The 142,033-nt window shown below is 41.0% G+C and overlaps 11 protein-coding genes, 2 long non-coding RNA genes and 4 other non-coding genes across 32 annotated transcripts; 7 read left to right on the forward strand and 10 right to left on the reverse strand.

The window, feature by feature from the left end:
- Positions 1-1,085: 1,085 nt before the first annotated feature.
- On the reverse strand, positions 1,086-6,616 carry LOC103981247 (ethylene-responsive transcription factor ERF098). Of its 4 annotated transcripts, none has more exons than XM_018824540.2 (5): positions 5,764-6,616; positions 2,873-3,123; positions 2,594-2,659; positions 2,171-2,451; positions 1,086-2,043 (listed from the first exon to the last, which is right to left on the reverse strand). In XM_018824540.2, exon 5 carries the CDS (start codon positions 1,701-1,703, stop codon positions 1,320-1,322), a length of 384 nt encoding a protein of 127 aa, XP_018680085.1. In that variant the 5' UTR covers positions 1,704-2,043; positions 2,171-2,451; positions 2,594-2,659; positions 2,873-3,123; positions 5,764-6,616; the 3' UTR covers positions 1,086-1,319. The 4 variants fall into 4 exon arrangements, with proteins under 4 accessions (XP_018680085.1, XP_009396177.1, XP_064959748.1 ...); XM_009397902.3 differs by having other exon boundaries at positions 2,171-2,460; XM_065103676.1 differs by having other exon boundaries at positions 2,171-2,659.
- Positions 6,617-6,643: 27 nt separating this feature from the next.
- Positions 6,644-6,727, reverse strand: TRNAL-CAA (transfer RNA leucine (anticodon CAA)). The gene has a single exon. It is a non-coding gene; the product is annotated as a tRNA-Leu (tRNA).
- Positions 6,728-6,806: 79 nt separating this feature from the next.
- TRNAL-CAA (transfer RNA leucine (anticodon CAA)) lies at positions 6,807-6,890 on the reverse strand. The gene has a single exon. It is a non-coding gene; the product is annotated as a tRNA-Leu (tRNA).
- Positions 6,891-7,298: 408 nt separating this feature from the next.
- LOC135609894 (ATG8-interacting protein 1-like) lies at positions 7,299-12,476 on the forward strand. Of its 7 annotated transcripts, XR_010485960.1 has the most exons (6): positions 7,299-7,421; positions 8,227-9,059; positions 10,883-11,102; positions 11,483-11,984; positions 12,059-12,231; positions 12,337-12,476. XR_010485960.1 is itself a non-coding variant. In XM_065103679.1 (4 exons), the coding sequence occupies exons 2-4, from the start codon at positions 8,229-8,231 to the stop codon at positions 10,994-10,996; spliced, it is 870 nt and encodes a 289-aa protein (XP_064959751.1). In that variant the 5' UTR covers positions 7,299-7,421; positions 8,227-8,228; the 3' UTR covers positions 10,997-11,216. The 7 variants fall into 7 exon arrangements, 2 of the variants coding, with proteins under 2 accessions (XP_064959751.1, XP_064959750.1); XR_010485961.1 differs by lacking the exons at positions 12,059-12,231; positions 12,337-12,476 and having other exon boundaries at positions 11,483-11,725; positions 11,823-12,018; XR_010485959.1 differs by lacking the exons at positions 12,059-12,231; positions 12,337-12,476 and having other exon boundaries at positions 11,483-11,725; positions 11,826-12,018.
- A 2,588-nt stretch (positions 12,477-15,064) lies between these two features.
- On the reverse strand, positions 15,065-31,520 carry LOC135609895 (pumilio homolog 1-like). Of its 2 annotated transcripts, XM_065103680.1 has the most exons (12): positions 31,335-31,475; positions 30,550-31,231; positions 29,537-29,608; positions 26,869-27,706; positions 26,066-26,630; positions 25,269-25,410; positions 25,081-25,188; positions 20,445-20,657; positions 20,210-20,320; positions 18,407-18,601; positions 15,540-15,714; positions 15,252-15,457 (listed from the first exon to the last, which is right to left on the reverse strand). In XM_065103680.1, the coding sequence occupies exons 2-12, from the start codon at positions 31,201-31,203 to the stop codon at positions 15,423-15,425; spliced, it is 3,108 nt and encodes a 1,035-aa protein (XP_064959752.1). In that variant the 5' UTR covers positions 31,204-31,231; positions 31,335-31,475; the 3' UTR covers positions 15,252-15,422. The 2 variants fall into 2 exon arrangements, with proteins under 2 accessions (XP_064959753.1, XP_064959752.1); XM_065103681.1 differs by lacking the exon at positions 29,537-29,608 and having other exon boundaries at positions 15,065-15,457; positions 31,335-31,520.
- Positions 31,521-34,599: 3,079 nt separating this feature from the next.
- Positions 34,600-48,524, forward strand: LOC135609896 (uncharacterized). The gene is made up of 2 exons (XR_010485963.1): positions 34,600-34,831; positions 48,056-48,524. It is a non-coding gene; the product is annotated as an uncharacterized LOC135609896 (long non-coding RNA).
- Positions 48,525-51,749: 3,225 nt separating this feature from the next.
- On the reverse strand, positions 51,750-57,569 carry LOC135609897 (ABC transporter B family member 1-like). Its single transcript, XM_065103683.1, has 10 exons — positions 56,858-57,569; positions 56,693-56,747; positions 56,428-56,603; positions 56,139-56,339; positions 55,794-56,053; positions 55,397-55,713; positions 54,911-55,134; positions 54,043-54,416; positions 53,257-53,962; positions 51,750-53,179 (listed from the first exon to the last, which is right to left on the reverse strand). Exons 1-10 carry the CDS (start codon positions 57,452-57,454, stop codon positions 51,932-51,934), a joined length of 4,158 nt encoding a protein of 1,385 aa, XP_064959755.1. The 5' UTR covers positions 57,455-57,569; the 3' UTR covers positions 51,750-51,931.
- Positions 57,570-59,894: 2,325 nt separating this feature from the next.
- On the reverse strand, positions 59,895-62,995 carry LOC135608993 (uncharacterized). The gene is made up of 2 exons (XR_010485653.1): positions 62,591-62,995; positions 59,895-60,432 (listed from the first exon to the last, which is right to left on the reverse strand). It is a non-coding gene; the product is annotated as an uncharacterized LOC135608993 (long non-coding RNA).
- A 2,221-nt stretch (positions 62,996-65,216) lies between these two features.
- Positions 65,217-67,979, reverse strand: LOC108952619 (SHUGOSHIN 2-like). 5 transcript variants are annotated; one of them, XR_010485654.1, is made up of 11 exons: positions 67,615-67,979; positions 67,152-67,502; positions 66,743-67,046; positions 66,529-66,637; positions 66,423-66,446; positions 66,204-66,273; positions 66,069-66,116; positions 65,883-65,985; positions 65,719-65,779; positions 65,586-65,623; positions 65,217-65,480 (listed from the first exon to the last, which is right to left on the reverse strand). XR_010485654.1 is itself a non-coding variant. In XM_065102085.1 (11 exons), exons 1-6 carry the CDS (start codon positions 67,223-67,225, stop codon positions 66,253-66,255), a joined length of 450 nt encoding a protein of 149 aa, XP_064958157.1. In that variant the 5' UTR covers positions 67,226-67,240; the 3' UTR covers positions 65,217-65,480; positions 65,586-65,623; positions 65,719-65,779; positions 65,883-65,985; positions 66,069-66,116; positions 66,204-66,252. The 5 variants fall into 5 exon arrangements, 2 of the variants coding, with proteins under 2 accessions (XP_064958157.1, XP_064958158.1); XR_010485655.1 differs by having other exon boundaries at positions 67,152-67,505; XM_065102085.1 differs by lacking the exon at positions 67,615-67,979 and having other exon boundaries at positions 66,743-66,855; positions 66,938-67,046; positions 67,152-67,240.
- LOC135611468 (U6 spliceosomal RNA) lies at positions 67,876-67,978 on the reverse strand. The gene has a single exon (XR_010486598.1). It is a non-coding gene; the product is annotated as a U6 spliceosomal RNA (small nuclear RNA).
- A 10,527-nt stretch (positions 67,980-78,506) lies between the features above and the next one.
- LOC135609898 (shugoshin-1-like) lies at positions 78,507-81,410 on the forward strand. Its single transcript, XM_065103684.1, has 12 exons — positions 78,507-78,731; positions 78,841-79,037; positions 79,169-79,206; positions 79,316-79,424; positions 79,508-79,531; positions 79,682-79,750; positions 79,838-79,885; positions 79,969-80,071; positions 80,175-80,235; positions 80,315-80,452; positions 80,542-80,673; positions 80,752-81,410. The coding sequence occupies exons 1-12, from the start codon at positions 78,677-78,679 to the stop codon at positions 81,092-81,094; spliced, it is 1,317 nt and encodes a 438-aa protein (XP_064959756.1). The 5' UTR covers positions 78,507-78,676; the 3' UTR covers positions 81,095-81,410.
- An 8,603-nt stretch (positions 81,411-90,013) lies between these two features.
- Positions 90,014-90,116, forward strand: LOC135611477 (U6 spliceosomal RNA). Its single transcript, XR_010486606.1, has one exon. It is a non-coding gene; the product is annotated as a U6 spliceosomal RNA (small nuclear RNA).
- Positions 90,117-90,600: 484 nt separating this feature from the next.
- LOC135608683 (shugoshin-1-like) lies at positions 90,601-94,190 on the forward strand. Its single transcript, XM_065101708.1, has 10 exons — positions 90,601-90,612; positions 91,137-91,160; positions 91,288-91,356; positions 91,765-91,827; positions 92,601-92,648; positions 92,732-92,834; positions 92,936-92,996; positions 93,076-93,213; positions 93,304-93,435; positions 93,510-94,190. Exons 1-10 carry the CDS (start codon positions 90,601-90,603, stop codon positions 93,853-93,855), a joined length of 996 nt encoding a protein of 331 aa, XP_064957780.1. The 3' UTR covers positions 93,856-94,190.
- A 5,184-nt stretch (positions 94,191-99,374) lies between these two features.
- LOC135608684 (zinc finger protein 3-like) lies at positions 99,375-100,157 on the forward strand. Its single transcript, XM_065101709.1, has one exon. The coding sequence runs from the start codon at positions 99,375-99,377 to the stop codon at positions 100,155-100,157; it is 783 nt and encodes a 260-aa protein (XP_064957781.1).
- Positions 100,158-123,172: 23,015 nt separating this feature from the next.
- Positions 123,173-124,827, reverse strand: LOC103981253 (zinc finger protein ZAT1-like). The gene has a single exon (XM_009397912.3). It carries the CDS (start codon positions 124,645-124,647, stop codon positions 123,670-123,672), a length of 978 nt encoding a protein of 325 aa, XP_009396187.2. The 5' UTR covers positions 124,648-124,827; the 3' UTR covers positions 123,173-123,669.
- Positions 124,828-125,827: 1,000 nt separating this feature from the next.
- On the forward strand, positions 125,828-135,146 carry LOC103981254 (mitogen-activated protein kinase 2). 2 transcript variants are annotated; one of them, XM_009397913.3, is made up of 6 exons: positions 125,828-126,263; positions 129,234-129,363; positions 131,782-131,919; positions 133,473-133,805; positions 134,379-134,562; positions 134,652-135,146. In XM_009397913.3, exons 1-6 carry the CDS (start codon positions 126,094-126,096, stop codon positions 134,822-134,824), a joined length of 1,128 nt encoding a protein of 375 aa, XP_009396188.1. In that variant the 5' UTR covers positions 125,828-126,093; the 3' UTR covers positions 134,825-135,146. The 2 variants fall into 2 exon arrangements, with proteins under 2 accessions (XP_009396188.1, XP_018680913.1); XM_018825368.2 differs by having other exon boundaries at positions 125,913-126,263; positions 129,198-129,363.
- Positions 135,147-135,390: 244 nt separating this feature from the next.
- Positions 135,391-138,733, reverse strand: LOC135609899 (homeobox protein BEL1 homolog). The gene is made up of 4 exons (XM_065103685.1): positions 137,801-138,733; positions 136,904-137,283; positions 136,378-136,438; positions 135,391-136,218 (listed from the first exon to the last, which is right to left on the reverse strand). Exons 1-4 carry the CDS (start codon positions 138,425-138,427, stop codon positions 135,628-135,630), a joined length of 1,659 nt encoding a protein of 552 aa, XP_064959757.1. The 5' UTR covers positions 138,428-138,733; the 3' UTR covers positions 135,391-135,627.
- Positions 138,734-142,033: the final 3,300 nt, after the last annotated feature.

Consider the following 142,033-nt stretch of genomic DNA (forward strand, 5'->3'; position numbering starts at 1 on the left):
AATATACAAAAATATTCGAGGGATATTTTTTGTTATGATCGCTCGTCGTGGATTTGTGACACACGGGACACTCCTTTAGATTGAATATTTCCTATCTATTTTCCTTCGTTAATCACTCCCCAGTGATGTGGTGCTTAAAATACATAGAAAATGTGCTCCCTACTCACATATGTCAATCGAATTTGATGCTCGAGCCAATGAAAGTTTTGATGCCTTCAACAACGGACGTGCTTTGGGCGATTTACTTACACCTTCAGCAACGGAAGATGAAGGCTTCGATACGAGTGAAGGAGAACGCACGAATGGGGCTCGTAGTGTTTGAGCAGAAGTTGATCCTGCTTTGACCAAGCAAGCAGACATGGAAGAAGTGGCGGAGTCAAAGCACGGGTCAAAAGTGGTCGCAGGTGTTGACCGACACTCCCCTCACAAACACCATTCTCGCATTAAACAATGGGAGATGCATTATATGAGACTAATTAACTATAGGAAGCTGTCTCCATCGCCATGAACGCACGTGTGGCTCCTCGAAAAGGTGTTCAACCCAATCTTAGAGTTTGACCGGACACTGCACTGAGAAGTCTGATGCATGGTCGATGCCAAACAAAGTGGGTCAAAGCTTCAATGTGAAAGCTTGGTTTCGGTACTGCCTTCAAACACATTTGCGTCATCTGCAGCAACTTGTGATATCGGCTACTATTTACTCCCTCGCAACCTTTTCTCCGGAAACTTACGTTCTTCGGTTGATCAAAGAGCTGAGCTTAGATGCGTTTCTTTCTTTGAGATGACTATCATCTTTTGATCATTACATTTCCGAACTTTGGTAGTTTCAAACCACTAATAAAAGCTAAATCTATTTAATGCTATTTCACGAGTTATCCGTAAGTCTTTGACTTTTCTCTTCCTTCAGATTAAGTGCATGTAGACAGTCCTTTTTCCGAGAGACAACGACAATAACCGGCACCACCAATGCCCAAACAAAAATTACAGAGGAGGAACTGTTTGGCTTTTGATCTCTCGTCCCTGCAGCTGCGCACAGCTTGACCCGAACATGCATTCATTCCCCTATGCAACATTACAGCCAACCGTGCAGACATAAGAAGTCAATGCTATCTTCCTTCTCATGAAGGTCAAATACAGTAACTTCGACCAGTTGGCCTCGAGAGAGAACATCTCGGCCGAGTTATTGGATCCAAAAAGCTACCGCATCTCACTCTTTCTTATTGTCATCAAATCTTGAGCATTTATGTAACACAAGAAGCTTTCTACTACGAAGAAGCTTAAGATTAGACTCTTTAATGGACTCGATAGTTGCACAGCGTTTACTTGAAGCCTTCACTCGACTGCAGAAGCTCGTCCAACACCTTGTCGTCCAAGCACTCCAGTTCGATCACCTGCTTCCCGGTGGTGGCGCTCCTGCGAGGTCGGCCCGTGGCCGACGAGGAGGAGGAGGAGGAGGTTGCGCCGCCGCGATAATGGACGACCTCGTCGGGGAAGTTGAGCACGGCGAGGGCGCCCCTCATCTGGAAGGCGGCCTTGTCGTAGGCACGGGCGGCCTCCTCGGCGGTGCCGAAGGTGCCGAGCCAGACGCGGGCGCCGTGCCGACTGGGGTCACGGATCTCCGCCGCATACTTCCCCCACGGCCGGCGTCGGACGCCGCGGTACTTGGCCTCGTCGCCCTCCTTCCGCTCTCCGCCTCCTCCCATGCGGGTGGGCAGCTCACAGTGGAAGGCGGCTTTGGGTTGCCAGGGGGCCTTAGACTTGGAGGGAAGCGGTGGGTCCAGAGGAAGAATGTCGGATCCTCTCCAACTGCGGCAGCATCGAATCGAAATCAGACGGTCCAAATTCTACGACATGCAAATCGACGGTTGTAGGAGGGGGGATGGATTCGATTCTGGGTTCGATGCATGTAGATCAGTCGGAGCGATGGCTTCGGAAGGGTCGTATTCCTTCTCATTTAAAAGTGCCACAAAAGGGAGGCGTGTGTAATTTAATCCTCGGATTTGACCCTCGTGCTCTTCTTCAACATCGTGGTGGGTATTGGCTCTGCAAAAATTGGATCAGATCAAAGTTGGCTTACAAAAGGCTAATAATAGTCTTCGATGTCACTGTGAACATTAAAGATGGTTTCAACGTCAAAAGAAGAAGGCGTTTGTATCGATTCCTCACTTACATGCGTTGTACATGCACAGTGGTTGATGGAACTTGTGGCGTCCAGGCGCCAATCTGTTCTTTTCGTGTCTCGCTAAGAAACCAGTGGCTGGAAAGAGAATTGATGCTCCAGGTTTGTTGGCTCTCTTGTTCCAGGAGTTGAGCTCTGTACCGTTGTGAACGCGACCAGGTGGGTGGGATCGAAGTGGATTGGTTGGCCTTTGTCGATCAGAGGGGAGACGGAAAGCTCGCAGCCGCCCCACCAATGAGCTCACACGTTGACGGATTCATGCTCCATTTCCCCTGATGAAGCTTGCAACAAAAGAAGAAGAAAAGAAGGCATTCTTATCTTGCCAAATCAAGTGTATAAATTGGATATGGCTAAAAGCTCATATGCTCGATCATGGACAAGGATTCGAGCAGCCCATGGGGTGAGAGAACGTACCTGGTGAGCAGCATCTTCTCTGGTCCCTGGTAAGAGAATATTAAGACATCTGGTGAATTAGATTACCTGGTCCCATCAAACAAGAACCACAGTCACCGGTATGCAAAACCATATCCATGAACTGAACAATGGACAAAGGATGGATTACGTCTACTACAAAGAAAAAGGGCATTATCTGATTCATCTATGAGTGGCATGAAAGAATTCTGTTCATTATGCTCTGAATATACCAATTCTTTCACGTGTATGTAGAGAGATATATTTCTACGATGAAAATACCATGAGATCCACAAGACTCAGATTACTGGATCAACTCATATATGTGAAGGTTGAGATGGCGCGTTGTCATCTGTCTCTCTGTCGTGATGGGTGCTGATACTCCCAGGAGCCACTAGATGTTCGTCCCTGTAGGCTGCAGCAGATGGATTTCTCTGATGATTGATTGCTGTAAAATCATCACAAGATAGGAATACTGGCGTCGACACAACTTTGCAAAGTGAGTCCTTAATAGCTCAGCAGATCTGCAACCTCTGTCAAAAAATTTGCATATTGTGACAATTAGAATCGGGAATGCTAATACAAGCATCCTCTTTAGTTCAGAAAAAGAAATACCTTCACATGGCAGACAAATCTAAAAGTTTACTCAAACATGTACAACGTAATCTAATTAGCACAAACACTATCAGGTTTCGATGACATTTAGCCTTTAGAATTGCATGCTTAAGCTAATCCGTTTCGCTTCAAACCAGGAGTTTACCATGCATCAACAATTCATTGTTGGAATTCCAGAACAAGTGTATAGTTGCATTTCACATAAGAAGACAGTATGCATCATGTTCTTTGCCAAGGAAGAAATTGAAATATATAGAACTCTGGCAGAAGCAAGATGAATTTTTTTTTGTTGTTGCAGTACTGAAACCGACTCATATTTCTGTGTCATGTGAAACTGAACTCAGATGTATAGTCCAAACCAAACAAAAGGAAGGACATCACACAGGATTTTGATTAGGATTCGTAGAGGAGCAGAACCCACTACCTGCTCTGATCTCATGATGAGGATTTTGATTAGATTCTAGTAATCTCAAAAGCTTAAGTTGCTCGAAAGGAGTCCATTATTTGTATAAGCCTTATCAGCTAATATCTGTCCATGCAGGGGCTAATTATATATTACCCTCTATAATTAGTTACATTTAACATCATGCTCCTTATATTTTCAAAAGTTATATTGAGATATCTATACTTATGAAAATGAAACATTTGACTCATTGCTCTAACAAAACCTCTCTCTCTCTCTCTTGATTTTTAACCCTGCATAAGGATCTCAATGTTTCACTTTTGTAAGTATAACAATCCCAAAGTAACTTTTGAAAGTGTAGAGACCGGAATACTAAGGGTAGCTAATTGCAGGGGGTAATATATAATTAGCCCTTCTATGCAGATTAGGATAGAGATACCAAGGATGTCAAGTTATGGAACCAGTATACCTATAAAGAATTCTCTGGAGATATTACCAATGCAAAATGTAGCTTTAATATTCACTCTTATCCACCAAGTTATACTTTATTAAGCATCACAAGCTCTACAGTTGAATAGTATTCCTTTCTACCACTCTTATGCTTGACAGAGGGGAGCATGCAAGTTATTCCAAATGAAACTGTACCAATAAGACAGCAATAAAAGAGGACACATCCTAAAACACTTTACAAAGAACATTTGAAAATTTTATTAAACCTTGAAGCAAATCATTCCCCTCAACCTAGTGATAGAAGGTTCTCAATTGAAAGCATCGGTGAAAAGAGCCAAGTAGAGTGGGAACATCTTGATCGACCAAAGAGGGACAATTTCTATAGAATCAAATACACATTATCATGGCTTATCTATAGTTTTATGATATGATCTCAAAGGTTTGCTGGAAATCTAAAATGTATGCTGTAGCACTAAAGGAGGTGCTAGAATCTAAGTCACCATGTGGTGTTGGGTAGCCATTCGTAAATGAATCTGTACTAATAAGATATAGCAATAAACGAGGACACATCCTAAAACACTTTACAAAAAAACATTTGAAAAATTATTTAACCTAGATGCATATCATTCCCCTCGACCTAGTTATACAGGGTTTTCAATTGAAAGCATAGGCGAAAAGTGCCAAGTGGAGTGGGAACATCTTGATCGAGCAAAGAGGGACAATTTCTATAGAATCAAATACACATTATCATGGCTTATCTATGGTTTTATTATATGATCTCATAGGTTTGCCAGAAAACTAAAACACATGCTGGAGGACCAAAGGAGGTGCTAGAGTCTAAGTCACCATGTGTTGTTGGGTAGTCATTCGTAGATGAAAATGTACTAATAAGACATAGCAATAAACGAGGACACATCCTAAAACACTTCACAAAAACATTTGAAAAATTACTTAACCATGATGTATATCATTCCCCTCGACCTAGTTATACAGGGTTTTCAATTGAAAGCATCAGTTAAAAGTGCCAAGTGGAGTGGGAACATCTTGATCGAGCAAAGAGGGACAATTTCTATAGAATCAAATACACATTATCATGGCTTATCTATAGTTTTATGATATGATCTCAAAGGTTTGCTGGAAATCTAAAATGTATGCTGTAGTACTAAAGGAGGTGCTAGAATCTAAGTCACCATGTGTTGTTGGGTAGCCATTCGTAAATGAAACTGTACTAATAAGATATAGCAATAAACGAGGACACATCCTAAAACACTTTACAAAAAACATTTGAAAAATTACTTAACCATGAAGTATATCATTCCCCTCGAACTAGTTATACAGGGTTTTCAATTGAAAGCATAGGCGAAAAGTGCCAAGTGGAGTGGGAACATCTTGATCGAGCAAAGAGGGACAATTTCTATAGAATCAAATACACATTATCATGGCTTATCTATGGTTTTATTATATGATCTCAAACGTTTGCTGGAAACCTAAAATGCATGCTGAAGTACCAAAGGAAGTGCTAGAATCTAAGTCACCATTTGTTGTTTGGTAGTCATTCATAAATGAGCCTATCGTAAACTTGTACCGGCACAACATTACTCTGCTTGCCTACTACCAGTATAATGTTGGACCAAGATAATAAGGCCTATAAACCCCACAAAACAGCTTGGATTTCAGTGAAGCATGTCGAAGAAGAAATCAGTACCTATAGCAAGGCTCTGATACATCTCAGCAGAACACGATATGGCCAATTACACATCCGTGATATCCTTTCAACTAAAAGCATCTGTACACTTGATTGCAGCCAATTCGTCTCCATGTAGTTTGCTCCCAGATTATCATAGATATATCCAACCACAAGAGTGCTTTTCTTGATTCTCTCGGCCGCTATTTCCAAACAAAGATTAGCCTGATCAACCATTTCATCGAAGAGAAGTGACATCCCCATCATCGTTGAGATATATGTATCCCATTTATCATGGCGTGATTCATCCCCTCCCCAGCAAACATATAGCAGTCTCAAAGTCGTTCACTGTACAGTGATGCTATTATCTCCATGTATGCAACCCTTGAAGAGGCGCCACTTCCCATGAACACCGCGAGATATATCCCTTGTCACATTAAAGAACGGACGGCAACCCATTGCCACTCACTCACCGGCGCCTCCCGATTGGATGCTCCAAAATCGAAACCCTAAAACCCAGACAAACCGCCCGAGTTTTGACCAAAGCCTCAACCCGCCTGTCCGTCACCGGCTTGGTTGGAGAGCTGCAGCATAAGTCATCTGTCCGTCATCAGATCCGCGGCCGGAACCTTCGGTCAAGGTAGCTGTCGTTGAACCTGGCGAGCCCAATGGAGTCCCCGATGCCGAAGGCCAGGGGTTCACCCGTGGACGTCGCACCCGACGGAAACGAGTCAACAACTAGGTTAGCCAAGCAAGCCGCTTGTCACCGGGATCGAGGCATGCCTCCTAGCTCCAGACGGCGCCTCCGCAGCGCGCGAGGAGGGGAAAGGAGACGAGACGCCCATAGTTTTACGAACCCATAAAAATGAGTGCATTCTACGCGAAAAAGACAAAAAAAGTATGTCAGAAGTGGGATTTGAACCCACGCCCTCTTTCGAAGACCAGAACTTGAGTCTGGCGCCTTAGACCACTCGGCCATCCTGACGTTGTTGTTGTAATGACGTAATTCATCCCCTCTACAATAAATATATAGCAGTCTTAAAGTCGAAAAAGACAAAAAAAAATGTCAGAAGTGGGATTTGAACCCACGCCCTCTTTCGAAGACCAGAACTTGAGTCTGGCGCCTTAGACCACTCGGCCATCCTGACGAAGTTGTAATGGTTACTTACTTTAATATTTTAATGATTAATAACCAAGGGTTAATTAATTAATTGATTAATTTTTGATAGTAAAATAATAAATATGACCTTATCCAATCTAGCATGGACCCCACATGCTTTTATCAAAAGACATCATTTTCTCTTTATTACTAATTAGCACACACTTAAGTTTATAATTAATTAAACCCTGATATCCAATTTATGACTAATTATATTAATTTCAAACGGATGGAAGGATATCCAAATCTGATTTAAATGAAATAAATAGTATTTAAGTATACTATAAGATTTGATGTAAGGAATTAATTATTTGACTCATCGAAGGCTTCCTATTTTGATATTCAATATTTATGGGTGCCATTACGTAAAATTAATACTTTCCTAATTATAAGCAATGGTTCTCAATAAATATCGAGTGGAGAGGTGGCTTTCCTCCGTAGCCTCCTCGTCTCTCATCGGGGTTTGGCCTCTCTCCACTGCGTCCTTCGTCGTTCTTGGATCGAATTGTCGATTCGGGAGGTTGTTCTCAAATCATTCTTTTGAATTTTGCGTTCTCATGGATGATCTTCGTGGTTTGGCCAGTAGCTGTCATCTTTTTTTAGCTCACGCAGTGATTAGGGTTTTTGTGGGGTTGTTGCGTTCGATCTTTGGTTCGTGTTTGTGAACGGAATCTGGATTTGCTCCTCCGATTATTGTCTTCTGTGACCTGATTCATAAGCTTTTGTGTTGGGATTTAAGGCTCCGTTCACGTCTTGGCCTTTCGGTTCTGAAGTTTGGGGCGCAATTACTTGCCTCTGCCGGTTGTTTTTCTGATAATTCTTGGCTGATTCATATAATTATCTTCAAAATAGCTTGATATTTTGATAAATTCTTGTATTTGACATCATGTGGATCATTTGATGGGCTTGTATTCTGATAATTCTTGGCTGCGTGATACTTGCCGGGGGAGGTTGGCAATGTTTAGAACTGTGCTTCTATTATATTGCTTTAACTTTTGAGATTGAAATTTTCTCCCTGCTCTAGTCAATACTAGAATGACATGAGAATTTTGCTTCTGCTTTCGATTTTTTGCTTCCTATATATCTTTTCATACGAGGTGCTAGATCAATTTAGTTATCTCTAGTGCATTGCGATCTAATTACTGATTTGTTAACATCGAAAGCCTTTTGTCCCTGAGAAAACATTATATCTTGCTTGATGAAAATGATTCTTAATGTTGTCTGTCTATCTACAATGCTAGGTAATGGCATAGTTCTTCCTCGCTATCTTTGTATATCTTGATATTCTCTCTGCCTAATACTCTTTATATGTGCTTGGTTTTCAGAAATGGCAGACAAAGAGAAAGACTGTCAAGAGAATCATGTTGATGGAAATGACTGGGAAGTTGTTTCTCTTTCAGCATCCATGATGGCTTCTGCAGCTGATCAAATGGGATTCGATCCATCAAATGTGAGTAAAGATAAGGAGTTCAAAAAAAGTGAACCAGAATCTTCTCCTTTAATCATGTCAAGTCACTTCGTATTTCCACCAATGGAGTACGAGACTGTTAAACTAAAAGATAGTAACTGTGAATTTGGCAATAGAGTCATGAATGAAGATGTAATCCCCGGTGATGAAAAGGGTAACACCACCAATAAGACTCTTGAAGAAAGCTTTAAGACTAAATTGGATGGCAGCCTACATGGGATTCAGTTTTCTGAGAAAGACAAGGATCCTTCGTTTGGTGGCATAGACATTGGAGAAGGGAAGGCAACACAAGAAATGAGCTTGGTTTTGGAAGAAGAGATGCTGTTAAATTCTCATGGAATTAATGATGATCATGCTGAAACTGGTATGAGTGGATCGTTTCCTTGTAATGAGCAAGCTGATGATTCCAAGCCTATTAATCGTTCTTACCAATCTCCAGATTCTCCTCTAAGTTATCCAAATGCATCAAGTCAGATAGCAGAAAATAAAAATGACAGGTTTAGCCTTCCATGTGGAGCATGGTGGAAGAGGCATGCAATAACTTTATATAATCATGCAAAGGAAGCAAATACGATGTGGTCTGTAATAGTGGTAGCTGCATTAATGGGCCTTGCAATTCTAGGGCAACGGAAACAACAAGAAAAACCTCAGCTTCAGCAACTTCAATTGCGTCTAAGCACCAATGGTCAGGTGTGTAGACTTGAATATGAAGAATATACTGGACAATGTTGTCTTGACTTCTATTTTGCTCTTACATTATTCTTCTGTACTTGGGAAATTTTATCCACCTGCTGGTATTGTGAGCTTGCACTTTAACCATAAAGGTTGTTTTTCTACTCTAGTTTAAGATTTAAGGCAATTGTTCTCACGCCCAAACATACGTTGATAGGAATTTGACACGAAAATAAGAGTTTGCTATTAGTATTACAGTCGGTTGAGAAACTTGTGGAAAATTTCACTGGGTCAAGACTGAATCAACAATGATGACAGAAGGCTTGGAGGGGGAAGATGAGGAGGGTGTCTTTACAATATGTTATTTATTTAGATTGTTGTTTTACATTTTTTTTTCTTTTCAACATTCTTTTTAATTAATCTATGCATTCATGATATGAGTCACTGTGATTGATAATTACACACAAAAGGATGAGTAGCTGCAATTGCCATACATGCATTAGCATAAAGAAGTTTTGTATTGCCATCTCCATGATTAGTTGGACTCAGTTTCCAGAAATTTAGGTTAGTGTGACTGTGGTTTTGACAAATATTTTCACTTTTATGCAGTCCTGTTAAATTTTCTTTCTGTCCATGCATATCTCCGAGTACTTAATAGAAATCAGTTACTTGTGCAGCTATATGAACTACCAAATAAAAGTATGAATATCCAAACTGCTATGGTTTTCCCATATTATATCACTGTGTTTTAAAATTTGTCATAACAAAGCTTTATCAATGCCTTTTTCTTCTATACTTCTGCAGTCAACTTGCTTTGAGTGTTAGAAATAAGGTGATTGATTTTATTTAAGAAGCTGTGGTAAACAATATTTTGTTTAGTATGTGTTGCTGATGTAAGCACTTGTAATTATTCCTTACAGTGTTATATATTATTGTCATTTATTTTTTTCTCACACATTTTTTCTCTATTTCTCTAATATTTTTTTCTTTATATGTAGTGTATATTTCTCCTTTGCTACCAATTAATGTCGATTATGTAAATTCATTAATGCTTAATGTCCTCAAAGAAATTCATATGCATCTAATTTCATTTTATCTGATTACTCCTTATGATGTACATGCATCTTGTTATTCTATCAATTATCTATGTGCACATCTGGTTGTATTGTTTATTCTATAAATTATTTGCTTATGATTCTCCTTTGTAGATATGAAATGTTTAAAAAATATGGAAGCTGTAGCCTATTCGTGCTTTTTAATTTATTAGGTCTTGTTTGTGCAAATGGCGTGTATGTGGTACCTTTTTCCACAAAAACTATCTAAGTGTTATATTTTAACATTTAAGTTATGAAGAAATCTCCCTTCTTTTGTTTGTTAATTTTTCCTATCTATTTAAAAATTTCATTGTAGAGAAGTAAAAAAAAACGTGTTTGTTATTGTGCAGTTCTCTGTTCAAATCTGATTGATATGCTATCAGTTTATGATGTAGTTTTAATCTGAATCGGTCCCATAATGAAATTGGTAGAGATTCATGTTCATATACGATGTACAAAGTTTTACATTGATAGCTCCTTGATGTAACCCTACTTTTTCTTGGCTTGGGATCAGATGGTGGAAAAGTTCAATAACAAATGTGCGTGAACAGAGTTCAATAAATGCTTGACATTAGTCGAGCTAACTAATCCACTTGATATGAATCAAAATATAAAACAAATGTTCATGGGCAGAGTAAATTTCATGCCTGATTTCTGATTCACTCTGGATTCACTTATATTTGTAGGATGGTACTTTCAGAAAACTAATGTGCTCATCAATCATTAACAATCTTTTTTCTCTGGCAGTGCATAAACCTGATGCTGGGACCAATGAACAAGCTTGAAAGCATTTTAGCAACTGATCATCAACATGGTTCTGCACTTGGATCTGCTGCACGCAATGTTGATGGCAACCGTTGACAATGATGATGGTGACGACAAATATAGGTGGTGTGGTGTGCATGTAACCGGCAGAATACAACTGTTTGCATACTGTAGCTATTACATACTACTGGCTTTAGACATGGTATGCTAGTGAACTTTGATAGCATAAAATTAAACTTCTGAACTTGTAAATAATATGTCATGTAAATATCTAAGTTCTTGTTATTATAAGCTCATAAATGCCTGCTTTTCATCATGCTAAAGTAATGTTCTTTTTTCTATTCCAGCAAATTGCTCCAGTCAAGTTAAGTGGTTGATGATAGTTGTAGTTTAGATTGCAGGTTTTGATGCTATGAGAAGTTATTCTTCTTGTCTTATGTTTTATAATGAGATGATGAGATGCTCTTCATGCATGCTGTGACTGGAGCTCTTTGTTGTCTCCTTGACAGTAGTTGATGTGTTATTGAAATATTTAGTTTTCACTCATTTCAGATTGTGCCTTTTATGTCCACCTCATAACAGGAATCTCTGGGTTTAAGCAATCCATGGTCTCGCAGCTGATTCTCCAAACTTGATACAGTTTTCCAGAGTACAAGGGATTGATATCCCTAACATTTTTTCCTTATTTTGTTTCTTTTTTCTCTGGAATACTTAAAGGAAGGCAGCCTTGTAGTCGTTCTAGCACTCCCTCGCATGATATTTTAGGCATACATATCTAAGGAAATGTTCACAACAAAAGAATAAGGAGAAAAATGGTGCTCCAAGGTAACTTCGATCTTAAAACTGCACTTTTTTTGAAATGCCACTGGGTTAGTTATTCCTTCGTATATAATACTTGCACCTAATGCCCCTCTGTCATTAGCAGGCACAAAAGGTTTGATGAAAGGAAGGACAACCCTGAGCAGAGGAAGGACAAATTGCATAAACTTTCAATTTCTCGCAGCAAAACAAAGGCTACGTTTTGTATAATGTGCTTTACATTAAATTCCTCAGGCCAATCTTCTCGGAATGTAGTATACTCATGGTATCATTTTCATCTCTGGTTATCTGCTTTCTCAGATTTTTATACAACTTGATTAGGGCTTGTTTTTCCCAAAGTGGTTTCAGCTAAAGTTTCTGAGGTGGATTCTGCAATATATTTGTGTGTTTTATACAAATATGAACAAGAAAATGATAAAAGTCTCAGCTTAAACACACAAGGAATATATGCCTCATCCGGTGGTTGTTCTTTTGGTGTCACTGCCTCTATTTTAGATGTTGCTGCGGATGTGGTAAGCTACTCTTCTGTGACCTTCAAAAGTTCTTCACTACTATAAGGTCGAGTTGAAGACTTGCCATCTGCAGAGACAGACTAACACTGCTATTTTGTGCCGCAGTGAAGGTTCTAACAAACACCAAAATAAGAGAGCAGGACATGAGGAGGAAGATCAAAAGTATGTTGATACTCCATCTTCTTCTTATATTAAAATGCATATCTGAGCAATTTTATAAGCATAAAGTTTTGCTTTTATCTGACTGATTACAAAGACAAAAGACTGATATGATTGCTTTAGACTAATCATTCTAAGAATCACATGCTCTTTGTAAGTCAAATTATCTTCAGTCTAATTGAAGTGATTGTTGTGACCCGATTGACACAAATTACAATAACTGCTTTAACTGTAAACATTCCTTTTTCTTTTCTTTTTTTCCTTTTTTTTTTTTTTTGGCAACCAGCCAGGATCAAGCATTTCCAACTCGTTCCCCTCCAAATCCTCCTATGATTCAGTGTTAGGTCAGAGAGATTGAGATAATTTGATCTCAATCCAAGCAGGTTGGAATGGTCCTGATTGATTCATCTAATGCATAATCTTTATAGAAAGAACTACTTACCAAGATCTAACCTGTTTCAATACCAAATAGTGAATTGGCTGCCAATGGTACATTAAGACACGAAAAAAAGAGCAGAGTAGAACTACAATGCTTTAGACACTGCCAACAAAGACTAAGCTTCCCCGAGTCAGCCTCATGTCACTTATGCCCAATTTTAACCATTGACTATCCATTAAAAGCAAAAACAAACACGAAGTCTATGCCAAGCAGCATCAATGAAAAATAGGCACTTATTGAAAAACTCAAGAAAACAAGTTCACGTTCATCTCATTAGCTACTTACAGAATAAATAATTTTAGAACTCATTGGCTACTTATTATCCACCACATGAGTATTAGGTATTATAAATAATTTTAGAGCTTACGTGGATCAATAGTTGCTTTCCCTTCTTCGTCAGCATATAAAACAGTTCCAACTTCATCAAGTCCGATCTCACGCTCAAGGGTGCTCTAGGAGTCCCTCGACACTTCCTATGACATAAGAACTACCGACTGATAATTGCAGCTTAATTGGAAGCAAACATTATGATTTACAAGAATATTCTTACAACCACAAATTATAGGAACATATGTTCCTTTCTCTTTCACATGTATCCATGCTCTTGAATTATTACCATAAAATAAGTCAACATTAATCCAGCAAATCTGAAGCTCCCTAATTGTTGGCTGGAACGCGCTCAATGTCTTTACCAATTTATGTGCTACCTGCTAAACAGCAACATGATCGAGAGGCTAACTTTTAAGTACCCAAGTAACAATCTATTGCCAAAGTACTAATGTAAATGCAATTCAAGAACTTGGTAATGTGGCATTACAAGTGAAACAAGTACAAAATGAATCTCTTACACTCCACCAAGTTATTTGAGTTGACATATATTCACGAATACAAAACAAAACCAAGAATAAATATATATGTATCATGTATATATACATATTTTCTATCAAATAAATATTTCTAGATGAATTATATTCTTAGTTAGATTAAGAGTTTTGAGGCAATGTATCCCTAATAACTTAAGGCGGATGATTGGATGTGTCCATCTTATTTATTATAGTAAATTATTTTTTTATATTTTTTTTTTCTAAAGAAAGATATATATTATCCAATCCTAAGAGGTTACATAAGTTCCTGTAGCATGAGATGCCACTTTTGGATTTCATTTGTAACTCTTAGTTTGAGTTATGAAATATATATATATGTGTGTGTGTATAATATGCATATATATACACACATAATGTTGCTTCCCTTTATGATGGCATGGTCCATTAGAACCACACTGATACCACAGGAATGTGGCTATCTGGAGCTTCATCTCAAGAAAGATGATGTTAAAGAAAACCATAATTAATTGGAAGGAAGAGGAGGAGACCTTTTCGGGCGTGGATCTTCAGCGGCACAGTGGAGCCGATCTGCTTCAGACCGCTCCACGGCGGGGGGCGACCGATGCCGAATCCGGGGATCGATCGATGGAGGTGAGACGCACGTGGGCTTTTGGGTTGATTCCTGACAAGGGGAGGGGAAGAGATGAGGAGCGCGATCGTCTTCGAGTGGGAAGAGAAGCATTAGCAACAGCAGCGGCGGTGGAAGAGGGCGGGGGAAGAGCGTCGCGATTCCCATGTCGACCAGATCAATGGCTTAGCGCTTTGGTTTATACCGGCAAGTGTTGAGGAATGTTGTTAGAGACAACGGCCGTTGTGATTGATGTAAAGGACGAATTGATCAGTTATTTTCTGTTACATTATTTTTAGCCCTACAATACCGTCAAACAAATTAATTAAAACAAATAAAAACAAATTGCATTATATGATTATTGAAGTATACGTTTCATAAAATCAACATTTGAAATCTTGATTATATTATAATCAAGTTCTCAGTATCTTCCATTTAGCAAACACAAATAGTTATCATGTCATTATTTTGAATTTTCCATGAAAGAAATTAATTATGAATTATCATAAAAACCACCAAAAAGCTTGAATAATTAATTAAAGAGGAAAATATTGGAACCAAGTCATGGGAATTGAGAGATTTCAGGAAAAAGAACATAGAACTATGAAAGAAACAGTACTCAAATGTATATATATACACATTTGTATTTCATTCTTGATATAAGAAGTAGCTTCAGCCAGAAGAACAATGTCTTTTGTTAGGAGCATCTAAGGACATGGCATGCACAAGTATCATCTTATCTGGTGAAAGGAAAAGAAGCTTTTAAGAGATGAAGGCACCATCTTAGCAGCAGAAGAGCATCCTGCACTCCTCTAATAAGAACCATTACTATGTCAACTTTACAGTTCTAGAAATGTTACACATTTCAAAGGCCAAACATTCTACATTTGGCTCCACCTGCTACCCTACACATCATTTCTGATTATGACATTGCTGTTGCTTTATCTATTACTCAGAATACAGGTGCAAATATACATGAGATCCAGGGAAAACTCTTATTTGAACATGCCTATCTTTTATTTACATTAAGGCAGGTCCGGCTTAAACTCGCCATTTATGCTGAAAAGAAAGACAAGTAGATGGTTACACTCGCCTCGTTATCTGTACAAGGACGCCATCGATCGAGTCAGACTGCAGCTTCTCAAGATGAATACGATGACTGCCCAATGCGCCTTTCTGCAAGACAGAGGAGACATGATTTAGCGCAAAGTTTGACAGCATTTTGTAGAGGATCACCGCCGAGTCAGAGCAGATTTACCTCCTGCAGCAACAAGCTTCTCGACACGGGCAACTATATGTTTTCCATATGTGTACCTCTTCAGTGCATTCAAGTGAACCTTGATGCGTGAAAGAATTAGTTCACGGTTTCGATCATCACATGTCTCAAGGACCTTTTGTACAACATAGTTAGCAAATTGGTCTTTCATCATTGCCTGTGAACCAAATTCAAAAATAAAAATATAACAGAAAAGGTGATTAATCACCATAGAAAACACCACTATGAACCAGCATGAATGAGCTAAAATAATTTAATGCTTATAATCCATTGTCCATACTGCACATTCATAATGAAAGGTTATTGTTAGTAGCCCACAACAATTATGCTGCCCAAGACCAAGCCAAAGCCATCAAGGGAAGATGGAGCTATTTACTACCATCATCAAACATGCTTTATGTGTTACAAAAACACAAGACAGGGACATATTTAGATAATAGCTATGTGGATAAGGATTTCTACTATTTCTATAACAAAAAAAGGAGAATTTAGAGCTCCAAGTGATACTGAAATGTATCGATAATTTGAGTTATACCAAGAAGTTGACCTACGCTGCACACAGCAGCCACCCTCGAAATGCAAGAAATTTGTTCAGATTTTACTAGTTGCTGGGTCGTAGAAGGTTGTGAATCAGTAATGTAAGCAGACCACAATGCAGAATGCAAGTTGGAACTGGAGTTGGTTAGGCAAATTGATGGTTGCATGTCTAAAAGGACACAACAAACAGGACCAACATCGGGTTCAATACAAGCAGGAAGCTACAGAGCGTAAAGGTCTTGCTTCTATACAGTCAAAAAAACCTACTATATCTACTTGGTCCGACAAAAAAAAAATCTACACTTTTGATGAAGATACGACAAAAAAAATCCAGTGAATGTCATAGAGGTAGCAAAGTCCAAAAAATATAAACAAAAGCAAGGATCAAATGAATGGATAATTCCGTTGCAAGGGAAAATAATCATGGTGCAACTCACAAAACCAATCATAAATTTGATGCATTAACAATTTCAGACACAGGGAAGCTTGGCTATCAACAAAACCTTCCAATAAAATCCCTTAAGGGCATTAGAGGCTACTTCAATTTCTTATTGTAATGCTTTATTTGCAAATTTCATCTTTACACCCTTGGTATTGGCTCAAGTGGAGGTTTGTCCTATTCAAATGCCATCAAATGATATATCTCTGCTTTTCAAGTAGCAAACAAGAGGAACTATTAAAAATCGGTTCAGTTAGTACGACTTCCATATAAAGTAGAGAACAAACAGCTCAATTGGATAGTACAGGGTCCCCCATGCATGTTACTGTTCAATGTGAAAGTCTAGGAACAGGATCAACCAATGAATAAGTTATTCAGTCTTTAGGCATAGCAAATCACCAGAACTTACAACAGTTATGCATGGGTCCTTGATTTGGTTAGGGACCAAGTATTTTTAGGAAAACACCAGAACTGTCTTACACAATGACTGAGACTTTGTTACATAAATGTCCATACCATCCTCAGGTCACAAACACTGTGTTTTTACCAGAACCAGACTTGTAACAAGAGAACCAACCAAAATACTTTCATTTTAATTTTTTACAAATATTTAAATTTTCTCAGGCAATTTGTCAAGTGGATCTGAGAAGCCACCACCTAAATACCTGTAGATGACATTCCCAATCACCACTAACTGGGGGAGGCCTCAAACTATGAATGGAAGTTCCATTTTCAGAGTAACCTGTAATCCATCAAACTTCCTGCCAATCTGTCAACCCTGTACATAGATCTAGCAGTGTAAAACCTACTTACCGATTGCCAATCAACATACCAATATCTTAACAAAGACCTGCCTGAAAGTGGTCAGCAGCAGAAACATCTCAATTTTAAAAATCTTTTCTTTGTATTCTTTAATGCTTTCTCACTTCTTTGTGATCCTTTCTATTCCCCCCAGTTTCTTATATCCTTTCTTTTTCTTCCTTCTTTTTGGACCATTACACAAGACCAGGTATCTTATGCAGAATGGAAGATTTTTAAGTATTGATTTTATGTTGGCTGATACATAGCAAACCATTCAGCTGGCAAGACGTGACACTAGCAGGTCTCCTTCACAGAAGAACCAGTCTGTCTAACAGAAATGGACAGCCACTTTGACAGCCCAAAACATTTTAAATTCCTTCAACCAGGGAAACATTTAAAGACCCCCTTGACTTCCACAAGCTTGTGAATCTCGCTATTCTGCCTCACCTTGCCACCACCTTGCATCATTGCCCATAGAGATTAAATTGCTTCACTTCACCATTGCCTCACCTCCAAGTCCTCGTTTAGTCTCAAGCCTCTTGAGAGAAGGCTCCATGCCACAGCTTGTGACATTCCTCGAGCCCTCATATCTTGTGAAGTCGCTCATCGCTGCCCATCGACCGCCGCCTAGTATGCTTCCACCTCCTCTTCTCCTCTTCCTCTTCTGCCTCCTCCCTCCTCTTTCTCCACCACCATATCCTTTTCTTCCTTTCTCTTCCTCCTTCCTCTTCCTCTTGCTTCCTCTTCTTCATCCATCGCCTCCTCTTCTTCCTTCCTCCTTCCTCCTTCCTCCTTCCTCCCTCTTCATCCATCACCTCCTCTTCTTCCTAGAACCGGTTTGATCAGGGACACAAAACAACAATCCTTGGCCACCACAACTACCATCCTCCTCCAAAGTATCCACTATCCACTAAAATAGAATCATTGAATTTTTTCCACTATAGTGTTGTCATATGGTTCCATCAATTCATATAAGAAAATAAACCAACTAATAATTCTAAAACCTAAAAGACACCACCTTGATTCATTAGATCTTGTGAATCAAATAATTAAGAAGTGTGTATAAATATACCTGTAAGGGTTCATTTTCATCAGTTGAACCAAGCATTTCATTTATTAAAAGTTGACGCTCTTCAGCGGTCCCATAGGTCAAGCATTTCTCAACAACATTTGAAGCATATTTTTGTTGGCTCATCTTTACTATCTGTCCAGTGAGCTGACATATAATATCAGAACGTTCTTCTTGTTTACCATGCTGCAAAACATGCTAATAAAAACAAGCAGGGAAACCAAGTTAGTTCACAATGAATTATATAAATCTTAATAAAGAATAGAATATGGACAATAAGCATAATAAAGAACCATTGATAGTACCTTAAAGAGAGGTAAAAAATAACAAGCATAACATGAAATAGACAGAATAGCAAAATTATGGGAAGTTTATGCAATTAGTTGATTGTTGCACGAGTGATAGGTCTCAAGTTCAAGGTCCACATATGAGCATCATGTATATCATTTAATGTAATATTTCTTTTAAAAAATAGCAACGACATCATAACAAATCAATACAAGTATCAGAGACTAATACAACTATTTGAAGCATATGTAATGACAACAAAAACAAGATATAAAGGTCATCTTGTTTCTATTATTTATTCCTTCCAAGTTTTTTCACCTTTAGCTCCTTGTCAAATCAACAAGTACAAGTTGTTTAAAGAAGCAAAATATAAGTCTTGTTAATCTAGAATACGCATGACAAAACAAAGCAGTGGAAGTAAAAGCATTATGTGACTCTTTGGAAGAAACAGTGTAAATTTGATAACCAGCCAATCGATCACTTTGCAAGGCATAGTATGATATTCTAAAACATATCATTGATCTTTTGGATCTCCATATCCAAATCGTAACAATTCATACAGCAAGGACCTACAGTGTCCCTGTGGCAATTCAATCAAATTAAAATCCATGAAATCGAGACAGGTTTAAGATGGTGGGGCCTAAACATCACACTAAGGTTCTTTTGCAATCTAAGTGACCAAGATTCAAATAACCAAACAAACTCTTTCCATGTTGGCAGTCCTTCACACCTGATGTTGGCAGGAGACTTGTGCAGTGGGCCACCCATAATACTTTAGTCAAAACATTCTTAATTTCAATAAATTACATGGCTTCTTAACCTATCAAAAATAAAGTCTCTAGTATGTTCCATTTGCAAGAAAAATATCTGGTATCAAGCATCAAAACAAGATCCAAATGATATTTTCCTAATGAAAGTAAGCAGCCCTTTATATAAAATCTTTCTCATCACACCTCTTTTTCATCATATCTAACGTATTTCATCTTTTACAAATCAAGGTTTAGAAAGTAACAGTAGGCTATCCTCTTGTTTGGGAAAAAACAAATCTGCTAACTTTTCCAAGATGGAAGTATCAAACATCCTGTAAGGGGCGATAGTGATTGGACTAACAGAATCTAGTTCCTTTAACTTAAAGTTACGTCTCAAGTGTGGATTGTGAATATAAAGTTATGATATGGTGCTTTTAATGTTATCAGAACAACACTATGCCTCCCCACTTAAATGTGCTATTTCAATACAAAACACAATGTTTCAAGGGCAATTTTAAAAACTACCATCTTGGCTCTATCAACAAATATCTCAGGATCAAATTTAAATTATCAATTTTTTATCTAAAAAAAACCATATCTTGAAGCAAAAAAGCATTATTTTGAAATAACAAAAAACTTCTTATTACAACCTTACTGCAACTCATGAATTTAAACAGAGTGGTAAACACAAAAACCACATTCCACCACAGGAACATAATGCACATAAAGAATAGGTAAACCAATTAAGTTAACCGATAAAATAACCTACTTGAATAACATAATTCCCATATTGATCTTGTGCCAAAGTACAAACAGATTGCCTGATTTCATCCATCATAATGCTCTGAGTTTTTGGATCATCACAATGCTCCAGCACTCTCTGCCATATAAAAGATGTAATATACCAGCGATAGAACAAGAGAAACATATTCGAGCAAAAGACCAGACAGTATCACTTGTGTAATCGGTCTTATATGCAATAAAAAAAATGGATTTTGTACTACCTGTATAACTCGACAACCATATGGGTGGGTGGACAGTGCCACGACATGCCCATAGAATGATTCAATTATGAATTTAATTTTTTCCTGTGGGACACATTCAATACATTTCTGGATTACATGGTTGCCGTTCTGATCCCGAACACATTTCATTATTTGTCCATCAAGCTCCAACACCATCTCAGTTTGCTCATTTACATCAACCACTTCTAATGCCTGCCAAAAGAACATGAGCCAAACTTTCTGAGAACAACATCAAATGCATGAGAAGCCTTATAGCATGTCCAGGGAGAAATCATATAATGAATTTATGTTGCACTATATGATGTGAGTAAGCAAATTTTGAATACAAAATCAGGCATTATGATGAGAAAATCAACATGTAGATAGCAAACTACCAACACTAACATTATATTAGATGTTCAATTCATCATCTTGAAATGCTTCAAAGTTCAATGAAACTTAAGCAAAGATAAAAAGCAATGTTCTTTTTTAGGACTTTTATGCAAGAACTTTCTTTTGTAATCATCTCCATGAAAAAAAACTTTATAACCTTCCAAATATGATTATTAAAAGCTAAACAATTTGCTTAGCTTGTAACATAACTATACTAGGAACTTTAGGTACCAGATAAACTCAAAATTGGACTTCAAAAACTTAAAAACAATTAACTAATGATAATTATGAAAATACATATGAATAACAACAAAATGTACATATCTAAACCCATGACACTGAGACTTCGTAAGAGATTGATTATTCATCTCCATTCCAAACTCATTAAGGAGTCTACTCAGTCCATAATATTGATACATGCAAAAGATAATAGATTTATGCATTCAACAATTAGCTAGGCTGATCAGCTCTTACCCAACCACAAAGAGATTTCTTCATGATAAAATCCCTGTTGATTATAGCCCTAATAGCATTTTAACTTTATATCACAGAAACAAAGTTTGTTACACTAGAATTACAACTACTTGAGAAACATCATACTCTCCTGCATTCCTCTCACTAACATGCCACTTAAAACAATGAGCAGCACTGATTTTTTTTTTTTAACTTAGCACTTTGTCTCACAATTACAAGATCTGTTGCAGAGGTTTAAATTTCTTGCTCATAGTCATGTTAGGCATCAAATCAATAATAATTCTTAATGTGCTAGTTGGGACACTACAGATTTTTGTTGTTGTTGAATAATTTATAATGTGCCTCAAATTTTATTATTAGTCTCTTGTTCCATTAGTCTAAGATTACAGATATTGCAATTCAGTAAGTCTTGATATTCACAAATTTTATGATAGTTGGAACTCCTATAATTCAAATTGTCTACAACTATTGGCCATTAGAACTTAAATTGTTTAAGAGTTTTCTATTTTAATAAATAGCAACATTAGCCCCTAATTTCAGCTCAGAGTGACAATGAAAATCTTCAATTTTTTTCGTGTTCATATTCGTCCTCAACTTTGCAAAGTGCACTGTTTGTCCCTTGCACGTTAAAGGCTGCCTAGTTGGTAAAACAAACCATCTGCAAGCATTAAAAGTTTAAAACTACTATTTAGTTGCCTGTTGACATGACCATATTTGCCACATCAATTACCATCCCCAAATTAGGGCTTTGAATGGGTATGGAAGAAGAAGTATAAGAGAGAGAGGAACAACAAAGGCAAGGAAAAGACGAAAAAGAGGAGAAGAGAAGAAAAAGACTGGAAGGATAAGAAGGAAGAGCAAGAAGTGCAGGCGAAGGAGGTGAGGATGATGGTGGAGGGAGAGGCAAGCAAGGTAGAGGGGTAAAAGATGGTGCACAAAGAGACGAAAGAGGTGGTAAAGGTGGAGGTAGAGAAGGTTAGGAGGAGGTGGAGGAGGGGGTGGAAGCAAAGAGAGCAAGAAGAGATGAGTCTTCTCTTAGGGACTGATGTATAAGAGAGAAGTATAAGAGAGAGAGGAACAACAAAGGCAAGGAAAAGACGAAAAAGAGGAGAAGAGAAGAAAAAGACTGGAAGGATAAGAAGGAAGAGCAAGAAGTGCAGGCGAAGGAGGTGAGGATGATGGTGGAGGGAGAGGCAAGCAAGGTAGAGGGGTAAAAGATGGTGCACAAAGAGACGAAAGAGGTGGTAAAGGTGGAGGTAGAGAAGGTTAGGAGGAGGTGGAGGAGGGGGTGGAAGCAAAGAGAGCAAGAAGAGATGAGTCTTCTCTTAGGGACTGATGCCATAAAAATGGACACATCAACAGAAAACCAAATAAAATAACTTCTATTGATTGCAGATGGTGGTTTGTGGCAATCCAGCGGCCTTGGTGGACCTAAGGAAAATGGTGTCTTATCATTCTAAGATTGAGGGACCAATATGAGGAGAAACAAATTAAATACTTGAAGTGCCACCTCGAGCATAGTTTATGGACATTGCTGCAACTAACCCTCATCTTTTCATTGTCTTAAATGTGAGCCTGATAAACAAAATCTCAGAAGTTACAAATTACATTACATTAGCCAATTAATTTGGCAATCCAAATTTATACCAGCAAGGTTCGCTGTACCACAGGCAATACATACCGGTCCGTAGGGCACCAGTACATAGACTACCTTGTATAAGGTGGTAGATGTAACATGACCCCGTATCAAGCGATACGGGGTCTGTACTGGTCGGAATGATCGAAATCCAACCATTATCGACCTATACTGGTCAGTAACAATCAGATTTCAACCGATACTGATCAAGGGCCGAGATTGCCCTGTTTTAAACGGTCAATTTGATCGTTTGAACCAAAGGGAAGGATTTTTAAACCCTTCCTCCCCCCTCTTTCAACCCAATTCACTCCCTTAAACTCTCTCACTCACATTTTCACTCTCTTAAACTCAACAAAGTTGTGATTTGTGAATTGGATTTGAGAGACTAATTTTGGAAGGATTAACACTTAGGTTAGAGGAAAATAACTCTAATAAAGAGGTATGCATTCTCTTTTTAAATTTTTATTGATATACAATATCTAGTGGTTGTGAAAGTAATTGGTCAACGTTCACATTGATTCACATGAAGGTCCACAACAAATTATCATATAAACTATTGGATAAACTAGTATATATCTACTACAACATGCGGCTAAAGTTATGATGTGCCAAGTTAAACAAGGAGCCAAAGGAACCAGAGATTAATCCCATCGACCTCTAACACTGCAATGAAGATTCACAATCGATGTTAGAGTGGGTCGAAGCAACAGAGAACAAAGAGGATCCTCTACTTGATGAGTTTAGAGATCCTCCACGTCCTTCACATTTTATCATCGAGACAATAGAAGAAGAAGAAGCACATCCCCAGCAGGAGGAAAATCCCCCTCGATCAGAATATGACGGAAGGAGCCAAACAATATCGAGTCAGACTACTCGAGGACCTAAAGATCTCTAATCATCATAGTCGTCCGCCCAGCATGCAAAGGCAAAGGGGAAGATAGTAGAATCAGTTGTACCTTTGGAAAAAATCAAGTCGAACGACAAGCCACCTCAATCACATTCAGTAACCCACTCGATTTGGAGACATGGCAACAACGTGGACAATAGTGTCTCGATTGTTGACAGCAGCGACGTCAGAAGTCACTAGTCTCATCTACACAGTTTGAGGGTGGTGTATTGACCAAGGAGCAGTATTTTACGTATGCCACCCAGGATTCAGATCATGGAATTCAACAAGGTACAGATACTACACGACATAGATACAAAGCGAAGCTATCGTATTATGGAGAATCTTACGACCAACAATACGATGATAGTTGGTCATTCTTCTCTGAGCAACAATACGGTGATCGATCTTATGATACGTAGTAACAAATCAGTGGCGAAAGTAAAAGTTCTGACATTCTCCATGCTCCGCATCAATACATGTCACAATCGTATTTGCCTCAAGAGCTACCTCAAACACGTGTAGTTCACAGCAATCAAACTATTATCATCACCACATTGATGCACCAATGTCATACGGTGTATCAGCATATTATGTCGTGAGATCAATTTCAAGATTAGGTCCAACAAACATATCATATTGATATATAGATACATAGGATCAAGGACCTTGATCCACCGCCCATGGAGTCCTATCGTTCTTTTTGGTGATAGAACAAAGTGTACATCGATTGATTGCTTAATTCACTTGAATCTTAAAGATTAAGTTGTTTAAAAAATAATCTAACAATTCAAATTATTTCTTTATAGATAATTCAATATTAATGGAAGGACAATCTGAAACGTACCATAAAGCTATACCTCAACACTTGAAAACAATGTCACTATTCTTTCCTAATTTAGATTATTTTTGCTAAAATTATATAAAATTTATATTTATTTTCAACTTAAAAACTCTAATCTAACCTTTTTTCGATTTTTTTGGAGCTATTGTTAGCAATTTTTCTGTGTCGTCGATACATGCCGCTATACCGACACACAATATGTCAGTACAGATTCATACGTATCATACCAACAATCGACCAATACAGCAATACAAACCGATAAGGCGAAGTCTGTATCTTAGTACTATCATCAGATCCAAATTATCTAAAGTAAGAAAGATTAATATGCAAAACACAAAAAATAAACAAAAACCAAATGTAAATATCCCTTGAATGAAAGGTAAGAGATTACTCATATTCAGACCTTCTGGATTACTCTACAACCATACATTTGAAGACTGAGAGGCAAAACATGGCCCTTAAGTTGGCTTGCAAGTTGCGTTCTCTGAATTTCTGTACCATGCTCGAAGAACTGCAATTAAAGTGATGATAAACATTAAAATATTTCATGAATAGAATTCAAGGGTTGATTTGTTAGCATAGAGTTCATACTTTCTGGATGACATAATTCCCAAAAACATCAGTCATCAAAGAATGAGCTTTCGGAAGTATCTCAGGAAAGATCTTATTTTTCTCTTCAACTGAAGCAGTCTCGAGTTTTTGTTGTATAAAACGACTTCCGAATTGGTCCGCACTGGAAAAGGAAATGAGAACATCATTCAGTCTTAAGTTATCTATAAATAAAATCATAATGTAAAAGATTGATCAATCCAAACTGATACAACAAATCAGTTCTTTGGTCGGCCACAGATTGCCTCAAAAAATTGGCATGCATGATTTTGCAAAATATAGTACATGATATCATGCATAATCTACGTATCACATAATAGCATGCATATTATAACATAAAACAAACAGGAAGCAACAAACATGAGATTTGCTGCTATATAACTAACAAATGATGTAATGGACAGATACATGATAGATAGAATGAATTATGGTACATATAAAACCATGAAATTGTGGCATAAAATACAATCAGAAACAAGCACATAGATAAATTTGAAATTTTATGTAGTAATCCCATTATCAAGTTTCAAACAATTATAAACATATAAATTATTAGCATCAAACTTGGAATTTTCAACAAAATGATACACAATAATTTAAATTTCTGAGGTAAATAGTGATAAACTTTGCAGCCACCAATCCTCCAATCTGTAATGTCCAATCTGACCAATACAATCAGATGCAATTTTTGTTAAATTATCCCATATCCGATCCTGAGTTCTAAAACCTTGCATAAAATCTGAAAGACATGAATCTGTAAGGAATCAACAAAAGGCTACCTGAATTCAACAACATGCCCTACAATATCTGAGAGCTCGAAGGATCGTGTTTTGTTGTTCTTAAATTCTTCCAATAAAGATGACATGTAACCTTCTTTCATGGTACCATTTTCTGTGATCCATGATCCAATGGACCCTCCAGGTGCACTTCTCATACTGGAAGGGATGCGAGACAGCCGCTCATTAAGCCTTACAGGACTTCCAGAACCCAAATTAGGAGAGTGAATGGTAGTAGATGATGGACTTCCTGGATATGGCATACCAATACCAAAAGCATGACTGCTGCTGAAGCCATGATTTAAACCACCAGATTTGCTCAGAAGAGGCATGCTATATTGTAATTTTTGTTGCGCAAGCAAGGCTCCAAGATATGCAGTTTGATACTCGGGCAAATTCATCTGTGAGGAACCAAGATAATTCATTCCTGAATAGTGATCCAAGTTCCCAGGACCACGTACTAACGAATCAGAAGTACTCCTTAAATACTGGGCATACAAGGAGTCCATAATTGGACCCTGGAAACCAGAGCCCACCTGGTTCCCACTTGTGTTCAGATATTGTCCTTCTGCACCAACCATCAATATTCCCAATTGAGTTGGACATAAAAAAATATGCTGTACATGATATATTGATATGTAAACATGTAGACAAGACACATCCAAGTGTAAATTATATACTTAAAAAAAATAGCTATGGCCAAATATGTGAAGAAATTCATGAATGCAAATGCACAATATATTAGTATGTAAATATATAGCAGTAGAAAAAGAAGAAAGAAAATGAAGAAAAGAAAGGATGATTACCTTCATCTAACCTATTGTTTACCATTGTTTGTAGTCCATGACCACCAGTATAAGATTTTGAATTTGAGCCACTGAAGTCAATGTTCGGCACATCAGCATTTGGATATAAACTTTTAGAAATTGTTGTACCCACAGAAGGTACTTTCTTGTAAACATTAGTATAGGAGGGTTGCTTCGGCAAGTTCATTTGCCCATCAGAAGTTAATTCAGATAAGCCCATCTCTGTTAAACTACCGGTTCTTTTAGATGGATCACTGTACCCAACAACATTAGTGGAATTTTTTAACAACGGTGACATGGGCTTATCGATGACCTTTTGCTGCAGATATTGTCGGTTATCACCATCATAAAGCAATTCGGTTTGATTACGAAATTGCTCATCAAGCTGAGCTGGTACGTGGCACTCTCCATCTAATGATATTTTTCCAGATAAGTTAAAGTCGGATAAAGCAGACACAAGATCACCATAGTCAGCCATATGAGAGGAAACACCACCTAAGCCATTTGATCTATCACTATCACTATTTCTCACTCCCACAGGTGGAAGGCAGGGGCTTGGAGATCTCCGAATTAATTGAGGATCAGGGGTTGTACTTCTAGAAAGGGAGGAAGCCAATGCAGATGCAAAGGAATGAGAAATTGAGGCCCCAAGGCTCTGAACCCTAGTAAGACTGGAGGAAGTTGTTCCAGATTGAATGCCACCTAAACCTTCTGAACCACTCTGAAGCTGCATCAGCGGTGAATCTGAAGCTCTTATCGGATCAACATTATCATATGTATTACGGCTAACTGGACGAGAAATATGCCCAATGGCAGAAGACGGGCGGCTGAATTCCTCCTGCAAATTAAATTTGGTCTAGATGAGCCCAAGACATGAATATATTATCAAGCAGAATACTAACATCAGATAACTAAAAAGGATATAAGCAGAGAACTTCAAGGAAAGATAGAAAACCAAATCACAAGAAGCAATTACACAGACCTTGTAGAATTAATGAGTCTAAATCATCATGAGAGCCCATATGCTTTCAATTCAAACATTCAAGTGAGACAAACAAAATCATTTATTACATGCATAAATTCAGGATGTGACGAACAAGGTTATTGCTTTTCCTAAGAGCTCTTGTGCTCAGATTAAAATCATGGACAGGAAGGTAGCTTATAGATACTCAAGAGTTCCTGGAAAATTTGATTAGAATATCCAATAATATAACTTCTACTGAAGAAATCTGCATGCCCATCCATGACAGGAAAAAACTTCTATTGTTCTATTCTCAAACTTATAGGTGACACCATATAGAAACCACGACGAAGGATAATCTTTGCTGGAACAGTTATAATTTGCAAATAAGTTGCAAGCCTAATTATCACAAATTGAATGTAAAAAAGATTAGTTTCCTGGTTTAGAAAACACATTAGTTTAATAGAACTGTGCAACAGAAAAGGATAAAGGAACATAAAAAAGTTACATCTACAGATTGTATATTTGGCTCAGCTTATGAAAGGGATTATTGCAGCTTTTAAAGTAAACTATGCCACTTTTGCAAAATTTATGTTTTTTGGTAACACATTTTTAAAAGGGGCTTCCCGTGGAAGCAAAAATTTTAGATGTATCTTATTGGAAAATTTATGTTGAAATGTAACACAATTTTGAAGTGACTTCCATCACCACCACCAACACAAGCTGTCATAACAACAACTGTCACTATCTTGTTGCCACCATCACCACCACTCCCGTCACAACCATCAGCCAATAATGCCACCACCATTACTGCTATAGTCACCACCAAGGTAATCACTGCCACCACAATAGCATCCTTTCTCAAGCAAAGCAACTTTTAGTCTAGCTAGCTGTTAATGTGTTTGAATCAAAAAATGCAATAGTGTAACAGAGACATGACAATATACTTCCTTGTGTTCATGATCACAAAGGAAGTCCACGTGCTCCGAAAGGAATATCCAGTTGCGTACTCCAACAGTATACTAAACTTCTAATATCATGATCAAAATTCACCAGTGAAGGAAGTGAAGGAGCAATAATACAAGATATTAAAGCAACATATAAATTTGTGAATGTTAAACAACCTTTAAGGAAAACAAGTGAAGGCTGGTTTATAATCACAAGGATCTGGGGAAAAAGCAGATAAATATAAATTTTTGCAGCTAGATAGCTGGATCTTGTCATTACACCAAACCTCCAAAGCTTGCCTAAACTGAATGTGCTAAAGCTCAAATTCCAAATATAGTATAAGGTAGAATGTAACAATAACTAGTAGAAGTAACCTTAAGTAAATATTACAACATCATCATACATTAGAGGAAGATGTTCATAGCCTTGTGGTACAAAATAATCTTGAACATGTTACAGGAAAGAAGCAAGGTTAATTATGAGTTCAAGAATAAAGCTGATGTTTGTAACAGCTAAAAAAGGAAGATGAATTTAAGTGTCTTGATAATGTAGCAAAGTATTGCAATTGAAAAGACATCACTAGCAAAAAAAGTGAACAAAGACATTTTATTGGAAACTAATCAAAATGGGGAGAAATATCTAGCCCACAAACTCCCATCTAAAGATGTATGCATGTAGTAATGTATTATGTTTTTTTTAAGTGTAGTTATGCATTCTGTTAAAAGCTACAGTCATAATCAACTGTTCCATCAACTATACATTATCATATCTATTACGGCTAACAGGATGAGAAATATGCCCAATGGCAGAAGATGGGCGCCTGAGATCCTCCTGCAAATTAAATTTGGTCTAGATGAGCCTAAGACATGAATATATTTTCAAGCAGAATACTAACATCAGATAACTAAAAAATATATAAGCAGAGAACTTCAAGGAAAGATAGAAAACCAAATCACAAGAAGCAATTAGACAGAGCTTGCAGAATTAATGACTCTAAATCATCATGAGAGCTCATATACTTTCGATTCAAACATTTAGGTGAGACAAACAAAATCATTTATCACGTGCTTAAATTCAGGATTATATATAAGATTATTCCTAAGAGCTCTTGTGCTCAGCTTAAAATCATGACCAAGAAGGTAGCTTATAGATACTCAAGAAGTTCATAGAAAGTTCAATTATAATCCCCAATAATAAAACTTCCAATGGCGGGAAAATCTGCATGCCCATCCATGACAGGAAAAACTTGTGTTGATCTATTCTCAAACTTATAGGTGACACCATATAGAAACCATGACGACGGATAATCTTTGCAGGAACAGTTACAATTTGCAAATAAGTTGTAAGCCTAATTATCACAAATTGAATGTACAAAAATTACAGGCCGCTACATTCATGAAAAATATACCACATAAAACTAATGCTTCCTAATTTATCAAACACATCAGTTTAATAGAACTGTGCAACATAAAAGGATAAAGGAACATAAAATGTTACATCAAATTTTATTCATCTAGTCAAATTATGTTTCATCAAGTCAAATTTTACTCAACTAATCATACAACATCCTACACCATTCCTCTCAGTCACAATCAGAGGGTGACTGATGAAAATCTCTTGGAGAAATAATTTTTAAACTGCTTAATATAAGAAGTTAGATAAGTTAAATGACTAGTAAATTACCATTGAAACGTAGATTTATTCCGACTGTGCTTTAAAAGGCAATTTGGTAAACTTGGAAATTCAGAAGAAAAAGGGAAAGGCTTAGCTACCTGCAGTACATCTGCAAAACTCTTTCTCCTCATGCCAAGCCCAACATCTGGCAGCCCGATGAGCCCATCGGTACTCTCAATCCATTCTCCTGACTGTTGCTGAGACAGATTCGGCGGCAGTACCCCTCTGCTGGCCTCCAGCATGTCCCGTTCGCCATCATGCATCAGGAAACCTGGTTGCAATGAGAAAAGGGAGCTGCTCTGGCCATCGCCATCCATGGATTCTTTCTTCCTCCGCCTATCACCAATCCCTCCGAATGAAGATGTCCCACCATGAAACCTCTGTTGTGCACGCCAGTCTTCCTTCGATATAGCCGGTGGAGGCATCCTCGGATTTAGATTCTCGTTTGAATAATAATACGATAAATAAGCTGGATGCGACCTCAAATCCTCTTCAGATAGCAAGCCCCTGGAATCCTGACCACCGAGGTGGCAGGCGGTCTCAGCGAAGACATCCTGCCCAAACAAGCTCCCAAAGGCATTTCTTGATCCCTCCACAGTGGGAGGCGCGCTACCACTACGGAAGCTCAGCTCATCCCGGTCGAGATCAAAGGCAGCTCTACTTTGATGTTGCTCCCGGACCAAAGCCTCGATATCCCTCTCGAAATCATCATCAAAACTCCCACCCATTGGGGTTCCAGTAGCCATCTTCATGGAGCTCTACCTCACCTTCAACAAAACCCTAATACCGCAGCCATCATCGGATCATACCGACAAGATGATTCAAACAAGAAAAAAGTTCTAGGGGAAGCCGCAAACAACAGATCGGAGGCCAAAGCTCTCACCTTTGCGACAGTTCCCTCATCCAATCCGCCAGAACGGCGCCTGGAAATCCCAGCTCCGATCGAAAGATGGATCCTTTACCAATAGGATGAGCTGGCTTCGAACCGAATTAGGACAAAAAGCTTGGCTTTATCCATTTCGGATCGCCGCGAGGAAGAGAGAGAGAGAGAGAGGATCTAGGGTTTCAAAAAAAGGAAAAACAACACGATCAGTCTTAAGATTGAGGGGGGACGCATAAAAGAGGAAAGGAGAGAGAATAACGGCTCCTTGGGAACGATCGAGATGGCGTAGCGGACGCTTCGAACCGTCGGATCGGGAATGCAGGGCTGGTGATTGGCCAGCGGCGTGTCGTTCGTGGTTTCCAGTGGCCGTCTTCCATCGCGGACACGTACCATTCGGTGATGCATCAGCCGTTCGTTTCGCGAGTCGAACGATCTATACCGTACATTTCGTGGGCTTTTTACTTGTGTCAGTTAAGCTTTGGCCCAATCGGGCCCAAAACAAAGAGCACGTCCGGGGTGGTGGGTCGGCGACAACGGTCCCCTACCCGCTGCCAACTTACAATCCTTACCTGCCTTGCTATTGGACATCGATACGGGTCCCACCAAAATTAGAAGTCTCCTATTGGAAAGGGTAACTGACAGGGTAAGTTAAAATATGAAATGAATGCATAGCATTAACTGTTCCTATATTCAAAGTAAGGTTCAAAAGATTAATCATGAATTAATTCCTCTTAAAAGTTTGTTTTTCGCCATTTATTGCTAAACTTCTTACCGAGAGTCTATTTTTTGATAATGCCAAAACACTCATTAATAGTATATGTCCTAAATACAAGCTTAACTGATAAATACTTTGATAGATCTTTTCATGGCTTATGCTTTATAAACACATAATAATATGATTATATTTCTATAAATGTAGAAAAGTTGAGACCAACAAAATTAACAAAGGGAGATGTTCGTGAGAAACAAATGAATTTGCCTATTAACTATTAGAACATTTGATAAGTTGATAATAACCTCTCCACCATATAATCAAAGCTGATGAACAGTGAGTGTTGATAATAATAAGCAGATTACTATTTCTTCATGCAATGGAGGATAAGCTTCACTTCCATTCTAAACAATTGCAACAGCAGTCTTTTTTGGTACGTCTCTTTCATCACTTGACATTTTCCGAAGTGGTACAGTAAGTTCTGTCAGCACTTGCCTCTCTCACTCTCCAACATAACCATCCGACGAAGACTGTATGTTTTGTTGGTGATGTAATGCACAAGAAGTGTCGGTGAGTTGCAACACTGGAAGTTGTGCAAACTCAGAACTCGTATCTTTCTGTACTGTGTTCGAGATCAACATTTGTTTAGATCATCAAGAATATTACTAAAATATAAGACAGAATGATGCACTGAAAGAGGAAGAGAGAGAGAGAGAGAGACTTGGGCACAATTATTTGTTTGGTGCACAAGTGAATGAGTGAGTAGAACATTATGGAGATATATTGTGGTGGTGTCATTGTTTAACTTCCTTATATTATATATTACCTATATTTTTCAGATAAGTTGATGAGCTATCATTTGTCCTATTCGTCCTTATCGGCATGAATTGTCAGATTTAAAGATAACACTTGACTTCTATAATACAAAATTGTCCACTTTATGACTTTATCTTTTTAAAGAATTAGACCCCAAAGAAATCTCGAAACACTGAGAGAAAACTTATTATGAGGGATTGATTTTCTTTTTTTTTCAATGATCACACCTTTTTTCTTTGGATCATAAGTTATCTCTTCTGATTGATCTTTTCCTAAGGATTTTGATTGATTACATAAATATTCAAATATTAAACTTTGAAGGTCTCAACAAAAGAAGACTTAGTCGTGCCGAATTGACCAACTAGCTTCGAGTCCAAACCAACGTGAATTGAACATAGGTTAGAGAGTGAGGATCATTGTACATATGTGTTAATATTGATAGTATAAATCTTGTTGAGATATCCAAGTTAATTAGTGTATTGTTATATAATTAATATGTCTTATATTGGAGTTCATACATGAGCATCATGTATGCATATAATAAAAAATTTTAAATAAAAAAATTGATAGTACAAGCCTATAAAATATTTATATACATCGGTGAGGCTCATAAGTATCCAAAAATATTAACACATATCATAAAGTATTTCCTTTATGCGAGAAACATTCATTCGGAATATATATATATATATATATATATATATATATATATATATATATATATATATATATATATATATATATATATATATATATATATATATATGAAGTGTTTAACATGTCTAAAACATTTCTTTTGTATGTGACATATTCGCCTAAGATAATAAAGACAACCAACATGATAATGATATCTCCTTTGCATATAATATATTCATCTAAGATGAAAAATATATTCAAAACATTCCACATATTCTAAATTATCTATTGTTCGCATAATATATTTGTCTGTGATAAAAATAATTATATGTAATACTTGATACATCCACCCAAAAAGGCATTGACTAACAACTAACAAGATAAAAACATCTCCTCTTATATGTAATGTATGATATATGTAACGTGGCCAAAATATTCTCCTTCATCCAATGCATTCGTTCAAGACAATAAAGTAATTAAAGAGATTTTGAAACAAATATTATGCTCGAGAAAAAAAGAAACCTTTACCCTAAAGTATAAGAGGGTTGAATGATATAATAATTATTTTTAAATAGTCGAGATTCTCGCATATGCCAAATCAACTGTTGGAGATGGCACAGAGCCTATTTCGTATGCTACATGAAATCTAAAAAAAAATTTATCTCATTAATCTATAATTATAAATATGATGTTATACAAAGCAACCTCCAACGTATGTCTTTACTTTGAACTCATTGAACCAAAATTGAGCTTCTAAATTACTTTGAATATTTTTTCCTACAACCAATAAATGAATCTTGACAATCAAAACACATTTGTTGGATGCATCCATAGATTTGTGCATAAATGAGATGAAGAATATGAGGTATAATTATTTTTTACCTCCGAGAAAATTTCTCAATCCATCAAATTTTAGATGTAACAACACCCAAAATTAAGGACAGAAGAAAAGGGAAATTAAGAATTGAAGACAACAAACGTTATACTCACCGACTTTGGATATATATATATATATATATATATATATATATATATATATATATATATATATATATATATATATATAGTGATGGTGTCCGGTAACCATGTTGGAGTGTTTCGCTTCGTTACCGAACCCAACCGACCCGACCAAAGACGAACACTGGCGCGGCGCCCCGAACGCAAAGGTGTCAGTGGCGTATGGCTCGTTGCTTCCGCTCAGCGCCTTCCTTTCCCCTGGTGAAGCATTTGCCTCGCCCTCCCCTGTCGACGCCTTCCTCCTCGTGCAATCTAGAGAATGAGCGCGCAGATTAGAGCGATGGGGTCTCCGTGCCCTACGGAGCGAGATAATGATGTGAGGTTTTCTTTATGTGTTCTTTGCCTCCGTGATTCGTTTTGCCTCCGAAACACATTTTATGCGTCAAAGGACTGCCTTTTCTTTTTCTTTCTTTTCCTTCCACCTATTTTTATATTTCTCATTCTTGATAACGTCGATGGTTGGTAGATTCTGACTGAATGCTGATGATCATTCAAAAAACGGATCTTTGATTCAATTTGTCAGTAATTAATACATTGGTCGGAAAATTGTAGCGCCAGAAGTAGAAATTGGTGTGATATTAGGTCAAGTTATTCTGGTTTCGTGTTGTTGCTGAAGAAAACAATGCTATTGGTTCACGGTACATTGGGGTAAGGTTAGTTGGACCATTCTTTTGGGTCATGGTACATGGTAAACTTCTTCTCTGTGTTTTGCTTGTTACATTACACAAGACATTATAGTCATGCTAGTCATTAGTCAATAGTTTTGTGTCCAATTAGGTTGAAAATATCAGTGGTAGGTGTTAGTAAACCTTTACACCGTGGTCGAGGTGTCAGCACGGCTTGGTCGTGTCCTGGATGCGCAAGGTTGTCCATGAGGATACTCGGGTGATGGAAGCGAGTGTTGGGTCTAGCTGAGTTTGACACTCGTATCCGAACGTGGTCCTTCTTATCGGTGAGTGGTCCGCTCCGACATTGCCAGGTTCATGCACACAGGTTGAAGTCGGGAGAGGACTTTCCCGATTCAACCCCTCCGAAGATTAAGTAAGTATTAGTGGAGTCTACGGAAATCTCTGTCATGCCGATCAGGGGATCGACTTTATACCTGCAAGTGAGGGTCGGTCGTACGTGATCTGATGTTGACGGTCAACCCCTCAGGCGACTGACCTGCAAGGAACGACATCGCGTGACACTGTTCCGAGCTTTCCGGAGCGATTCTGTACTGTGTGGCGTTGTCTCATACGGCTCCGGACGATGCGGGAGGGGGCGACCGCCCATCCGAGTTCGAGGTGCCACATTGATGCGACGCACCATCTCTGCGTTGATTTGTTTGTTGATTGTGGCTATGGGGGCGATACTAGAATATGCCCTATCACTCTCTCCCTCGCCCGCGCATCCGGTCATCGAGGAGTGTCTTTGGTGGTGGGGATCTCGCCATCTCATATGGCGCCCAACTCATGGCGTTACCTGGTGGTCTTCCTCGGGGAATGCTGGAGCGTGGGGATCGACCCGACTCGAACGCTTTTCTTGATGTGTTTTCACTTGTGCAAGGGTCAAGGCGGGACTACCTGACTGCTCGAAGTGGCTTCAACGTCAGTGGCACTCCCTCTAATAATAAGGGGTGGAAGGCTTGTCACTTCTTTGTCAGCTACAGTCGGGGATGGGGGTTTAACGTTGGGTGGACCTCCCAAGTCATCAACAATGTTCCCCCATTTCTCTCTTTCGAAGAGGCCGAGCGTATAGGGTGTCTGAGGGAGATCTTGTCTTCTTCCCAAGCAATTAGGGGCACATCCGAGGAGTGGCTGGTCGAAGTGGGACTCAGCCCGGCCCCGAGGGGTACGACTGAACTTGTAGTCTTTTTAAGTTTTCTTTTTTTTGCTCTTCGTATGTTACTGACCTAGTTGCAACTTGTAGAGATGGTGAACCTAAAGTCGCTGAAGGGGATGCTTCGCTCCTCGGTGATGGACGCAACCATCCCGAGAGGGCAACAAGCGCGACTCCAAAGTTCCTATGAGAAAGAGCACGTCGGCGCATCAGACGGGGTCTCTAAAGGAGGCAAGGTGGGTTGGCCAAAGAAAAAACCCAAGGTCAGGACCCGAAAAGTCTCCGAAGGCGGTGACCAGGGAGATTGCGGCTCATGGAATGTTCGAGTTGGGTGGCCCCTCGCAAGGCGAGGGCTCGACGAGCACTCGAGGAAAGGGACATGTTGTGTCTTCAGGTGATGACCCCTCGAGCAGGAAGACGGCGCGGCCTAAGTCATTTCAAGCCCTTAGCATGGCCGACCTGCCAGAGGGGGAACCAGGGGCGCTCTACAACTCGTGCTGGCTGACCCTTAAGGCAGAGAGTCAGATGTGGGCTAATGAACCGGTGGCCCAAGAATTTTCCTGCGATGCGCTTCATCCGGTCATGGCGAAGTAGCTGTACTGCTCGCTGTCCATGGTGCTGATGGATCAGGTGGTGAAGTCTCTCGTATGGGTAAGTTCGGTACTTTTCCCTCTGACCCGAAGGTTGGTTCTAATGTGCTTGCTGGTGCAGAACCAACACTATACCATGGCCCTGATCGACTGTGTCTATGATGCAGGCTGGGTAATCGAGTGCCTGGGGGAGATGAACTCCAACCAACACCGGGAGGTTGAGGAACTGAAGAACAGGCCCGATCCCGCAGTTGTGGTGGCAGCCGAGCAATGGGACATTGACTTAGAAACTGAGGTCGAGAGGCTAAAGTCTGAGCTGGGCGAGTCATAGTGCCAACTGAAGGAGTGTCGAGGGCGGATTCGGATGCTGGATGACAAATTGCTAACCCTTTCCCGGAATGTCGAAACTGCTCGATCTGCATCACGAGCTACTAAGGAGGCACTAGATGAGGAACGTTGGGGGGCGTCGGAGATGGCAAAGGAGGCGATCACTGAGTACAAGTGGTCCCCCAGGTTCGAGCTTGGCATGCAGATGTTGGGGCTGGTGACATATGAATTCAGGTACCAAGTGGCCCTTGCTCGATTTCGGGCGAGGTACCCCGACCTCGAGGTGGAGCAAGATCCCTTCGTCGACCTTCCCGAAGACCAAGATGTCGAGATGCCTGACGAGGTGCCTTTCGATGATAGTCCCAAAGTTCCCCCGAGTTATGGGGTTGTGTTTGTTTGTTTCTATTTTTTGGCCTTGGTTGGGTCGGGTTTTGAACTGTAAGGCCTTGACTAAGCACAATGTATATATCTTTTACTTAATAAAAAGTGTGCTTCCTACATTAATTCTCCAATGTCCTTGTCAAAATTTTACCTTAAGGGTAAAATTTTTTCAAATTTAAGACGTGACACGTCCTCGATAAGGGGCTTCCCTTTGTGGTCTCGAGCCGGTAAGTGCCAACTTGGACCTCGTCAATCACCTGATCTGGTCCTTCTCAGTTTGGCACAAGGTTTCTCCTAGCTCGGGTTGGGTCACTTCGGTCTTCCGTAGGATGAGGTCTCCAACTTTGATTTGGTGCGGGCGGACCCTGCGGTTGTAGAGGCGGGCTGTGGCCCTTTTATACGCCAGGACACGTAGGTGCGCCTCAGCCCTTTGCTTATCGAGGAGGTCGAGATTGGTTTTGAGTCCCTCTTTCGAGGTACCCTCTTCAAAATTCTCGACCCGTAGGGTTAGGAACATCATTTCGGGCGGCAGTACCACCTCGGTTCCATATGCCAAATTGAACAGTGATTCCCTCAAGGTAGTTTTGGGGGTGGTTTAGGACGTCCATAGAACGCTCGGGAGTTCTTTGACTCAAGCGCCACGGGCCTCGGTTATCCTCTTCTTCAGGCCCTCCAATATAGCTCGGTTGGTGACTTCGGCCAAGCCATTGGTTTGGGTGCGCGACCAAGCTGAACTTCAATCGTATCCCGTAAGACTAGCAGTATGCTTTAAATTTTATGTTATTGAATTGAGCTTCGTTATCGACGATGATGGCCCTCGAGATCCCGAATCGGGTGATGATATTCTTCCAAACAAACCCCTCGACCTACCACTCCATGATGGAGGCTAATGGTTTGGCTTTGACCCATTTAGTGAAGTAGTCGACTCCAACTATGAGGAATCTCCGCTGCCCCGAAGCAGGGGAAATGGTTAGAGGAGATCCAGGCCCCATTGGGCGTAGGGCCAGGTAGAGTCTATTGGGGCAAGAGGGACCACGGGCTAGTGCTATACCCGAGCATGCTTCTAGCACTATTAGCATCGTTGCATGTATGATAGGGCATCTCGACGTATGGTTGGCCAGTAGTACCCCTATGTGAGAATTTTGAAAGCTAAGGTTCGACCACCGATGTGCTCTCCACAAATGCCTTCGTGAACTTCTACGAGGATTGTCTCGGCTTCGAGGGGTGCCAAGCATCGAAGGAGAGGTTGGGAGAAGGCTCTATGGTATAGTTTCCTATTAGTTTTGCAGTAGCATGTCTCGATGCATCTAAGTCGTCGAGCAGCGGCTCGGTTGATGGGCAGTGTCCCTTCTTTTTTGTAGCAGGGGATCTCCTCCATCCAACTAAGGGTGGCTTCGATTGTGGCGATGCCTATGGTCGAGACGATCGGGGTTGAGAGGACCTCGGCCTTTAGGGGGAGTCCCTTTGAACCATGGGTGGAGGCCAGTTTGTCAAATGCGTCGGCCTGCGCATTCTCGACTAGGGGTATCCTTGCAATCGAGAGACGACGGAAATGACCGGCGAGAAGCCGCACCTCGGCTAGGTATCGTGCCATGGTTGGTTCACGAGCCTCGTAGCTCCCATTGATGTGACCCACGACTAATTGCGAGTAACTGAAGGCCTCCAGGTCCTGCACGTGCATCTCTAGGGTGAGGCGTAGCCCTGACAACAACACCTCATACTCGGCCTCGTTGTTGGTGGCCTTGAACTTAAGTCGAAGTGCATGCTCATATGCTTGATCGTGCGGGCCTCTAAGGACGAGCCCTGCCCCTGCTCCCTCCGAGGTGGCAGATCCATCCACGTACAAGGCCCAAGTATCCCTGGAACATCCCTGTTCGCCAGGCCACTCGTCGGGTGTTAGCTCGGAAATGAAATCGGCCAATACTTGAGCTTTTATGGTGGCTTTGGGGGCATATTAGATGTTGAACTCCTCGAGCTCGATCGACTATTTTAGCATTCGACCGGATACGTCAAATTTAGAGAGGATCTGTCACAATGGTTGGTCGGTGATTACCTTTACCGTGTGGGCTTGGAAGTATGGTTGTAGCTTCCTGGCTGTCTTCACTAGCTCCATCGCCAACTTCTCGATCGGAGGATATCGTTCTTGGGGTCTAGCGAAGACGTGGCTGATTTAGTAGACGGGTTGTTGTGTTGCTGAGCTCGCTCATACCAGCACCGAGGTAACCGCTTGTTCGGAGGCTGCCAGGAAAAGGTCGAGTGTTTCACCCGGGTCGGGTGAGGCGAGCCAAGGTAGTCTATAACATTCCTCGTTTCTAAATTTTCGTATAAGTTTCTAACTATAATGTAAGTATCCATTTTGAATTCTATAGAAGAGCCTAAATATAAATCTGAGAACCTATTTATAAAATTTGAGGACCTATTCATAAAAAAAATAAATTCCACCACCTAAGCCTCTCTGCCTTCGTTCCTAAGGAACATAAGAAGGCAACTTGTGTTGGAGAAGAGTGGAAGAGAGAAAGAAGAAGAAAAAAAAAGAAGAAGAGGAGAAATCTGGGGCTTTAGGCTTTTTGATTCCAAATGAGAAGATTTGAGTAAAAAGACCCAAAGCCTCATTCAAATTTTACATTCTTTTGAGTTAGTTTGGTGAGAGGTTGTGCAATTCGAGAGAATCCCTCTATAAATCTCCTGTAATAACCCATCATGCCCAAGAAGCTTCTAATTTTTGTCACATTTGTTGGTACTTCCCACTTAACTATAGCTTCCACTTTTTTTAGATCAATAGATATGCCATTCCCTGAAATCACATGGCCTAAGAAAGCAACTTCATTCAACCAAAATTTATATTTACTAAACTTTGTATACAACCTTTTTTCTCTTAGTATGGATAATACATTTCTCATGCTCCTGATTACTCCTTAAATACACTAATATGTCATCAATGAATACAATTATACAGTCATCTAAGAGTGGTTGAAATATCCTATTCATCAGCTACAATAATCTTTATCTTTATTTTTATTTTAATTCTGAATAATTCGAAAGATTTCATTTTAGCACAAGATATTTCTCTCGTTTAGATAAAAAACTATGAATTTGAAATTTTTCGGTAATCTGACCTCTATGCATTATTTTAGACCTAACTTTTAGTACCGAATTCTAATTTTGGCCAAACCTAATTTATTTAAAAGTAGACTCAAAGATCTTTCTTTTAATACCATATTGAAAGATTTGGAATATAGATATCTACCCAGTTATTTACTGAAACTAACTCTATGAATTCCATAAAATAGAGATTTTGATATTTGACCTTTGGTTACCAAATCATTTGTAACTCTTCTTTAGAAACTTCAATTTATATGAAACTTATTTTATCTGAAAGTAGATTGAAATATATTTCTAATGATATTTTTCTTGAGTAAATTAGAGCATAATTGATAATTTAAATTATTTGTTCAATGTTCCTCTCCAATTATGTCAGAATCGTGCTTTGGTTGATTTCGTCTATTCTTATTTCATTCCTTTCGACATTGAATTTATCTAGCATTCTTTCTTCAATTAAGCTATATGTGATTGCTTAGAATCTTTGTATGCTCTTGCCTTTATTTTCTTTCAAATTTGAATGCAATTGCGAAAGATTATGTTTGTATCGTATTGACTCATAAAGGCACATGTACGTTTCGTTGTTTCGCATCTGCTTCCGATATGTGCTAATTTTATTTTTTATAATATCTTTTTGTACTTTGATGTTTATGGGATAATGTGAACCTTTGTTAAAAATGATATCACTCAAACATGGGTGGATGAATCTCCCAAGCGTGAGAGACTTATGTTTGGTGGTCATTCAGAAATGGATGGATCATATTCTGTTATGATCCCACTTTATCTTTTATATGTTTGATATGATATCCAGAGCTTTGGTTATGTGTTTCTATGCATATTTTGGATAAAAATGAAATGAATACAATGTCAAATATGACGTTTGAGCTTATGCTTCATATTTGTTCTTTGATATGTTCCGAAATGCTTCTTATGCCTCTGAGATATTCATACGTCATCGATACGCTTTGAAATATTCTATAAGTCATTAATATGCTCCGAAATATTTCATACACCATTGATAAGCTTCGAAATGTTTCATTTGTTATTGATATGCTCTGAAATATTTCATACACCCTTGATATACATCAAACTATTTCATAGGCTATTGATATGCTCCAAAACATTTTACACGCCATTAATATACTCCGAAATATTTTAAATGTCATTGATATACTCTGAAACATTTCATACGTCATTGATATGCTCTAATTACTCTTTACTCTATTTGTTATGAACTAAATATGTTTTAAATGAAATGTCATTTATGATTCTGTATCTAATGAGATGATATCTATGAATTCTTGTATCCTGCCTTACACTTTGATACTAAGCTAGCTTGAAACTTCTCATTTTGCCATGGATATGTTAGTTGCTTGTTGAGCTTTGTATGCTCGCTCCATTGCTATATAAATCTTTCAGGTTAGCTTGTCATTCACTGAGATGTTTGAATTGGGCTGAGATAGTGGAGAGTTATTCATATTTTGGGCAAGCCTTGTCGATTGATATATTGTTGTTATTGTATAAGCATATTTTGTATATAATGAAATATTGTCGGTAGTGGATGATGAACCCGAGGAATTTGTCAAAGTTGACCTTGAAGGCTCATTTCGAAGGGTTCAACCGCATGCTGAATCACTTGAGGGTCTGGAAAGTCTCGGCAAGATCGACCAAATGGATGCCAACCGTCTTGCTTTTGATGATCATGTCGTTGACGTAAACTTCCATTTTTTCCTGAGTTATTGCTTGAACATTTCATTGACCATTCTCTGGTATGTCGCTACGACATTTTTTAGACCGAAGGGCACTACCTTGTGACAGTATACCCCTCGGTCAGTGATGAAAGTAGTGTGTTCTTGATCCCGAGGTGCCATTCGGATCTAATTATAGCCCAAGAATGCATCCATGAATGTAAGGAGCTCATGCCCCGAAGTGGCATCCACCAGCTGGTCTATCATCGGGAGTGGGTAGCAGTCCTTCGGGCACGCCTGGTTCAGATCAGTGTAGTCAACGCACATTCTCCAATTTCCATTATGTTTCTTGATGAGAACTACATTAGACTACCACTGAGGGTATTTCACCTCGGTTATAAATCCAGCTTCGAGTAGGCGATCCACCTCGTTGCTGATTGCTTTTTGTCAGTCTGGGGCGAACTTCCACGGTCTTTGCTTCACAAGACGTGCCCCCATGGAGAATGTTGAGATAGTGTTGTGTGACCTCGGGGTCGATCCCTGGCATGCCTTTCGGGGACCGGGCCAATACATTAGCGTTCTTCAAGAAGTCGACGAGTTGGACCTGGTCTTTTTCTGGATGTGTTGTCCCGACCTTAACAACCTTGTCAGGTCATCCTTTTTCTAGGGGGATCTCTATCATCTATTCAGTCGGCTTTGGGTGAGGCAGTATTTTAGTTGTATCTCGAGGGTCAAGAGGGACAGCTTAGGCCACAGCTTCTTTGGTAGAGTGATCGCTGTCAGGTAACATTGCCGGGACTCCCTTGGGTCGCTTCTTACTACTTCGACCCTGGTAGGGAATTTCATGGCTCGATGGTAGGTAGAGACGACTGCCTTTAACTTGTTGAGGGTTGGTCAGCCGAGGATGACATTGTACGCGGAAGGTAGGTCGACCACCATGAAGATGATCATTAGTGTCTTAGACCTTGGCTCTTCTCCAATAATGATGGGGAGGGAGGTGGTTTCGAGTGGAGAGATGGAGTCTCCCATAAATCCTATAAGCGTCGAGGCCATCGGGGCGAGATCTCCTTCCGTCAGGCCGAGCTTCTTGAAAACGTCGAAGTATAGCACATCGGCGGAGTTTCCGGTGTCGAGCATTACCCTCTTCACTCGGACATTAGCGATGCAGAATGAGATTACTATGACGTCATCATGGTCAGGGAACTCGACCTCTTCGGCCCTGAAGGTAATCTCAGACCCAGATCCCGGCCTTGGGCATTTCTCCACCGTGCTGCAGGCGTAGGCCTTCCGTCCCGACGTGCTATCACCTCCAGAAGCCGGTCTGCCGATGATGACATCAATTTGCTTTTCGATAGGGCCACCGGGACGAGGGGATACTTCTCTTGGTTTTTTGAGATATCACCTAAGGTGTCCTCTACGGATTAGATCTTCGATTTGGTTCTGGAGGTCATGACATTCTTCCGTGTCATGGCCGTATTCTCGATGAAACCTACAATATTTAGATCGATTATTGTGAGTAGCTTTTATCGGGTTGGGCTCCCTTAGGAGTCCCTTCTCCTTAATCCAGAGAAAGATTTCAATGCAGGAAGTATTCTGAGGTAGAGGAGGGGGCCTCGGGAGCGATGGCTTGGGTCGATCAAGCCTCCTCCGAGATTGTCCCGCAGATAGTCCCGAGGATGCCCCTCAGGGTTGCTCCGTGCGAGGCCTCTTGTTGTCTTCACGTTTCCTCGCCATCAGTATCTTGGCGGCGATGTACTAGTTGGCGTGCTGGAGCATCTCGGGAACAGTTGTGGGTGGTCTTTCAACCAGCGACCAAAAACACCTTGAGGGCCACAAACCCATTAGGAACGCCTGCATGATCAGGGAAGGATGAGCATCCGGGACTCCTCGGATCTCGGAGGTGAAGTGTGTGACGAATTGAGAGAGAGATTTGCCGTCGCTTTGGCACAACCCAAGGAGCGTGGCCATGGAAGGCTTGGCTCGCGAGCTGGCTAGGAAGTTCTGTAGGAATTCCTTTACGAGTTAATCAAAAGATGAGACCGAGGTTGGCTGTAGCCGGTTGAACCACGTCTGAGCCGGTCCTCGGAGGGTGGTGGGAAAAGCCCGATACATGAGGGCATCAGAAGTGTCATAGAGGGCCATTTGGACCTGGAATGCGACGACATGCTCTGCCAGGTCGGACTCGCCGTCATACATCTCTAGAGTAAGGAGGTGGAAGTTGACGGGTACAAGCTTATCTTGGATTTCCTGGGTGAAAGGACATCTTCCCGAGTGGCTTTCTGCGGCCTCGTCCCTTGATCTGTGAAATTCTCTTTGAAACTCATCTAGACGTCGATTCACAAGAGACAACTGAGCCCTGAATGAGTCGTCGGCCGAGTCCGATGACAAGGTATCGAGCCTGGGGAATGGCAGTGCGGTTAGGCAAGACATGGAGGTGCTTCGTTCAGGTGCCATTCCTGGATCTCCGATCCGCTCCTCGGTCTCGTCATGAGGAATAGGGGCTCAAGGTGATAGGTTGGCCGGAGGAGTGTTGGGGGGCCTCGGAGGGAGCGTTGGTATGGCCGGCAATAGGGGAGTCGTCTGTTGGATGAGCTGTGGGATGAGCGGGATGATTGTCTGCATCATTCCTGCTAAGGCTTGAACCCGCTTGGTGAGGGTAAGGAATGCCTTAAGTGAGATGACTGGCGGTCCCAAGGCATTTCCGGGGTGGAGGAGGAAATTGAGGTCATTGAACATGCGTCAGTAGTGATATGGTGTTTGGGCCATGACGCCCCCATCTTTGTGCGGGATAAGGGGTGGTTGCCCCCCGAGCCCATAGGCGGGGTGGACTGCTAGCGGCTCTTCACTAGAACGAGCTTCAGGATTGACCGTGATCGGACGCTCCTGCAACATCGGGCCCTCCTTCTAGTGTCAAAATGTTAGTGAACCTTTACGCCGTGACCGAGGTGTCAGCATAGCTTGGTCGCATCCCAAATGTGCAAGGTTGTCCACAACGATGCTTGGGTGATGGAAGCGACCATCGAGTTGGGCTGAGTTTGACACTCATCTTCAAACTTGATCCTTCTTATCGGTGAGCGGTCCACTCCGACGACGTCGGGTTCCTGCACGCAGGTTGAAGTCAGGAGGGGGCTTTCTCGATTCGACCCCTCTGAAGATTAAGTATTGAGTGGAGTCTAGGGAAATCTCCCCCATGCCGATCAGGGGATCGGCTTTATACCTGCATACAAGGGTCGATTGTATGCGATCTGATGATGGCGACCGACTCCTCGGGCAGTCGGCTTATACCTCTGTGTGTGCGCCGACCGACCTGCACGGAACGACGCTGCATGGCGCCGTTCCGAGCTTTCCAAAGCGACTCTGTACTGTGCAGCGCTGTCTTGTACGACTCCGGATGGCACGGGAAGCGGCACCCACTCACCTGAGTTCGAGGTGCCATGTCGACGCGACGCACCATCTCAGCCTCGAGGCTCCATCTCTACGCTGATTTGTTTCCTGACTATGGTCACAAGGGGCGATACCAGAATATGCCATATCAGTAGACAACCTAATAACTTTTAACTTGATTATGCTTTTTAATTGTTTAGTTCTTTGCTGATTTAAGCTTTATGTGAATGAACTTTTCATTAGGACTGTACCCCTTCCATGACTAAAATTTGAATTATATTTGTTATATTGAAGTGTCAAATATGGTGATCAGATCACATATCACTGTGATATGGGGCCACAATTTGCAACATCAGCTTATTTGGATAGAAGACGTTTAGTATTGTGTAAGACAGATTCAGTGGTAGCCATTTTCTCAGACCTATAGTTTGAAATTAGTCATAATTGACTGGCACTGATCAAACCCAATCTTAATTGGCCAATTTCGACCAATTTTGAGTGATCTCATGGCCTCAAAAGAAAAAAAATGAAGAGGGGCAGGAAGGAAGGCAAAGAATAAGAGGAAGTCAAGGTGGAAGAAACATGTAACTATAAATGTGGAATACTGGAGACATTGCTACCATTTCATTTGTTCTTCATCGCAACTATTGTATTTCTTGTCTATCACCATTACAATATTCTCTTTATCCACCACCAATAAAATAGAGGGGATGGGTACAAGCGAGGAGAGAGGCAAAGAGGATCCCTTAAATAGATATGCCATAATAGATAAGAGGGGTATCATGAGATTTGCAATTAAATATTAAATTTTATTGGCACTCTCATCAAGTACATTTTTTTCTTTCGTTGCTTTTGCATTGTCTAACACCACCAATTTGGTGATTAAATAATCTAAAAAGGACAGTCGAGTACAAAAGGCTCCTGCCATTGTGAGATCTGAGAAGGATCAATATATGCAGTTTTACCCATATAGTTAGCCCTCCTTTTGATTAGAGAAGTTCTTACCCAATAATTCTACTGCTGGCCAGTGCCATTATCTCTTTTATTATGCATAATTGCACCAAATAACTTGGTCGACCTTCTTAGGACTCCTTGAACTGTCACCAGCTTGCGTTCCTATAGCTTCTATTATTTCTCGATGGAACTAGTAAATTTAATTCCTTTCGAGTGTTATGTTGGTGTTTATGTTGTAAATCACATAATATTTTCAAATGAATGCTTCCCAATTGCAGGTTTCAGCATGCATGTATTGTAAACTGATCTCCCTCGACTATAGATTTGGAAATAACCCATGTCACGAATCATACACGACAGTGACTTGAAGAGACTAGATCAGAGACGCAAACTGTGGTCTACTGAAATGCTGTTGGACTACTATATTCATGAGCTTAGCATACAAATTGAAGTCCTGTTTCTTGTCAGATGCAAAATTTGCAAATAGATTTAAATGTATGGTTTGAAACTGACTTTTAGAAGTGGACACTATATTCTTTGAAGTGGTACATGAAGCTGGTTCATCTTTTAAGGTCCATGATAGGTGCGACAGTTCTTTGCATAGTGAATTCACTGAATTCTTATTTCTGTACTTTCTTCAAGACTATCAGGTTATTGAGGACCGAATAATCTTTAGTTACAAGTACTTTGTCTAGTTAAATTCATAGTTTTGGATTAATGGATTATAGTTTTCTATATTCTGCATATTGGATGCATCAAAAAACAGTATGATAACATTCAACATTATAATACAAAGCAAATAGGCCAGTTGAAATCCAAAGCTCATTGTGGCAGGTTGCTGCAACTTTAAGCTAGTCAATCTTGTTTTCTTCCCCGAAATGTTGACACAAAAAATGCACAAGCATTGAGGATGCAACTTCTCCCGTGGTTGCTGATTTCCTTTTTTTCTTCAAGCCAACGCCAGAGTTTGCTTCTTCTTGTTGCTTCATATTGGTTTATTTCCATTGTCCTCCCCACGGCAATCTACTAGCGAAGCATGTGTATTTGTCGAATCATATTGGCAGCTTCATAGTAGATAAGTTTGTGGTCTAAATTATCTTTATTCCATTTAGATTGTAGGCTTTTCATGGAGGGATTGTGTAATTAATTTAGCTTGATGTTTTACATAATTACAAACAGCATATGTTAGCTATGTTTTCAATGATACCTGATCCATAATCAGGTGAATGATCCATGTTTGTAGTACAGAACGGTAAGTGTACATTGGAGACCACCTCAAATTTTCTTGTGCCACAGGATTGCTCTCTATATTCGCTGAAGCAGGAAGATACCATTTGCTGGTGCTTATCAACCCCATCTTGCAGCAGGTTTTGCGAGGGAGAATTGATTGCTTACCAGATTTTGGTTAGCGTGGAGAGATTATGTACACCTTATAAGGCAGATTCAAGTTTTGGCATTCTAATTTTGCTGAAACTGGACTTGTGGAAACACTAGCAGGCCATTCTTTTGTCAATGCCCATCTGGACAGAAATCTCTCAAGTATTTCTGATCTTCAGAGTGCAGGAGGATCATTTGGTTTTGGCATGGCAGTCTTTTAGTAGGTCCATTAAGCACAATATGTTTCAATTCTTGAAAGTTCACATATCTGTTTTGATTTATGCAGCAGTGCTTTGGTTTTTTATTGTTGGAATCAAGAACAAGTGTTTATTTCATATGAGAATACCTTTGGTTGTAGGAACAATTGATATGACACTCTTTTTCATAAGTACCATTATTACCAGGTCCATTTGTGTTCATATCCTGTTCTTTCCATCCATCAGTGAGAAAGTTGTCTGATGCCATGGTGATGGATAATAATACTATCGACAGAGAACATTTATGAGATATAATTAAAAGCTTAGTGTCACAAGTAATGCCTGGCCTACCCATAAATGCACATGCTGGCTAGTTCCTATCTGGTTGACTAAGTTGTTTGTTTCTTGAGACAATCAATCCTCACAGTCTGATATAATTAGCACATATTGACCTGCTTGAGCAATTGTTGGATTGACTACAATTAATGCATTTTTTTTGCATCCTCCAGTGTGATTCCATCAGTGAAAAATTCCATTCTATCTTGTGCCTGCATAAAATGCTACAAAGCCAAAATGGAAGTTTGTTCTTCCTTTTTATCTTTCTATGAGGATAAAGTTGGATGTTGAATATGCCCTTGAATTTTGAATGTATTGTGTTTTTGGTTGAATTGAAGGTTGATGGATGTGGTGGAGGAAACCAAGAAAGAAAGGCTAATTATATAATAAGGACAAATAAATACTTTCACTAACTAATTATTACCTCACTTAAAGATGATTAAGATGGTCAAATTAACTCCTTTTAGTAGCTTTATTTAGACAAGGAGATCTTCCAAGGCCAACCACTGCAAGATCTTGCAAGCCAAAGAAACACATTGATTAAGTAAATCATGGGCCAAGTCTGAATTCAACAATGAAATATTCTAACAATGACTACTGCAAGTTCTTGTGGGCCAAATAAAGAATAATTAATAAAATTATGGACCAGTACTAGATTAATTCTTGTTCTTTTCTTTAATTGTGCTGTTCATGTTGGGACCACCAACCATTCATATTCCTTGATATCAAACACTGGACTTCTGGCTTTGGATTTGTGTATTTAGCATAGTGAAGACTATTAAACTTGTCATCTAAAGACTCTCACCCACAAGTACCTTAGCAACTCATTAAATATTACAAGCAAATCAAATTCACCATGAAAGCCTCTCAAGCTATCTACATTTCTATTTAGCTAAAGTGTTACCCACACCATCACCTTCAAGAGGTCCCCCCCACTGTCCTTTCTCCCCCTTCTTGTCTCCTCATTATGAGTTGTGTGGTTTGGCCAATAGAGATGGTGACCTGACACATCTCTGCAATCTGTCCATTGCATTGATTACTGATAATATCTGCTCAAGTGTTCCTCCACTTCATGCCATCAGTGGCAAATAATGCACCTCTGACCATTCAAGTTATTTCTATTTTAACAAATAAGCTAAATTTTAAAAAAAAGCTTCAGCTTAAGATTCAAATATTCTGTTTCATAATTTCAATCTTGATCTCTCAGATGGTAGATAGACTCAATAATGAAGTTTGAATTCTTGGTAAAGTCTGATCTTGAGAGTCAAGTGGAGTTTATGGTAGCATCAGTGACTGGAGCAGTCTCTTTCCACTTCCTCTTTTCCTGTGAGAGATGCTGCCTACTTGTGGTAGAGGCAAGTGGGAGGATTCAACCATCACATGGATCGAGGTTGATGCTGTCCCCCAACTAATTCTCAAGATACTTAAGATGGTGCTTCTCCCTCTTGTCACTTTCAAGCTTTTATGAAGCTTCATGCTGCTATGGACCCATGGCCTTGCTTGATGGTTGGACTTGCAGAGAGTGTTATTGTGTAGATAATGTTTGGTTGGCCATTGTTGTGAGGTCATACAAGGTTGAGCTTTGCATTTTTCTCTCTGCAAGTGCAAGTGAACAATGGTAGCTATTTGTGAAGGTACAAGGTTAAGTCTGAGAAGGGAAGACCAAACCATTGCCCAATTACCTCTTCTTCCTCTCTCTCTCTCTCTCTCTCTCTCTCTCTCTCTCTCCAAGTTTTCTTTTCTGCAGGGATACAGCATTGATGTCATTGATCTTTTCTCGATTATTCTCAATAGAGTGTTAGATGTTAAGATTATACAGCTAATAAGTCAGAACTTCTGACAAAAAACCAGAGATTGCACCATCTACAAGAGAGCACAACCCCCCAACTTGTTTAGCTTTTTCCCATATATCATATTCAATCATGCAGTCCCCACAGAGAAAAGAAATGCAATGCATCTGAAACATATCAGTTTTTGGATTTTGATGATCATGACTTTGCTTCCAAGTTGATCCAGAAACAAAGCTACTGCAGAATTCAATCAGGTAGCTAATCTCCATGACAGGAACTGAATGATAGCATTTATCACCCTGTGTTCTGTTGATCAGTAGATTGGAAGAAGCCAAAAGAAACTATTCTTCTTGGTAGGGGAACACATGGCTTGTTGGAGCCTTCGATCATAATAATAATTACAATATTTATATAGCACCTTCTCTCTATCACTATCTCTCCAAAGTTGATCATAAAGAAAGAATAATTGCTCATCATGTTTGCTTTCAATTTCACCACCATATCTCTTTTAATCTTCCTCTACTTCACACCTGTTATTCCTCTTGCCCAATCTTATATACCAACCATTTTTAAGCAGCATGGAAAATAATATATATTATATAATATAATTTATTGTAAATATTTTTCACTATTTTTGATTGATCATATTAGATTCTATATATCATTTAATATATCATCCGGTATGTTAGAACCCTAACATCGAAAAATAGTTCATCTTTTTGCAACATAGTATAATTTGATGCAAAAGCTTAAACGCGATCTTAGAATCAGATTTAAATATTGAATGGATCAATATATATCGATTCATATTTAATTAATTGAGTCAAATATCAGTATCAAGACATTTAAATCAATTTTGACACAATACCATTAGTTTTGAATTTATTTTTATCATTTCATTTAAATCATACTCGATGGTATATACCGATATATAGTCTGAAATCTCAGTACCATAACATCAAAAAATTATTCACTTTTTTCCTAAATAGTATATTTTGATGCAAAGTTTTAAGTTTATGATAATTATCATATTTCAGATTGACATTATACTAATATCCTAAACAAAATATGTTTACCCATGTCATACATACCATCAAGATGATTGGTGCTAAAAAAAAGAGTTAGATGTTAAATCACAAGTTTATATTCTATTTATTTGAGATCGACTATATAAATGCCGTAGTAATACAATAAGGACTAATAAGGTCATAACATCTTTCATTTTCTTTAATCAGTGACTTGGAAAATATTTAGATAGCAAATTCAGTGACCAACAATATAATAATAATATGTTAAAACAAAATTTTAGTTACTATTAAAAATAACATAATTACATGGCAAATCCTTTTTACCTCATGGAAACAGTGATTAAACAAAGGAAAACACAGCAAAAAAAAAAAAGAGTAGTAGTACGTAATTGGAGTTATGCTGCCATCTTTGTTTCGATGTTTTTTGCTTGGAGTCTCTCTCTGTCAAGTGCTCGACGACGGTCCCTGTGGCACGCCATTGTTGGAGAAGCGCTGCAGCTGCAGCATCCGTGCGTAACACCCGTCGGGGTGGTGGTTGAGCAGATGCGAGTGGGATCCCTGCTCCACCACCTTCCCGTCGTCGATCACGGCAATCACGTGGGCGTTCCTTACCGTCGCAAGCCGGTGCGCCACCACGATGGTCGTCCGTCCCACCCCGGACCTCTCCAGCGCCTCCTGCACGCTCCGCTCCGCCTCCGCGTCCAACGCGCTCGTCGCCTCGTCCAGCAGCATGATCGGCGCCTTCTTCACCAGGACCCTCGCGATGGCTATTCTCTGCCGCTGCCCGCCCGACAGCTGCACTCCGCGCTCTCCCACCCACGTCCGGTACCCGTCGGGCAACGACGAGATGAACTTGTGCGCATTCGCCATTGTCGCGGCCTCCACCACCTCCGCCTCCGTTGCTGCCTCCCTCCCGTACGCGATGTTGTCGAAGATCGATGCAGCGAACAAGAATGGCTCCTGCGGCACCACCGAGATCACCCGCCGCAGTGCCTTCAGGTTGTACTTCCGTATGTCCTTCCCGTCGATGAGGATGCGCCCCGATGTCGGCTCGTAGAACCGCTGGATCAATGAAATGACGGTGCTTTTGCCGCACCCGCTTGGGCCGACGAGGGCGAGCATCTTTCCGGCACGAGCACGCAGGGTGAAGTCGCGGAACACAGGCATGTCCGGGCAGGATGGGTAAGCAAAATCGACGTGCTTGAACTCGACCTCGCCGCGGAGGCGGTCTGGCAGAGGAGCGGCGTCGAGATCGTCGGGCTCGATCTCCGTCTTGCGGTCGATAAGCTCGAACGCGGACCGCATGGCACGCCCACCCTTGATGAAGTCAGGCGCGAGAGTTAGGGCTTCTGCGGCGCCGTTGGCTGAGACCATGAGGACCATGAAGACGCGGATGGTCTTGGAGAAGTCGGAGATGCCATGCTTGACGAGCCACGAGGCGTACCACAGGCCGAGAGCATAGGAAGCATAGAGGAGGAATTGGGCGATGCCGAAGCCGCTCCCTGCTATTTGACCCTTCCAGAAGCAGCGGCGGAGTGGGCTCTGCAGATTGGCCGCGAAGAGCTCGGTGATCTTCGCCTCTGAATTGAAGGCCGCAACCGTGCGGACGTTGGACACAGCCTCGCCGGCAATCTGTGTGGCCTTGGCATGGGCGACTTCCAAGTCTCCGGAGAAGCCGTTCATGAACATTTTCTGCATCACATTGTTCGCGATATGAATTCGGACATCCATCGGAACTTGCAGAGTTTAGAATGATCGAGAAGCAGTACCTGAAGAACCGTGGCGGCAACCACCACAGGGAAGACGGCAATGAGAACCAGGGCGAGTCGCCATTGGAGGACGAAGCCAGCAGTGAAGGCGACGAGCATGAGCGACGCATTCTGCACGATGACTGATATACGATCTCCGATCGCGGACCTCACACTGTGAGCGTCCGATGTAAGCCTGCCGGCAATCCTAGCACTGGCATTCTCCTCCCTGTCGAACCATGCAATCTCGTTCCGAAGAATGGAGGTGAGCATCTTCTCCCGAACACGTTTCGTCAAGTTCTCCCCGACCACGTCCCAGAAGAGATGCTGCATGGTGTTGAAGAGGAGAGCAACAGAGGAAACGCCGATCATGAGGTAGCAGTATTTGCCGATCTCCCGCCGCATGTACTTGTAGTCCTGAGCGTAGTAGGCACTGAGGACAGCACTGAGGACGTAGGCGAAGAAGGCGCTCATGGAACCACACACCATGGAGCCAATCGAGCCTATGAGGGCGTAAGACCACTCCGGTGAGTTCATTTTGGCGAGGCGCAGGAACGAGCTGGCCTGGTCTCGGAACGCAAGCTTCTCCATGCGGTGGTTCGGGTCAACCGAGAAGCTGAATTCCGATGTACTGAAGTCAGAGAGACGGCGGGAGTAGGGCGATCGTCCATACGATGAGTTCCGGGTAATGATCGGGGAGCTGACCGAGTTCCGAGCACTCGACGGCCTAGCGAAGAACAGAGCAAGCAAGCGATTAGATTCGGCGAAGCCGATCAAAGGAGCAAGTGATGAAGCCACCGAATGCACCTCGCACTGCTCTTCCTGGCATTGATGAGGGCCGCCTCGTGTGCCTGCTCCTGCATGCGAATCAGCTTCGCGAAGAGACCATTATCGCCTTTCCCCATGAGTTCGTCGTGCGTGCCGATCTCGGTGACGCTCCCCTGCTGAAGAACCGCGACGACATCGGCCTTGCGCACGGTGGACAGGCGGTGGGCGATCACAAGCGTCGTGCGGCCAATCATGAATCGGTCGAGGGCCTCTTGCACGAGTTTCTCGGACTCCGAATCCAGCGCGCTTGTGGCCTCATCTAGGAGCAGGATTGCAGGGTTTTTCAACATCGCTCTAGCGATGGCAATCCGCTGCTTTTGGCCACCGGAGAGCTGCAGCCCCCTCTCCCCAACCTACACAGTGAAACACATCAACAGTGTCAGGGATGAAACAGGACTTCTACTCCATGAATGCTACTCATTCCTGGTTGAAAGGTCTGCAACACACAGTAGCCATGTGCATCTGCTCATCCCAAGCAGAGACTCAGCAGTTTGACATCCAATGTCAGGGACAAAACCAAGTGAGTTTCTTGGCTTTGGTTGGTAGAAAGTGAAACCTAGCTTCTCTTCACACCCATCAGGCTCCTGTATCAGCCAAGATCTAGAAAAGGACCTCAAAAAGGAATCTTGTCATGTTACTTCGTTTCAACAATGGCATCTACCCCAGTACAAGAAAAGGAGCCATCTTCTACAAGTAGCCAGAAAAGAAAGTCCCCATATTTAAGAAGCCAGCCAATGGAGCACACCTCACATCTGTTAATGCCATCACATAGGAGCAAAAGCCGAAGACATCCCCCCCCAGCAGAGAACAGCAGCAGTCAAATGAAGAAAAGGAGAGCCATACAGACCTGGGAATCATAGCCATCTGGGAGCTTCACTATGAAAGAATGAGCATTGGCAACTCTGGCAGCTTCTTCCATCTCTACTTGTGTGGCATCTTCCCTGCCCAGGAGCAGATTCTCTTTAATGGTGGTTGCAAAGAGGGCAGGCTCCTGGCTCACAAGCCCTATCTGTTGCCTCAGCCACCTTAGCTTCAGGGACTTTATGTCATGTCCATCAAGCAAAATTTGCCCTGAGAGATAGCATCAGCAACAGGAACATCAGTGTCTGTAGTTCATATTGCAGTCAAAGTGCCATGTAAAGAATCAGGTGTTGATTTCGAGGTTGAATGAATCCCTTCTCCAACACATTGGCTCTTTGTTCTGCTCTTCTTGAATTGAGCATACACAAAAAGTAAGAAAAAGCAGCTGCAGAAAGTAAATTAAAGCACAGAATCTTTAAGAACATTGCAGAACAAAGCATACTGTGGCTTTGTTGCAGGATTTCTGGGGTACCTGCGGTGGGATCGTAGAACCTCTCGATGAGGGAGACCACGGTGCTCTTGCCGGAGCCGCTGCTCCCAACCAAAGCAATGGTCTTCCCTGCAGCAACAGTCAGGGAGAAGTCCCGAAGCACAGGGACATCCGGTCTGGATGGGTACGCGAAGTCCACGTTCTTGAGCTCCACAAGCCCTGTAATGGCGCCCAGCACGATCCCGGTGTCGTTTTTCCTGTCGATGCTTGGCCTGTGCTCGATCGTTCGGTATATCTTCGCCGCCGCTACTCTCGCCTTGGCAAATGCCGCCATGCTCGGAGCCGATTGCCCGAGAGCCCTGCCAGACGTCGCGATGCAGAGTGAAAAACGACTCGAAGAGGAACAGATGGATGAATGGGGTCAGGATTTTTGTCGTACAATCCTCCGATCATTACGGCGAACATGGTGGAGATGGCGAGCCCGCCGTTGGTGTGGTGGTGGCGCACGAGGAGTCCCCCGTACCACAGCAGCAACGCGTAGCAGCAGAAGACGGTGAAGTAGGTTGCGCCCAGTCCCAAGCCCTTGGCGAATCCGCTCCGGTAGCCAAGCTTCTGAGCCACTCCCAAGGAAGCGGAGTAGGCCTGGAGAACTCTGGACTCCCCGACGAAGGACTGCACCGTTCTGATCTGCGCCAGCGCCTGAAATCGACCAAGGAATTGGGGGTGGCATAAGATTGCCGAGGAGCAGAGCTCATCCGGAGGGACGCAGACAAGATCAGGGCACCTGCTCCGCGATGTTGCTGGCCTGGGACAGAGCGTCCTGGCTCTTGGAGGACAGCTTGGTCAATGTGGCGGTGTGGATGCCGCCGATGACGGCGATGAGGGGGACGACGGCGAGCGTGACGAGAGCCAGCTGCCACGCGGCGGTGAAGCCCACCACGAAGCCGGAGACGAAGGTCGCCATGTAGTGGATGAAGTTCCCCAGCTGCAAACGAAACCACCACCATCAGTGCATAGACCCAGGTCAAGATTTCCGACACCGTAGGTTGCATCGCTCCGAGGGCGGTGCCCACCTTCTCGCTGATGGCGTCCTGGACCATGACCGCGTCGGCGTTGATGGCGAAGACCACGTCGGAGGTGCGCACCTCGGTGTCGAAGTAGCGGACGTCCTGGTTCAGCGCGGCCTCCAAGTACTTGATCCTCATCTTGGTCGATTGCCGCTCCCCCGTCCACATCCAACAAGATATCTCTGTTTGCATTCCACAATTCTACGCTCATCAACAATCTCTACGCCATCCTCTATTTCTCGATCCAAGAACAACGCGTTCGAACACTCACCGGCCCAGGAGGACGCCCAGATCGCCGCCCCGACCACAAGAAAGTAGAAGGCGTACTGCAAGATCACCAACTGAGATCATCTCTGTGAACGCAAATCTGATGCAGACAGGGAAGTGGAAGAAGAGACGGACGGGGAGGGGAGGGAGGGAGGGAGGGAGGGAGCACCTTGACGACTTCGCGGACCATGGTGTCGGGGTCGCCGGTGTTGGACCCGAAGGAGTTGACCAGATCGGCGAAGAAGCGGAGGAAGATGGGGAGGGAGCAGCCGTGGACGATGGCCCCGGCGGTGCCGACAGCCATGAGCACGCAGTCGAGCCCATCGGCGAAGCGGAAGAGTTTGCCGAAGCCCACCGTGGGGGCCGGCGGCGCCGGCTTCTTGTCTTCCTGGCTGCCACTCCCTGCCGCAGCTGGTGCTGTTGCCACCGCTGCCGAAGGTGGTGGTACCGGCGGTTCTTCCACCTTGATGTTGCCATTAGTGGCTTCCATCTCAAGGCCAGGCGCAGCAGAGCTACTAACAGTAGTAGCTGGGCTCATAGCACCACCAGAAGCAGCAGCGACAGGCCCTGCAACACCACCGCTGCCTCTTTCCGCCACCTCTATCACCAACAATTCTTCCTGGGGCACGTCTTGGTCAGCAGAAGAAGGATGAGGAGGGGAGTGGAGGTGGAAGGCTTGCAGCTCCGGTCGGCTCCATTCCTCCACCACCACCCTCCCCTTTATCACCTCCTCCTCCCCATGCTCAAAAGCCTGCTGCTGTGACATTGTGCAGGCAGAAGCTACATGTAATGAATTGCTACCCTCCTCTCTCTCTCTCTCTCTCTCTCTCTCTCTATCTATCTATCTCCCCGCTGTGTGTTCATCTGCTGTCAGGGCTGCTGGCCTCTTTAATGCTACCTTTTTTAACGACCTTTTGCATGTTACCCTATCACCATTCCTTCTTCTCACCATTATTTTCTCTCTCTCTCTCTCTCTCTCTCTCTCTCTCTCTCTGTGCTGAGGAAGTGTGGACTCGAATTGGGATTACATCTTCCTTGCATTACAAGATGAGGTTACCGTGACTGTAGCAGATGAGGTTAACGTGACCGTAGCGGTGAAAGAAACTGGTAGCCGCTTGTCCCGACAACAAGACGTGTGAAACCTGAAGCGTCGCAGCCAGTGTTTTTGACCAGACCGTGCATGAACACGAGCCAACATATATGTAGAGAGAGAGAGAGAGAGAGACGGGTATTCTCCTGGGGATTTGTAATTGACCGCCGAGGGAACAGCAACAACTCCAAGCCTACTCTGTAGAAAACCGTGAGGACAGATGGTGGCTATCAGATCTCACCATTGACCAAGAACTCCACTGGAAGAGAAGTCAAACAAAATTTAGGCAGCTCAGACTGCGTTTTTCTTTCTTCCCCCTCCCTTAAATGCGGTGACTTCCCAGACTTTGAGAGGGACTCGAGGATAAAATAGACTCCATAGTCTTTCCTTCCCTGCTGCATCAGCTTCTTGTCAGAACCATCGGCTGGCTCAGCTCGCGGAGGACAAGCCCCACCGAGAGCCAACCGGAGACGGCGCCATGTGAGGAGGAACCAGTGCTGGCTTCGTGGGATTCCACCGGTGGGGCGGTCAAACGCTGTCAGTAGGTGAAAGAGGAGCAGCGCGTGAATTCTACGGCCTCCGTGTGAGCGCACAGCCACCGCACCGTCTTCTGTACTGGAAGTGTATAGGAGTCATGGAAACAGCAAAGCAAGTCACCGAGGGGGTGCACAGCAGAGATTCTCAAATCATTTCTATTTGCAATGGACCACCCAAGCTGTCCCCTCCTCTTTCTTCCTTGTGCAGGAAGAAGATGAATCATTGCAAGCTCCAGTTGGGTGACTTGCACTTCACCGGAAACAGCTTAACATGCACTGCATTCAGTGTCTATTTGTCTCAGCTTTATATATATATATATATATTGAAATCAGATATTTTTATCATGATAATGTAAATTAACAGTGTATGTACAAGAACAAAAGCTATCATCTAACCATCCTATTTCATCCTAATCCTCTCCCCACTATGCTCCTTTATCCTCTTCCTCTCCCCACTACCGAGAAGCTTCAAGCATGCTTCCAAGCTTTACTGTCTCTGTTCCTTAGTCCCTGCTTTCAAAGCTCACACTCATGCCAATAAAGAAGTAGGGCGAAGTGGGGTCAAGCTTTGGGCTTACTGAGCTCTCACAACACTGTCGTAGGCGATGCACGATCTTTCTTGTGTGTTTCGTATCGTGAAAATTTTATCTCGTGAACGCGACGGGAACAATCTTCATCGTGAAAGGACTTGTGACCTAAAACAGTGGCTGATGATTGAATACCTCCACACCGGTGTACACGGGCAAAAATTTGTTGGTGAGGGATGGCATTTGGGGACAGAAGCCATAGCCTTTTGTCACCGAGTGTAGCTTCGTTGCATAAATCCACCAATAATTCATGTTCTTGTACTAAGGAATTCAAAGCTCGATAAATTTGATTGGAGGACAGCATTCAGTGGGGAATGTAGATGTTTGGCCTGATTAGGTGAACCACATAAGAAGAAGGTAGCTTCCCCTGGAGTTGATGATAGAAGGTAAAAAAATTTGGTCTGATGAGTCCCAATTGTGCATCACAAACATCTTCTTTACTTTTCTAATTTAGCTAAAAAAAAAAAAAGAGGCAAAATGATGATACAGAGAAATCAATCTTGTCCCCTGTTCATTGTTTGATGTGTATCCTCCGTGATTGCTTCTCATCGAGTTCTACCACAACCACCACACACAATGCACCAATCCCATACTTTTATAGGTGGATCATTGAGGCATTAGTACATGAAAGCACTGTATGGGATTGGTGCATTGTGTGTGGTGGTTGTGGTAGAACTCGATGAGAAGCAATCACGGAGGATACACATCAAACAAAGAACAGGGGACAAGATTGATTTCTCTTTAACTATGCATCCATTTTTCAGCTTCTTTTTCAACATAAATAATTATACAGTGGCATTTCATATTGAAAGTGATTCCTGTCCTGTATTTTTTGAATGCCTGATCTTTTTTCTTAAATGCAAAAAGTTGATCATTTTTTAATGGAAAAGTGGTTTTTGAAGAACAAGTGAATGTAAGGTCATGCTTGTGTGAGACAAAGTACTAATCATAATCCACAGCTTAAAGAAGACCACACTAGTGAAACTTTTCTAGTTGTAAAGCAAAGTATCAGCAGATCCCATCTTCTGGTTATGTTATAAAGTCATCCTAAGCTTTCATTACAACATAATTATCATTTTTTTGGCAGTACTCCCATCAAATTTGTAATCTGGAAATCAGCTCCCAGAACAAGTCAAAAAGAGAGAAGAAAAACTGAGCTTATAGAAACCATTTCCCTTCTCTCTCTCTCTCTCTCTCTCTCTCTATTTCTTCCTTTGTAGAGGTGGCTAAGTATTGGAGCAGAGAGGGCAGGACATCCACCAACCCTCCATTCTTTGGTTGTGAGGTAGCCTTACATGATTTGATTAATCAGCATCATCAGAGAGACAGCACTCAAAGTTCACTCAAAGCTTTTGAAAAATGTCCAACCCATGTGAGGAACACTAAAATCTGGAGGCATTGTCTTTCTCATGTATTTGGGTGCACAGATTTCTCCCTTTTACCATTTTGTTTAACCTTCTTTCCATTGCTTGCCATCATGATAGGGTGGAGTAAGAAGGTTCAATGCTAGTACAACATTAGCTGATGAAACCTGCAAAGAGAAGTGCCAAAATATACCAAATTAAGGTGCATAATGATGTCTCTAATCATGCTTTACAGTGTAATGCTAATTTAGTACAGATGATCAAAGCATGTTAGAATTGAATGAAGCAACAAAAGGGCATGGCCATCATTCAGACACATCAATCAATCTTTAGTCCACAGGTTCCAATCAAAATTAGCTTTGGTGATCAAACTTTATTCTCATGGGTTTCAATCACAGGCATAGGAATTCACATGTAATGTCCATTCCTTTTGGCTTGGAAGATGCCAATGACTTTAAGTTAATGGCTCAGAAATAATATCTCACAAGTCAAGCTTCATGAAATTCTGGAACAATCTGAAGTTATGAAAACCTAATAAACTTCTTAATCAGCTCATTGTTTATGTGATAATATAGCTCATATTTACAATAAAAAATAAAAAAGTTGAACAATCAAATCCACTGTAGATCTGTCCATCTATGAACTATCCATGTCAGTGGTCCTCCAGAAAGAAGATTGAATATTTCTGATGAGGGACAGTCATTGTTTAGAGTAGCTCTCAGTTGGGACTTGTAAGGATCTTCTATGAAGCATGACTTCTTATATTCCCCTCACTTTCTATATCTTATCTAGCAATGGTAATCTCATGCACCTGTTTAAACTAGTACCAGTTCAATCTCACTCACCTATGACTTCTTATGAAGTCAAGTATATGAATTCAAAGGACCTTGAGGCTGCTACACATCTTGTATTTTAGTATGACACACATCAAGGGAGCTAAAGAATAATAGGGTTGAGGCTGTATTTTTCTTGATGTGTAAAGAACAAGAGAATAATGGAAGAGTAGAGAAGAAGAAAAAGATCTAATTCTGATACAGACTGAGATAGAAGACCACTTCATTTTTTATATTCTTTGGAGGATGCTATGTTTTACTCAGATTTCATCTCCTCTTTCCAATTCTCCCACTCTGAAGTGTAATCTGATCTGAGACATCTGTAGCTGCCTATGCCAAACTCCCATATACTTCTGCAACCTCCCTCCATCAACTAAGCCTGGTCTGGACCAGATATCCTATGATCATGATGAGAAGAACACTAGAAGAATCCTCTCTCCATGTTGCCTCTGATGAACACTAACAAGACAAGGACATGCATCCAATCCACTGTGACTCATCAATGTGGAAAGCTCTGTTGAGTGCTTTGCTGGATAAGGCCCTGGCTTGGATGGAAAGTTCTCTTTTCTTGTTCTGATATGTTTGTATTGCAGGAAATTATCAGCCATTAACAAATGTTAATAAGACTACTAGAATCTTTAATGCTAGAACTTGGAGGACAACTTGAATGATCTGAAGTTTGCCACTGCCATCTCTAAGTTCAGTTGCTGCACATATGAAGCTTTGTCTTCTTCATGTCAAGTAAAGTTGCTAATCATAATGATTTGAGCAGTATAAGCAAAAGAGTCATTGGAGCCCATCTTTTGAAGACTGTAAACAGGTTTAAGGTAAGGATATTATTTAGAGGAAATCAGATTACTCCATTTTATGATTCAGGTCCATATCTGACATGGATTAACTAAATTGTACTTGATGAGATAAAAAAAAATGGATCCCAATTCCACTTTAACAATGCTTTTGCCATCATCAAACAGCTGAAGACAAAAGGATTTTTGTTTTTGTTTTCCTTTGGAAGCATCATCACAGTTCCAGTGGCTCCATCCAGGTGCTAAATCTTATATGGCAAATTACAAAGAGTGATCCATGCTTCATCATAATACCATGACAGTAACCATTGATCACCACATTATTAAACTGATAATATAAACAGGAAATAGGAGAATCTTACTGCACACATTTCATGGACATCTGTTATCTTCTGTGATCCATTCTTGATTAAAAAAGTGCTTTTCTAATGTAGCTACTGGGCCTCTCCTGCAAGTACTGCTCTCCTAATGTGTGTTTAACTATAGCAACCAGGTCAAATAGTTGTTCTCATAATCTACTCCAGCTCTAGCAGAAAAAGGCCCTTGGCTTAGATTGATAAGGTGAGACAAGAATCATGGGGGAAAAGGGCGCACAGTGGGGGTTAGGAACCCATTAGAGTTTGACCTTTATCACTCAGATGATAAAAAGTGAGCAATGTGATCAATGATGGATGGTAATTGTTTACCTAGTGGAGTTGTTCTCCATGTGACTCTGTGCTGGAGGAGAGGCCACCATTGCACACCTTTAAAGAACCCTAGGGGAGACAGGAGGCTTTTTGTCCTTTCCATGTGAGTGTGTTCTCTTAATCTTCCCCTCTCCTCTTTCTGCTCCCCTTATCTTGAGATCTCCTTTGCCAAGGGATGGCCCTTTTTGTGGAGCTGCCTTACAGATCAAAAGTGTTCCTGTCTACTCTCTCTCTCTCTCTCTCTCTCTCTTGAATGAGAATATTGCTCTGAAAAATGCATCATTCAAGGTCTATACAATTCGAGGCACTTGGATTGGGCTCTGCAAGCACATGTGTGGAGGAAAACTGGAAAAGCTTGATGCTTCCTGTTGCTTGGAAAGGGACTTGGGAGCTACCAAATAAAAGCAACCCAGTTTTCCGAGGGTGAAAAGGAGTTTACATATAGTGGATATGAGGCCATTTTTAGCATGCGAAGGGGGCTCACAAGCTTTCATCAAGCAGGAAGCCGTCTGATCTGGAAGACACACTGTCCGATCTACACATACTTCTTCTTGGCTATCAAGCTGATAGATAGTTTCTGAGCTAGGCAATGCATCTTTCATGTCAGCAAGAATCCATTATGTGATCTTTGACAATGTCCTTCCTATTGAGTGACCTCACCAGGACCACTTCAAGTGGGGAAACAGATGCTGAGAAGCCTAAACTATCAATCATCTCCTTTCACTTGGAGAAGAAAGATCAAAACCAGTATGGATTGTTGATTTGCAGAAAGCAGATGATGCAGATAAAAATGGACACTCAATTTATCAAAGTGTTTATTTAGTGAAGCCACAGATACAAGTCATAAGATCGTGAATGCGCTGTGTTAGAAGTCGATCTCACCAAAGTGTCGGCAAACATGAATTCGACATAGATTTCTTCTCTCTGAGAAATAAATCAACATTGACTGCATTGTTGATCGACTGTGTTGACCCCCACAAGATATGATTTGACCATGGGTTCTAGATTTGGACATGTTTATAACGTGTTAGAAGCCCAGCCCAAAGCTGTGCGTCGAAGCCTGCTCGACCAAGTCAACCAAGCTTTACGATCTGGGCGGATGAGAAAGGACGGCTTCGATGCGTTTGGGGATTGTTCGAGTAGGATGCAGTCGATCACTTAAAACAGATGCCGTTCGTACGATAAAGCAACGGTTCAGATTTGGGCACGTGGTAAGAGTAGGTTCTTTTAGTCCCACATTGTTAGCGGCGGGAATGCTGCACCTATTCTTATACTGCAGAGGAGGCGGACCCGGTACTCCTTGCGGGATGTTCGACAAAATTGGAGCAAATAATAAGATTAACATGTCTTTACAAGTGGAAACTATGAAGTCATATATTTTTTGTTCTTCACCCCGAATCTTTTTGTTCTTTGTTTATCCCTATTCGGGGTAAACCTTAGATTGAACTACGATCCTTTGATTCTTCGTGGATCTCTAAATAATAATTTTCGTAGGTATGAATCCTAAATTGAACTATGAAAACCCTCTTTCTACCTACAATATTATGCTTTTTTGTTCTTCGTTAATTCTTATTTGAGCTTCTCAATGGGCGTGCATCCTTAGTTGATCTACGAAAACCCTGACATGTTTTGTTTTGCCTACTTTTCGTGATCGTTTCATGAATTAAAATCCTCTCCTATGTAAACTTGTACGTTTCGTGATCGTTTCATGATAAAACTTGCCTCTCGATAAACGAGGATCTCTACTCCCTCGTATTGGTACATTTGTGCTACATCATCGTCTTCGGATATCATATAGGTCCACTCTAGACGACATGGCGCATAAAATATCATGGTATTTGTATTTTGATAAGGTCGAGCATATATTTTCCAAGTCCACATGGTCCAATCTCCAATATAATGATAAAATCTTACTATATCCGCTTGTGATGGAGGTTAATCATCGCTTTCGTAGCATAGTCCTACTCCGCTTCAAGACAACACGAGTCTTATCGGGATAAGAGTTTCCAGACTCTTATCCTACAACATAAATCGTATATCACAATTCTCCGCACATAAATCGTACATAAAAGAGACATCATTCCCTTTTGATGGAAATAATTATGCACACTTCCTCTCTTTTTCTTTTATCATCGAGTATCTCCTGATTCTCGAACAAATTGTACTTGGAGAAGATACTCGCACTAATTAGATCAAATGCATCTTTCAGATGCATTCTCCTCCTCCCACATCTGGAGACGCATCATTGACGATGCTCGCATGCAAATCCATGTGTGGGTTTTCTTCTTTTATCTGCATTAGTTCCCATACTGGTACGTAAAACCTCGACATGTCCATAGTTTTCCGCCCCACGTTTTATAGGAAACGGAGACATAGTTTTTGCAATCACTACTTGCCATCCCAATTTGCACCAACATACTTTCCAGATACATATATTTTGGCCAAATGCCCTTTAACATGAGCAACTTGTGTATATATACATAGGTCTCCTGACCAACATTTTCATTGCAGATGTAAGCATAATTCCTGAAGACATCAGTGGGATGGACTAGTGGCAAAGTTTGTACGTGAATGAACTTGAATTGAGTCCTGGCGATTGCAAGAACGCTGCAAGGAGTTAAAGACATGATCGCAAGAAGCACCAACAAGTAATATTAATTGCGTGGATTGCAGAATTGGCAAGTTACTTTGCTGTTATGTCATATGAAACATAAGCATGGAGTTACTAAGACAACTATCGGTGGGAGTAGAAAGGGGATGATGAACGTATGGTTTAAGGAAAGAATAGGTGTCCGGATTTACAAATCCATAGTGTCTAAAGATTTCCTCCGATCGCTGTAGGATCTTCTTGCAATCTTGCAACTCAGTGCTACTCAGTTCTATGATTTTGCTGCCAAAACAAACAACAGATCAAACCATATCAATCGATAGCTGGTCCAAGAATTTCGACGCACTATCTTTCAGTCAAGAAGTAATTTTTTTACAATTTACATACTTTTTTTCTGCAAGAAGCTTCAACAAGGCAATATTTTCCTGGAATTACATTGTCATTAATTAGAATGTATCAGAATTTACATTGTCATTAAAGATTAACAAATTATTCAAGGCTTATCGAAAACATGAATTACCTTCTACCATCAACCTTTCCCTCTGATGCCACTTGATGAACCAAAGTGGTACGATCTAAAGCTGCAGAACCATACAACTGATATAAGAATGAAGAACAAATACATAGAGATTTGAAATCAGATGCAGAACCAATTATTTCACACATAGTGGTGAGTTGAATTACGCTGTTGTTTTAACTTGCACTTCTTATTGGGATTGCAGATTTTCTTGTCATTAGCAAGTTGAGTTGCATTTGCTTCAACCTCCTCACACTTGGTGCTTCCTATCTTTTGCCATTTGTAGAAAGAAAAATAACAGTATGAGCAAAAAAAGGGCAGCCAGAATGTAAACAAAACAAGCCATTGGATACCTCTGAGCCAATTTTGTTAAGGAGAACTTTGATCAATTTTTCTTTCTCCTAAGTTAGAGTAAAGAAAAATTATATATCACTATAGAGATTAAGAGAGGAGCAAACAAACTATGAAACTATAATAATCCCCCTTACCTCTAATTCTGAAGTCTTTAGTTTAAGGATTGATAAGGCACAACCAAGCTCATGTTGTTAATACCTTTAGCTGCAACATGAAATAAACAAATAAATATTATCAATCAAAATAACTTGACATGCAACTTCAATCGATTGACACAAAGTAAATCAAATTAAATCGCCTATTATAGCAAACGAAAATCACAATGAGTCAAACCATAAGACAAGAAAACATACTCTTTCTTTCCCCAAGTTGAGCTCCTGCGAATCAAAAGACGAAACAGATAAAGAATAAATCTTTTTTGCGAACTGAAACAATAAAGAAAATGAACAAGGAATCGACCGCTAGCATGTGTGAGTTAGCCCGGGCCAATTGCCAGTTTTGTTGACTGGTTTTCCGCAATTCAAATTGGAGTTTTTGCAACTCGGTGCTACTCAGTTCTATGATTTTGCTGCCAAAACGAACAACAGATGAAACCATATCAATCGATAGCTGGTCCAAGAATTTCGACGGACTATTTTTCAGTCAAGAAGTAATTTTTTTACAATTTACATACTTCTTTTCTGCATGAAGCTTCAACAAGGCAGTATTTTCCTGGAATTCATATTGATTATGTAAAGAAAAAAGTATGTAAAGAAAACATACTCTTTCTTTCCCCAAGTTGAGCTCCTGCGAATCAAAAGACGAAACAGATAAAGAATAAATCTTTTTTGCGAACTGAAACAATAAAGAAAATGAACAAGGAATCGACCGCTAGCATGTGTGAGTTAGCCCGGGCCAATTGCCAGTTTTGTTGACTGGTTTTCCGCAATTCAAATTGGAGTTTTTGCAACTCGGTGCTACTCAGTTCTATGATTTTGCTGCCAAAACGAACAACAGATCAAACCATATCAATCGATAGCTGGTCCAAGAATTTCGACGGACTATTTTTCAGTCAAGAAGTAATTTTTTTACAATTTACATACTTCTTTTCTGCAAGAAGCTTCAACAAGGCAGTATTTTCCTGGAATTCATATTGATCATGTAAAGAAAAAAGCATTTTCAAACATCTTTTTTAGAAACAAACACTAAATGCTGATGAAGAATGAAAGAAAGATGAAAAAGGGAGACCAAAAAGAAAATCTCCAAAGGTACCTTCATGAGCTGGACGATGCAATCTTTGGAGATCGGGCAAGAAATCACATTCGAGTTACCTTGATCGACATCGGCACCCATCATTCCGGCCGTCCCCGAACTCACCGTGTTGGTGATGTCGGACAATCTTTTTCCTCGCAGCGGCGCTTCGGACCAAGGGCAGCACATCATGCGATTTGATTCTACTATAAGGCAAGCAAACCCAGCATCAAACGCTAAACCTAACCCTAACTCGGATACTAGGGAAGAATCCGAGGATCAAACTCTATGAATCGAGAAGAGAGAAAAATGCACCGGAGGCGTCCGCATTGGTGTGGATCAGCGAGCGAGGAAGAGGACCAGCGTCCATGGACAGACCAACGAGGACAAGGAACACGACCGCACTCCGAAGAAGCAGCTTTCTTCCTCCCTGTGCCTTGATCAAGGAAATAAGAAGGAAAAGAACGAGAAAAAGATGAAGATTTTGGGACAGAGAGAGCAGAAGAACACGAAGCAAGAAAGAACAAAAGAGCAGCCCGATCGAAATCGAAGAAGGAAAGAATGCCGAGAGCGAAAAAAAATTTGGACCATTTCTCGATTTGTGCGTGTCATCCTTGCGCAGGGGCCATGCTAATCTTCTCTGTATCGTTCCAATTTTATCGGATGTCTCCGAAGAGACAACATCTCCCCCAACTCTGCGGTATAAGAAAACGCGTAACAATCGCCTCATTACCGATATGGGATTAAAAATAAATATTCTTACCACGTGCCCAAATCTGAACCGTCGCTTTGTCGAACGAACGGCATCTGTTTAACTGATCGACTGCATCCTCCTCGAACAATCCCCAAACGCATCGAAGCCGTCCTTTCTCATCCGCCCAGATCGTAAAGCTTGGTTGACTTGGTTGACCAAGCTTCGATGCACAGCTTTGGGCTGGGCTTCTAACACGTAATAAACATGTCCAATTCTCGAACCCATGGTCAAATCATATTTTGTGGGGGTCAACACAATCGATCAACAATGCAGTCAATGCTGATTTATTTCACAGAGAAGAATTCTATGATGAATTCATGTTTGCCCACACTTTGGTGAGATGGACTTCTAACACAGCACACTCACCATCTTATGACGTGTATCTGTGGCTTCACTAAATAAACACTTTGATAAATTGAGTGTCCATTTTTATCTGCATCATCTGCTTTCTGCAAATCAACAATCCATACTGGTTTTGATCTTTCTTCTCCAAGTGAAAGGAGATGGTTGAGAGTTTAGGCTTCTCAGCATCTGTTTCCCCGCTTGAAGTGGTCCTGGTGAGGTCACTCGATAGGAAGGACACTCAAGAGAGAGAGAGAAAGATTAGGCAGCAACACCTTTGATCTGTAAGGCAGCTCCACAAAAAGGCCCATCCCTTGGCAAAGGAGATCTCAAGATAAGGGGAGTAGAAAGAGGAGAGGGGAAGATTAAGAGAACACACTCACACGGAAAGGAAAGGACAAAAAGCCTCCTGTCTCCCCTAGGGTTCTTTAAAGGTGTGCAATGGTAATGGTGGCCTCTCCTCAGCACAGAGTCACATGGAGAACAGCTCCACTAGGGAAACAATTACCATCCATCATTGATCACATTGCTCACTTTTTATCATCTGAGTGATAAAGGTCAAACTCTAATGGGTTCCTAACCCCCACTGTGCGCCCTTTTCCCCCATGATTGATGTCTCAACTTGTCAATCTAAGCCAAGGGCCTTTTTCTGCTACAGCTGGAGTAGTTTATGAGAACAACTATTTGACCTGGTTGCTATAGTTAATGAACACACATTCGGAGACCAGTACTTGCAGGAGAGGCCCAGTAGCTACATTAGAAAAGCACTTCGTTAATCAAGAATGGATCACAGAAGATAACAGATGTCCGTGAAATGTGTGCAGTAAGATTCTCCTATTTCCTGTTTATATTATCAGTTTAATAATGTGGTGATCAATGGTTGCTGTCATGGTATTACGATGAAGCATGGATCACTCTTAGTAATTTGCCATATGAGATTTGGCACCTGGATGGAGCCACCGGAACTGTGATGATGCTTCCAAAGGAAAACAAAAACAAAAGTCCTTTTTGTCTTCGGCTGTTTGATGATGGCAAAAGCATTGTTAAAGTGGAATTGGGATCCTTTTTCTTTTTTTTTATCTCATCAAGTACGTACAACCTAGTTAATCATTGTCAAATATAAGATATGGCTCATTTTAGCATTATCCACATAGGTGACCATACGTCCTCCACATTGTTCGGCGTCGTACAAGTCGGCGCTGAACACTACGGATCCATTTCAGAAAGTTCGGAATGGCACCGCACGACCGAAACCCGTATGGGTCGATCGGTGCTCGTCTGTAGGAAATGCGTCATCCTACTCGGCGTTGTACAAGTCAACTCCCAAACCCAAACTCCCAAGCATGGCGGTGGGAATATAAGCGAAAAAACTAAAAAATCCCACCCAAAAGATCCAAGATTTGATCAAAAACTAAAATTCCCGCCAAAGCCAAAGTCAAAGTCAACTTTCGCTCAGTCTCCCAAAAAGTCGAAAATAAAAAATTCCTCGCTCGAAGGCATCTTGTAGGGGTCAGTACCTTCCCCTCGCTCATCCAAGCCAATGCCCGACAAGTGTTGCTCGTCCAGTCATGTGTAGTCCTTCGTCGCTTGGCTCGATCATTATCAGAGTAGCTGCTTGGTCAAACAGGGGCTCGAGTAGTGTTGCTCGGCCAAGCCAGTGCCTGAGTAGTTTTGCTCGGCCAGTCATGTGCAGTCCATCGTCGCTTGGCTCGATCATTATCATAGTAGTTGCTCGGCCAAACAGGGGTCCGAGTAGTGCTGCTCGACCAAGCCAGTGCCCGAGCAGTTTTGCTCAGCTAGTCATGTGCAGTCCATCGTCGCTTGGCTCGATCATTATCAGAGTAGTTGCTCGGCCAAACAGGGGCCCGAGTAGTGCTGCTTGGCCAAGCCAATGCTCGAGCCACATTGCTCGACCATGCCATCCCCTAGTGCCTAAGTAGTGTTGTTCGACTAGTAATGTATAGTCCATCGTCGCTTGGCTCGATCATTATCAGAGTAGTTGCTCGGCCAAACAGGGGCCCGAGTAGTGCTGCTCGGCCGAGCCGATGCTCGAGCCACATTGCTCGGTCAAGCCATTCCCCAATGTTACATCCCATTAGTCCCATATCGGAAGTGGGCAATGTGTATGATTAGCTTATAAGGGCCTGATGAGTGTACTATGTTAACTCCCGCTTAAGCATTTTGATCCCAACCTAGTATTTGGGCAGCGTGAGACGCCGTTCAAGAGACGACGAGGGGCAAATTGGTGGAGCAAGAACAAAGAGGATGAGAAAAGGACGTTCAAGTGACAGTACTGTGACCGGATGTTCACGAGCGGGCAAGCCCTGGGCGGCCACCAGAACGGCCACCGCCGCCAAGAGAGCGGAGCACGAGGCGGAGTTCTACGGCATGCAGGTACCAGCGGTGCCCATGCTGCCGTCCACCCCATATATGCACCCCCATCACTCGTACATGCAGGCGGCCAGAGCGCAGTACGTGCCGCCCTTGCACCCGACGCCGTACCGCTCCTTGCCGAGGCCTTCCGCCGGCTACCAACTTCATCTTCATCATCATCAGCATCATCCCTACAGCTTCCACAACTACGGCGACGCGACCATGAGGATGGATCCGAGGTACACCTCAAGGCAGTCTTTCCTGGCTTCTCCCTACGGTGATCATCTGTCGAGAGAGGAGGAGCAGTGGAGGATCGCGCAGTGGCAGAGGAGCTACCACCCTAGATACGTGTTAGAAGCCCAGCCCAAAGCTGTGCATCGAAGCTTGCTCAACCAAGTCATCCAAGCTTTATGATCTGGGCGGATGAGAAAGGACGGCTTGGATGCGTTTGGGGATTGTTCGAGTAGGATGCAGTCGATCACTCGAACAGATGCCGTTCGCACGGCAAAACGACGGTTCAGATTTGGGCACGCGGTAAGAGCATAGTCCCACATCGCTGGTGACGGGATCGCTGCATCTATTCTGATATTGCAGAGGAGGAGAAAAGGTTGTTTTTTTCAGACATGATAAAATTGAAATGATATAAAAAGATTAGCGTGATCGGATGATAGATTCTTTCGTTCTTCGATCGTGATCGGGTTGTTGTTCTTTTGTTCTTTATTGCTTCGTGAACAAGTGAAAACCCTAGATTTAACTATGAAGTCGTATACTTTTTGTTCTTCGTTGATCCCTATTTGGGTTAAATCTTAGATTGAACTATGACCATTTGGTTCTTTGTGGATCTCTAAATAAGGATATTCGTAGGTGTGGACTCTAAAATAAACTATGAAAATTCTCTTCCTATTGTTCTGCTCTTTTATTCTTCATTGATTCTTATTTGAGCTTCTCCATGGGCGTCCATCCTTGATTGATCTGCGAAAACCTTGACATGTTTTGTTTTGCCTCCTTTTTGTAATCGTTTCATGAATTAAAACCCTCTCCGGTATAAACCTGTATGTATCTTATGAATACTTGATGATAAAACTTACCTTTCGATAAACGAGGATCTCTACTCCCTTGTATTGGTACATTTGTACTACATCATCGTCTTCGGAGATCATATAGATCCACTCTAGACGACATGGCGTATAGAATGTCATGGTGCTTTGGAAAGGTGGAGCCTATATTTTCCAAGTCTACATAGTCCAATCTCCAATATGACAATAAAATCTTACCATATCCACTTGTGACACTAGCAAAGGTTAATCATCGCTTTCCTAACATAGTCCTACTCCGCTTCAAGACAGTACGAGTCTTATCGGGATGAGAGTTTTCTTCTCTTACCCTACAATATAAATCGTACATAAAAGAGACATCATTCCCCTTGATGGAAATAATTATGCACACTTCCTCTTTTTTCCTTCTATCATCGAGTATCTCATTCTTATTCTTGAACAAATTATACTTGGAGAAGATACTCGTACTAATTAAATCAAATGCAACTTTCAGATGCATTCTCCTCCTCTCAATACGCATCATTGACGATAGAAGGAAAAGAGAGGAAGTGTGCATAATTATTTCCATCAAGGGGAATGATGTCTCTTTTTTGTCACTTCATCGTTAGCGATGCAATTCGTGCACCTATTCTTATATTGTAGAGGAAGGAAGTGATTTTTTTCTTAAGAGACATTTGATAAAATTGAAATGATATAGAGAATATTATCATTGCTCTTGGATTTTTTTTTATCATGATCGGGTTTCTGTTCTTCTGCTATTTTGTTCTTTATTACTTTGTATTTAGGCGATTTTTGCTCTCGGGATTCTTTCGATCATGATCCGACTATTGTTCTTCTGCTTTTTTTTTTTTTTATTGCTTTATGTTTTGACGACTTCGTAAGTGAAAACCCTAGATTTAACTATGAAATATATTTTTGTTGTTCCACATAAATGGCGCCCGAATCGGCAGACCGAGGAACGCTGAATAACACCCCGTCGCGAGGGCCCGATCGACCTCGGCATCCAGCTCAACCGACAGAAGACTCCCAACATCAACCCGTGGACCAGGCCATGCTGACTCACCAGCCACGGCACATTTGTTCACCAACATTTTGGCACTAGAAGGAGAGCCATGTCGTAGGAGCATCTTGCAGGAGCTCTCCCTGAGGGAGAACCATCGACTGGTCTCCCCTCCGTCGGGCCCGGAGATCAATCCCTCCCCGCCCTCAGAGATGGGGGGATCCCAGCCTTAACGCCAGATCGCTACGGGTGCATGTTCAATGACCCGGGATTATCGACCCCTGGACTTACCATAGGACCCTCGGCCGTGTCACCCGAGGCGTTCCTCAGCCTGACCAAGCAAGTATAAGCAATGGCAGGAATGATGCAGATGCTCGTTCCACTCATTCCCTAGATCGTGTGACTAACAGCTCCCCCGATTGACCCGACCCAGCAAAGGCCGAGCAGGGAGCAGGTCGGGACGGGAGAAGCCCGAGAGCAAACGACAGACCCGAGAGGTCCGCTCGAGCAGAGCATACCCGCACCCTGCCGAATCACACCGCCCTACTCCGAGCCTGACACCATATCGTCTGACTCGACGGACGACTCGTTCAGGGTCCAACTGTCCTGAGTCAACCAACGCCTGGATGAGTTCCAACGTGAGTTCCAGAAATCGGGGAGCGAGTCCAACGAAGGCAGCTCGGGCGGGTCCCCTTTTACTCAGGAAATACAGGGCAAGCATGTACCCCTCAACTTCAGGCTACTGGCATTAGAGACATACGACAGGGCTCCGATCCCACGGAACATGTCTCCGCATTTCGGGCTCAGATGGCCCTCTATGGCACCCCCGATGCATTAATGTGTCGAGCGTTCCCAACCACCCTCAGGGGACCGGCACGAGCATGGTTCAACCGGTTGCGTCAGTCTTCGATCTCATCCTTCGACCAACTCGCTAGGGAGTTCGAGCAGAACCTCCTCACCAGCATGTGACCTAGGCCTTCCATGGCCACCTTGCTCGCGTTATCTCCGCGCGAAGATGAGTCGCTCTCTCAGTTTGTGGCACGTTTCGCCATAGAAATCCGGGGATTCCTGGACGCTCACCCCTCTTTAATCATGCATGCATTTCTGATGGGCTTGAAGCCTTCAAGGTTCTTCTGGTTGCTGATCGAGAAGCTGCTTGTAACCATCCCCAAGATGCTCCAATGCGCCAGCCAGTACATCGTCGTCAAAGCTCTGGTGGCGGGAAAGCGCATGGACAACAAGAGGCCAAGGGTGGAACAATCCCGGGGAACGACTTCAGCAACCTCGGTGAAACCCCGCCAGAGGCCCGACTGACAAGAGCTACTACTCCCGAGGCCCCCGCCTCTCCCTCTGAACATGTTCCACCGGGACTACGACCATGGCACGGAAGATTGTCGTGACCTCTAGAACCAAATCGAGGACTTGATCCAAAAAGGTCACCTCGGGCGCTATCTCAAGGAACCCCGAGAAGCAACTCCACATCCCAGGGGACCCATCGAAAGACGCCTCGTCATCCAAAATCTCCCCCTGAAAGACCACTCGCGACAAGAGGTCCACAGGCCCGCTGGCTCGTCGGCCCAGCTCTCGCTCGAATCACTCCAAATCGGTTCCCGACCGACGAGTAGTTCCCGACCTGTGACTCACCGGCCTAGCTCTTGCCCGAGTCGTTCCAGATCGATTCCCAACCTACGACTCGTCAGCCTATCTCTTGCCCGAGTCGCTCCAGATCGGTTCCCAACCTGCGACTCACCGGCCCAGCTCTCGCCCGAGTCGCTCCAGATCGCTCCCGACTTGTGACCCGTCGGCACTGAAACCTGAGCCTGAGTATAGTCACTCAGCTCTCGGAATCCAACTCTTGCCCGGGTCGCTCCAGTTCACTCCCAACTTGTGACCCGCCAGCATCGAAACCTGAGCCTGAGTATGATCACTCGACTCCAGGTCTGGCTCCTGCCTGGGTCGCTCTAGTTTGCTCTTGACTTGTGACCTGTCGGCACCAATGCCTAAGCCCGAGTATAGTCACTCAGCTCCCAGAATCCAGCTTCCACTCGGGTCGCTCCAGTTCACTCCCGACTTGCAACCCGCCGACACCTAAATCCAATGCCCGAGCCACGCATCTCAGCCAAATCCAACACCTGAGTCGCATCTTGGCCAAATCCATGCCCAAGTCACATCTCGGTCCAATCCCATGCCCGAGTCGCATCTTGGCCAAATCCAACGCCCGAGCCACGCCTCTCGGCCAATTCGACGCCAGAGCTACGCATCTCAGACAATCTGATGCCCGATGCACGCATCGCGGCCAATCCGACGCCCGACACATGCATCGCGGTGAATCCAATGCCCGAGCCACATGTCTCGGCTAGTCCAATGCCCGAGCCACACATCTTGACCAAATCCAATGCCCAAGTCGCACCTCAGCCAAATCCATGCTCGAGTCGCATCTCGGCCCAATCCCACGTCTGAGTCGCATCTCGGCCAAATCTAATGCCCGAGCCATGCCTGCCGGCCAATCCGACGCCTAATGCACGCATCGTGGCCACTCCGACGCCCGATACACACATCACGGCCAATCCAATGCCCGAGGCATGCATCAAAACCAATCCGACACCCGAGCCATGCATCTCAACCAATCTGATGCCTGATGCACGCATCACGGCCAATCTAATGCCCGACGCATGCATCACGGCCAATCTGATGCCCGACGCATGCATCACGGCCAATCTGATGCCCGACGCACACATCGCGGCCAATCCGATGCCCGAGCCATGCGTCTCGGCCAGTCCAATGCCCGAGCTATGCCTCTCGATCAATCTAACGCTCGAGCCATGCCTTGCAGCTAGTCTAGTGCTCGAGTCGCATCTCGGCCAATCCGACGCTCGAGCCACGCATCTCGACCAATCCGATGCTCAAGCCACGCCTCGCCAGCCTAGTCCATTGCCCAAGTCGCCCCACGTCAATCTTTGACTCGCGAGTCATCAAATCTCTAACCGAATCGCTCCAGCTCGATCCTCGATTCGCGACTTGCTGATCCACTACTAAGTCGTCCTAACACGACCCATGATTTGTGACTCATCGGCCCCGACTCTGAGCCGTGCCAAACCGGTTATCTGACTTACGACACATCGGTCTCACCTTGTCACGCCCTAACTGCTTGATCAACAGAGTCAATCCTTCTAGAGGCAGGGGGCGCTGCCCCTCCAAACTGCCCCACGATGAGCCAATCCAGCTTCCCCTTGTAAGCAATCCATGCAATCGCATCACTCTGACCCAGGCCTGCCTCTCGGCCCTTTAAGGACCCCATGGCATGCCTTGGAGGGGGGGAGAAGTGATACGACCTATTTTAGGCCCAAGACACATCACAACCGATGCCACATGCTAGGTCAGAATCCGTACTAAAGCGTTGCTCGGCACGTCTCGTCTCAGGAATCCTAAGATGGCGTTGCCCCCAAGATACGCCAAGTCAGAATCCGTATCAAGGCACTGTTTGGCACGTCCACCACGCCAACCCACGTACGACCGACCCTCGTATAGTAATATAAAGGCCTCTAGCCAGCATCTATCCAGAGGGAGAGGCAAAATCAATTGAACACTTTACTGACTTGCTCGTCGGAGGGGCCAAAGTCGGGAATCACCCGACGAAGGCCATTTTTGCAGGAAAGCGGTCGCCCACGACCCACGAGCGTCTCAACCTAAGAATTGTCATCCGATGTACGAGAACGAGATGCCAACAACCCCGAAGACAGAGAGACATGGCTCCACATAAACGGCGCCCGGATCGGCAGACCGAGGAATGCTGATCAACACCCCATCGCGAGAGCCCGGTCGACCTCGGCATCCAGTTCAGCCGACAGAAGACTCCCGACATCGACCCGTGGACCCGTGGATCAGGCCCTCCTTCTAGTGCCAAAAATATTAGTGAACAAATGTGCCGTGGCTAGTGAGTCATCACGGCCTGGTCCACGGGTCGATGTCAGGAGTCTTCTGTCAGTTGAGTTGGATGCCGAGGTCGATCGGGCTCTTGTGACGGGGTGTTGACCAACGTTCCTCGGTCTGCCGATCTGGGCGTCGTTTATGCAGAGCCATGTCTCTCCGTCTCCGAGGATGGTTGGCAGCTCATCCTCATACACCGGATGGCGATTCCCAGGTTGAGACGCTCGCGGGTCGTGGGCGACCACTTTCCTGCAAAAATGCGTTCGTCGGGTGATTCCCGACTTTGGCCCCTCCGACGAGCAAGTCAGTGGAGTGTTCAATTGATTTTGCCTCTCCCTTTAGACAGATGCTGGCCAAAGGTCTTTATATTACTATACAAGGGTCGGTGGTACTCGGGTTGGCGTGGTGGATGTGCCAAACAGTGTCTTGGTACAGATTCTGATTTGGTGTGTCTTGGGGGTGGCGTTGTCTCAGGATTCCCAAGACGAGACGTGCCGAGCAATATTTAGAACGGATTCTGACCTGGCATGTGGTGTCGATTGTGATGTGTCTTGGGTCCAAAATAGACCGTATCACTAAGCATCGTTACCTCTACAAATGGATCGGTCAATATTAGAGTTTTTCTTTGGTAGGAGATTAGCCTCTTTTCACATGAAAGGACCATTTGATTTGCCTACTCTTTAAAGAAAAATAATGATAGGTCATGCAAACTGATTATTTACTGGGGCTTAAGCTTCAGTGCCTTTGATTACCCCTTTCAGCTAATGTGATGGCTCCTTTAATATGAACAGTATTATCCTGCTATATACTGACATCTGCATGAAGCTTTCACAACAAATCTGTTGATGTTAAAATGGTTGTCTTCCATAAATTTGCTTGAATCCATTTTGAAAGCTACCAGCAATCTTGTGTGGTTGCTACTAAGTTTTCTACCTTCATGCTATACTGAATGCTTTAGTACATCAGACTAAAAACTAATTACCTATTGTGCTTGCCCAAGATCCAGTATCAGCTAAGTAATTACCTTTGCAGTAACACCTGAATTTTCACCAATTTAATATTCTTATTCTTAGATTTCCAAGGACCTAAAAGCCTTGAAGTCTTTTACCCCATATATTATGACATTTAGTCACTCTTATGTCAAAAATTTGTGAATTACACATGAAAGATCTACATGCATTAGTAGAGTGGCAAGACTACTTTAAGCTATTATATAACTTGGCAACTTGGAAACTGATGCTCTGAAATCATCCATGTTGTTGGACAAGAAAGAAATTTGTGCAATAGGAATTAAATGTAGTCTTCAGACTCTTTGACTAACCTTATCATATCCCTTTACTGTTGATATTTATGGTGCAGCACAAGAATTTTGTGATGCTTCCATTATAGCAAGAAGTGCAGACATGTATGGTTTTACAGTTGGTTAATGATGTTTTTACTTTCCAAGAATGTGAAAGAGAACTCAAATATGATTTTTTATTTTATGAAGCTTATTTATTATGTCCAGCAAGGAGATTAATGACATCAGGTTCTTGTGATTGATGGGTTAATCATTTAATGTGTATGCAATTTGCAATTTGCAATCTGATCTGATCTAATCCATCTATATTGATCTGTTCTATGCGAGGTCAAGCCTGACCCAAATTGAGTCCATTAAGCCCAATAAGAATGTGGTTGAAGCCCATCAAGAAACTATTCAAAATTTGAATCGCTTGGTGGTGTCAGATTCGTCGGTCGTTATCCTTCCCGAGAGCCGTTGTAGCCCGTGCCTCCGCCGTCCGAGCCTTACTCCCTCCGCCTCCTTCTCGTCAAAATCTTGATCTTTTTCTCGTTAATTTCCTTCTTATTTCCTTGATCAAGGCAGAGGGAGGAAGAAAGCTGCTTCTTGGGAGTGCGGTCGTGTTCCTTGTCCTCGTTGGTCTGTCCATGGACGCTGGTCCTCTTCCTCGCTCGCTGACGCACACCAATGCGGACGCATCCGGTGCATTTTTCTCTCTTCTCGATTTATAGAGTTTGATCCTCGGATTCTTCCCTAGTATCTGGGTTAGGGTTAGGTTTAGCGTTTAATGCTGGGTTTGCTTGCCTTATAGGAGAATCAAATCGCATGATGAAAGCGCATGATGTGCTGCCCTTGGTCGGAAGCGCCGCTGCGAGGAAAAGATTGTCCGACATCACCAACACGGTGAGTTCGGGGAGGGCCGGAATGATGGGTGCCGATGTCGATCAAGGTAACTCGAATGTGATTTCTTGCCCGAGCTCCAAAGATTGCATCGTCCAGCTCATGAAGGTACCTTTGGAGATTTTCTTTTTGGGCTCCCTTTTTCATCTTTCTTTCCTTCTTCATCTGCATTTAGTGTTTGTTTCTAAAAAAGATTTTTGAAAATGCTCTTTTCTTTACATGATCAATATGAATTCCAGGAAAATACTGCCTTGTTGAAGCTTCTGGCAGAAAAGAAGTATGTATATTGTAAAAGACAAAATTACTTCTTGACTGAGAGATAGTCCGTCGAAATTCATGGACCAGCGATCGATTGATATGGTTTGATCCGTTGTTTGTTTTGGCAGCAAAATCATAGAACTGAGTAGCACCGAGTTGCCAAAACTCCAATTTGAATTGCAGAAAACCAGTCAACAAAACTGGCAGTTGGCCCGGGCTAACTCACACATGCTAGCGGTTGATTCCCTGTCCATTTTCTTTGTTGTTTCAGTTCACAAAAAAAGATTTATTCTTCATCTGTTTCGTCTTTTGATTCGCAGGAGCTCAACATAGGGAAAGATAGAGTATGTTTTCTGGTCTTATGGTTTGGCTCATTGAGATTTTCGTTTTGCTATAATAGGCGATTTAATATGATTTACTTTGTGTCAATCGATTGAAGTTGCATGTCAAGATATTTTGATTGATAATATTTATTTATTTATTTCATGTTGCAGCTAAAAGTATTACAACATGAGCTTGGTTGTACCTTATCAATCCTTAAACTAAAGACTTTAGAATTAGAGGTAAGGGGGATTATTATAGTTTCATAATTTGTTTTCTCCTTTCTTAATCTCTATGGTGATATATATTTTTTCTTTACTCTAACTTAGGAGAAAGAAAAATTGATCAAAGAACTCCTTAACAAAATTGGCTCAGAGGTATCCAATGGCTTATTTTGTTTACATTCAGGCTGCCGTTTTTTCGCTCATACTGTTATTTTTCTTTCTACAAATTGCGAAAGGTAGGAAGCACCAAGTGTGAGGAGGTTGAAGCAAATGCAACTCAACTTGCTAATGACAAGAAAATCTGCAATCCCAATAAGAAGCGCAAGTTAAAACAACAGCGTAATTCAACTCACCACTATGAGTGAAATAAGTGGTTCTGCATCTGATTTCAAATCCCTATGTATTTGTTCTTCATTCTTATATCAGTTGTATGGTTCTGCAGCTTTAGGCCCTACCGCTTTGGTTCATCAAGTGGCATCAGAGGGAAAGGTTGATGGTAGAAGGTAATTCATGTTTTGGATAAGCTTTGAATAATTTGTTAATCTTTAATGACAATGTCAATTCTAATGCATTCTAATGAAGAAGGAGGTCCTTACGAACAAAATCCAGTGGCTTGAAGTCTGAATCATGTGAATTTGTGAATGACTTGCTCAAAAGTGATGATGGCAGATCTCTAATGACCCATCGAGTGGGCCTAGAGGAAAAGGTTGTGGGAAGAAGGTAATGCAAATTCTGATTAAGCTATAGGCCCCCCCTTTTTTTTTCTCTGGAGAGCAGCATTGAAACTCATACCTATTTTATTTTTGCAGAAGTTCCTTCCGAACAAGATCCTGTAGTTTGAAATCTGAATCCAATGAATCTATGGAGTTGCACAAGATTGATGATGTCATACTTCCAGTGACTTGTCAGGTGCCATCAGAGGAAAAGATTGATGAAAGAAGGTAATCCATGTTTTATATGGCTTTGGAATGGTTCCTGCTTTTTAGTATTTAAAATTTGAGCATTTTTTTCTAAAGCAGAAAATCCTTGCGGAGGAGATCCGGTTATTTAAAGTCTGAATCATGTGAGCCTACACAGAACTCAGTCAAGATGGAGGATGCCAAATTTTTAGTTTATACGATTAAGAATGAAAATTTGCATGAGGAAGCTATTGCTCATATAGATTGTTCTACTTCTTCCATATCAAATATTTCTGTTGAACGAGTAAAGAATGAGAAGCAGAATTCAATTGGGTTTTCAGAACTCAGGAATCAGGAGGGCCAAAGAAGATCCTCTGTTGGAAGGCCATTGCGGAAGGCGGCTGAGAAGGTCGGTTCTTACAAGGAAATGAATCTGAATGTAAAAATGCGAAGATCAGAGTAAGATTCTGGGTTCTCTTCTTACATCACTAAAATTTCAGATGGTGCTAGCTGAGAGCTGCTCACATTCTTGGATCCACTTAATATATCTGCTAGATGAGAGCTGGACATGCCAATGTTTTCTATGTTCTTGATATTTTATGATGACATGGTGAAATGTATTACTGTATTGTAAGATTAATTAGTAGGAACCCATAGCTTAGTTTTGCAGCTTCTTTCCATCCTTTTAGTTTGCCCTGCACAAAACAGAGATATTTTGAGATAAAATAGTAGTAGCATTATATGTTGTATGATTTGCTACTGTTGAAATTTATACTTGTCTCAGGGAAAAAATGGTGCTTTGTTTTTTCTTGTTTAGTGATTCAGTTGTATGACATACTAGTATGATAAAATATTGTTAGTGTCAAAAATGACTGATGAGCCAATAAAGTCGACTCGTCCCCTATAGTCTCTGAAATGTTATTACCTCTAAAATTTAAATGCTCCTTAAGAATGTCTAGATTAGTTTGTCCTTCTTGTTTGGTATCCTCAAGATTTTACTTGTTAGCATATAAAATTGGTTATTTTTAAAATTTTATAAAAAATATAAACATGTTTAAATTTAAATATCATAATTTAAAAGAAGTTTATGATTTAGATAAGAATATTTATTACTTCTCAATTTTAAAAAATTCATAATAAGATAAAAATTATTGAGAGAAAAGAAAAAGCATGCAATTACAAAGAGCATAGTTTATCGAAGTATTGTTTGAGTCGAGACCTAATAAATGACTAATGAACTTCGGTCGCCTTGATGATGTATTGTTAAGTTAGGGAAGCATGGCTAACTTGGAGTTGCAATCGTCATGATGCGATCGACTTGAAAATGCACTTTTTAAAGCCTTGGTTGACCTAGAGTCACAATCATCTTGAGGATTTATAATTGACTCGAAGAAGCAATCGTCTTGAAGAAGCATGATTGACTTCAAGTCAAGACCCCGTCTTATTGAAGTGACTACCTTATGGCTTGACCAACTCGAAAATATCACAAGTGTGACCAACATAAAGTTGCAACCAACTTAAAGAGGCAATGTCGTCTTAGAGTTGTGATTGTCTTGTCGATATGGCTCTACCATTTTGAGGACACATAACTGGCTCGAAGAATCAAAGCTGGCTTGGAGGTTAAGGTGCATATATCTTGATGATGCATGAGCGATTTGATGAAAAAATCAACTTGAAGAAGTATGACTAACTTGGAGCTGCGGTTGCCTTGACAACACGACTGCCTTTAAGGCTCGACCGACTTGAAGATGCAATTGACTTGAAGAAGCATTGCCGACATGAGTTGCAAACAACTTAAGGATACATGATCTTGAGGAAACAATTGACTCAAAGAAGCATTATTGACTTCAAGTCATGGCAATTTTTATGATGTGATTGCCTTGAAGGCTCAACTGACTTGGTCGCATGACTGACTTAAGAGGCACAGTCGACTTAAGAGGAAAAACCAACTTTAAACTAGGTTAGAAGCATTGTTTAGAGTAGCTCTCAGTTGGGACTTGTAAGGATCTTCTATGAAGCATGACTTCTTATATTCCCCTCACTTTCTAAATCTTATCTAGCAATGGCAATCTTATGCACCTGTTTAAACTAGTACCAGTTATATCTCACTCACCTATGACTTCTTATGAAGTAAAGGATATGAATTCAAAGGACCTTGAGGCTGCTACACATCTTGTATTTTAGTATGGCACACATCAAGGGAGCTAAAGAATAATAGGGTTGAGGCAGTATTTTTCTTCATGTGTGAAGAAGAAGAGAATAATGGAAGAGTAGAGAAGAAGAAAAAGATCTAATTCTGATACAGACTGAGATAGAAGGCCACTTCATTTTTTATATTCTTTGGATGATGCTATGTTTTACTCAGATTTCATCTCCTCTTTCCAATTCTCCCACTCTGAAGTGTAATATGATCTGAGACATCTGTATCTGCCTATGCCAACCTCCCATATGTTTCTGCAACCTCCCTCCATCAACTAAGCCTGTTTTGGACCAGATATCCTATGATCATGATGAGAAGAACATTAGAAGAATCCTCTCTCCATGTTGCCTCTAGTGAACATTAACAAGACAAGGACATGCATCCAATCCACTATGACTCATCAATGTGGAAAGCTCTGTTGAGTGCTTTGCTGGATAAGGCCTTGGCTTGGATGGAAAGTTCTCTTTTCTTATTCTGATATGCTTGTATCGCAGGGAATCATCAGCCATTAGCAAATGTTAATAAGACTACTAGAATCTTTAATGCTAGAACTTGAAGGACAACTTGAATGATCTGAAGTTTGCCAGGGCCATCTCTAAGTTCAGTTGCTGCACATCTGAAGCTTTGTCTTCTTCATGTCAAGTAAAGTTGCTAATCATAGTGATTTGAGCAGTATAAGCAAAAGAGACATCGGAGCCCATCTTTTAAAGACTGTAAACAGGTTTATGGTAAGGAAATTATTTAGAGGAAATCAGATTACTCTGTTTGATGATTTAGGTCCATATTGTTGGCTGAGGAATAAGTACGGCTCGGTCCAATCCCGGATGTGCATGGTTGCCAACGCGGAGACTCAGGTAGCAAAAGTGAGTGTCGGGTCAGATTGGGTCATGGTCCTCGTTGCTTGCTTCGTCATTGCCAGCCCCTACACTCAGGTCGGGGTCGGGAGAGAGATTTCCCGACTCGACCCCTCCGTAGCTTACGTTAGAGTTGAGTGGAATAAGAGCGAGTTGAATGTATGAAGTCCTCTCTCATTCGTCAGAGGGTTGACTTTTATATTTGCGAAGGGGGTGGTTAGTCGTACATGGTCCTTTAATGGTTGTCAACTCCTCGGGAGGGTGGCTTGTACCTAGCGGACGGGTGCCGACTAACCCGTATGGGTTGGCGCCGTGTAGTGCCGCTCTGAGTTTTGTGGTATGACTGACCGAGCAACACTACTCGAGCACTGGGAACTGGCCCAGTCGAGAAATGTGGCTCGGGCACTGGCTTGGTCGAGCAGCACTACCCGGGCTCCTATTTGGCCGAGTAGTTGCTCTGATAATGTTAAAGCCAAGTAACGATGGACTGCACATGATTGGCCGAGCAACACTGCTTAGGCACTGGCTTGGCCAAGCAACATTACTCGGGCATTGGGAACTGGCCTCGCCGAGCAATGTGGCTTGGGCACTGGCTTAGTCGAGCAACACTACTCGGGCCTCTATTTGGTCGAGCAACACTACCCGAGCACTTGAGACTGGCCTGACTAAGTAATGTGGCTTGGGCAATGGCTTGGTCGAGCAGCTGCTCTGATAATGATCGAGACAAGGACGATGACTGCACTTGACTGGTCGAGCAACACTACTCGAGCACTGGGGACTAGCCTAGCAGAGCAATGTGGCTCGGGCACTAGCTTGGACGAGCAACACTACTCGAGCACTAGGGACTGGCCTGGCCGAGCAATGTGGCTCGGGCACTGGCTTGGCTGAACAACACTACTCGGGCACTTAGGACTGGCCTGGCCGAGCAATGAGGCTCGAGCACTGGCTTGGTTGAGTAGTTGCTATGATAATTGAGCCAAGCGATGATGGATTGCAGATGACTATCCGAGCAACACTGGTCGGGCACTGGCTTGGCAAGCAACACTACTCGGGCACCTAGGACTGGTCTAGCTGAGCAATGTGGCTCAGGCACTGGCTTGGTCGAGTAGCACTACTCGGGCATTAGGGACTGGCCTGGCCGAGCAATGTGGCTCGGGCACTAGCTTGGCTGAGCAACACTACTCAAGCGTTGGGGACTGGCCTGACCAAGCAATGTGGCTCGGGCTCTGGCTTGGTTGAGCAACACTTCTCGGGTACTAGTGATTGGCATGGCTGAGCAATGCGTCTCGGGCACTGGCTTGGCCGAGCAACACTATTCAGGCCTTTGTTTAGCCAAGCAACTACTCTGATAATGATCGAGCCAAGCGACGATGGACTACACATGACCGGTTAAGCAACACTACACAACCATTGGCTTAGTCGAGCAATACTACTCGAGCATTGGGGAATGGCTTGACCGAGCAATGTGGCTCGGGCATCGGCTTGGCCGAGCAGCACTACTCGGGCCCATGTTTGGCATAGCAACTGCTCTGATAATGATCGAGCCAAGCGACGATGGACTATACATTACTAGCCGAGCAACACTACTTAGGCACTAGGCAATGGCATGGCCGAGCAATGAGGCTCGAGCATTGGCTTGGCCAAGCAGCACTACCCGGGCTCCTGTTTGGCCGAGCAACTACTATGATAATGATCGAGCCAAGCGACGATGGACGACACATGACTAGCTAAGCAAAACTGCTCGGGCATTGGCTTGGCCGAGCAGCACTACTCGGACCCCTGTTTGGCTGAGCAACTACTATGATAATGATCGAGCCAAGCGACGATGGACTGCACATGACTGGCCGAGCAACACTACTCGGGCAATGGCTTGGCCGAGCAATGTGGCTCGGGCATTGGGGAATGGCTTGACCGAGCAGCACTACTCGGGACCATGTTTGGCATAGCAACTGCCCTGATAATGATCGAGCCAAGCGACGATGGACTATACATTACTAGCCGAGCAACACTACTTAGGCACTAGTGAATGGCATGGCCGAGCAATGTGGCTCGAGCATTGGCTTGGCCAAGCAGCACTACTCGGGCTCCTGTTTGGCCGAGCAACTACTATGATAATGATCGAGCCAAGCGACGATGGACGACACATGACTAGCTAAGCAAAACTGCTCGGGCATTGGCTTGGCTGAGCAGCACTACTCAGACCCCTGTTTGGCTAAGCAACTACTATGATAATGATCGAGCCAAGCGATGATGGACTGCACATGACTGGCCGAGCAACACTACTTGGGCCTCTGTTTGGCCAAGTAGCTACTCTGATAATGATCGAGCCAAGCGACGAAGGACTACACATGACTGGATGAGCAACACTGCTCGGGCATTGGCTTGGATGAGCGAGGGGAAGGTACCGACCCCTACAAGATGCCTTCGAGCGAGAAATTTTTGATTTTCGGCTTTTTGGGAGACGGAGCGAAAGTTGACTGACTTTGGTCTGGCCGAGCAATTAGGCTCGAACACTGGCTTGGTCGAGTAGTTGTTATGATAATTGAGCCAAGCGATGATGGATTGCAGATAACTATCCGAGCAACAGTGGTCGGGCACTGGCTTGGCAAGCAACACTACTCGGGCACCTAGGACTGGTCTAGCTGAGCAATGTGGCTCGAGCACTGACTTGGTCGAGTAGCACTACTCGGGCATTAGGGACTGGCCTGGCCGAGCAATGTGGCTCGGGCACTAGCTTGGCCGAGCAACACTACTTAAGCGTTGGGGACTGGCCTGACCAAGCAATGTGGCTCGGGCGCTGGCTTGGTTGAGCAACACTACTTGGGTACTAGTGACTGGCATGGCTAAGCAATGTGGCTCGGGCACTGGCTTGGCCGAGCAACACTATTCAGGCCTTTGTTTAGCCAAGCAACTACTCTGATAATGATCGAGCCAAGCGACGATGGACTACACATGACCGGTTAAGCAACACTACACAACCATTGGCTTAGTCGAGCAACACTACTCGAGCATTGGGGAATGGCTTGACCGAGCAATGTGGCTCGGGCATCGGCTTGGCCGAGCAGCACTACTCGGGCCCATGTGTGGCATAGCAACTGCTCTGATAATGATCGAGCCAAGCGACGATGGACTATACATTACTAGCCGAGCAACACTACTTAGGCACTAGGGAATGGCATGGCCGAGCAATGTGGCTCGAGCATTGGCTTGGCCAAGCAGCACTACTCGGGCTCCTATTTGGCCGAGCAACTACTATGATAATGATCGAGCCAAGCGACGATGGACGACACATGACTAGCTAAGCAAAACTGCTCGGGCATTGGCTTGGCCGAGCAGCACTACTCGGACCCCTGTTTGGCTGAGCAACTACTATGATAATGATCGAGCCAAGCGATGATGGACTGCACATGACTGGCCGAGCAACACTACTCGGGCAATGGCTTGGGCGAGCAATGTGGCTCGGGCATTGGGGAAAGGCTTGACCGAGCAACACTACTCGGGACCATGTTTGGCATAGCAACTGCTCTGATAATGATCGAGCCAAGCGACGATGGACTATACATTACTAGCCGAGCAACACTACTTAGGCACTAGGGAATGGCATGACCGAGCAATGTGGCTCGAGCATTGGCTTGGCCAAGCAGCACTACTCGGGCTCCTATTTGGCCGAGCAACTACTATGATAATGATCGAGCCAAGCGACGATGGACGACACATGACTAGCTAAGCAAAACTGCTCGGGCATTGGCTTGGCCGAGCAGCACTACTCGGACCCCTGTTTGGCTGAGCAACTACTTTGATAATGATCGAGCCAAGCAACGATGGACTGCACATGACTGGCCGAGCAACACTACTCAGGCAATGGCTTGGCCGAGCAATGTGGCTCGGGCATTGGGGAATGGCTTGACCGAGCAACACTACTCGGGACCATGTTTGGCATAGCAACTGCTCTGATAATGATCGAGCCAAGCGACGATGGACTATACATTACTAGCCGAGCAACACTACTTAGGCACTAGGGAATGGCATGGCCGAGCAATGTGGCTCGAGCATTGGCTTGGCCAAGCAGCACTACTCGGGCTCCTATTTGGCCGAGCAACTACTATGATAATGATCGAGCCAAGCGACGATGGACGACACATGACTAGCTAAGCAAAACTGCTCGGGCATTGGCTTGGCCGAGCAGCACTACTCGGACCCCTGTTTGGCTGAGCAACTACTATGATAATGATCGAGCCAAGCGATGATGGACTGCACATGACTGGCCGAGCAACACTACTCGGGCCCCTGTTTGGCCAAGTAGCTACTCTGATAATGATCGAGCCAAGCGACGAAGGACTACACATGACTGGATGAGCAACACTGCTCGGGCATTGGCTTGGATGAGCGAGGGGAAGGTACCGACCCCTACAAGATGCCTTCGAGCGAGAAATTTTTGATTTTCGGCTTTTTGGGAGACGGAGCGAAAGTTGACTGACTTTGGCTTTGGCGGGAATTTTAGTTTTTGACCAAATCTTGGATCTTTTGGGTGAGATTTTTGAGTTTTTTTTGCTTATCTTCCCACCGCCATGCTTGGGAGTTTGGGTTTGGGGGTCGACTTGTACAACGTCGAGTAGGATGGCGCATTTCCTGCAGACGAGCACCGACCGACCCATACGGGTTTCGATCGTGCGGCGCCATTCAGAACTTTCCGAAATGGATCCGTAGTGTTCAGCGCCGACTTGTACGGCGCCGAACAACGTGGAGGACGTATGGTCGCCTATGTGGATAATGCTAAAATGAGCCATATCTTATATTCGACAATGATTAACTAGGTTGTACGTACTCGACGAGATAAAAGAAAAAAAAAGGATCCCAATTCCACTTTAACAATGCTTTTGCCATCATCAAACAGCCGAAGACAAAAGGACTTTTGTTTTTGTTTTCCTTTGGAAGCATCATCACAGTTCCGGTGGCTCCATCCAGGTGCCAAATCTCATATGGCAAATTACTAAGAGTGATCCATGCTTCATCGTAATACCATGACAGCAACCATTGATCACCACATTATTAAACTGATAATATAAACAGGAAATAGGAGAATCTTACTGCACACATTTCACGGACATCTGTTATCTTCTGTGATCCATTCTTGATTAACGAAGTGCTTTTCTAATGTAGCTACTGGGCCTCTCCTGCAAGTACTGGTCTCCGAATGTGTGTTCATTAACTATAGCAACCAGGTCAAATAGTTGTTCTCATAAACTACTCCAGCTGTAGCAGAAAAAGGCCCTTGGCTTAGATTGACAAGTTGAGACATCAATCATGGGGGAAAAGGGCGCACAGTGGGGGTTAGGAACCCATTAGAGTTTGACCTTTATCACTCAGATGATAAAAAGTGAGCAATGTGATCAATGATGGATGGTAATTGTTTCCCTAGTGGAGCTGTTCTCCATGTGACTCTGTGCTGAGGAGAGGCCACCATTACCATTGCACACCTTTAAAGAACCCTAGGGGAGACAGGAGGCTTTTTGTCCTTTCCTTTCCGTGTGAGTGTGTTCTCTTAATCTTCCCCTCTCCTCTTTCTACTCCCCTTATCTTGAGATCTCCTTTGCCAAGGGATGGGCCTTTTTGTGGAGCTGCCTTACAGATCAAAGGTGTTGCTGCCTAATCTTTCTCTCTCTCTCTTGAGTGTCCTTCCTATCGAGTGACCTCACCAGGACCACTTCAAGCGGGGAAACAGATGCTGAGAAGCCTAAACTCTCAACCATCTCCTTTCACTTGGAGAAGAAAGATCAAAACCAGTATGGATTGTTGATTTGCAGAAAGCAGATGATGCAGATAAAAATGGACACTCAATTTATCAAAGTGTTTATTTAGTGAAGCCACGTATACACGTCATAAGATGGTGAGTGTGCTGTGTTAGAAGTCCATCTCACCAAAGTGTGGGCAAACATGAATTCATCATAGATTTCTTCTCTGTGAAATAAATCAGCATTGACTGCATTGTTGATCGATTGTGTTGACCCCCACAAAATATGATTTGACCATGGGTTCGAGAATTGGACATGTTTATTACGTGTTAGAAGCCCAGCCCAAAGCTGTGCATCGAAGCTTGGTCAACCAAGTCAACCAAGCTTTACGATCTGGGCGGATGAGAAAGGACGGGTTCGATGCGTTTGGGGATTGTTCGAGGAGGATGCAGTCGATCAGTTAAGCAGATGCCGTTCGTTCGACAAAGCGACGGTTCAGATTTGGGCACGTGGTAAGAATATTTATTTTTAATCCCATATCGGTAATGAGGCGATTGGTGCGCGTGTTCTTATACCGCAGAGTTGGGGCAGATGGTGTCTCTTCGGAGACATCCGATAAAATTGGAACGATACAGAGAAGATTAGCATGGCCCCTGCGTAAGGATGACACGCACAAATCGAGAAATGGTCCAAATTTTTTTTCGCTCTCGGCATTCTTTCCTTCTTCGATCGCGATCGGGCTGCTCTTTTGTTCTTTCTTGCTTCGTGTTCTTCTGCTCTCTCTGTCCCAAAATCTTCATCTTTTTCTCGTTCTTTTCCTTCTTATTTCCTTGATCAAGGCACAGGGAGGAAGAAAGCTGCTTCTTCGGAGTGCGGTCGTGTTCCTTGTCCTCGTTGGTCTGTCCATGGACGCTGGTCCTCTTCCTCGCTCGCTGATCCACACCAATGCGGACGCCTCCGGTGCATTTTTCTCTCTTCTCGATTCATAGAGTTTGATCCTCGGATTCTTCCCTACTATCCGAGTTAGGGTTAGGTTTAGCGTTTGATGCTGGGTTTGCTTGCCTTATAGTAGAATCAAATCGCATGATGTGCTGCCCTTGGTCCGAAGCGCCGCTGCGAGGAAAAAGATTGTCCGACATCACCAACACGGTGAGTTCGGGGACGGCCGGAATGATGGGTGCCGATGTCGATCAAGGTAACTCGAATGTGATTTCTTGCCCGATCTCCAAAGATTGAATCGTCCAGCTCATGAAGGTACCTTTGGAGATTTTCTTTTTGGTCTTCCTTTTTCATCTTTCTTTCATTCTTCATCAGCATTTAGTGTTTGTTTCTAAAAAAGATGTTTGAAAATGCTTTTTTCTTTACATGATCAATATGAATTCCAGGAAAATACTGCCTTGTTGAAGCTTCTTGCAGAAAAGAAGTATTTAAATTGTAAAAAAATTACTTCTTGACTGAAAAATAGTCCGTCGAAATTCTTGGACCAGCTATCGATTGATATGGTTTCATCTGTTGTTCGTTTTGGCAGCAAAATCATAGAACTGAGTAGCACCAAGTTGCAAAAACTCCAATTTGAATTGTTGAAAACCAGTCAACAAAACTGGCAATTGGCCCGGGCTAACTCACACATGCTAGCGGTCGATTCCTTGTTCATTTTCTTTATTGTTTCAGTTCGCAAAAAAGATTTATTCTTTATCTGTTTCGTCTTTTGATTCGCAGGAGCTCAACTCGGGGAAAGAAAGAGTATGTTTTCTTGTCTTATGGTTTGGCTCATAGGCGATTTAATTTGATTTACTTTGTGTCAATCGATTGAAGTTGCATGTCAAGTTATTTTGATTGATAATATTTATTTATTTATTTCATGTTGCAGCTAAATGTATTACAACATGAGCTTGGTTGTACCTTATCAATCCTTAAACTAAAGACTTCAGAATTAGAGGTAAGGGGGATTATTTTAGTTTCATAATTTGTTTGCTCCTCTCTTAATCTCTATAGTGATATATAATTTTTCTTTACTCTAACTTAGGAGAAACAAAAATTGATCAAAGATCTCCTTAACAAAATTGGCTCAGAGGTATCCAATGGCTTGTTTTGTTTACATTCAGGCTGCCCTTTTTTTGCTCATACTGTTATTTTTCTTTCTACAAATTGCAAAAGGTAGGAACCACCAAGTGTTAAGAGGTTGAAGCAAATGCAACTCAACTTGCTAATGACCAGAAAATATGTAGTCCCAATAAGAAGCACAAGTTAAAACAACAGCGTAATTCAACTCACCACTATGAGTGAAATAAGTGGTTCTGCATCTGATTTCAAATCTCTATGTATTTGTTCTTCATTCTTATATCAGTTGTATGGTTCTGCAGCTTTAGGCCCTACCACTTTGGTTCATCAAGTGGCAACAGAGGGAAAGGTTGATGGTAGAAGGTAATTCATGTTTTGGATAAGCTTTGAATAATTTGTTAATCTTTAACTACAGTGTAAATTCTGACGCATTCTAATTAATGACAATGTAATTCTAGGAAAATACTGCCTTGTTGAAGCTTCTTGCAGAAAAGAAGTATGTAAATTGTAAAAAAATTACTTCTTGACTGAAAGATAGTCCATCGAAATTCTTGGTCCAGTTATCGATTGATATGGTTTGATCCGTTGTTTGTTTTGGCATCAAAATCATAGAACTGAGTAGCACTGAGTTGCAAATACTCCAATTTGAATTGCAGAAAACCAGTCAACAAAACTGGCAATTGGCCCGGGCTAACTCACACATGCTAGGGGTTGATTCCTTGTCCATTTTCTTTATTGTTTCAGTTCGCAAAATAGATGCATTCTTTATCTGTTTCGTCTTTTGATTCGCAGGAGCTCAACTTAGGGAAAGATAGAGTATGTTTTCTTGCCTTATGGTTTGGCTCATTGTGATTTTCGTTTGCTATAATAGGCGATTTAATTTGATTTACTTTGTGTCAATCGATTGAAGTTGCATGTCAAGTTATTTTGATTGATAATATTTATTTGTTTATTTCATGTTGCAGCTAAAAGTATTAACAACATGAGCTTGGTTGTAACTTATCAATCCTTAAACTAAAGACTTCAGAATTAGAGGTAAGGGGGATTATTATAGTTTCATAATTAGTTTTCTCCTCTCTTAATCTCTATGGTGATATATATTTTTTCTTTACTCTAACTTAGGAGAAAGAAAAATTGATCAAAGATCTCCTTAACAAAATTGGCTTAGAGGTATCCAATGCCTTGTTTTGTTTACATTCAGGCTGCCCTATTTTTGCTCATACTGTTATTTTTCTTTCTACAAATTGCAAAAGGTAGGAAGCACCAAGTGTGAGGAGGTTGAAGCAAATGCAACTCAACTTGCTAATGACAAGAAAATCTGCAATCCCAATAAGAAGCGCAAGTTAAAACCACAGTGTAATTCAACTCACCACTATGAGTGAAATTAGTGGTTCTGCATCGGATTTCAAATCTCTGTGTTTGTTCTTCATTCTTATATCAGTTGTATGGTTCTGCAGCTTTAGGCCCTACCGCTTTGGTTCATCAAGTGGCATCAGAGGGAAAGGTTGATGGTAGAAGGTAATTCATGTTTTGGATAAGCTTTGAATAGTTTGTTAATCTTTAACGACAATATAAATTCTGATGCATTCTAATGAAGAAGGAGGTCCTTACGAACAAAATCCAGTGGCTTGAAGTCTGAATCATGTGAATTTGTGAATGACTTGCTCAAAAGAGATGATGGCAGATCTCCAATGACCCATCGAGTGGGCCTAGAGAAAAAGGTTGTGGGAAGAAGGTAATGCAAATTCTGATTAAGCTATAGGCCTCCCCCTTTTTTTTTTCTCTCGAGAGCAGCATTGAACTCGTACCTATTTTATTTTTGCAGAAGTTCCTTCCGAATAAGATCTTGTAGTTTGAAATCTGAATCAAATGAATCTATGGAGTTGCACAAGATTGATGATGCCATACTTCTAGTGACTTGTCAGGTGCCATCAGAGGAAAAGATTGATGGAAGAAGGTAATCCATGTTTTATATAGCTTTAGAATGGTTCCTGCTTTTTAGTATTTAAAATTTGAGCATTTTTTTTAAAGCATAAATTCCTTGTGGAGGAGATCCGGTTATTTAAAGTCTGAATCATGTGAGCCTACGGAGGACTCAGTCAAGATGGAGGATGCCAAATTTTTAGTTTATACAATCAAGAATGAAAATTTGCATGTAGAAGCTATTACTCATGGAGATTGTTCTACTTCTTCCATAACAAATATTTTTGTTGAACGAGTAAAGAATGAGAGGCAGAATTCAATTGGGTCTTCAGAACTCGGGAATCAGGAGTGCCAAAGAAGATCCTCTGTTGGAAGGCCATTGCAGAAGGAGGCTGAGAAGGTTGGTTCTTACAAGGAAATGAATCTGAATGTAAAAATGAAAAGATCAGAGTAAGATTCTGGGTTCTCTGCTTACATCACTAAAATTTCAGATGGTGCTAGCTGAGAGCTGCTCACATTCTTGGATCCACTTAATATATCTGCTAGATGAGAGCCTTGACATGCCAATATTTTCTATGTTCTTGATATTTTGTGATGACATGGTGAAATGTATTACTGTATTGTAAGATTAATTAGTAAGAACCCATAGCTTAGTTTTGCAGCTTCTTATTAGTTTGCCCTGCACAAAACAGAGATATTTTGAGATAAAATAATAGTAGCATTATATGTTGTATAATTTGCTACAGTTGAAATTTATGCTTGTCTAGGGAAAAAATGGTGCTTTGTTTTTTCTTGTTTAGTGATTCAGTTGTATGTCAAACTACATCCAACTTGAGAAGTTTTACGGTATGATAAAATATTGTTAGTGTCAAAAATGACTGATGACCCATAAAGTTGACTTGTCCCCTTGCTGTCTTTGGTATATTATTGCCTCTAAAAATTGAATGCTCCTTGAGAATGTATAGATTAGTTTGTCCTTCTTATTTGGTATCCTCAAGAATTTACTTCTTAGCACTTAAAATTGGTTATTTTTAAAATTATATAGAAATGTATAAACATGTTTAAATTTAAATTTCATAATTTGAAAGAAGTTTATGATTTAGATAAGAATATTTATCACTTATCAATTTTATAAATTTCATAATAAGATAAAAATTATTGAGAGAAAAGAATAAGCATACAATATATTACAAGAAGCATAGTTTATGGAAGTATTGTTTGAGTTGACACCTAATAAATGACTAATGAACTTTGAATAAATATACATTAAAAATATAAATATGTTCTCAAACATAACGATAGTCAACTTGAAGATGTGACCGACTTGGTGTTATGATTAACTTGAAGTCACATAGCTAATTTGAGAGAGCAATTGACTTGAAGAAGTATAATCAATTTAAGAGTTGGGCTATGATAATCTTGTCAACACGTGTCCGAGTTGAAGAAGCACGATCGTCTTGGAGTTGCGACCACCTTGACAGCAAGACCGCCTTGAGGTCATGAATGATATAAAGATGCAAGAGGTGCAACCAACTTGAAGAAGCAAGAGTTGGAGTTGTGGTTGTCCGACTGATATGATCACATTGAGGGCACATGACCAACTTAAGGAAAGTACGATAACTTTGAGCCAAACTATGATCGCCTTAATGATGATGTATGGTTAACTTAGGGATGCATGGCTAACTTGGAGTTGTTGATGCGACGACCTTTGAGGCTTGGTTGACTTGGGGATGCGATCGACTTGAAAATGCACCTTCTAAGCCTTGGTTGACCTAGAGGATTTACAATTGACTCGAGGAAATAATCGTCTTGAAGAAGCATGATTGACTTCAAGTCACGACAGCTGCCTTATTGACGTGACTTCCTTGATAGTTTGACCAACTTGAAAATATGGCAAGTGTGACCAACATAAAATCACAACCAACTTGAAGTAGCATTGTTGTCTTAGAGTTGTGATTGCCTTGTCGATGTGGCTCCACCATTTTGAGGACACATAACTGACTTGAAGAATCAAAACTAGCTTGGCGGTTAAGGTGTAGATATCTTGATGATGCATGAGCAACTTGACGAAGGAATCAACCCTAACTTGGAGTTGTGGTTGCCTTGACAACACGACTGCCTTTAAGGCTCGACCGACTTGAAGATGCAATTGATTTAAAGAAGCATTACCAACATGAGTTGCAAACAACTTGATGACATGAGTGCCTTGAGGGTACAATCATCTTGAGAATACATGATTGACTTGAGGAAACAATTGACTCGAAGAAGCATTGTCGACTTCAAGTCATGGCTATTTTGATGACGTGATTGCCTTGAAGGCTCAACTGACTTGGTCGCATGACTGACTTAAGAAGCACAGTCGACTTAAAGAGGCAAAACCAACTTAAAACTAGGTTACGACCATCTTGACGATATCATTACCTTAAAGGCATGACCATCTTAGAGATGTTACTGACTTGGTTATGCCGAGGTGCACCTATATGGTCAAAACAAGACATGTCATAGTTTGAGCATGATGATGTGTAAAGGTTACCATCTTAGAGATGTTGCTGACTTGGTTATGCCGAGGTGCACCTATATTGTCAAAACAAGACATGTCATGGTTTGAGCATGATGTCGTGTAAAGGTTATTAATATCTCGTCATCACGTGATTGATACCTTAGTGCTATGTGACTAATATCTCTCGGTATCACATGGTCAACATTTTGACAACACGTGGTTGATGCAATATCATATCATGGATGTTATAATCACATTCACGATCTTGATATATCCTATGAATTTAGGGTGTCATAATTATACTTGGTCTCGAGGAAGGGCGTAACTGCCCCCAACAAAATATCATTTAAGTGTGTTCCCTGGCTCTTCATGTTCTTAAGCTCCACCATATTTGACATTTAGAGGCTTAACATTCAGCCGATGCCTTATAGCCAAAACTAACTTAGGCATTGAAGGGGCTTTATCCCGACGTAGTTTTTACGAGGTTTAACATATCCTAAATCGGATGGATTTAATACTTTTTGAAACCAAACTAAGATAAATATGAGAGAAGACCTCGGTCTGACTCCGAATCAATATTTACTTTTTGACACCAAACTAAGATAAATATGGGATAAGACCTCGGTCAATTCCGAATCAACATCTTAATCAAATTATACTTATATTTTTATTTGGTAATAAAAGATTTCAATGTGTTCTCCAAGGACATGGGTAAAAGTGTTTGATACTTGGTTCCAAAACCAAGGCACATCTTGTCTCCCGAAATGATTCTAACTTCTCAAGATAACATAGGCTAATGTTGAGAAGGTTGGTTGTTTTCATATCACTTCACCTTCTTCGTTTGTTTTTTTTTGGCATGAGGCTTTACGGGGAATATGTTAAACTACCTTTAAAACAAGTCATGGAGTGTTACTAGGGGGCCTCTACTTGACCATCAACTAGAGGAATCTGGATGGTTTTAGCCTATATACATGGACGAACACAAAAGGATGAGGTTCAATCACTTGTCGGGCTTCCTTATTGAACCTCGAGGCATAAGATGCCAAAGTTTGATCTTCACCTTGCTGATCGACGAGGAGAGTCACGACAATCCTCTTCGAGTTATGGCTACTGATGAACTGGAGTTTAAATGTTATTGTCAATTATCGAAAGAGCATGAAGGAGGCTAGTAGCATATTGGAATATCATTCCTTAACATTTTTCTACAAAAAGGTGTAGATAGAGTCATACTTATGTGCATTAGAAGTTGTATATAGAGTGATTTGTGCTTTAAGGTCCACTGTATGATGTATAGGATTTTTGCTTCCATCAAATGATGTATAGGATATTAGAAGTTGTAGGCTACAACAACCGGATCTCCTGAGAGAAGGAGATGATCCATAGGCAACCTCTTTTCTAGGTCGACTTATATGTCTCATATCATTGAGATCTACTATGTGCAATCACCAGTTATAGAAGGAAGATTGTGAGTGTCTATATCATGCAGGTCAAAGCTTGGACTGACTGCATAAGTCAAAAGAAAAAAACAGACCTCGGTAAATATAATGATTTGGGTCATTGAAGTCAACACTAGTAAAGGCAAACGAAATTAGGTGCCAGAATCGAAACCAAAATTCACGCGAGAGTTTCCTGATCGACTCACTCTTGGTTTCTTGATTTTGACTTTCTTATGTATTCATTTTCAATTGCTTTTTCTAGAATCAATCTGTTATATTCGACTCCTTTCTCAAATGTTGTAACATTTGAAAACCGAAAGCCTCTCGATAAAAGAGGATCTCTACTCCCTCATATTAGTACATTTGTGCTAGATCATCGTCTTCATAGATCATATAAGTTCTCTCTAGACGACATGACGCATAGAATGTCATAATGTTTTGGTAAGGTTGAGCCTCTATCTTCCAAGTCCATATGGTACGATCTCCAATATGACGACAAAATCTTACCGTATCGACTTGTGACACTAGAAGAGGTTAATCATCGCTTTCCTAAAATAGTCCTACTCTGCTTTAAAACAACACGAGTCTTATCGGGATAGGAGTTTCCTTCTCTTACCCTACAACATCAATTATATATCACAATTCTCCGCACATAAATCGTACATAAAAGAGACATCATTCTCCTTGATACGATAATTATGCGCCAATAAAACAAAATAAAAGTAAAAAAAGACTCGATGCTGATGGACACTTCCTCTCTTTTCCTTCTATCCTCGAGTATCTCCTTCTAATTCTCGAACAAATTGTACTTGGAGAAGATACTTGCACTAATTAGATCAAATGCATCTTTCAGATGCATTCTCCTCCTCCCCCATCTCGATACGCATCATTGACAATGCTCACATGCAAATCCATGTGTGGGTTTTCTTCTTTTATCTGCATTAGTTCCCATACTGGTACGTAAAACCTCGACATGTCCATAGTTTTCCGCCCCATGTTTTATAGGAAATAGAGACATAGTTTTTTGCAATCACTACTTGCCATCCCAATTGCACCAACATACTTTCCATATACATATATTTTGGCCAAATGTCCTTTAACATGAGCAACTTGTGTATATACATATGTCTCCTGACCAATATTTTCATTGCAGATGTAAGTATAATTCCTGAAGACATAAATTGATGGACAAATGGCAAAGTTTGTATGTGAATGAACTTGAATTTAGTCCTGGCGATTGCAAGAACACTGCAAGGAGTTAAAGACATGATCCCAAGAAGCACCAACAAGTAATATTAATTGCGTGGATTGCAGAATTGGCAAGTTACTTTGCTGTTATGTCATATGAAACATAAGCATGGAGTTACTAAGACAACTATCAGTGGGAGTAGAAAGGGGATGAACGTATGGTTTAAGGAAAGAATAGGTGTCCGGATTTACAAATCCATAGTGTCTAAAGATTTCCTCCGATCGCTGTAGGATCTTCTTGCAATCTAGACATGTTTTGTAAGCTTTTTGTGTTGGCATGCGGCAGACACCCCTTCGGAACCAGTGGGTTTCCATTCTTTTGAGCTTGCCATAATCCTCCACCTCCTAGTATAAGAGGAGATGACTGCCACCATATCTCATCACCCACCAGATACTGCTTCTCCACTGGGCTTCCATCATCATCATCGTCACAGTGGTGTGTCTTGTCTTCTGTTATCTACTTTTCCTTGGTCTCTTTCTCTTTCAGTCTTTGATCTAATCATCCATGTTGGTCACATGTTCATGGAGCGTTTGATGTTCAGGTAAGTTGGTGCAGAATCTCCTCACTGATGTTTCTGGGGAGATTCATCTGATGCACATGTACTTGCGATGCTGCATTTGCATGCATTTACGACGTGAATCATGTCTTACTCTCGGGGGTTGTGTGCTCGGATGTACTTGTCGTGACCTAAATGTTTTATTACCTTGGGTGTCTTTCGTCTATGAATCATGTAGCCAATGTGAATGCATTAACCTAATCAGTAGGGCTTCAGATTGTCGCAGATCGAAATGCCGAACGAGGAAGAGACGGCGAGGGGCGAATTGGTAGAGCAAGCAGAGACCAAAGAGGAGGAGAAAAGGACGTTCAAGTGCCAGTACTGTGACCGGATGTTCACGAGCTCGCAAGCCTTGGGCGGCCACCAGAACGGCCACCGCAGGGAGCGCGACGCTGCCAAGAGAGCGGAGCACGAGGCGGAGTTCTACGGCATGCAGGTACCAGCGGTGCCCATGCTGCCGTCCACCCCATATATGCAACCCCATCACTCGTACATGCACGCGGCCAGAGCGCAGTACGTGCCGCCCTTGCACCCGACGCCGTACCGCTCCATGCCGAGGCCTTCCGCCGGCTACCAACCTCATCTTCATCATCATCATCATCATCAGCATCATCCCTACAGCTTCCACAACTACGGCGACGCGACCATGAGGATGGATCCGAGGTACACCTCAAGGCAGTCTTTTCTGGCTTCTCCCTACGGTGATCATCTGTCGAGAGAGGAGGAGCAGTGGAGGATCGCGCAGTGGCAGAGGAGCTACCACCCTAGATACGGCGGTGTTCTTAGGGCGACGAGGCCTGAGATGGCACAAGCGAGAATGGAAAGGCCATCGGCACCCACAAGAATGGATGGGCCATCAACATCCACAAGAACGGACGGGCCATCAACTTCCATAAGAATCGAAGGGCCATCATCTTCCACAAACTTAAGCCTGGCATTCAAGCAAGACCGTGTGGGGGCTCCGGATGCCAAGAACGCCGGTGACGAGGAGATAGACCTCACACTGCATCTTTGATGCCACTCTCTTTCTACTGTGACTCACTCATTTGTTTCTCTCTGCTTCTGGTTGTCATAGTTCTCCATCATGAATCGTCGCTAAGATCATTCTTGTAAGAGCAATCGTGTATTACATCTTCAAAACATTGTTCTTGCGGTATACACTATGATACTCATTATGCATTATATATAATTTTCATCATTTAAAGAATAAGTTATTCGAGATGGGATTTGATTCAAACATCGCACAATTTAGACCAAGAAACTTACGATAAACTGCTAAAGTATTTACATAATTATGATTAAATAAAATATCTAATGTACTTTTTCTTCGTTTTGTCTCGCTTAACTTCAACTATTTCCTTATATGAATAGTTGGATATTACATAGTTATTATTGGCTCAATTGCATTTTTAGCCCCTACATGTTCATATTTTTCATCTTTTCTCTCTCTCTCTCTCTCTCTCTCTCTCTCTCTCTCTCTATATATATATATATATATATATATATATATATATATATATATATATATATATATATATATATATATATATATATATATATATATATATATATATATATATATATATATATATATATATATATATATATATATATAATTACATGACTTGGCTATTGTTTGATTGAAAGGATATTAAAACTTTGATGGATATTAGTCCCTCTGAAGACTATTAAAATGGTAAAATGTTAAAGGCATGCTGTCCTTTTTATGTTTTGAATTTTGAATTAATTGTTGATAATTATGATTAATAGTAATTTACTTTAAGTTGATGTTAACGACAAGTTATTTGTAGAGAAACTTAATAAGAGGGAAATTATTGTTTTGTGACTTTGCACGGATAAAGATGTAAAAAAAATAGTATTAAATATTTATATAAAAATTAGGCAATTTTCGAAAAAAAAGTCCTATTTTCCATAATAGCATCCACTATTTTCATAATGCTCAAACTCAGCCTATCTTTTTCAAATGATTAAAAAATCCTCATATCAAAAAATAATCACATCAGACTAATTAGTCAAATCGGTCTAATATTAAATTAGACTAATTATAATATTTTTGAATACAATTATAATGTTCTAATTCATTGAAACAGTTACAGTATTTTTAGATGAAGCTACATGGGGTTCATTCATTATAATGTTCTAATGTTCTAATTAAATAAGGGACACTACACAAAAAAAAATAAAAATAAGAGATTTTTTCATAGAAAACTATCGATAACCATTTGTTATCAAAATATGCAATTCATGTAATATGTGTATATCTATATTCCCCTTCAGTATGGCCATATCCCCTTACTTTGTACATTGTACATTGCATTCAAATCTATATCTATCTATGACTTTACAAATATAAATACAAAATTTATTACCATTCTATTATGCTGATTCGAGTGTATAATGACCATATATTGTTTCCCAATATCCCATTCATAATCAATATGTTATTATTTGGTACATTCACATCTAAGTATCTCGTGATAATTCTTTTATTTTTGTTAAATTCTTGGAAATTACATAAAATTTTAGCTTTCGAAAATATTTATAAGTGCAATAGCACAAACCATCAGGTTTAATTTGCAATGCAAGTAATGAGCCACAGTGCCATGTTTAGGAATGCTGCAACATGATGCAAGAAAACACTCCAAGCCTATTCAAAATTCTCTCTATTTGATTATTCTTATTCTTAATCCAATAAAAATACTTATTTGAAACCCTATTTTTATGTATAAACTAGTCTTTTTATTAGATTTTGAGTCTATTTATCTTGATTATTGTGAGCCTATTCAAAAATATTATAATTGACATTGTAAATCTTAAATATTAGGGATTTGATGGATTCGTAGCATAGCAATAAATGGTTGATCTTATGGACCGATCCGTATGAACATGCTTGCTCCAATTATATTATTATGAGGTATTTTAAGGATTATGATGTATAGAGACACCTTTTGAAATATTAAGATCAGGTGTCTCCCAAACACATCATATTTTTTTTATAAAAAGATGAAACGAAAAGGAATTAGATGTCATGTTTTATCTCATCATAAATTACCATAGTATTAGTATGATAGATGAACTATGTTAGGCTAAGGTAAGGAGGTGTCCTCAACAAATATACACCCATATCAGTGATTAAGAGAGCAAGTCTCAATGTCAAAGATTGGATAAACTATAATCTATCCATATAATCTTGTATTGGCAATAGCCAAAGTGTGGAGTGAATGGTATATTGACTTAGGTATACAAGTTGTCACATAAAACCCCCACCAAAACCAGAGTTATAGACATCCATATAGGTTTAATCTATGTTTTGTGAGTACCTACTAGTTGCTTCAAACATGTTATCTTTATAATATAAATATTGTTTAATTTAATATGTACTTTAAGGATTATTTTCTTAGTCTATTTGGTACAACGTTTGTTTTGATTAGTTCATATTTGGTAATCAATATTTGATAATCAAAACTTAATTAGTCAGCTTAGTCAACATGAACTAAAGAGAAGAATATTCTCTAGAATACTTAATATTCAGAGAATATTTTCTTACCATTTTATGACTATGTTTGAAAATATATTTATTTTTTAAATATATAATTGAAGAAAGGAATTTGAATGAATATGCAGTTGTAGAACATCTTAAATTTTAGATATGTTTTGGCGTAAGTGTTGTTTGGTAAAATTGTCTTTCAAAAGTCTATTAAATATTTTATGATATGATATAATGCATTCATAAATGAATACATATTTTTATTTAAATTAATAAGTAAATAAATAAAAATAAATAAATGCATGTAATCTTAAAAAAATATGGACCAAATATATAATAAATAAAAAATATTCATATAAATAAATTTTTAAAAAATAATTAAAATTTTACCTTATAGAAAATATAAATCATGTTAGTTTATTACTAAATCATTTTGATAATTTTAAAATTTTATATAAAGTCATATGGCACTTTAAATTTTTTAAAATTTATATTAACATCACTTAAATGCTGAAAATGGTAGTATTAGCATCTGAGCAATTTTCAATGTAGCATCCAAGCTTGAAAAAAATTTGCCAAACACTAATTCACATTTCAAATATGTTTCCAAATCCATATAAATTGTAGCCTCTATATATAATTTAAGAGTAGAAACTTTATTCTTAACACTCATATACAACCTCAAAGTGACCATGCGGGCACATTTCCGATGTTAGGTTTATAGGTGATACTTATTATGTGAGGGAATAGTCTTGAACAAATATATGCCTCCCTGAACACATGTTTCTGATGACATTCAAGAAGTAGGCTAGGTTGGCTTAACTCTGATGTGTCTTGATGACTAATTCTAAAAATAACAATTTGGTATTAGAACGAGGGCTTGTACCTCCAACATTCTAAAGCATTTATAATGTTTGAAATCATCTATGTGGTTAGTTCAAGTAGGCTTACTTTGATGCCCTTGAGTGTGTCCTATGTCTGACACTCCTTTATGGGTGATTCATGACATGGTTTAGTGCCCTTGTGCATATCTTGCATTCGACACCCTATATCCAAAAGGTTAAAGTTGTAATTTTTGAAAAATTTAGGGGCAACATCATAAGCGCAGCGGAAGAACATAAAATAAAACTCCTCAAATTTCTCATAAATTGTGTTCATCGTCATGCGAAAATTGGTACACAAAATTTATAAAATAAAAAATTACATATATGAAATATTATGTTTTATCTAGGGAGACTGTATATCCCTAAATCCCTGTAGATCTATAGAAGTTGATGAAGGAGGTCAAGCATCCTCCTCTCTAGCAGTGATCCACACAATAGGGCTGCGATGACACTCCTCAAATCTTCAGGCCTGCTATCTAAGGAGGAGAAAGGGAAAGGAGAATAATAGATGACAACCAAAAGAAGCTCTAGCCTATGAACCTTTAGTTCCCTTCTATTTATAGAGGCCCCCTATCAATTTAACCATAATGGATCATGTCCTATTGGGTATTGGATCTCCATCCAACTACCAAAGTCTTTTAGATTAATGGATCTCTATCCAATAATCTCTCATTGGCTCTTATTGGATCTCATCCATATGATCCAATAATTCAAGGGCTTATTGGATATCCAATAAGATAGGGGCTCCGACGGATATCTTATATATGAACCTCTACTCGTTGTAATGCCTCTCATATGTGTGTGACCCTCTAGACCCAATATCGAGCTGGTCGTGAATCATACATGTCAGAACTCCTTCTGGCTCGGTGAATTATTATCTCTATAATAATTTACTTGACTCATCGACTACGGACGTACTAGGCCCTTATCCATCTAATACCCCTGAGACTGTATATCATGCATGGTACTATCAGGCCTATAAGTTTCTACTTGAGTCTCGCTCTAATCAGATTCTCCCGGAGAACTCTTTCTCTCTTAATCCAAATGACCCTAGCTAGAGATTTATCTGAGCAAGAATACATGGGATATTTCTCTCATGACATCGAGAGCGGATGATTCTCTATTGACACTCAATAGCCCTCGTAAGGTTGGCTACTACTCCCGATGATCAGTTGTGCTAGATCTGAAACCTCCAGACCTATAAGTCTGGTATCAAAGAGTGAAACACTCATATAGGGAATCCTTGCTATCTCAAGTCCAAGGACCAAATACACCATTAGGACTACAGAATCATTATATGACAATAAGGCATCATCAACCATCCAACATTTTGTGAGCGGATCAATTAGTGAACTCATTCTCTAATGAGCACCTGCACTATATCCCTAGTGTCCCCATACAAGCAGCTATGATCGAAATTATTTAGGGTCTGTGTTTAAAGGCGAATCGGTCTCATTATCGTGATTTAATCATGATCTAATTCTTATTGCATAGATCTATAGGCATCATAATATATTCATACAATAAGCAATATAAAGTAATAAAATAAAAATATATAATAAGCAAAAAAAGTGTGTGTTATGTCACACGTGTCATCACTCACATGATTAGCTTGCAGGGCACCTATGACTAACAGGCATAATTTCGACACCATCACACGTCTACTACATTTGAGAGACTACGTGGGCGATTTATGTTAGAATGTCTTAGTACTCTCACATGTCTCTTGTGTTTGATATTTTCTATGTGAGTCTTTTGTGTCCGACAATCCCTATAGGGTATATCAAGTTGGCACACTTTGACATTATCATTATTGAGTCTCAAATTTTGATAATGAGGTCAATTGATAAATTTGATGAACTAATATTATACTAAATGATATAGAAAATATTTTAACTATGGACTAGAACCACCGAGGGGCAAATGTCAAGTTAGAGAGTCGAGCATTACGCTAGAAGATTGTTATACCGAAAATTAGACTTTATGCTAAAGGTTTGAGCATCATATTAGAAGATCATATATCATGCTAGAAAATCAAATGCTATGGCGAAGTAGATGTTGGGAAAATCTTTGGGGGCGACATCACATGCGCAGCGGAAGAACAAGAAAACAAAATCCCCGATTCCCAAAGAGATGTTCGTCATCGTGCGAAGATTGGTGCACAAAATCCGCGAAACTGAAAAACTACGTATATAATAGATTGTGTTACCTAGGGAGATCGTATATCCCTATTTCCTTGCAGATTCTTATGAGAGGGTGAAGGAGGTCAAGCATCCTCCTCTCTAGCGGTGATCCACACAACAGGACTGCGACGACGCTCCTCAAAACTCCAGGCCTGCTCTGAGGTAGAGAGGGGAAGGAGAATAGGAGAGGTAAGCAAAGGCTCTAGCCTATGAGGTTTTGAATCCCTCCTATTTATAGAGGTCTCATGTCAAACCCTAATGGATCCTCGCCTAGTGGGTATTGGATCTGCATCCAATAACCCAAGCCTTTTAGATTAGTGGATCTCTATCCAATAATCTCTCATGGGCTCTTATTGGATCTCATTCATGGGATCTAATAATTCAGGGGCTTATTGGATATCTAATAAGACAAGGGCTCTGTCGGATATCTTATATCCGAACATCTACTCATCGCAATGCCTACCATATGTGTGTGACCCTCTAGGCCCAATATCGAGCTGGCCGTGAGTCATACCTGTCAGAACTCCTTCTAACTCAGTGAATTATTATCTTTGTAATAATTCACTTGACTCATCGACTACGAACGTACCAGGCCACTACGCCGTAGTCCCCAAACAATATAGGGGAATTCAATCCATTGGACATGTCTGTCCTCAGTTACCATGTACCTATAGTCCCTCATCCATCTAATATCCCGGAAACTGTATATCAAGCATGGTGCTATCAGATCCATATGGTTTCTACTCGAGTTTTGCTCTAATTAGATTCTCCCGGAGAACTCTTTCTCTCAACCTGAATGACCCTGGCCAGGGATTTGTCTAAGTAAGAACACATGGGATATTCCTCTTATGACGCCGAGAGTGGATGATCCTCTATCGACACTCAATAGCCCTCGTAAGGTCGACTACCACTCCCAATGACCAGTTGTACTAGATCTGGGATAGCCAAACCTATAAGTCTGGTATCAAAGAATGGAGCACTCATACAGGACATCCTTGGTGTCTCAAGTCTAAGGACCAGATATACCACTAAGACTACGGAATCGATGTCTTACAATAAGGCATCATCAACCATCCAACATTTCGTAAGCGGATCAATCAGTGAACTCATTCTCCAATGAGCACCTGTACTGTATCTCTAGTGTCCCTACACGAGCAGCTATGAGACCCGCTACATCCATCATATAGACGGGTATACAGCACACCAGTCTGCCCGGTTATCACGATGTCCCTCTCCAGTAACCTATGATCGGGATTATTTAGGATGTGTTTAAAGGTGAATCAATCTCATTTTCATGATCTCATCACGATCCGATTCTCATTGCACGAATCCAAGGACATCACAATATATATATGCATATATGCAATAGTTATAAAGTGATATATGTCAAAATATAATAAGCAAAAAGATTCTGTATCAAGTCACATATGCCATCACTCATGTGATTGGTTTACTTGGCACCTATGACTAGCAGTAGATACTAGTCATAGGTGCCCTACAAGCCAATCACATGAGTGATGACATGTGTCACATGATATATATTCTTTTTTGTTTATTATATATTAGCATTTTTATCACTTTATATTACTTATTGCATATATGCATATATATTGTGATGTTCGTTGATTTATGTAATGAGAATTAGATCGTGATGAGATCATGATAATGAGACCGATTCACCTTTAAATATAAACCCTAAATAATCCTGGTTATAGGTTACTCGAGAGGGACATCGAGATAATCGAATATAATTGTGTATTGTATACTCGTCCATATGATGGAGGTAATTGGTCTCATAGCTACTTGTGTGGGGACACTAAGGATACAATGCAAGTGCTCATTGGAGAATGAGTTCACTGATTAATCCGCTCACGGAATTCTGGATGGTTGATGATGCCTTATTGTCAGACAGTGATTCCGTAGTCCCAATAATACATCTGGTCCTTAGACTTGAGACACCAAGGATGTCCTATATAAGTACTCCACTATTTGATATCGAACTTATAGGTTTGGAAGTTCCAAATCTAGTACAGTTAGTTATTAGGAGTGGTAGCCAACCTTACGAGGGCTATTGAGTGTGTCGATAGAGGATCATCCACTCTCGGTATCATGAGAGGAATATCTCGTATGTTCTTGCTCTGACAAATCCTTTGCCAATGTCATTTGGATTGAGAGAGAAAGAGTTCTTTGAGAGAATCCGATTAGAGCAAGACTCGAAGAGAAACCATATGGGCTTAATAGCACCATACCCGATATATGGTCTCTGGGATATTAGATGGTTGAGGGACTATATGTACATGGTAATTGAGGACAGATATGTCCAAATGATTAAATTCCCCTGTATCGTTTGAGGATTATGGCGTAGTGGCCTAGTACATCCATAGTCGATGAGTCAAGTGAATTATTATGGAGATAGTAATTCATTTTGCCAAAAGGAGTTCTAATAGGTCTGACTCATGACCAGCTCGATATTAGGCCTAGAGGGTCACACACATATAGTAGGTGTTGCGATGAGTAGAGATTCAAATATGAGATATTCGTTGGAGCTCATATCTTATTGGATATTCAATAAGCTCCTGAATTATTGGATCTTATCGATGAGATCCAATAAAAGCTAATAAGAGATTATTAGGCAGAGACCCACTAATCTATGAGGCTTGGGTAATTAGATGAAGATCTAATACCCAATAGGGCATAATCCATTAGGGTTAACTGGGGGCCTCTATAAATAGGAGGGAACTAAAGGCCCATAGGCTATGGCTTCTTAGTAGCCACATCCTATTCTTCTCTCCCCTTCTCTTCCTAAAATAGCAGGCTTAGAGATTTGAGGAGCGTCGTCGCAACTATGTCGTGTGGATCACCACTAGAGAGGAAGACGCTTGACCTCCTTCATCCTCTCCAACATATCTATATGGATTCAAGGATATACGATCTCCCCTAGGTAACATAACTATCTCATACGTGGTTTTCTGTGTCGCAGGTTTTTGCGCACCAATCTACGTACGACGACGAACACATACTGGGAAATTTAGGGTTTTTGTTTTATGTTCTTCAGTTGCATATATGATGTCTCCTCTAGATTTCCCAACAGTGGTATTGGAGCTAGGTTGTTCATGCAAAAGATTGGTTTTGAACTGCGTGTGTTGTGTTTTGGAGAAGCTTTAGACTTTAAAATCATTGACATAAAAGTGAGAAAGGGTAGTAATTGTTAATGCCCTTGCAGATGGCAGATTATTGCCCTTGCAGATGGTAAATTACTGCCATATACATGTGTGCAGTCGCTTGCAGCGACGACCATAGGCAGGCAGTATAGCGCTAGCACTGTGCCTGCAGCAATCGGCCGGCGACCTGCTTGCAATAGGCTTACGGTTGGCGGGGGGTTGTAGCTTGCGGGTACCCCACCTGTGGGTACTACTTGAGGGCACCCCACTCGCAGGGGTAGCATAGCCTGTGGGTGACCCTTCTATTGGGGCGACGCTCGACCGCGGGTGAGCCGCCTGCTAGTCATAGGTGCCCAACAAGCCAATCACATGAGTGATGATATGTGTGACTTGACACGCTATCATTTTACTTATTATATTTTGGCATTTATCACTTTATATTGACTATTGCATATATGCATGTATATATTGTGATGTCCTTGGATCTGTGTAATGGGAATCAGATCGTGATGAGATCACGATAATGAGACTGATTTGCCTTTAAACATAGATCCTAAATAATCTCGGCCATAGGTTACTCAAGAGGGACATCAAGATAACCGGACAAACTGGTATACTATATACTCGTCCATATGATAGATGTAGCTGGTCTCATAACTGCTCATGTGGGGACACTAGGGATACAGTACAGATGCTCATTGGAGAATGAGTTCACTGATTGATCCGCTTACGAAATGTTGGATAGTTGATAACACCTTATTGTCAGACAGCAATTCCATAGTCCTAGTGGTGTATCTGGTCCTTAGACTTGAGATACCAAGGATGTCATGTATGAGTGCTTCATTCTTTGATATCGGACTTATAGGTTTGGATGTCCCAAATCTAATACAACCGGTCATCGGGAGTGGCAGTCAACCTTACGAGAGCTATTGAGTGTCGATAGAGGATCATCCACTCTCGATGTCATAAGAGGAATATCTCATGTGTTCTTGCTTAGATAAATCCCTAGCCAGGGTCATTCGAATTGAGAGAGAAAGAGTTCTCTGGGAGAATCCGATTATAGTAAGACTCGAGTAGAAACCGTATGGGTTTGATAGCACCATGCCCAGTATATGGTCTCTAGGATATTAGATGGATGAGGGACTATAGGTACACGGTAATTGAGAACAGACATGTCCAATGGATTGGATTTTCCTGTATCATCTGGGGACTACGGCATAGTAGCCTAGTACGTCCGTAGTTGAGTGAATTATTATGAAGATAATAATTCACTAAGCCAAAAAGAGTTCTGACAAGTATGACTCACGACCAGCTCGATATTAGGCCTATGGTAGGCACTGCGATGAGTAGAGATACAGATATAAGATATCCGCTAGAGCCATTGTGTTATTGGATATCCAATAAGCCCCTGAATTATTGGATCCTATGGATGAGATCCAATAATTACCCATAAGAGATTATTGGATAGAGATCCACTAATCTAAGAGTCTTGGGTAGTTGGATGCAAATCCAATACCCAGTAGGGGAGGATCCATTAGGGTTTGATAGGGGACCTCTATAAATAGGAGAGGTTCAGTGGTTCATAGGCTAGAGCTTTTGTTTGTCTTTCCTATTCTCCTCCCCCTCTCCACCTCAAAGTAGGCATAGAGTTTTAAGGAGCGTCGTCGCAGCCCTGTTGTGTGGATCACCGCTAGAGAGGAGTGTCACGGACTTAGCTGGTTTTGCCTAAGTCGTGCGGCACCCTTGCGTGTCCGTCCGCAAAGGTCAGCCTCCTCGAAGCCTCCCATGTCCCTTAGGACCCACAAAAGAGAGAACGGGTTAGAGAAAACGCCTCATTCGGGATCCACAAGCAAACATCTCCGAAAACACTTCATAGACAATGCAAATTATAAACAGACTTTACAAGCTCTGAACATGCACAACAAAGGGTAAAATGATCCATTATAGATCGAAAATCTCTCACACGTGTCCACATGACACAACCTTTATTTACAAGCCTAAAGCGGCCACCAACCTAACTAAAATGGGACTATTAAGCCTTCGGCCGTCCCTCTACATGTTGTACAAAGCATGAACATACCAAAAAACACGGACATACATAAGCATTACATCAAACATCCTGTTTAGAAGTTTGTCCGTGATAGGAGGGCGCTTGACCTCCTTCACCCTCTCCTAGAGATCTGAAGGGAAACAGGGATATACGATCTCCCTAGGTAGCACAATTTATTCTATATACAATTTTAAGTTTTGTGAATTTTTATGCATCAATCTTCGTACGACAATTAACATCTCTTTGGGAATAAGGGATTTTGTTTTCTGTTGTTCTTCTACTGCGTATGTGATGTCGCCCCCAAAGATTTCCCAACACTACCCGCAAGGGGTGGCGCTTGTAAGCACTACCCCAACAAGGAGCAGTGATTGCGGGCGCTACGCCCATGGGGAAAATCGCTCATAGGGGTGGTAGGGCCCACAGAGGTGTCCTTTATGAATGGATGATTATGGACCGTGTGATGTGTGTACTTGTGATTATTATTATTGGGGCCTACTAGCTTCCATTTTATTTCTCATTTATTATCGAGCATATGTGTCTATGATTAAATTGTAATCACACAACGAGGTGTAGTGGGAGCGTGGAAGCGATAGTGTGTCCCACGAGACGGACGATCGCGATACATGAAGATGCATCGAGATATCAACAGAATCAACGAGGATGAGATGGATGATCATAGGGCATAGAGATGCACCGCTGCACATATAGATCTTGATATGAGTGATTAGACCCACCGACTCTAGCCTGATCACATTAGGATATGGTCCATGATCATCTGGTGTGATTGCTCATTTGATATGTGATTATTTATACACCTACTAGATATATATATTTGCATATGATGTAGATATATATTAAATATGTATATGTATGACACATTATATTAGGAGACCAAATCAAAAATCTTCTCTCTTTATAATATTAAGTCGGTAAACGTGAGGCAATCAGATTGACCGACATGACCTTTTATTATTATAGGTAATGACCAATTCCCGATGTAGGTTGAGTTGGTCGAGTCACTCAAGGCTCACCTATTTCATGATTCGCTATCTTATCTACGACATAGAGATGTCACCAATGACCTGAGTGTTAGGAACGAGTCAGCACTAAGAGGGGTGGGTGAATTAGTGTAGCGGATAAAAACGTCGGTTTGAAGAAAACTTCATATGATAAAAACTGATTTCGGAAATTCTTAACTTAAAAGCATGCAGAGTGTAGTAAAAGTAATAATTTTATTTGCAATAAAGGTAAATGGCAAGAAATAAATATAAACCAGATTTTTATAGTGGTTCGGTCATCGTGACCTATATCCACTCTATCGATTCATCTTCCGTCGAGGCCACTAGCATCCACTAACGATCTTCCTTCAATCGACGAAGATTAACTACCCTTACAACTCAATTCTCCTTTTGACAGGTTCAGGAGAAAACCTTTACAACCCCTTTTAACAAAGCTTCTCTCACACTCTCCCTTAGAATGATCTCTAAACTTTAGGAGGAGGGATTCTACACTTTACAATGGTTTTCAACTTTAGAAACATAGAGTTTTTTATTACCTTTCTTACTACTCTATGCAGGAATACCTGGGATATTTATAGACCCTAAATGACTTCAAAACTTGGAGCCAAAATTCAAATCCCTGAAATTTTGGGGTACGGGCGGTACCACCGCCTGCAGCCTAACACTAGTCGGTACCCCCGCCACCACTGCTTGATAGTCTCAGAGAATGAGTCTGGGTAGTACCACTGCCCAGACTGACGATACCACCGGTTGACACAATCTTGGAGACTGTGTCACGTCGACTCCACCTATTGGGTCACTGTTTGGGCCTTTCACTTGGCCCAACACAATCGATACATGGGCCCAACTGGCCCCTAATTGGGTTGGTCCAATTCTAATCCCAATTATTTGCTAACTTCAAATTCTAAGGCATACACTAAGCAAATATGGTCCGGTTAGTCTTGGTTTCTTCCAGCGAGCTTCTGGCGATCTTCCGGCGAACTTCTGACGATCTCTCGATAATGTTCCAGTGGACTCCCGGCAAGCTCCTAGACTTCATGATGATCTTCTTGGTGAGTTCCAACGAGCTTCTTCGATAAGCTCCTGGACTTCTCGATTAATTCCGATAGAACTTTCAACGAACGTCTAGACTTCCGACGAACTCTTGAACTCCCAACAAAATCTATTTCTTGACTCCGGGACTTTATTTTGCTTTATGTCTTGATCACTATTGTAGTTAATCCTGCACAAATAAAACCTACTTTGTCCGATTCTTCAGCGCATCGTCCTCTCTTGCGGCCTATTGCTCAATCGGTCAGTTGACCTCTACAACTGCTCGAAGTCTTCTGTTGATACGTCGATCGATCCTCCAGCTCGACGTCAAATCTTCTGACATGTTTCATTACAGCCCAACTTGATTCTTCCTACCTTAATTATCTCTCGCTAATCGAAGCTTCATCGTCACTTAAAATGTAGATCAAATCATAAACACTATCAATTGGCTTCATCATCATAATCTGAGATTCAATACTGAGGACATGGTATGCTTGGTCGAGTCACTCGAGGACATATTGTCGAATCAGACTCATCTTGTAATGATAGTGATGACTTAACCGAACACCATGGTTAGTCCAGCTTCGTTTGGTCTAAACCACTGACAAAAATGCTTAAGCTGAAGTTGATAGTAGTACACTCATCAGACCCTTATAAGCCAATCTTAATCTTGCCCACTTTCAATGTGGGACTAATCAGGGGTGTTACAATCACCCCTCACCCCCACTCAAAGGCTTGACGTCCTCGTCAAGCCCCAACATAACCCAGATCAAACCCTAGCATAGTGCATATGAGGCGTAGTCCAGTGGTGGCTCCACACCGTCGTGACGAGTCCTCTGACTCCGTCTACGGGTAGACCTTTCCTACTCGAGCCCCCTCACCATGCCCAAATGCTAGGTCGGCTCTGATACCAAATATTATGACTTGGGCCTGATAGGCTAACTGGCCTATCAGCTTCGTTTGGTCTAAACCACTGACCAAAATGCTTAAGCTGAAGTCCATAGTAGTACACTCATCAGAACCTTATAAGCCAATCTTAATCTTGCCCACTTTTGATATGGGACTAATCAGGGGTGTTACAACAAGAGTTTCCTACCTTTACGGGCTTAGTGTAATTGGTCGAGTACTCGAGGTTACGTTAAGACGCCAATTGGATCCCGATCCCCACTAGAGATCTGTCGGGGGTCTCCAATTCACATACCGAAGGGAGTTGTGTGATTCATGAGAAAATAGTAGGTATAGATTAAAATAGAAGTCCTTATCTTACTTATTTATTTTTATAAAATCTGCATGTTATTTATTTATGCTACATCTTTATTTTCAGAAATATGTCGCATTCAAATCTCTTACATGATATACTTGATGTCAACCGCCTCACTAGTTCAAATTACATCGATTGGCTCCGCAACCTGAGAATCGTTCTCACGACGGAGAAAATCGCGTATAGTAATGCCTGCGACCGAGGAAGGGGCAAGCGAGGATGAGATCGCTCACTACGTGAAGTATATTGATGACTCTACTCTTGCTCAGTTTTACATATTGGGCTCCATGACTCCTGAGTTACAGAGACAACATAAAAAGATGGATGTCATATCCATTATTCTACATCTCCAAAAATTGTTTGAGGAATATTGAAGGACTCATCAATATGAGATATCCAAGAGTCTCTTCCATACCAGGATGACTAAGGGGACACCAGTTCAGAACAGTATCCTTAAGATGATTGAATGGATCGAGAAACTCATACGTCTAGGAATAGTCCATTATCCTAGAGGATGACCTGTGTGTAGACCTTGTACTTTAGTCCCTACCAAATTCCTTTTCTCGGTTCATAATGAATTTTAATATAAACAAGCTTCAGGTGACTCTCCCTGAGCTCTTCAATATATTGAGGGAGCTAGAGAGCACTATAAAGAAAGAGAAGCCAGTTCTCTATGATAGTGAGGCCAGAAATAAAAGGAAGGTAGAAAGGTCCCTTAAGCCTTGTAAGGGCAAGGGTAGATCGGGTAAAACAAAAGTTGCTAAGAAAGACCCAACAAAGGACAAAGGTCAGTGCTTCCATTGTGACAAAGATGAGCACCATAAGAGGAACAACAAAAAGTACCTTATAGAGAGGGCGAAATAAAAGCTTGGAGAAGCTTCATGTACATTAATGATTAGTCTCTAGTTATCAGATTTTTTGTGATAGTGTTTATCACATCTGTAATTTGTTGCAGATTCTGGCAAAGCCTAAGAAATTGGTTTAAGGATCTTTGCATAATGGTTTATTTATGCTAGACGTTGCTCCACATATCATGAATGTAAATGTGTCCAAAAGGAAATAAGATGAGGTGAACAGTGCATACCTATGACACTATAGGCTAGGTCACATCCATGAGAGAAAGATTTAAAAGTTGCTAAAGAATGGATATCTAGATCCATTTGACTATAAATCATATGCAACTTACGAGCCTTGCCTTCGTGGAAAACTAACCAACTCTCCATTTAGTGGAACTAAATAGAGAGCCACTGAGCTGTTGGAACTCATACATAGTGATGTATATTGACCCATGTCAACTCATGTCATTGATGGTTACTCCTACTTCATTACCTTTATCAATAATTTCTTAAGGTATGGACATGTGTACTTAATGAAGTATAAGTCCGAGGCCTTTGAGAAATTCAGGGAGTATAAGAATGAAGTGGAGAACCAGACTCGAAAGAATATCAAGACTCTTCGATCAGATTGAGGAGGTGAGTACTTGAACACAGTGTTTACCCAGTTTCTCAAGAACCATAAGATATATCCCAATGGACACCTCCTTATACACCTCAGCTTAATGATGTATCTGAAAGGAGGAATCGTACACTATTAGACATGGTACGATTCATGATGAGTTTCGCTGACCTACCCATCTCATTATAGGGATACGCCCTAGAGACCGCAGCTTACCTTCTAGATAGAGTTCCAACTAAGTCGGTAGTGTCTACACCATATGAGATATGAAAAAGAAAAAAGCTCAATCTTAATGTTGTTAAGATTTGGAACTGCCCTACCCACGTCAAAAAATACAATCCCGACAAATTGGAATCCAGAACGGAACGATGCATATTCGTGAGATATACTAAGGAAATTATTATATACATTACTTAACTATTGTTTAATTGTTAGGATCGAGATATTAAAATTGCGATTGATATTATTCGCTCTAAAGGCTATTGAAATGGTAAAAATATTTAGGGCATATTGTAATTTTTATATTTTAAATTTTGAACTAGTTATTGATAATCATGGTTAATAATAATCTCCTTTTGAGTTGATGTCAACGATAAATCATTCATGGAGAATCTAAATAAAGGGTATTATCCAAAAAAATCCAAATAAAAAGGACTTTTCTTAAAAATCATCCATAATTATTTGTTATTGAAATATGCAATTTAAAATGTGTATATCTATGTTTCCCTTGAATTTGATCAAATCCCCCATCCTTTGTACATCGGATTCAAATCTATATATATCCATCGATAACTTTATAAATATAACTTTATAAATATATTTATTGCCCATCTATTATGCTAGTCATCCTTATCAATTTACCATCTCATCCTTATCAATTTACCCGTATTTGCTACAATCACATCTAAGTATCCCGTGATAATTCTTTAGCATTCTTCTTATATTATTTCAAAATTGTTTTCATTTTTGTTTAATTCTTGGTAGTTACATAAAATTTTAGCTTTTGGAAATATTATAATATTTTAACATTATTTATAACTTCAATAACATAAAACACTATAAATAAAGTTTTCTTTGCAACACAAGCGATGAACCACATGTCACATTTAGGAATATTGCAATACAAGTGACAGGCCACATCCAATTTCTTAATTATAATGTTTTAGAAAAACACTCTAAGCTTATTTAAAAATCTTCCTATTTAATTTTTTATAAACCAATACATATAATTATTTAAAATCTTATTTTTATATATGAACCAGTTTTTATTAGGCATTGAGTTCATTTGTCTCTATTATAGTATTTCTGAATAAGCTTAAAGTGTTTTCATGGGGTGCCAAAATGCTATAAGTCGATTCAGATTCAAAACAACTGTAGTTCACATTGGGTCCATAACAAAGTGACAACTAGTTCATCCTATGGACTAATTCATAGAGTATATAATATATTTGCTCTAGTCTTTAGGGGCACATTCTAGGGATTATGGTAAATAGAGATATCCTTTGAGAAATATGAAAAAGGAGTATCTTCTGAAGTTTGTATCATCTGTAACAATGGAGGAAGCAAAGATTGATAGTTAAAATGGGAGGAAATATGTCATCCGATCATAAATGCATTTTCCTTATAAGGAGATGAAACAACAACGTCCAAGAAAGCCATTGACATAGAAAAAGAAATCTGATGCCATGTTTTATCTCATCATAAATTACCAATAATATTAGTATGATCGTTGAACTAAGGCTAGAGCAAGGAGGTGTCCCCTAGGGTTTGCATCTATCTCTCCTAATAAATATGCAACAATATCAGTGATCAAGAGAATAAGTTTCATTGTTGCCAAATAATCTTATCTTCGTAATAAGGGAAACTTAGCCAAAAGTGTAGAGTGAATGTTATATTGACTTAGGTATATAAGTTGTCGCATTAAACACTTAACTAGAAGTGAGAAGAAACCACCAAAACTAGAGTTATAGGCATCCATGTAAATTTAATCTACATTTTGTGAGTACCTACTCGTTGCTACAAATATCTTTTCTTTGTAATTTAAAGATTGTTTAATTTAATTTGCACTTTAAAGATTATTTTCTTAGTATATTTAGTATTTTGTTTGTTTTGATTAGTTGATATTTGTCGATCAATATTTCGTTCTAGTATGATTGATATTTCCCACCAATTACGACTCAACAAGCAAAGCCTAATTAGACTCTTAATTAACGTGAGCTGAAGCAAAGAATATTCGTTAGAATATTTTTTTATCTTTAGAATATCGACTCATCATTCCATAAATAGGAACCTCTCATGTATGATTTAAGGGCTAAAATTTTATTTTGACACTCATGTAGGATCACAAACTAATTTAAGTATCATAGTAGTCACGTAAGATACACTCCAAAATGCTAGGTTCTTATGTGACACTTATGATGCTAGGGACTTAAGGTAAGTCATTATGAATGAATAGCTACTTCCTTTAATAGATGTTTCTAAAGATACAATGACATTTAGGAAGTGGGCCAGGCTCAACTCTATGATGTGGATTGACAATCAACTCTGATAGTAATAATTTAGCATTATGAGAGTCTCAACCTCAAACGCCTTATGTATATCCTATATTTGATACCCTCTACATAGATAATTCATATAAGGCACGTGTCAATGTCCTTGTATGTGCTCTATGCTCCAAACTCCCTATGTGGGTGATTCAATCTAGCATGTCCTAACTTTTGTGTATATCTTTTATATAACACCCTATATCTAGATGATTCAAGTCGATATGCTCAGATGACCTCATGTATATGTAGGATCTGACACCCCGAACATGACCAATTTAAGTTGGCACGACATAAAATTATCATGTCTCCTACATATGAGAGCCTTTACATAGGTGATTCATGCTAGAATGCGTTGACACGCTCACATGTCCATACACTTGACACCACCTATATAAGAGTCTCCTTGTAACACCCTTGCACGAGTGGTTCAAGTTGACACATTATCGTATGTCTCCTACAACGAACACCTTTATGGGTGATTTAAATTAGTATGCTATGATAATCAAGTATAACAACCTCTATTAAGTTCAAGTTGCATGCTTTGATGCCCTTGTGCATCTTCACACCTACTATACAAGCAATTGAAATCAACATATGACCTAGCATATATTCAGTGTTCAATACCTTATACATAAATTATTCATGTCTACATAATCTGAAACCATGCATGTCTCCTATATTCCACACCTCATGGTTTAAGTCAACATGCCACGATGCCCTTATATCTCTCTTATGTTTGACACTCCACTATGCAAGTTGGCATGCTTTGATACCCTCACACATCTCTAATATTCAACATCCTATATACAAGTTGTTTAACTCAGCATGCCTCAAGAACCTCACGCATCTCCTCTATTTGACACCCCCTACATGGGTGGTTCAAATCAGCATGTTGGAATGAATCTTCAATGAGTGGCACATATGTTGTTCAAGTTGGCATGCTATAATACTATTGTGATTATCTTGCATTTCACACCCCTTTCGTAGGTGGTTCAACTTAACATGATCCAATGACCTCACATATCACCTATGCTTGAACCACCTATGTAGGCGTTCAAGTCATCATTGGTTGATACTCTCATACGTCTCATGTATTTGATACTTCTTATGTGAATGATTCAAGTTTACACACCTCAATGACCCAATGCATCTCTTGAGTTTAACACCGTTTTGCATACATATTAAGTTGATTTCTTAATATTTACCCTAATGCTATCGAACGTTTTATAGACTCTTAAATTTAAATCTTGAATAGATCAAGCTAGAATGTAACTTCCTAAAATTAATTTAATTTTAAACATTTAAAATTAAATTTTTTAATGTTTAATATTTTATATACCCCACCAAAATCAATATTTTTATGTTTACTCCTAATAATTTAATTTTAACACATGTATCACTTTAAATTCTAAAAACTTGCATGTACGCCTAAAGTAAGTTAATTAATTGTATATCAACTCAGATAGACTAATATTTTTTATAGTAACATTTGAATGTGGCACTAATATATGTGAAGGATCTCAACATTTCTAAGGATATACATTATGCTAAAATTTATAATAGTAAATGTTATATTTCCAAACTTTTCAAGGATTTATAAATTCCTTTTTTAGTTTAGGACTATATATATATATATATATATACATTTGTAGTATTTCTAAATTGGAAATAACACATAGTTACTTAAATAAACATCTTTCTAAAGTCAATAAATGGTACAAAAGAGTTAAAGACATGACTGAAAGAAGCACCAACTAGAGAACTCCCCCAAAAGTAATCTTAATTGTCTCCATATGCCATTTGCAGAATTGACAATCTAGCATTAGTTGTTGAAAGGGGATGAATGCATGGTTGAAGGAATGAACAGCTTCCACATTTACAATCCATAGTCTAAAGATTTCCCATCTTCGCTGTAAAAATCTTCTTTCAATCTAGACATGTTTTGTCAGATTTCTATTGGCATGCAGCAAAAGACACCTTACCATAATCGATCCCAAAGTATAAAAGGAGGTGATTGCAACCACATCTCGCCCATCAATTACGATTCCAGTGGACTTGCATCATCACCAGCGGTACGTCTTTCTCTTTGTTCTCGATCTTCTGCTTCATCTCAGTCTCTCATCACTATTTACTGTCCACATTTTTCTTCTTATACTTCCGACCTACGTGCTGCTGCTGCATGCATTTAGCACGTACTTTTGTGACCTAAATCTTTCATTTTCATCGGTGTATGAATCATGAAACAGTGGATAACCAGTAGGGTTTCGAATCGTTGCAGATCAAAATGTCGAACGAAGATGAAGCAGGGAGGGTTGGATTGGCAGATCAACCGGAGAACAAAGAGGAGCAGAACAGGACTTTCGAGTGCCAGTACTGTGACCGGACGTTCACAACCGGGCAAGCCCTGGGTGGCCACCAAAACGGCCACCGCAGGGAGCGCCACGCCGCCGGACCATTGGATAACTTGCGGGGGCTCTACGACAACCATGCTCCTGTCCCCATACTCCCGTACCCGTCATTTGTGCCACCCCATTACTCTTCCATGCACGCAGCCCGAGCCCAGTTCGCGCCGCTCTTGCTCCCGACGCCGGACCACCCCGTGCTGAGGCCTTTCGGCTACCAACCACATCTTCCGCCCTTGCTCCCGATGCCGGCCCGCTCCGTGCTGAGGCCTTTCGGCTACCAACCACATCTTCCGCCCTTCTCCCCGAAGCTGGACCTCCCCATGCTGAGGCCTTCCGGCTACCAATCACATCTTCCGCCTTTGCTCCCAAAGACGAACCTCCCTATGCAGATGTCTTACGAGCACCAACCTTATCATCCACCTTACAACTTCCACGGCTACGTCACGACGAGGCACACTTCAAAGCAGCCTTTCTTCGCTTCTCCCTACGGTGATCATGTGTCGAGAGATGAGGCGCTATGGAGGATTGGGCTGCAGAGGTCCTACCACTCTAGATTTGCTGGTGTTCCGAGCACGACGAGGCCTGAGATGGCACAAGCAAGAACGGAAATACCATCAACATCCACGAGGATGGAAGCCCCATCGACTTCCACAAACCCAAGCTTCGCATCCAAGGAAGATCTCGGTGGGGCTACGGATGCCAAGAACGCAAGTGACGAGGAGATCGACCTAACGCTGCATCTTTGATGGCAACTATTCCTCTCTGCTCGTCATAGTTCTGCATCATGTTGCCACCTGAACATTGTTCTTGTGGCGTACAGTACATGCCTATTATACTTAGCGTATTATCTAGAAATTTCACCACTTAAGAAATAGAAATAAGTTGGTCGAGGAGGCATTCGATTCAGGATATTGTGATCAACAATCACTTCTTTGTTCTTATTCTTTGGATTGGAACCCAATTAATAATCAAAATCTTTCATAGCTAACCTACCTATTTCTTTATATGAATGGTTTGGATATGATCACATATGTAGACCTCCAAAGTTCGCAATTTCCATCTTTATTGCTGTAAAGTTGACTTTACCATGAATATATATTATTTATCCTTGTTGTTTAATTGTTAGGATACTGATCTCTCCTTCTACAGACTGTTGAAATGGTAAGAACAGTAAAGGCATGTTGTTTTCTTAAAAAAAAAAACTAATTTTAATGTTTAAACTAATTATTGGTAATTATGGATACAAGTAATCTACTTTGGATTGATCTTAACAACAAGCTATATGTGGAGAATCTTAATATTTAGAGGGACATTACTATTTTTCAAACTTTATAACAATTTTTTGGAAAAGCTCCATTATTTTATATTGTTTCCATAATGTTTATAAGGAGTTCTATCTTTTTCAAATGATCAAAATGCCCTCATATCAAAAACAACTCCTATTATAATCCAATTAATTAAATCATTTTAGTATTGTACCAAAAAAAAAATCTTAACTTTACAAATATAAATGCAAAATTTGTTACCCATCTATTATGCTTATATTATTTACAAGCTGGTCCCCATTTTGTTTAATTATTGGGAATTGCATAAAATTTGGCTTTTGGAAATAGGATAATATCTGAAACATCAAAAGGTTTTCTTTGCAATACAAGTAATGGAGGGCAAATCCCCCAAACCCAAAGGACAATACAATAAGGATGAATAGAAATGGAGACCCATAACTCAACTTTCCCATTCAATGTTAGAGTTTACCTATTTTGAGCAAAATGGCCCAAATTTTATTGGCCTTTCCATATGGATTGAGCAGCATTATGTGGCTTATTTCTCTTATTATTATCATTAATAATGGTGGAAAGTTTTCGTCATCATATCTTAGATTGTCATTGCTCCATCCCATGCTTTGCTTCCATTTATCTCGGCAATTGATCCGAGATCTGATGCGCACAGGCTATCCATCCATTGCGAGCTTTCAACTTGTGGTTTGGGGGGAGGAGCAGTTGATGTCGCAAAGCTGACTCCACCACAAGTGGCCGACATCTCGAAGCCCGTCACTCAACGATTCCCAACCCAAAGGCCGCATTTTTAGGCACTCTTCGGATTACACCTGATCTGGAGTTGGAGACAAACATACACTGTAATCATATCTTTCATTCGAATCCTACTACATTGATGAGATGAGCTTGGTTCATCGCATGGTAGTAGGTGCAGGTGAGAGAAGAACGGTTTGGCTCTGAGCTTGTGAGGTGGAGCAGATACAGTAGTTTGGCCTTCAGCTTCCCTAAGTTGACTTTCCTAAGAGCTGCTACTCCTCGGGGTCAGAGTGAGAAGCCGCAACAATGATGAGTTGAGGATTCCCTCCCAAGGAATCATCCCCCATCGAAGAGACTCCTTTGAGCCATTCATTGCAAGGTTGTCCAAAGCAAAGCAAGCTTACAAATGGGGAAGAAGGTGGTATCGTCGTAAAGAATGGTAATAAACTGTGGCTTTCCTTCACAGAGCTAGGTTGAGGAGTTGAACGGTAGGTGTCACTCAACAAGGAGAGTCCTTGATCATTATTTGAAGTACATCCATTAGGGATCAGAAACAACAAAAACAGGGGACCCAGTTGAATGGACACAAGGAGAGCCGACAACAGCTGGAAACTGCGCCTGTGCTTCCAAATCCACTCTCCCATCTTCTTCCTCTTGACTCAGTTACGGAGCACCAGGCTTTCACTCCTTGCTTAATTACAGGAAATTTTTGCTTGATTATAGTCCAGCTAGTTTGCTATCCACTAGTTGCTGAAGAAAGATTTATATAGCTCATGAAACCCAAACTGTAGCACAAAAACAACGAAAGAATGCGATAAAAATCGGAACTTGATGTCAGCTGAATGGAATTGGATCCTCGTTCCCAGTGGCCACCTCAAAAGATGAGATTTTGGGTGGAGTTTGGTGTTGCTTGCATTGGAATTTGCCTCGAATTGCTTCAAGATGGCGTCTTTTTCTGTAATGGAAGGTGATCTAAGCGGCGAGATGAAGTCATTTGCGTGCGGACTCTGTTGCGATAGAGACCACCGAGAGCTCCGCCTCATCGTCTGGAGCTGGGAGGTTGAGATCTATGCCGCTGTTGGTGTCGTTGTTGGCGGCGGAGGTGAAGGGCGAGGGTGGACGAAGAAGTGGGACGGCAGGAGAGGTGGAGGCGGTGGCGGCAGCAGAGGAGGAAAGGTGGGACCTCTTGTGGCCACCGAGAGCCTGGCCGGAGACGAAGACCCGGTAGCAGTAGGGGCACTCCCAGAGCTTTGCGTCATGGTGGGCTGCGGTGGTGCCGGAGGAATCCTCGCCGTGGATCCGCATTCCCGCGGAGGCAGGAACGCAATTCGCCCCCACCCTCTTGTGGCTTGCGCGGTGGCCGCCGAGTGCTTGGTATGATCGGAACACCTTCCGGCACATTCCACACTGGAATCTGCTCTTCGGCCGCCTCGATCTGGATCCGATCCCATCCTCGTCGTCGTCCTCCTCCTCCTCTTCCTCGTATTCCTCTCCTTCGATCTCATCCCAGCCGTTGGTGTGGCGCCCCTCTGCCTTGCACTTGGACCACGCGTCGCGCGAGAGCAGCATGAGGCAGCGGGCGACGTCCTCGTCGGGGGATGCGTCGGAGACGGAGCTGGCCGGCTCATCCGCGGCTGGGGGCTCTGCCGGGAGGCGGCGCCGGCGCTTGGGCCAGCGGCGGATGGACGACTCAGTGTCGCTCCCGCGGTCCTGGAAGGCGGCAGCGGCGGAGGAGAAGAAGCTCTCCCTTCGGTTCTCACGGAGGGCGTACATCGCCGACGGTTTCACCTCCTCCTCCGCCTCAGCGGCGGTCGCGGCCAGGGGAGACGAGGAGGAGGCAGAGGGTGAGGGGGAGGGGAGGGGGCGGGGTGCTCTCGCCGGAACCACGTGGTGGGAGCGCATGTGACCGGCGAGGGCGCGACCATTGGCAAAGCGGCGGAAGCACAGCTTGCATCTGTGCCTCTCCATGGCTTGGCTGCTAAAGATGGGATCTTGGGAGCTTTCAACTGCAGTTCTTTCTACTGTTACATTACATCTCTATTCCTTGGCTTCCTTCAGGAAAAGAGGAGTCGTATGAGACAACAGCAAGTAAAAGACGAGTTGGTGACAAGAAGCCTTCCTCTCCCTCCCCCCAACACAGCCGAGAAGAGAGAGATGGACTTCATCCGTTTTATCATCGTTTTCTATATAAACTAAATTTACATGTATAATTAATTTTTATTTTCGTGAAATTATTATTACTAAAATACTATTAATATTTAAGTCAAGAAAAAGGTATTCATGACAATTAAAATTTCAACTGATAGTCAAACAATAATCAGCTGACAAGTATTATATATATATATATTATATAATACTTGTCAGCTGATTATTGTTTGACTATCAGCTGAAACATATATATATATATATATATATATATATATATATATATATATATTGTGGATCTTTGAAAATGTTTACATAAGTAAATTGTAATTATTCTATACTACAACTCAAAAAATTATGTCTTCATGTCTTCTCAAGATACTTGTAAGTATATACACCTATAAAACCTTGTAATTAAGTCCTTTTTTTGGAGCATATGACATTATTATTGTACTTTAGAAAACGAAAAATAATATAATTATTTATTATTATACTATAAGAAATACATGTATTGATGGTGTAGTTAGAAGAGATAAGATAATTAATTATAATGATTATAAAAAATATAAGATGAGACCTAAAAAATTTCTAGAAATTATACAATAAATAATATCATTAGTTAAATTAAAAATATTTAGATCTTTATTTTTAATTTCTATTAAAATGTTTTTTGTCTTCTTTTTTATTGTACAAATAATCTTAATGTCTTTATCACATGTACATATTCTTTTTCATTTTGTTCTTTGTTGAGGCTAAAGTTAATTTTTAAGAATAAAAATAACTTTTATATTTGTTTAAAATTACAAAAGAATTTATATATATTTAAAATAATTAATAATATTGTCTTATATGAAATATCTATGTCTTTGCGGTTAATCAGTTGAAACAGAATGGTTTGTTGGCGTTATTGTTGGTGGTTGTTGTATAAAACAAGAAACACACAACATGAAAACAAAAACAGGGGAGGATGGAAGCTGCCAAGTAATTTCATATGCTGCTGGTCTCAGCTTTGGCTACAGTCCGGTCAACATCTTACTCGCCGAGGAAGAGGCGACGATGGCGACGGGAAGCGACCAATAAGAAAGAAGATGCAGCCGTCGAAGCAGAGCAGACGCAGCTCAACTCCCATCTCACGGGCTTTTCCCTTTACCCTCTTCTCCTCCACGAGACCCTATATCATCTCTTCCCACCATTTCTCTGATATCTGATCGCTGCGGAAGAGGAGGAGGAGGACGAGGGCGCGGAGGATCCCAGGGAGAGGTCCTCGGCATGGATTCCGCGCCCGCTGCCGCCCCCCATGGGGAGGGGCCGATCAAGGGCTTCCCGACGCATGGCGGCCGGTACGTGCAGTACAACGTGTACGGCAACCTCTTCGAGGTCACCGCCAAGTACGTCCCCCCGCTCCGCCCCATCGGCCGCGGCGCCTACGGCATCGTCTGGTGAGTCGTAATGCTCCCATCTTTATGGGTTTGGAGGAGTTCCCTTCTTGCGATGGAGATATCGGTTTCCGATTAGGTTCTCTGTTTCTTCTCATTGTTCCTCTTTTTAATTTGTGTTCGAGTTATAAGAATTAAAAGGAACATGAATAGGTAACTTTGACTGTAGTATCGAGTTCAATTGACGTGGCGTCATAATGAGACAGATCCTAAGGGACTCACGAGGCAGCACTAATTGCAGCAAAGATAGTCACTACGCCCATTGTTCGTGGGCGATCTTGAATTTTTGTTCCTCGAAAAGAAAGGATTTGGGAAGTAAGAAAAAGTTGACTTTGAGATGATTGGCAACGAGGCAGTTGCTGGAAATGCTCTTCTTTCCATGATGTGCTTGAGAAATTCATACCATATCACAGTACTATCGGACAACTAAAGATTTTGCATAACTTGTTCATTTGTGCGTAAGCTTTCATTCGAAATGAACATCGAGTGATTGTGATCGGAATTTACCATGGTGATGCATAACCTTTGACAGTGACAACGATGCACCTAGGTCAAAAATTAACCATAGCGTGGCTCAAGTTTTGTTGTTATAATCATGCCTGTGGCTAAACACAATGTAGGTTCAACAAGGCACATGTTTTATAACTTGCCTTACTCAAGACAAAACAAGTTATTTGTTGTGCTAGAGGCATGCACCGTCCACTTGATGAAAGGCTTAGGCACTATGAAGATGCACCAATTTAGTTCCCAAAATCACTTTTCTAATCACTAGATAATTCAGTGAGGTTTGTTCCCCTTTTTTATTTCTTTGGTACACTGTTGCTGCTAAGCTTTGTTATGCTTTTTTCTTCTGTTTCTCTACTCTATCATGTTCACATTCCACTTTTTGCATCTTTTTCTGTGATTATTGCTGTTGCATTACATTTTGTCAATGATTCCAAGCTCCAGGTGGATTCCATACAAGACCAAGGCCTGGAGAGAGCAAAAGTGGACATATTTTGATTCAATTTCAACAGCTTAAAATCAGAAGTAGATGTATTAAACAAGGGCAAATTTTGTTCTTTCACACAGGACGATGCTTCCATGCTTCTTACAATTTATTTTTTATCCTTTGCATCCCTTGTTTCCCCCTGAAATTCTGATGAAATTTGAGATAACATTTCTTTCTAGCTTCTTTTCTAAAACTTCCAGAATATAGATGATGATGCTGTAACCAAGGATTGAAATTTCATATCGTATCTATATATAAGTTAAAAAAAAGGGGTGACTGCCTCGTCGCCCTTTTTGGCGCATAGGGAGAAGAAACCTCTGTTTCCTTCTCGCCCTTTTTGACATTGCCTCTTTCTGCCCGCGCGGGGAGAAGGTGGGGAGAAGAAACCGTTTCCTTCTCGCCACGCAATAAAGGGCGATGAGGCGACGTTGCCGCCTCGTCACCTTATTTCTTCTGCCTGTGTGGGGAGAAGAAACCCCGCCTCGACGATGCTCGGTTTTTTCTCCCCACGACGTCATCGAGGATCCTTCTCCCTGCGCAGATGAGGAGAAGTTGCCGACGATGCCGACGCCTCGTCGCCTCAGACGAGGAGGGAGAGCGACGTCGGATCTCTAGGTTCTCCTCTTTTTCTCCCTCTTCTTTCTTCTCCCTTAGCTAATACCTCCCGGTAGCGGGCGGTGACGATCGATTTAGGGTGGTAACAGGGCGGAAACAACCACAATTGACGGTATCGCCCGGTACAGGCAGTATTATTTTAAATTAAAATCCTTGGCTGTAACCTTATATTTTTATAGCTTGTACTTACACATACATTAGATACATGTATGGATAGATCACTGAATTCATCCTCCAAACCCCTGGATGGGTTTGGAGGACTTGGGCTGATCTTACGTGGACTGTGGCATTTCATGATAAGATCTCCATCCTTTCCATAAGTAATTAGCATCTGTTACTGCTTGGTTTCTATACTATGATGCATGAAAAATATTTTTCACACTTTTGCTCAATTTTGTTGATTTTTTATTTTTAATATGACTCAAATAAATCACCACTCTTAACTCAAAGCTACCAAATTGCGAAAACATTCCACTTTAACATCTTTTTAATCAAACTTGAAACATCAAATCATGTTTATTATGGCCTTTTGTTCTTACTGAACTTATTTTCTGTTTCTTTTGTTCTTATCGATTTACTAGTGTTGCATTTTCATGTAGCTATATGTATTGCTTATCCTCTTTGACTTCTTCTATTTTGCTGTTAATGCTGTGAACCCACCCCTTTCCTGTTATTTTATTAATTTGAGTCTTTGAGACTAATTATGAAATACCTCTGTGCAAATTAAGTCTCACCCTACTGAATCTCATGCCTATACTTACACTTCATGCCTAGGTTCTAAGATATCTTATTGCCTCTGCTTGATTCTTAGCATTTATCAGCTTGGAGTGTATAACCATAGTACCATGATACAAGGGCCACCAAAATGAAAAAAAGGGTGATGCTGTTAATCCTTGCATCTATACTCTAATAATTTTACACACATATGGCTGAAATACTATTCTCTTGGTATGTATAGATTAACCGATCAGTCTTTGTAATTGTTGAAAGAGTAAGAAGATTACACATGGACACATCTTTTGTACAGTCTTCGGCGAAGCTAGAGGAGCTCGATGGAATAAAAATCATCATATCATTCAGATCAATGAATCCATTTTTTAGGCCGTTTTCCCCCTTTATAAGGTGCTTCCTATGAAAAAAAATAACTTTGGTTCCAACGTTATTTATTTTATTTGCAATTTGTTCATTATTTTCTTCTACATTGCTATGCTTTACATAACTACCTCCTAAATTTTGAGAGTCAGGATTACAATCTGTAGTAATTTGATTTGTTTCGTCCTTTGCTAAAGCTGAGTTAGTTTAATTCTTCAAATCCATCTTTGGTTTAGCAGGAATAAAAAGGAATTATTTCTCGATCTTTTTTCTAGTGCTGCAGTGAATTCTCAGACACGTGAAGAGGTTGCAATAAAGAAGATTGGCAATGCATTTGATAACAGAATTGATGCCAAAAGAACCTTACGGGAAATAAAACTTCTTCGCCACATGGATCATGAGAATGTAAGTTGAGCATGAAGTGGACATGGCTTTGTCATTATTTGTCTCTCAAGTTGTTTCTAGTTATAAGATCATTCAAGTGATTTGCATTTCTGTTCCTGGTGCATTTTTCCTTGAATTATTCACTCCTGGTAGAACAGGTTTTCTGATCATTTGACATAGAATAAACCTGTCCTTCATAATCACTGTCCGCCATTGAAATGGCTTGGTTCTCCACTTCAGAGATAACCATTACAAACAGCCCAAGATTTGTGAATAACCAGTTATTCTGAAACATATTCAGATTCATAATGAATTTTCACTCTGCTAGTTGATGCACTGCTTAGGGTGATTTTGCTTAAATGTAGTGCCCTTTCATTTGTTTCTCTGATTTTCGCCATTTTGTGAGTAATAATTTTTATGGTTTTTGGGCATTGCAACATATTTCATCGTGAGGAGATGTAAACCTTGTGCTGCTGAATTGGTTGATTATCTTTTAGGTGTTGTTGATCTATATTCTTTTCGGCCTTCAGGTGGGCCTGTCTTGGGTCCATGTTAGATCACTCTGTTATCAGAATGGTTTAAATTCTTGGTCACCGTTACTAGTTGTGCATGCATTATTGGTATACCAGGCAGTACACTGACCTGTACTGCCTGGTGTCACTGAAAAAAATAAGAAAGTAATAAATAATGATCGATAAGCTATATGGTCTGTGTTTATGCCTTTTAATGTGGAAAGGTTTACTGCTTGGTGATCCATATTTCCTCTAGTGCTTTTCACTTGGTTCCTTTTCGTTTACTGATGTTGGTAGTGGCTCTTGGTACCTGTGTTCTCTACTTTTATTTATGTAAGAGAAGTTAACATGTAAATCTTGTTGTGTACATTATTTTAAAGTGATTGCAGAAAGATTTTAGTGTTGCCTTCTAACTCAATAGCATATCATTATCTGATTTCCTAATGAAAGTGATTACTTAAAGGCAGGGAAGTCAACAGATGCTAGGGCGCTCGGGAGAGGCGAGGCCCGAGCACCTGGTAAAACATCTGGGCAGGCGCCTTCAATTGGGCATGGCGCAAGTGCATGCCTGATTCCAGGCGTATGCTTGAGCCCAGACGTCAAGCAGTTGGTGTGCTCAGGTGCACGCCTGAACGAAATCCAATTGACTTGAGCCTGATCCAAACCAAATTGGGTGTGGTTCGTTGATTCTAGTTTGATTGAACCAGATCAATATGAGCCCAATTCCCCCCACATGCATGAAACCTTAATTCTTACCCTAGAAAAACTAATTAGTGGTGGCATCTTCCTCTCCAGTGATGTCTTCTTTTCCAACGGTGGGCGACATTGTCTTCTTCTCACAAGAGGCTTCCATATGCTGAGTGGATCTCCAACAAGCTCTTCTTCTCGCGATAACTATCTCTCTCCTTCCCCTCCTACTATTGTCTCCTCTTCTACACCTCCTTTCCCTTGATTGCTCCATCAAGTGTGTTAATACTTCTCCTTAGTTATATTTTTTAAATTTTTTTAAATATGAGAGCACCTCGCTCGGGCGAGTGTCTTGCGCCTCAGTCATTTTGGCACTTTGGCGCCTTCTAGTGTCTAGCACCTTTGATTATATTGCACTAAAGCAAATCGATTGATGCATTTCTAAGGAACCGGAGAGGTCAACTATGCTCTAAAATGATAGGCATCAAGCAGGCTAACTTTTGGTGGGCCTGGTTCTTTGTTTATTTCGGTTGATCATGGCTATGGTAGGCATATGCACGCCGTTGTTCCCAGCTATATGGCTGTTTTGAATTCACTATCCTTTGAAAAGTACTGGGTAGGAATGACACTGTTTTCTTTCATGATGATTTATGTCTCAATTTAATAATTAATATATAATTTATATATTTTTTTTAATGGAAGTAGAACGGGTATTTTATTTGCTTGATTTTACCCAAAATTTTCCTCTTTTAAGTAATTATTTGATATGTAGATGTGGTATTTGTGCTCATATATGACCCTATTTTGATGTGAAACCTTTGACAATGATGATTAATGCAACTAAAGTCATACATACTGTGAGCATTGGGTGCAAGGCGGGCATAGCGAGTTGAAACTTTTGTTGTTACAATTTGCACCTGGACACAAGGTAGGCACATGAAGGCATAAGGTTTTGTAACTTCCCCAACTCGACAGTGCAGGTCCAACGTTGTCATGCTTAAGGCATGGATCATGTACTTTGTGAAAGGCTTGGGCACTATAAAAATGCATCTTTCATGGTCTCCAATATTCATTTTTTAAAATGTTGCAGTTAAGTTATTTCAAGTATTCTATTTTACCCAAGAGATTCTTCATCCTTTTGAGCATATGTACTTGTATGTATTTCAATTGTTGAAAATTTTTAATATTCATCACTGCCTTTATATTACTTGCCGATTGTGACAAGTGTTCCATGTTGCAGGTTATTGCAATTAAGGATATCATACGCCCTCCAAGAAGAGAAAACTTCAATGACGTCTACATTGTTTACGAGTTAATGGATACCGATCTTCATCAGATAATACGCTCCAACCAACCATTGACAGATGACCATTGCCAGGTTTGGTGTTTAACAGTAGCCCTCTGGAGAAAACCTAGTTAAGAGAGGAAACCAGTTTATGATATCTATATCATTCTAGCTGATCCATTTTTTCTCATGATGAATTTTGTAGATTAAATATGGATCTTAGGATTGACATATATGCTTGAAGATATATTTTTGAGGGGATCTTAATATGGATACTTGAAATATTTTTTTATGCTTCCTCACTTGTACACTTGGATCATTGTTGTACCTATTTTCAGTTCTTTGTGTCCACCATCTCAAATTCTGATTGTGTTGAATTTTTTGTTTGATAACTTACTTATTGAGTGATTTACAACTTGAACATGCAGTGATGTCGGTGTCAAGTATGTGGAACTTCTACAACAACTGAGCTTTGTGTAGGACAATATCCCTTGAGTAATCAAATCCCACGTGTTTTTTCATACCTTTGAGCTTTGTTTAAAGCAATATCCCTGGTTAAACTAATAGCGTCACCTAAAACACAGTTCTTTTATCTTCCCCTCTCCTCGCACCATTGTCCTAACTGACCAAGACATCCATAGGTCCCTGTTTTTCTTCCTTCTTATTTTTTTGCCCTAATCCATATATAACCTTTTGAGAAGCTTTGAAATCTACTAATGTCTGTGCCCTCCTAAACCCAATGGCATCTTGCTCCTAGTTATATTTTTCTCTAGAGAAGGTTTGTTTTTCTTCTTACCTTTAATCTTGCTTCTATCAAACTGTTTGATAAGGCCAACCAAAAGAAAAGGTTTTTGGACCCGTAATAACACATGCGACGGTTGTTCTTGAATGATCTGAAGACTATTTGTGAAAAATAATAATCATAATGGCAAATAATTAATATTGAATGCAACTAAATAAATTCTGCATAATTTACCATAAGACAAGCACATAATTGATGTTGCATAATTTAACATTGTGAGGTTAGTATTCAGTGCCATACACATTTCAACAAAAAGTAGTTTTTTCATAAAATCTTGATGACAAAGCATGTGCCATTTACCGAATAGAGATGATTCATGATAATATCTGGACTATATCTACATTTTTTTTTGTCTAATTATTCTAATGTTGCTTCTTTTATTTGTTTTGCCCCTTCAGTTATGCAAGTGTTTTGTTTGACCCCCATTTCATTTAGAAGTTTCTGAGCCTTGTACTTTGGTAAGATTGGACTTTTTGATCTTGTCCTGCATTCTGAAAAACATTTTACTGCAGATTAGGATATTTCTTTTTTGCTATAGTCCCTGTATTCTAAATTTGATTATACATGATGAATGCTTCTTTCCTATTTACATCCGTAGCAGACCTTGTTGCACAATTGGAATCCAAAAGTTGGGCATTGTTTTCTCAAACAATGATTGCTATGCTATATACATAAATTGCCAATATATCCTTTAGTTTACTGTCTTCTGTTTAGTTTTTGCTTTTGTAAGTGGCTTTTGAAAAAATTTATCAGACACCTTTGTTTCCTTAAATGTTTTGCTGCATGGTATTTTGGCATATCAACTTGCAATTATAGCTTTCACGACACTAGTTAATCTTTGCAGTTCTTTCTTTATCAATTACTTCGAGGGCTGAAATATGTGCACTCGGCAAATGTCCTGCACCGTGATCTCAAGCCTAGCAATTTGCTCCTGAATGCAAATTGCGACCTTAAAATTGGAGATTTTGGATTGGCAAGAACAACATCTGAGACAGATTTCATGACTGAATATGTTGTCACTCGTTGGTACCGAGCACCTGAACTACTCCTTAACTGTTCAGAGTACACTGCTTCTATTGACATCTGGTCGGTGGGGTGCATACTCGGTGAAATTGTGACCAGAGAACCATTATTTCCTGGAAAAGATTATGTCCATCAGTTGAGGCTGATAACCGAGGTACAACTTTTAGATGCATTGCATTCCCCAGTTCATAACATATATATATATATATATATATATATCTTATTGCAATGAATGGTTTACATAGCATTGAAAATCTTGGTTTTTGTTGGTGATGTATTTTGCTATCTATGATATTTTAGCCATTTCTAGAGATCTTATTATTCAACTTTGCAGCAACAGTAGTCAATCTCAAGGGGAAGGGTAACTTGGCTCTGGATATGTGTTTTGTTCCTTAAAATGATAATTGACTGCTGAATATCTAATTTGTGTTCCTCAATGATAACTAATTAGTTCCCTACTGCTTGTCTTGTTTCTTGGCAGTCCTGTCTGTAATATGTTGTGCTACAGTACCTCTGTTGTTTGCACATTTGTGTACTTCAGAATTCAGATAATGTAGGCAAGTTTCCATGCCATGCCAGATCCCGAGTTCTCTTCATGAAAACATGCTAAACCTACTGAAATTGTCTTTACTCAAAACTTTGTTTCTCGGATAGCATTTTGCTTAACTAATAGATAAGTTCTTATGCATAATGATCTGACATCTCAATGAATTTTCATCATGGTAAGCTAATAGGGTCACCGGATGACTCAAGCCTTGGATTTCTCCGAAGTGACAATGCCCGTAGATATGTGAGGCAACTTCCTCAATACCCGAAGCAAGAGTTTTGTGCTAGGTTTCCCACCATGTCCATTGGAGCCATTGATTTACTAGAAAAAATGCTTGTATTTGATCCGAGCAAGAGAATAACAGGTTTATGCCAATTTCTTATGGTTACGTTCCAAAAATGCTTCAAGCAGTTCTGTTGCAAGCATACTGATATATGTACTTTATTTTGGCAGTTAATGAAGCTCTACAACATCCATACTTGGCATCTCTCCATGACATCAATGATGAACCATTTAGCCCAGCCCCATTCAGCTTTGATTTTGAACATCCATCATATACCGAAGAGGACATCAAAGAACTTATTTGGAGAGAATCATTGAAGTTCAACCCAGATCCCGTGTGCTAGGGTGTTCTTGTATGAGCTCTACTTGCTGTTGGCATTTGTAACTGGTATGACCACTTCTGAATTGAAGCTTGCTAAGGTCAGCGAAGGCTAAACATCTGACTCTTTCACGGAGTCGTGACTTCTTGAAGTTGAGGCAAGGCTTGAGGAAATAAATTAAATGGGATGTTCTGAATCCAAAAGAATGCTTTAAATGTCTCTTAGGAAATCTTCTACTTGTGTAGCTTGTGCTGTTTCCATGGGGGAGTCCGTTGTATGTCGTGCTTCTTTCTTTGTCAACTGCTTTCTCGAAGAGTAATCTATTCGAAACTACTTGTGTCTGGAAGTATTAGTAGGAAACTAGAAATCTAGTTTGTCTTCTCTCTTCATCTGCCTTATTATTCTTCTTTTCTTTTTATAGTTCATGTGGCTATTCTTTTTCTGTTAGAAACAGAAGTTGAAAAACAAGAGTAAATCCGAGGGTAAATCTATCACCATCCTGTCCAATGGAAAAATAATATATATTAACTTGATGAGTCTAAATCAGTTACGAAATCATCGTGTCCAGATTTAATCATCTACAAAAAAAAGACAAAGAAATTAAATACGTTTATATCATGATGGATATGAAGTATAATGCCCACTCAAATTTCCGATGTCTCCTTGTATGTTCTCTTCAATGGCCTACATGTGCAAACCAACGACTGCATCGAACTATTAGACCCTGTCATAGGACACAAGATATACAGAAACTTCAGCCATGGTTTCACCATCAATACGGGATGCAAAGCTGTAAGGAGGGAACTGAACTGATGCAACTTTTCTTCTTAGTCATGCAGCATTTGGATCCCCATCAAGTTCCTGTAAGGAAGGGGTTGATCCTCCTCCCCATCTACCATGGAGAACCCGACGTATTGGCCATGGCCAGCGTGCTGTCTTGCAAACAGAAGGGGCTGTTGAGAGGCTGCAGAGAACGTTGAGCTCATGCCTCCTTTGCTCTGCTGCTGAAGACCCAAAGTCAGTGACACACTGCTCCTCAAGTTATCACTGGCGTAGCTGCCAGAGGAGAAGTCGAAGTCGACGACGCTAAAGTTCTCGGCTCCGGTGATCTGCTGGTGGTGTTGGTGCTGCTGCTGAGATTGTCGCAGTAATGTCTTGCTGCTGAAAGAGTGGTTTTGGTCATCGTGATGGCTGCTGTTGATGAGGGATGAAAGCGATTCGGAGTCGTCAAGGAGCTGCACCGGCAGTGGCTTCCGTTCAAGGGTAGAGTTAGGTTTAGGGTTTTGATTGTTGCTGTGTTGATGGCCAGTGGTTGGACTGTTGGAGTGGCCGTCCAATTCCATCGTTTCCTCCGCGTACATATCTTCCACCATTGGCTTCCATATCCTCACTCTTGCGTTTATGAACCAGTTGGAGACCTACGTCCAAACCCCATGCATGCCACCATCATTATATCCTTGAGACTATATGTACTAGGATGACATGATGTTTATGCATTCAGATTTAAAAGAATGCTTGGAAACTAAGAATGACAAAATGAATCTTCCATTAAGAAAAAGGAGTTGATGTGGACAAACCTGGCTTCTAGTCAATCCAGTTTGCCGTGCTAATATGATCTTATCAACATCACTGGGATACCTGATGACAATGTAGTCAATCAGACATAAATATACATAATATCATATTTGTTTACAGTTCTAATTGCTAACAAGGCCTTAATTTCTCTTAATTAAGAGAAAGGAATACCTTAATGTTGTATGAGATACAACATCTTGATCATGTAGCATTGACATAAATTAAGGTGCAAATTAGAAGTGCTACACTTGTTGGATCTGGTAAAATCTTACCATGGCAAAACCATTACTGCAAATTGATCTCTTTCCGTCAGGCTATACATATGATCATAGTTTGCAAGCTATATACTTGAATTATCATTTCATATCAGAAAAAAAGTTGGATAAGTGCTGTTTCCTGGGAAATGAATGACAGATAAATAAGGAGACAAGATGATACCTTCGGTACCCAATCCCTCCATCAGCCATGGAAACCAACACAGCATAAGCAGAGAGTGTGAGAGAGAAAGAAAGAGTTTAGGAAATTTACGGGTGGAGGAAGTGCTCAAAGAGCCAAGCTCGAAGAATCGAGACAGAGTGCTCGGGGAGTCCTCTCTGGGGTCGCCATGGTAGCTGCTGCGCCATCCCCTGCTGAAGCGCCTTCTGTTGTCTCATGCACTGGTCGAGCAGCTTCAGCCTCGGTGTTTCACCTCTTGTCATCGCCGGTGCACTCGGGTCCTTCTCTCCCATCGCCCTCCTCACGGCGTTGATCTGGCCAGCAATCCCATCCTTGAGGCGCTTGAAGTGTTTCGACATGGCCGTCGATGCCAATGTTAGGTAGACGGTAGCTGAACCTTCCCCAGCTATCGACTCGAACGACGAGACCACACCTTCCATCTGCTCGCCATACTTTCTATACCTTCTCCCCACCTGTGCGAGTATACCACAACTTAAAGAGAACGTAATGAGGACAGCATTTCTAGAATCCTTTCTGCGGCTACTCTTTTTCTTTGAGCATGTCTTATTTAGAGAGTTAATTAAATATTAACATTAATTGTAGAAGCTATAAATCCTTGTCCAAAGAAAACTCGATAAGATCAATAGATCAGTAGCCCTACCATGAAAATTTCAGTACTAGAAAACTATTCTAACACTATTCTATTTGGTTTCTTTTTTGTTTGTTTGTGATGAAACTAGGGTTATAGAGATCGTGAGAGGTGAGATCCATTGGATGTAGAGGATGGAAGGATGGTGGTGGTGGTTGGCTACTCTAAGTAGAGGAATTGATGTTTCCAAAAGTGCAATATTTGTGCAGTCCCACACATTAGAATCTAAAAGATTTCATGTTGTCTTTACAACACTTGATGGATACTAAAATCATACTAACTCATATAGGGATTTGTGTTAGAAGTAAAAGGCAGAGAGAGTGGATGAAGGAAGTGATCACCTCTTCTAGCATGGAGAGAAGCTTGATCTTTAAGTTATGGAGCTCCAAATGATTCATGGCGCACAGGGACTGTTGCCATGAAGAAGAAGAGGAGGAGGAGGAAGGTTCACGTTTCTTCTTGTGGCTTGCTTTCTCGGATCTCTCCTGTGAGTTCCATTCCCCTCCTAGGCTGCACAGCTCACCCAGTAGCTCCTGTGCTGGTTTCACGTACTTGGAGTTGTGTGAGTAAAAGGGTGGTGGTGGTGGTGCAGCCAAGCCTTCCCTTTCTTGCATCAGCTGCTGCTGTTCTGCCGCTCTCAGCTGCAAACTGTCTCCGGACACGCTGTGTTGCAAGGACTCAAGCACTCCGAACGCATCGGAGGGCTTCACGTTGAACAGCGGCAAGCAAAGCTTCCCGTCGGCCACCGGCCATGCGCTCGCTGCTGTTGCCATCTCGGCAGCTGGCACCAGAAACCTCCTACTTGATGGTTCGGGGAGATCTCGGTGGACGAAGTCGCCGGTGAAGTGAGAGGTCTGTTGCCTGGATGAAATCTCCAACATCCCTAAGAGATCATGGTTGTGCTCCAAGCTCTGCGTCAAGGGGTTGATCCCCAGCAAGAACTGGCTGTACTGGGATTCATGAGCCATAACGAAGAAACTCTCCGACCGATGTCACAAGTAGATCTTTTAGCAACCTTCGCAAGGCATTTGGATAGCTCTACTTCTCATAACAACTCACCTATTGCTTAGGCCTCAATATCTGAATGACTTATGATCACTCTCTCTCACTCTTTCTCTCCCTTCTGAACGCTACAACACCAGACTAGCTCTCTCTCTCTCTCTCTTGATCTCTCTCTCGTCCACTCAGAGTCTTCTTTTCTGGATGGTAGTATTGGTGATCAGAAGACTAGAGAAAGAGAAGGGGCTTCAAATTATTTGTGCCACTCGTGTATGGGATCAGCAGTAGCAATCTAGAGAGAGAGAGAGAAAAAGATGTGGTCCTTGGACACAAATAATGCTGATTAAAACGTGAATTAAAGGAGACAAGGCATATTGGGACCGCAACCTTGTCACCATGCAAGCTTTCCTCACACTTGCTTCCACTTAGACTGCTTTAATCTCAAGTCTTTCCCTACACTTTGGTCAATAATTTAACGCAGTGGTTTCCCCATCTGTGTGTCTCTCATGTTGGATGTATTCCACACTGCTTGGAAACTCTTCTCTCTCTGTTTTCAAGAGGACCCACTGTTGGCTATTTACCAGTCAATGAATGCTGATGTTATTTATATATAGGACTAAATGATCTGAGCTTTTTAATCAGGTGATATTGTTCTTCGTATGTGATGATTCTCCTTCCTAGCAAATAATATCACAAGATGGACTCTCTCTCTCTCTTTTCTATATATATAGGGTTTAAAAAGAATTATTATTTGTCATATTGATTATATATTTTGAAGGTATAGCTTAAAAAATGATCATTCCACCTACCTTTTTTGTCAAAATAAAAAATAAAAGATAGTATATATCTAATAATTTCTCAACTTTGAATCAGTCAAGCAATTAAAAGGAAAGGGGAAAAAAAAGGGGACCTTTGCACCACACAGTTTTCTCCCCTCCCTTCACCTTGTCATCATGATCCCTTTGTTCGCCTGAGATCACCTTCCTTGTCTCTTGCAGACCGATCTCATTGCTTCGACTTTGTCAAAGAGTTACAGCTGCCTTATGTTTCAAAGTCTGCCATGTGTTCTTCGTTGGAAATCTGGGACTTAATAGCTGTGTAATATGCACCACGAATCCTTGGTTGCATGTTCTTCTGCGTTGATTATTCGACGGGCTGTGTTCAAGAAACTGCAAACTATAAACCTTTAGATCTGTCGTCATTTCACTAAAAGACCTAAGACATCAGTTGATGTGAGGTTGCACTGATGACAGTGTGGATCCACTGTCACGAGCTAATGACAGGATCAACACCATGATACTGCCGCAACACCATGCCAACGTATTCATGAGAGGTTTCTGCTACTAATTGCTCTCGCCAAAATCAAACCTTTGAGCTTAGATACCGTGGCTACTGCGCACTCGTACTGCAAGAGAGTGTGAGGATTGAGCTAGAAGACCGGAGTTATTTGGTTGAGCACCGCAGGAGATGCATGGCCATGTCCCATTCTTATATGTCCTCTATCAACAACAACACCTTGGTGATGATCGAGAAGCTATAAAAGTTCAGAGAAACTTAATGTGGGTGTTGATTCCTCGAATGATTATTTCTTTGATCGCAGTTATCTAAGATAAAACCGAACTCCCTTACCATAGATCGAGGACTGGAAACCTCATTCGATAAATTTCTATACATAAAACATTGATCCAATCAATTATTGGGGAGGAACTTGAAAAGTGATGAAGTGTAGACAAGTGTGGCTTTCGAAATCCAACCTCAGGGTTCGAGGTCGAAGAAAACCTACCATCAACGTTGTCGAACGCCTCCTCAACTAATTAGGTGAAGCTTCTACCTCAGCTTTTCAAGTCAAGTCACAACCTGTCCTATGTCGAAGTTGATGTAATTTCTTGTAACATAGTATTGCACTTTTAAGGCATCACTTCTATGTTTCCTTTTGGATTTCAGCACATGAACTAAAGGTTTTAGATTTACACATTGATTTTAAGGTCAATCTTTTATGTTATATATGGACATCAGATCTTATAACATCAATCATGAGATTGTACAAGGATATCTTACACCACTAGTGATGTTTCTCTTCCTCAACCCTCGTTAAGAAATAACATCTTTTCTAACCTATCTAAAATCATCACATTATTATTTTTCTCTGTCCTACTTCGATGTGAATGGACTTAAAATGTTTATGAATATTTTTATATGTTTATTATACATATATATATATATATATATATGATATAATAGATAAAACTATTTGAATATATATATGTATATATATATATATATATATATATATATATATATATATATATATATATATATATATATATATATATATATATATATATATATATATACACTTAGGGGATTCATAATTTTGTGTATCAATAGTATACTAATAAAAAATTAGACTGTCATTGTATCTTTGGTAACACTATATATAAGCTTTGAAAAATTTATAAAGAAAATATTTTTACCATTCGATTTATCTTAGTTCATGTACTGATAGGTTGTCGGTCCGATAAATACCGAATGGAAATAAGCATATTACAAACCTTGCATGTACTTTTTTTTTTCCTTGTACTTCACCTCCAAATTTTTCAATGTGATGAGAGTACCTTTTTTTTATATATATGTGGCCTCTCTTAAAGAAAAGTGTAATTGACAAGTCTACTCTTATTGTTATGTCATTTTAAAGGAGAGATGAGCAAGGACTTGACCCATAACTACAATTGCATCCGTTTCCTATCAACTAACAAAGGACGACGTTGATTGCATACCTTACACTAATTCTAGAATCGACCCCCAAAAGATCTCCACGCGAGCCATTAAACACCACATGATCGTAATAGAAAGTAGAGTGGTAATTAAGCCACGTATCAATCTAATTTTTCGGTACTGTGATCGGGTCTTTGAAAGGACATCTCCATCCTAAGATGCTCACATATGGTTAGATGTTGATGTAAGAGCTTAACCACAATAATGGCGACTTGTGATCTTAAGCTATCGTCTAAATGTTGGAGATTTTCGAGGGGAAAAAACTTAAAACTTCTTTTTTTTTTTATAATTTTTATGCCTCTTTAAAAAAAATTAAAGAAATTTTAGGCTTCATAATAGAGTCCTAAAATAGCATTAATAATTATGTAAAATAAAATATTCATATTTTACTATTTTTAATTATATTAATTAGTTTTATTTTATTTTTACCCGAGTAATTAGCTATCTCTTTATGGTCATGCTCGCATGAGGAATGATACTAATCGAATCTTAGGTAGAAATCTTGATTGATCGTTAAGACTCCAATCTTCTTTGTGAGTTTTCGAGTTGATTGGTAACACCAAAACAAGTGATGGAAGGCACTTCTTGTTCACCATTGATTCAGTTGCATCATCTTCGTTCTCGTTGCAAGATGAGTTCACCATTAATTCAGACATTGCATTATTGTCCTCTTTTTCTCTCAAATTGGACTTGCATTTTGACAATCCATTCAACATATACATCGTAGGAAACGAGTGTGTTTAGATATATGTTTGATGTTTGTACTTTCAATAAGCCTGCATATTTTCCATTGTTGCGCT

This window comes from Musa acuminata, chromosome BXJ2-4, assembly GCF_036884655.1.
Source record: "Musa acuminata AAA Group cultivar baxijiao chromosome BXJ2-4, Cavendish_Baxijiao_AAA, whole genome shotgun sequence".
Lineage (NCBI taxonomy): Eukaryota > Viridiplantae > Streptophyta > Magnoliopsida > Zingiberales > Musaceae > Musa > Musa acuminata.

Excerpts from the sequence above, each read along its gene's own strand:
- LOC103981254 (XM_018825368.2), top strand. The coding sequence starts at position 126,094 with ATGGATTCCGCGCCCGCTGCCGCCCCCCATGGGGAGGGGCCGATCAAG. Across the intron at positions 133,806-134,378 it reads AGTTGAGGCTGATAACCGAG|CTAATAGGGTCACCGGATGA; the intron begins GTACAACTTTTA and ends CATCATGGTAAG. Across the intron at positions 134,563-134,651 it reads TCCGAGCAAGAGAATAACAG|TTAATGAAGCTCTACAACAT; the intron begins GTTTATGCCAAT and ends TTATTTTGGCAG.
- LOC135609897 (XM_065103683.1), bottom strand. The coding sequence starts at position 57,454 with ATGTCACAGCAGCAGGCTTTTGAGCATGGGGAGGAGGAGGTGATAAAG. Across the intron at positions 54,417-54,910 it reads CAGATGGCTATGATTCCCAG|GTTGGGGAGAGGGGGCTGCA; the intron begins GTCTGTATGGCT and ends TTCACTGTGTAG. Across the intron at positions 53,180-53,256 it reads TTGCCGCCACGGTTCTTCAG|AAAATGTTCATGAACGGCTT; the intron begins GTACTGCTTCTC and ends AATGTGATGCAG.
- LOC135608684 (XM_065101709.1), top strand. The coding sequence starts at position 99,375 with ATGCCGAACGAGGAAGAGACGGCGAGGGGCGAATTGGTAGAGCAAGCA.
- LOC103981253 (XM_009397912.3), bottom strand. The coding sequence starts at position 124,647 with ATGGAGAGGCACAGATGCAAGCTGTGCTTCCGCCGCTTTGCCAATGGT.
- LOC135609895 (XM_065103680.1), bottom strand. The coding sequence starts at position 31,203 with ATGAAGATGGCTACTGGAACCCCAATGGGTGGGAGTTTTGATGATGAT. Across the intron at positions 27,707-29,536 it reads GCCGTAATAGATATGATAAT|GAGGAATTCAGCCGCCCGTC; the intron begins GTATAGTTGATG and ends TTTAATTTGCAG. Across the intron at positions 15,458-15,539 it reads GAAGCTTGTTGCTGCAGGAG|AAAGGCGCATTGGGCAGTCA; the intron begins GTAAATCTGCTC and ends TCTGTCTTGCAG.
- LOC135609899 (XM_065103685.1), bottom strand. The coding sequence starts at position 138,427 with ATGGCTCATGAATCCCAGTACAGCCAGTTCTTGCTGGGGATCAACCCC. Across the intron at positions 137,284-137,800 it reads TTCTCTCCATGCTAGAAGAG|GTGGGGAGAAGGTATAGAAA; the intron begins GTGATCACTTCC and ends ATACTCGCACAG. Across the intron at positions 136,219-136,377 it reads CTGGATTGACTAGAAGCCAG|GTCTCCAACTGGTTCATAAA; the intron begins GTTTGTCCACAT and ends GTTTGGACGTAG.
- LOC135609894 (XM_065103678.1), top strand. The coding sequence starts at position 8,229 with ATGGCAGACAAAGAGAAAGACTGTCAAGAGAATCATGTTGATGGAAAT. Across the intron at positions 9,060-10,882 it reads GTCTAAGCACCAATGGTCAG|TGCATAAACCTGATGCTGGG; the intron begins GTGTGTAGACTT and ends TTTCTCTGGCAG.
- LOC103981247 (XM_018824540.2), bottom strand. The coding sequence starts at position 1,703 with ATGGGAGGAGGCGGAGAGCGGAAGGAGGGCGACGAGGCCAAGTACCGC.
- LOC135608683 (XM_065101708.1), top strand. Across the intron at positions 93,214-93,303 it reads AAAAAGGTTGTGGGAAGAAG|AAGTTCCTTCCGAATAAGAT; the intron begins GTAATGCAAATT and ends TTATTTTTGCAG. Across the intron at positions 93,436-93,509 it reads GAAAAGATTGATGGAAGAAG|CATAAATTCCTTGTGGAGGA; the intron begins GTAATCCATGTT and ends TTTTTTTTAAAG.
- LOC135609898 (XM_065103684.1), top strand. The coding sequence starts at position 78,677 with ATGGACGCTGGTCCTCTTCCTCGCTCGCTGACGCACACCAATGCGGAC. Across the intron at positions 79,207-79,315 it reads AAGCTTCTGGCAGAAAAGAA|CAAAATCATAGAACTGAGTA; the intron begins GTATGTATATTG and ends TTGTTTTGGCAG. Across the intron at positions 80,453-80,541 it reads GAAAAGGTTGTGGGAAGAAG|AAGTTCCTTCCGAACAAGAT; the intron begins GTAATGCAAATT and ends TTATTTTTGCAG.
- LOC108952619 (XM_065102086.1), bottom strand. The coding sequence starts at position 67,225 with ATGCTTTTTTCTTTACATGATCAATATGAATTCCAGGAAAATACTGCC. Across the intron at positions 66,638-66,742 it reads AAGCTTCATGCAGAAAAGAA|CAAAATCATAGAACTGAGTA; the intron begins GTATGTAAATTG and ends TCGTTTTGGCAG. Across the intron at positions 66,447-66,528 it reads CTAACTCACACATGCTAGCG|GAGCTCAACTTGGGGAAAGA; the intron begins GTCGATTCCTTG and ends TTTGATTCGCAG.